The sequence below is a fragment of the Nilaparvata lugens genome, chromosome X (assembly GCF_014356525.2).
Source record: "Nilaparvata lugens isolate BPH chromosome X, ASM1435652v1, whole genome shotgun sequence".
In the NCBI taxonomy this organism is placed as follows: Eukaryota; Metazoa; Arthropoda; class Insecta; order Hemiptera; family Delphacidae; genus Nilaparvata; species Nilaparvata lugens.
The window spans coordinates 82,557,797-82,694,744 of NC_052518.1; the positions used below are offsets into that span (position 1 = coordinate 82,557,797).

Consider the following 136,948-nt stretch of genomic DNA (forward strand, 5'->3'; position numbering starts at 1 on the left):
GCCTCATACTCTCTCACTCTCTCTCCTACTATGTTCTTCTCTGCACTCTTTGACCAGCCAACTGGTCTCTTCTCTCATTAATAACTTTCGGGCCTGGACTTCACCTTAGCCGACAATTCAATTGTCCCAATTATTATTCATTCAGCAGGCACTTAGCGGGCCTTCTAGAACAGGGGGCTCCGATACAAATTAATATCAACTCTTTTATAGCGGCGCACAGCCGCTCTGCTCTCCACTTAATTCTCGCCTAAATTGAATTACTTCATTTTGCTCAACCCTGGCGTGTATCGGCTGATTAGCATACCATCAATGAACGGCTCCAATCAATCGGTTATTTATTTCCCTGTCGGCGATCGCAGATTAAATACTACGGCAGATAGAACAATAGCTATGATTGTTTCAAATTGAATTAATCGTACACAAAACTTTATATACCTATACATAAATAAGCGAAATAAATAGCACTGATTCATTTACTCACTCATCCACGATTAACAGAACTAGAAATCTACTGAAACAAATACGTTCAAATTCGGCATTTATGTTCAGTTGGCCTTCTGGAGGCGCACTAAGAACGGATTTGAAAAACTTCAGATATATGCCCAAAATCCCAGCAAACAAGTCTTTCCTTCGTTTTCGAGGCTTTTATAAGAACTAATTGACAGAAAATGTTCAAATTCTGTACACGGGTTCAGCTGGGGTATAGAAATTTTGTCTTGACAGGACTTCAAAATTGCACCGAAGAAACGCTCATTATAATCGATTTTCCCAACGTTATCCAAAGTTTTCTCAGATTTTTAATTACTGATTGAGAAAAAATGTTCAAATTGATACATAGGTTCAGATTGGGTGTACAATGTTGTATAAGGTGTTGTTGAAGGACTCAAACATTACGCCAACAATACGCCTGAAATCGGCATTTTTCCAGCTTTCAGAGCTTCATCAAGAGCAAATGAACAGAAAATGTTCAAATTTTCAGCTGTATTCAAAGGGCTTTCGTCGAATATACGCTCAAAATAGGCGTTTTCTGCTTTTTTTTCAGTTTCACGATAAGTGATAACAGAAATTTTGAAATCTAGTACAGTGGTTAAATCAAGTGCACAAATATTGTATTGAGAGTGCTTAGAAATGACGCCAGAGATACTTCCTAAATCGGTGTATTTGCGTTTCCCAGCTTTTTCGAGATCAGATAAATAGAAAATCATTAGATCTTTTGGAACAGATTCTACAGAGGTTCAGCTAGAGTATAGAGAAATTGTGTAGAGTGTAGAGCGAGAGCTTCAAGATTCTACATGCAAAAGGGTTTTCAGGGATGACTGAGCTTGAAAGTTTATACTCGATACACAAGTAAGTTCTGTTTGAGTAATGGCGGTGTTACTTTTCTAAAGTTTCTCAATGCATTATTCTAGATTTTTCAAGTAGAATGGAACCTGTGAGGGTGGAATGGATGCTTTGTAAGTTCTGCAAATTATTTGTTTTGAAATAGTGTACTGATATACAATATTTCTAATATCTTAATTGGTTCTAGGTACCGTACGTTGAATCATTCCTGCTTCATTCAGAAGAATAAAAATCATCATAATCTCATAAATCGTCAAATATCATTCAACTGTCAATCAAAAACGTAAGCTAGATATTTTACTGGTGAATATACAGTTATGAGAAAACCATATAAATATATCATCCTTGATTCAGATTTAATCATTTATGGCGAGAATTATATTCTAAGGAAAAGGAGTTTTAGATTTTTGAAACCTGGAAAAAGTTATTCATTTATCAACACAAAAACCTTTGATTTTATACCTAACTTCTACCGTCTTCCACAGTCACTCTAAAAGCTGAACTGTATTAATGATGATGATAATAATACAAATGTTTGTCTCACTATGCTCACATTATGGCACATAATCTATTTGGGAGTTTCAATTGGAAAAAGGAATATCGTTTGGTTTGAATGATTTGAGAAATAAAACCAGCCGGCTCGCTTTGCTCGCCTGGCATTTTTCATTTATTCCGTCAAAAAATCAATAGAGACTCTCATGCTCGATGGTTGATTTCAACTATGTAGCTTAGGGTTGAAAAAATCTTTGTCCATTTTAATGAAACAGATTAAATGATTATTTCGCAAGTAGAGACATATTAGATTAAGATACTATAAGAATTATCATATTTCAGTCTAGTACTGTATTTTGAAATTTGAGATAGAAATGATAAGTAGAGGAGTTTCTAAACATTTCTATCCAAATTTTTCAAATTCCAGTCTACTTGAAAAATCTAGAAAAATGCATTTAAAAACAATGGAAACGCAATGAAAAACTGCAAAAAAGAAAACCTGCAATTCAACAATTAAGTTCCTGAAACCCATGGAAAAGCTCATCCCAAATGCAAAACAAACATCACGCTGAAGCTAAGAAAAATAAAAAAAACTGTTGATATTGGGCGTATCTTTGATGACATTTCGAAGCCCTCCCAAGACAAAATTTCTAGGCCTAAGCTGTACTTCTGTATCAAATGTATTTTTTTTTTTTGTTATTTTGTATACTCGAAAAGGCAAAATGTACCCAAATTAAATTTTCCATAAGTTCAAAAGATTTTTTTTTGGAATTCAATGAAAAATAAATTTCATTCCAAACCCCTAGACCCCCTCTTGGCTACGTCCTTTCTATAACCTTCCTATTCAGTTTTCTATTAGGTCAATACTTCCATCAAACTCAAAATAGAAAATATTTTTGTAGAATTCGGTTACGGAACTCTATTACAGCGTATCTAATGTGGAGATCGTAGTAAGATAATTTCATTGGGAAATTATTGTAGTCGCTCAATAACAAAAGGCGCATTATTAGGCTGGTTATTGAAAGCCCAAAACCACCAGGGTGGTCACGGTATACATATTATAAAGTATGAAATTCGTGTTGTTTTTACACTAGTATGTAGCGGAAGTAGATAAAGAACAATGGTGGGCTGAATTCAGGGGGCTGAAGAAATGAATAAAACAAAAATAAATAAAAGTAACAATGCCAGGCAGCGGTTTAGACCTCATCAAATACTCTCGCTATTCAATGAGCACTGAGCTGGCCACATTTTGTGAAATTTCTTTCAAACTGGTTTTTTTCACTCAAGGCCCTTTGAGCAACCTACTTTCTTCCTCCATCTCTAACCACCATCACACCATCTCTTTCCATCCCATCCCATTTCTTGAACTCTTCTACACTTGAATAACTTTCGACAATGGATAAGGTTTAAGTTAAACGGTGAATGAATTCACAACGATCTTCGATAGTTGAGCTTTTTCCTCGATTATTTTATGGACCGACCTCATAACGTGAGATTTAAAACATGATACAGAGTATCGTGAAATGAAATTCTATTCACTATGCATTACATCATTTTCAAAGTATATTCGAGCATCGTGCTGCTCCAGGAAAAGAGCAATCTCTCAGAGCAAATGATGAACCCTGTCATATTCACAATACAATACTGTGTGATATAGTTATAATCATAAATTCATTCTATTATTATGAATTTCGTTATAGATTAACTAAGTTTGAAATTTAAAGAGCCTGGAGCATTGGGGAGTACCTAGTATATTTAATGAACCTGATTCATTATCCTGGTACACTCATGAACTATTTCAACTTTCACTGTTTTGATGTAGTTTACACATTGAAAGCTGGTCAGATATAACGTAAAATTTGAAGTCAAGCTCAGAGAGTACAATTTCTTGTGGATAACAGTAGAGCCCATCAGACTAATGTTTTATTCTATCACTGCAACTGTTTATAAATAACATGTGTTGAAGATTACTTGTAAACGAAACATTGAACATTCTCTATTTTGGGTGAATTGAATATTGATTACGAAAATAATCGTTCAGAGACCTAAAAGCTTTGAGTTTCAATCTCAATGTTTCTTCAAATGGCGTGAAATTATTTTAAAGGAAGACTATCAAAAGCCTGTTGCATCTTCATCCTTCACCAGTGAAGGGTTTGTCTACCATCTACTCAAGAAATATTATTAGTTTTTTTTTTCAGTAATGGTTATGTAGTTTATACTACCGTTCAAAATCCATCCATTTTTGGATGAATTTGATTATTATTTAGTTTTTAGTGTTTATTAGTAGAGATTATGTGAATCATATAACACATAGGAAGAAGCAAAAACGTAACATTTATTGCTTCAGAAAACAACAACTGCGTTTATACAGCTTGCATTAGTGTTTGAAACTTTGCCCAGTGTAGAACTCTGAGAAGGCAGGTGTAGAACTGCCCGTTTTGATGAGATAATCAGTACATATGAAAATCTTTATACTGGCAGTTTGGATTGTTGCATAATGAAAGCCTAGTGAAGTTGGCTACAAGAGTGAATTATTTTGCAGTGTGGGAGGGAATTTGTTTGGATGTGAAACAGCAGACTGCACACATGTGCGTAGGATGCAATTATGCAACTCGATCAACTCCAATGCAAGATTGTTGCATAGGCATACACTGCTGGCGCCGTTTCACACTGAAGCTCCAAAAAAAACTGAATCTATTCAATTGTGAAATAAACAACATATGTTAATGTGAACAATAAACATGTTCTGGTACCAGCAATATGTTTATATGTTGCATGATTGTTGTGAACTTTTTGGTCCAATCAAATTGCTATGTTGATCAAACTAATTATATTATTAAAAATAAGCTACTGTATTTACTGAAAATAATTACTCCAATACTGAAATATAGATATTTAGATAGCCAATCACAATGCCTTGCATTCTTGCAATTAAATTTTGGTGGCTAGTGCGCACCTGACATTAAATAATTATTGATCTATTGTATAAGCTGAGCTTTTATATTATAAAAGCTGTAAAGATATTTTTTGAATCAAAATTTTCATAAGGTATACTAAAAATGAATTATTAAATATATCAGAATATGATCATATGGATCTTGATTGGTAACACTCAATCACTATTACAAAAACGGTTGATAATGTGATGAAGAAAGAAGCCTAAATTATTCTCACAATTGAATTAACAAATTCATTCATTGTAAAGAGGATTTTTAATTTTGAAATACTAGTAAATTTTCCAGCAATCAGTTTCATTGTATACTTTAAGTAGAAAACAGGTTCAAAAATGTATGAACTATAGTCTGTAGATGTGAATTCTCCTTCATTCTCACCACTAGCATCGAAACAAAATGGTGCTTGTGAAATCATACTTCGGTTTTCTGTCTACCTTTTCACACTTAAAATTTGACGTGTAGAAATTATTGATTTCAAATTCATACCTTTAAATGTTTAAAATTGTCATTGACGATTTTTATTGCGGATGATAAGCTAAATAAGCTGAATTTATTTAATCCTATAGTACCTATATTATTATTATAATTAATGGGGGAATTCGATTCAGCTTCAATAACAGTACCGTAATACAGCAATCAGCTGCTATTAGGTTATCAAGTAATGTTTGATATTTCTCATCATGAGTGAAATAATATGTAGATCAATAATTCACCGAGTATGATGAGTTTTATTTAGAAAAATTGAGGACTTTGAAAGATCAAAGGGAATTCTAGGCCCAAATAAAATTTCTTGTTTCAACTTTAAGAATAAGGAAATAAAGCTCTGGGTTGATATTAAAGGGTAAATTGATACTTCCTTTTTACTTTCCTTGCCCTATTACCATAGGTAAGGAAAGTATTGCTTTCCAAAAAAATTTAAGGTACCCTAATTTCATGTTTTCTATTAGTTTCATTACTTTCCTTGCCCTATTACCATAGGTAAGGAAAGTATTGATTTCCAAAAAAATTTAAGGTACCCCAATTTCATGTTTTCTATACGTTTCAAGGTCCCTTGAGTCCAAAAACATGATTTTTGGGTGTTGGTATGTGTGTGTGTGTGTGTGTGTGTGTGTGTGTGTGTGTGTGTGTGTGTGTGTGTGTGTGTGTGTGTGTGTGTGTGTGTGTGTGTGTGTGTGTGTGTGTGTGTGTGTGTGATCACCATAACTCCATTCCTAAATAACCGATTGACTTGAAATTTTAAACTTAAGGTCCTTATACCATGAGGATCCGAAATAAGAAATTCAATAAAATTAAATTCAAAATGGCGGATAATGGCTAAAAAACCATGTTTTTCACGGTTTTCTCGAAAACGGCTCCAACGATTTTCTTCAAATTTATACCCTAGATAGCTTTTTTTAAGCCCTATCAACTGACATGAGTCTCATTTCTGGGAAAATTGCAGGAGCTCCGTAATATTCCTGAGAAGAATGAATTTTGTTAAATTTCTATCACGATTTTCTCAAAAATGACTTGACCGATTTTTTTCAAATTCATACCCTGTATAGTTATATATCAAGTCTATTAACTGGCATGAGTCTCCTCCCTGAGAAATTAACAGGGGGTCCACCCCATCCTTGAGAAATTTACTTTGTAACCTCCTTCTCGTGCGTGAGGTAGGTAGGTAGAGCAGTTTATTCAAAATAACACATGTCGATATTTTATTTGTAGAGCAGCTGTTTTGACAACTTTTAAAAAATCCTCAAATTTCATAATTCAAACAAAGGAAAATGTACTCTGAACACAATCACAATAGTATAATCGTAGTTTTAATTATTTAGCCGCCAATCGGCATAATGTTATTCCCTAAATTATCCTCGTTAATGAGGCTTATAGATCAATGAGCAAGGAAAGTTGTGTAAGTGTACCAAACCAGATTTTTTAGAATGGGAATTGATATTTCCTTTTTTCCTAGGTCACTGGAAAAATTAATTGAAAGCTTTTTTTTGAACAACTTTTTTAATCTGTACAAAATTTTAATCGAGTCTACAATTATTTTTTGATACTATTATAGTAACAGCTCTTATATTTATAATATTTACATCTATAACATGTATACAATATTCGTTTTGCATTATAGAGTTCTAAAACTACTCAATTTCTATACTAGAGTGAATTCTACAATTTCAACAAGTTCTTTACATGTTAGTATTAAGATTCCTTTTCAAAAAAACAATATGCTACGCAACAAAGATCACAGTATATTTTCAAATAATTTAACAAACTTATCAACTTTGCTCATAAAACTTGGGAAACTTCATCATGCATTTGCAATAACATCATCAATCATGGATATCCCTATAAAACTATGGAATGAGATTTGATCAGAAGTTCAGTATTGAAATTAACAATCAGAGCTATAGTGAGGTCCACGTTATAATGGCAGTGAAGAAAGATAGAAAAACAGCGTTGCCGATTCTCGGCCTTGCCACTGCCTTCTATAGAGGATAGCTGATACCGGTATATTTGATGTAATATAAACTACTCATTCTGGTTTGAAATAATCTATTTTATTTGTCGAGAAAAAATATTATTTAATGATCTAATGATAAATTTTAATGATTGAGATTTAATATTTTGTTAATTAATTATATTAATACATTGTTAAAAAACGATCTGGAAACGTTTCGGAGCTTGAAAAGGATAGCGCTATCTGCTTTGTCAAATGATAGGCAAGGATAGCAGCACTAATGTAATCAAATGCTGCCGTTATAATATGGTACTCACTATGGATGTTTTAAAAGACAGGTAAAACTATCTTCCAATGTTGGTATTTTTCATCTCACTGTTGATGATTACAGTATTGCAATATTCAAATTTGGTCGATCTAAAAACTATTCCGACATTTTTTTCATATTACTAAAAAAGATGAAATTGACAAAAAATCACAAAAAATCACAAATATAGAAGAAGAAATCATTCATAATCGACAGTAGCTATTGACAATTCTATCTATAATAGGAGAACATCAGTCAAATATTTCGTGAACATTTATTGTATATACATATGAATTCTACTCCATCTTTCCCAGTAAACATATATTTGAAATTTGAATAAATGTACACTGTACAATAATTTCAAAATAGAACTAACGAGTCCCTTCTCTCTAATCGTCTGTCTTGTGCCGAAGTAGATATTGAATGCCTAGCTATTCTTAATTATGATTGTAATAACCATTTAACATTGAATAAGGTTCGCAGTTGGATTAACATTAATTCCGGTAACGTATAATGAAAAAATCGTATATTACAGAAGAAACTAAATTATTCAAAATTTTAAACACACGTCAAAATCACCAAGATCTCAATTGAATGATTAGCCGACATTTTTGTGGCGGTTTTTGGTATTTTTACAATGGTATCGGTACGAATTAAAACCATAGATTATTTCAATACATCACTTTCGGATAAATACCTGGAAGATTTTCGAATCAGAAATAACAATTGGACTTCGTGAATCATTTCACCATTAATCTTAAAATCCACCATTATCATGAACTCTAGTTAATGAGTGATACTGATAGTTATCGTTCCTATCAAAATCATTCATTTCTTTTGAAACACTGAATAAACCTCATTGTTTCCCTATCATAACTCGATTCTTCTCAATCATGGTCATCAATGTCTTATTCCCGATATCATCGAAGAGACGAAATTCTACCAACAACTATTTAAAGTGTATTCACTACAAATGTATATAAAAGTGTAGTGTATTCACACTATATAACAAACACTACAGAAAAGATGTAGCAGGATCGAATTAAATTTCCTTAATAAGTCACTAGCACATGTTGGCGGTTTATTTTGATATCGTATCAGGAAAATGAACAAAAAGGCAATCACACACTGAACTATAGATTTATGGGAAGTCTTTCATGAAACAATAGATAGAGAAGTTAGAATGCAGCCACAGCCAATTGTCTCTATTCACTTCTCGTAAGATAATGTGAGGTGTGAGTAGATCACTCACTACCTGACACTATTGCTCTCCTCTGAGTACTGTTTTTCACACCAAGAAACCTGATCTAACACTTTTCCTATTCTTTCGTTGAGAATTTTGACACTCTTCTCAGGCAGCACAGGCAGGGCCTCATGATCGTTCAAGTTAAAAAGATTCTCGTTCAACAAGCTTCCGATGTTCTTTTTCTCCCTCAAACTCTCCAACATCTTTACAGTTGATCTTCGGAAGACACAGAGTGCTTCAAGGAGAACACTGTGATATGCTTCGTACTTTTCTAACAGTCTGTAACCGTGTAATAGTCCACTCTCGTTATCGAGAAACAATAGTAGACCATCGTTGTTTTTGGCGAGATTGTGGGCAGGAGCCTCCATCATGCCTGGGTTCCATTGGAGATTGTAGAGGTTGTTGACTATCCGGTCCAGATTTGCCGTCAGATAGTCGAACACGATGAGATCGGACCATTGCACGAGTTCTAGTACGTCTTCATCCTCACGAATATCCGTCGGATGCAGTCGTCTGTTTTCTGACTGAAGATGTTTGGGAATGTTAGCTGGTCTAAGATCTTCCATGTACTTTGTCATGATGATTGGCCGCTCTTCCATCCACTGTGACGTCAGCACTTGCGACTTGACGTTTCTCCACAGAGGATTGGTCGTTTTGACGACAGCTAACGACGATGGCACCAGGTTGTTGATGTTCAGTATTCGCCCCAAATAGAAGCTGAACAGCTCACCCTGGATTTGATCAGTGTTCTGACGATACCTGCAGCATGCTCGTGTACCTGCAACAATACAACCAGTTCCTATCACAAAATAGACAATAGATTATTGCATGTGAAATTGTTATCCATCAGTTTTTTGTAGTGAATTTTCAATAATCAAGCTAAAATAATATTGTATTGTAGAGTAAAGATAGCATAGAAAATGAAGGTATCTTTTCTCTACGGTTATATAAAGTGAGATACACTTCAAACTGCAAGCATTTCTTGAAAATAACATCAAGATTTTCACTAAAACAATGCTGACATTTTAAAGTGAATCACACTATAGCAGAAAATGTATTGGTTATTTTAAAATGAATAGTACTAAATGCATAATAGAGTATAGCAAAATATAACAAATAAGTAAATAGAAAACTGGCCGAGTTAAATCAAGACTGGAAATCATTGGGATAGAAGCATTGAACTAAATACGGTATCTAGGGTTTTTTTTATTACCAAGCAAAGCAAGTTGAATTGTCAAAGTTATAAGTTGAAGTTTGGATCAAATATGAATAACATGATAACCTCTTTCATGGATGTGATGATGACTGATGATGGATGAATATCATGGGAGAGGCATGAAGGAAATGAAGTGAGATAAAATGACATGCTCATAGAGTAGAAAAGAATCATCGCAGTATAATGACCTCTCCATCAACGTTCTGATTATAAATATACGAGTTATTGTCAATGTTTCCATACATTTATTTTAATTCATGAAAGCTCATTGAGAGTTTTCTGCTGATACAAGTCGACAAGTCGTTTGGTAAAAATAGTTAGTGATATTGCATTTTTGAGTGGATTGTATCTATATATTCGTGTCAATTTTTTGAATCTATGTTATATTCACCTGACCCAAAGTACATAACACAGTATTATGAAAGAATATAAATATTCTCAAGCATGGAAACGCTTGACTCGCTTTTCCACTGATTGCACGAGATTGCGAAATTATGAGTTGGTTGAGAGTTTCAGTTTCCACTTTCCATTTCTATCATACTAACGCTCATTATCTTCATTATTATTTTTATTATTGTTATCCGTGGCGCTTAGTTGTGTATAGGTGAGCTTCATTCTATATCATCAATACCCTTTCTTATTCCGTCCTCTTTTGTCATGTTTTTATCCTCCTCCATTGCCATACTTATCGTTTCTCTTCGTCAATAATCGTCTACCATTTGTGTACACACAATGAGAAAAAAAATGAATGTGTTTTGTTTTGCGTTGCGATGCTTTGGTGCTTTTTGGAGCATCAAAACGCAGCACTCTTAATCTCAGCGCACTGTGCTGTTTCCTAATGCAAATGACTATGTTAGGACGCAACTTGTTCAGAACACCTCAAGTTATGTGCCCTCAAGATATGCCCTAAGGTGCTATTCCTTAGCGACGACTATACGATTCTAGCCGCACGGCTGCTGTCAGTTGCTCTGGCTGGATTCTATATCGATATAATCGACTAATACAGTAATAGACTACTAGCCGTCGAATGGCTAGAATCGTAGAGTCGCACTAAGGAATTGCACTTGAGTCTATTTAATTCAACCAGTATTATGTGATGTAATTTAACCAAACCAATGCCACGAGACTCAATGTATGGATCACACGGAAATGCGATGACGACATTAATCCGCGGTTAATCACGGTTAAACTTAACAGCAAGTGCAACCGGGCCTAAATATTGAGTGGGAAATGTTCCAGCGTTGCAAATAGAGTGTGTTTCTCAAGAAAGACTTTTAATGAGAGTTTTCAGTGTTGATGCCAAATTCCTGCTTATGATTAGATTAGCCAGCTACGCGACTGAGGGGGCCAACTATCTTTGTTTAGTGCATAAGAGCACCAACGAAAAAAGAAGAAGTTGAGCAAGAAAGTAAAAACAACCGTTATGATGGTTGATATACATCGGCGTCAATTATGCAAATGGAGGGCGTCCTTCGATAGTTTTACATGCCGTCATGCATCCTACCTTGGACTTGGAATCCAGCTCGCAACGGAGACGAATCGAGCCAACAGAACAAGCCTACAGGCACAACTACAAACTCTGTCTCTCTCATTCATCTTGCCTTCTTTTTATACGAGTATGTACATTTATATATACATACATGTACCTATATACATACATTTAATTTGACAGACGATATTCTAAGGATGAACAGGAAGGAAGGTGGGGAGGTTGTCGAGCAAAGATGGAAGAACACTGGGAGGAGCTAGTGCCAATAGTAGGGAGTCGGTCCCCTTCCCTTCGCTAATTGCTCTAATACTCACCGGGACCAACTGCCTCATCACAAAGTCACTCGTTTATTGCAGTATCAAATGAGACCGGCTGGCAATTCTTTTATCGCAGACCGGAACTCGCCAAGTTTGGCAGGACGCTCATAACCACCTCCTGTCTAGTGCAACGCCAGTGCACTGCTCCTCGCTCCCCTTCCCATTCCCCCACCTAGACAGCTGAATGCTGCTCGTGAGAGATGGTTACAGAAGCTCACTTGTCGATCGCATTCATTTCCACCCTCCAAATCGAAATAAATGCAACTTCACATAGCTTGCAATCAAAAATAAATGAAATTCCAATAACTATCGAGTTTTGAACGGTACCTGGTCCAGACTGTAAAGAGCTAGCCTACAGTCAAAAGTGAATCAAATAAGCTAATTATCTAGTTTTGTACTTGATGTTTGTCTGAGCCCCAATGCAATCACACAGATGAAATGTCCATTGACCAGTCTGCGTTGTCCCTTAGAACACTGAGTTTATCTTCACGACCGGTGTGTCATACTAATAATCAAGTGTATGCCATATGAAACATTGAAACATAGCATACATTTCAAATGTTCGTTCAAGTACGAAATGTATGAGCAAAGAGAAAATATAGCATACGATCTTCCCTCTATGGTATAAGTAACAGATTTTTGGACAGAAATTTGCACTTTTCTGCAAGTATAGCTCCACATTATTGAGGAAACGAATCAAAGACGTAGATGGAACAACACACTTCAAATTTGTTTATAAATAATAATTTTTTACCAATTCTCTCCAACAGCTGATTCTCAATCGGAGAACACTGAGTACCGATAAATCGGTAAGTGTGAAAACGACTATTCTTGAAAGCTTCTCAATAATACCATAGATAAAGAATAAGCATAAGCATAACTATTTTTCTTGTCTCTGATAATACTACTGATCAAGTTCCTGTATACAGTATTATTTGTTGTCTCTCAGTCACAGTATTATTTCAACTTTACTTCGATATTTGTTGCAACTTGGACAATATATTATTTATTACCAGATGGTTGAAAAATGAATGATTGATATTTGAAATAGCTAAAAATAAGGTTCTCTTCGTAACTTTCAGGAGTATTTATTAGTATATTAAGGAGAGTGTATAGTTGTGAAAGATATTTTTTTTGTAGGATAAGTTGAAAATTTGAATGTTGTAAATGTCATCACTCACGCGAACTACTCTAGTTGTTGATTGGACAGTGATTACCGGAGTGGAGTTCTTCCTATCTTCATAAATATTTATTTAATCTTTATCTTTTTTGATCTTACTCTTGTATTGTGATAGGATAGTTGTGTTGTGAATCTCGAATGAGTCCTCCGGGGGTTGGTGATCAGGAGATCAGATGAGGGATAGGAATCTGACTTATGATATGTTAGCTCTTCAAAGGTCAATTTATCACTGTGATGCCCTCTGGTTATTTGATAAAGGGGTCGGAATAGAAGGCCCACTCCAGAAACATGGAAATTCAAATTGCAATCAGCTAGTAAATAAAACCGATGGGCTTGAATGATCTATAACTTCCCTCCCTTCATCATAATCAATCAAAAATGTTTTTCCGTGATATCAACAATGTATTCAACGCGGAATTTATTCCAACTGGAAACAAGGATTCGGAGAAGAAAGTCGTATCAAAATCAACATGGACAGAGCAAGAGCTTCAAATTGCAAAACAAGAAATGAAAAAGAACAAAAGAAAACTGTTTGAACTTTAATGATGATGAGGTATAAATCATCTGCATTATGCCTCAGTGTCAGGTAGTTGGTATCTTACGACTGGGGCTCATCAACGTTTATTACAAAAGAGCATGCACTAGCTACATAATTGCTATAACCCTACGCGGCCGGTGAGATTCCAACAATGCTTCCAGCCGACACAGTAAGTTAGAGCTCATGCCTGACCGACCAAATACGATGCACTGCCACCGATTAAAGAATTCTCCAACGACAGCCGCCATCTGATTCAAGTAATCCTTGAAGGCAGACTTCAAGTCCACAGCGACTCTCGTACTCCTGTCGGTCTACATAGATTATAACTGTTGATTCTCTCACTTCAAACCTAATTCCATCATTATTTAATCAAATATAGCGGATCCGCTACGAAAGAGATCGTGAAAATTGTTAACTGAATACGGCCAATTGATTTTTCCACTCAACATTTCAGGATAGTCAGTAATGTTAGCATCTCAAAAGACTGACATGATAACGTCCTATCTGCTATGTTATCGGATTTTAAACTTAGGTCGGCAACCCATTTTTTGTTACCGATACACAGTCACTTGTATCAAGTTGGTTTCAATCTTGCAAGTATAGTTTGAGTATCATTGTTTTCAGTTTGTAAAAATATGAATATATTAGAGTGGTATATTATACAATAATAAAGAAATGACGTAGTTTATTTAACTTATCATAACGTGAAGGACTGAATTAAATACAAGCTGTAATCTATATCAAGTAAATGACTAGTAGTTGTATCAAGTAAATAACTGGCATCATGACAAACGATCAGTTTATTAATATTATATAAAATATTTTGATTGTCAACAATTGATCATTGTGTTCAAAAGAATCAACATATAATGAATCAACGGGTATTGTCTCAGGCCCGGTTTCTAGGACACTTGTTAAATCCAACGGACCATTAAACCTATAGATTTAAGATACATTTAATGGTCAATTAGATTTAATAAGTTTTCAATAAACCGGAACACAGACTTTTACAATCTTTATTCAAAAATAAACAGTCCATAGGTTTACGAAAGTAAACTTTGAATTCAGCGTTTAGAGTTGGATTTGGCAGGGGTTTTGAAGCCGGAAGATGAGAGCCGCTGCGGCCTGCAACCAGCGACCAGAGGCGGCGGCGCAGCTGCATTTAGATAAAGAAACGCGTCGATATTTTCAGACTTTTTTGTATGAGCGTCCTCCCGGCTCTGGCTGCCTGCTCGAGCACAGCTCGAATTCCGAGCAGGACTTGTCCTGGAATGCTGTTAGAGAAGAATGTCAAGCGTCGCCGCAGAAAAGCTTTAAATGTTCCATTACAATTTTCAAAGTCATATCTCAGAGGGTTCGAGCCGTCAAACGCGACTTGGACGGGACGGGCGACTTGAACCAGGGTGGGGCTGCAAAACAGCCAAAGCCAACGCCACTGCTGCTTCTGCAGTCTGTAACCTGCAATCCATGTTTCAAAGCCATGCTCACACATTCTCATCCATCAACTATCATTCAATTCAAACAAAAGTTTGACAATCGAACTAGCATTATTAATAACTCGATCACCCTCATAATATTTTACAATACTTTTGTAAAACTACAGACAGTTAATGGACAATTTTTGAGCACTTTTCACTTTTTAATTTTATTCACATAAAGCATAGTCAAAGTTTAGATGAAGCTCAATTTCTCATGAATATGAAGCACATTGTGCTCAGAGCACCTTCTCTCAGAGCACGTTGAGACGTTTGTTTCATCATTGGATTAATCTCAACATTTTGAGATCCTTCTATTTTCAAGTTGTATTATTTCGTTCTAAATAAAACAGAGCCATCCCTAACAGCCGTTCAAATCAGAGCAGTTGAGCAGGTTTCAATTGTTTGTTTTTTATTGTTATTATTTTGATTGAGTCAAAAATGAGAAATAACGCGAAAATACAGTTAATGCGGTATAATGTTCTTTTTGAGCATTTAGTTTAAAAAAGTAAATCAACACTGGTTTCCAAACAAGATAGTTAGACAATTAAATCTACCTAATTTAATTCTGTTCTCAAAATTCAAATGTACGAGATGATATGAAGTTTAGTGAATAGTTGCGTTCGTTTACGGGCGATAAAATAAGTCATGATCCACGAGCCTTCTACTCCCGTTGCGAATTGTAGGGTGACCACTTGGAGAGCCGATTCCTCTAAACATAATATTTATTATTGATATTAGATTGCTTCCCGGTGGTTCAGAGTCCATCTATAGATGTAGGTCCACTCATCTCCCTTCATCATCCGTCTCTTTATTACCCTTGCACAATTCTGGAGCTAATGTGGGCATCACCCTCAACAAAAAAAAGGAATTGAATATTTTCACTTCCAAATTAACTGTTGTTGAAACCCTCTGAGAACTGCGAGAAACATGCAAACACTAATTTGAATCCTCCATCCATTGATTACCTTACTCCTCAATCATCACCTCAACACTAATTTGAATCCTCCATCCATTGATTACCTTACTCCTCAATCATCACCTCAACACTAATTTGAATCCTCCATCCATTGATTACCTTACTCCTCAATCATCACCTCAACACTAATTTGAATCCTCCATCCATTGATTACCTTACTCCTCAATCATCACCTCAACACTAATTTGAATCCTCCATCCATTGATTACCTTACTCCTCAATCATCACCTCATACAAGTTATTGGTTATGTGCAAACAAAACAATCTGTCGCCAACAAACGTGATCGGTCTTTCCCACTATATCCAATCCAATTATGCATATCAAATGGTTAAAATATTTCGTTCAGAAAGACCAAACTTTTCAGTGTAGCTTCACACTTTGTAATTGGAAATCCCCTCTTTAATTCTTGTTCCGGTTTTATTGGTCTTATCTTTAATATCCATGCTAAAGCCCCCGGGCATGTTAACTTCAATAAATTCATTATCCATTTAAAACACTGACAAGCACTAAGAGGATGTTAGCTTCTAGTCCCCTATTAAATCGAAATCCCACCAGTGACAAGTTACCATTTAATTGGAATTATTGATCTGACTATATTTTGTTAATTATAGCCTCGACTTAGTTCTCGGTTGATCCTTGAATACGGATGATATTTGAATGATATTAACATCATAGAACAAAAAATAATTTTCCAATTGTATCAATTGTTTACGTTGTGATAGGATTGACTATAGATTAAATGACTACTTACTAGATTGCGAATAAAACTATTATTCAAATGGTTATTTATTCATTCAGAGTCATTGGTATACTCATGATATTCTGCTACATTGCCTTTCTCGCCCACATTTAAATCATAGTTGACAAATAAAGAACTGGAACTATAAACAATTAAAAGCGTTCCAGTTTCAAATTTCCGAAAAAATCTATTCATTCATTCTATAATACAAATTTATTGATTCATTCTATATAATGTTATAATACAAGTACAAATCAATACTGAGAGAGAACAATACTTACTGGGAAAGAACAACAGGCTAAGCTTAGAACTGTCGTCCTCTCGAATTCTTATTAAATAAAATTCTTATGGTGTTGATAGGTATTCATAAAATTCATAGGTATTATTAGTATTCAGATCTTATGGTAATGTATAGTATATTGTATACTTCGTATACTATAGTCATTATAGTATTGTGAAGGAGAAAAGATTGAAATTAATGAAAAGATTTTTACAGAAAAGGATACGCGGATAGTAGTAAGTCATACAACAGGATTAAAGGAAGGAGAACATTAATGAGTACTCCTGGTACATCAATTGATACAGATATTAAAAATTATAAAAAATATTCAGGACAAAAAATAAGGAATGAACATACTATTATTTATCATCTTTCAAGGCTGGTAATTTTCCAAGCATGGTAGGAACTTATTATAAGTTCTTTTGAAAATGAAAGTTATATTATCAAAATATTTCTCAAAATATCACTATTGACAAGTTATTGGTTATGTGCAAACAAAACAATCTGTCGCCAACAAACGTGATCGGTCTTTCCCACTATATCCAATCCAATTATGCATATCAAATGGTTAAAATATTTCGTTCAGAAAGACCAAACTTTTCAGTGTAGCTTCACACTTTGTAATTGGAAATCCCCTCTTTAATTCTTGTTCCGGTTTTATTGGTCTTATCTTTAATATCCATGCTAAAGCCCCCGGGCATGTTAACTTCAATAAATTCATTATCCATTTAAAACACTGACAAGCACTAAGAGGATGTTAGCTTCTAGTCCCCTATTAAATCGAAATCCCACCAGTGACAAGTTACCATTTAATTGGAATTATTGATCTGACTATATTTTTGTTAATTATAGCCTCGACTTAGTTCTCGGTTGATCCTTGAATACGGATGATATTTGAATGATATTTAACATCATAGAACAAAAAATAATTTTCCAATTGTATCAATTGTTTACGTTGTGATAGGATTGACTATAGATTAAATGACTACTTACTAGATTGCGAATAAAACTATTATTCAAATGGTTATTTATTCATTCAGAGTCATTGGTATACTCATGATATTCTGCTACATTGCCTTTCTCGCCCACATTTAAATCATAGTTGACAAATAAAGAACTGGAACTATAAACAATTAAAAGCGTTCCAGTTTCAAATTTCCGAAAAAATCTATTCATTCATTCTATAATACAAATTTATTGATTCATTCTATATAATGTTATAATACAAGTACAAATCAATACTGAGAGAGAACAATACTTACTGGGAAAGAACAACAGGCTAAGCTTAGAACTGTCGTCCTCTCGAATTCTTATTAAATAAAATTCTTATGGTGTTGATAGGTATTCATAAAATTCATAGGTATTATTAGTATTCAGATCTTATGGTAATGTATAGTATATTGTATACTTCGTATACTATAGTCATTATAGTATTGTGAAGGAGAAAAGATTGAAATTAATGAAAAGATTTTTACAGAAAAAGGATACGCGGATAGTAGTAAGTCATACAACAGGATTAAAGGAAGGAGAACATTAATGAGTACTCCTGGTACATCAATTGATACAGATATTAAAAATTATAAAAAATATTCAGGACAAAAAATAAGGAATGAACATACTATTATTTATCATCTTTCAAGGCTGGTAATTTTCCAAGCATGGTAGGAACTTATTATAAGTTCTTTTGAAAATGAAAGTTATATTATCAAAATATTTCTCAAAATATCACTATTGATAAGTTATTTTACATTCCACATATTGTTCGTCTCCATCAATAACAGCGTACGGATTACAAGATTACGTACAAGATCACAATTACATACAATTGACTTGATAATGTCCTGATGGCATAACTAATAGAAAAGTGTTGTTGCTATTTTGTGAGAACAGAGATGTGAGTCATATGAGTAATATAATTGAAGGTTAAACACAACTTTTCACTTTTCCCATGAAGTTTTAAATGGTGAAAACATTTATCAAGCCTATTACATAACAAAAGAATGGACTGGCTTCATTTTCACCATAAAGTATGAGATCAGTAAGCTGCAGGTTTAAAAAAAATATGTTTGTGTTGGTAAAGGGCACTCATGTGGGCTGCAGTCATGAACCTACATGTGAATACTCACATATTTTTGAAAAAAGTGTATTTATTGCACGTTACTCTTCTAGCTTGACTGCACAGTGGTAGAAACGAGCTCTTATTTCTGCAGTAATAAAACAGCAGCTAGATTTTTACTTGAAGTCAGAAAAAGGTGCAGGCTTCCATATGACTGGAAAGTATGTGGTAACAGCTGCTGGTTTATAGTTCAGTTCCGTTCCTGACAAAGAATAATACTTAGCTCTGAACCTTCGATGGTCATACTTCAGTTTCAATGAATGGGGGTTTCAATTCTGGTGCTCATGCATGCAATACATTATTGTTTAATGAAGTTATTGCCAACAGCTTTTGTTATGCTTGAAAGGTACGTGCTGTCAAAGACCAGCCTAATGGTCATAATCACAACCTTCATAACTGACATGGAACTGTTTATAATATAGTAGAAAAGTTCGTGACATTATGCAGAGCAGCAATTTTTGTATGAACAATGAACAGTCATGATTCCCATGTTTTTACGGTGAACTGAGCGCCTTATATTCGAGTAATATCATAATTACGCATTATACTATTCGATAACATCAAAATTCTGACCAAGTATTACCTGTGTAATGGAATATTACTGTGAGATGGAATTTTTTAAAATTCAGAAGTGAAAACTATAAACTATCTCTGAGAGTCAATCACACTCTATAATGCAATTTACACCTCTAATCAAATCAATTGGACCCTATTTTAGAAGATTGAAGTATCATTTCCAAGGTGCTGACGCTATCAGTAAATCAATTGTTATTCTATTATAAAAATATTTGTATGGTAAAATCAACCACAAAAAAGACAAAAATTGTATGATAGCTGAATCCTAGCTATAACAAAATCCTAGAATAGAGTCAGTTTGAACCACGTAGTTGAATGAGAAGCATTGAATACTTCATTGTTTTGTACTGTACTGTATTGCATTGTATGCATTGGATGCACAAGATCCCCGATATAAGTATCAAACACACATTTTGTGTGGAACTTCCACCCAAATGTCTGCTAAGTGGAGTGATATATATGGGGCTAGTTCTTTCGTCAGGCAGAATATCATACCGGAAACCAATATGGGGAAAAATAAACACAAATTGACATGTGAAATTAGGGATGATGGAGTCCACAAAATGGTGGTTAAAAAACTAAACAAATGCCATAGAACCATAGATACCTGGTTGGCATTTCAAGAGCTTAGTGTTATTTGTCAAACAGATGACAGACAAGATTTCATTGGGGTGGAAGAAAAAATCTCTAAAATAACGTCTTGCCAGGATGAAGGTTACACATGAAGTGGAGTAGAGAAGAGAGACACAGGAAGAGACTACGGTTAATAGCCACAAGGAAGAATAAGAAAAATGTCGGTAATTAATTACAACCACTTTGGGATGTCAGAAGGGATACCAGACGAGTGTTCAGAATGTAGACGAACAACTATTTCGTGAAGAAAGACAAATGGCTGTCAATTGTTCTCCAAACGTTTGTTGAAACGTCAACAGAAAATGAAATTAGGAGAATGGGCTCTCAACACAGGTCGCTCAGTGTAGCTGTGGCTTTAAGCACGGAATAAAGAGTTATTTACTCCGTGCTAAAAGTCACCACTCTAGTTAGAATAACCATACAAACTATCTACAAATTGATTATAAGAATTATTTTTGAATTTCAGTAGAAAAATGAAGTGTATTTAAGCTCAATCTAAACAAGCGCTGCACTTGCTCTGTATTTTTTTAATTGATATTGATTATAGATTTTCAAAAATAAGATATTACTATTAATGTTATATGCGATAAATTTTCAATTCATGTTTTGAATTCAGGATTTATTAGTATGGTAATCATCATTTCTAACTGAATAAAGTGAGATTCATGTGTATTAAGGGATACAATGGAGCCAGTTTGAGTTTATAGAGCGACATGGAGACAAAATATTTTTATTTATTCAGCTCTTCCAGCATTCACAGTCTTGTCTCTCATAATTACATGTTATGGATTGCTCTTTTATGGTATTTTATACTTCTAATAAAACTTTTATACTTTTACGTATAACCATAGTCGAATAATGGAAGACTCTAATCTTTTCTTTATGGTTTAACCCACTCAAGTCATTCACGGGTTATGCATGGTGTTTCTAATCATGGCTTGCCAAAACGGAAATTTCATTCGAGTCCCGTAACAGACATTTGCATTTTTCAATGATGAACTCATAATTCAATTCTTCAATAATTTTCAATTAATTAACTTATTATTCGATTCGGAAATATTTGTTTATTGATGAGCATTCGTAGTGAACTCACAAAACTGACTTTAATGCACTTCTACTGGATCACACCACGCGAACTAATTTTTATGCTTTTCAGTGTTGTATCCTTTACGAGATGCATGTAGAAGTGCATTCAAGTCAGTATTGAGTTTACTACGAATGATGAATGATAACAAAATACTTGAAAATCGGCTAATAAGTTTGTAACCGGTGGAAGTATTTTTAACCCTACACCACACCTGTCATCATTTCTGTAACCGGAGATATCTTTGTCTCTATTTATTAATCTTCCAAAATATGAAATATATAAGAATACATGTGGTTAGATAGTCATTCTTGCAGACTATACCACCGCTGCGCACCAATGTAAACGGAGGAGGGTTTGTTTCTTCTCTTCTTGAATATTTGCTAAAGTTTACTGCTATCAAATCATCTACCGGTATTTGAACCCTTAATTGGTTGGGAGCTTTTAGTGGATTCGTTCATTCAAATGCACAGATTATCATCATTGTAACCTATTCTAGCAACTATAGTAACTACGAGCCAGGAACTTCAATGAAAAATACTTTTAAAATTTAACCTCAGGTTTATTGAACTCATTAACGAATCAATAGAAATCATGTCAAATTTTCCAACAGAGTTACTCAGTAACTGATTCAGAAAAAAAAGAAGGTATATTCAATTAATTCAATCTATACACTTTGGGAACCTGCTAACTTGCTGCATTTGAATTTGGGCCTCGGTCATTCTATGAAACTGAACTTTGAGCTTAATAAGAAAAACCACAAAAGTTCGGCACTCACCATTTTAACAATATTCAAACTTGGACTCTTCAGAAACACTCACATACGCTTTAATAAAACTCACTATACTTGAATTCACACGCACAAATAATTTTCTGATTCTACTCTTACTAACTATATAAAATTTGGTTTCCTATTCATCTAGATAAAAATTACTGATAACTGAAAACTTAACAATTTGTCCCTCTGAATGGGAAACGGGCCCAATCAGAGGACAGAGGCTCGCAACCATTACATGTTTTCCCAGTTATGTCTCAATTCCAACTGTGGCCTTTTCACTGAAAATTATTCCCCCTCCACGAGCGTTGAGCATAACTTCCAGTGGAAAAGCCAAAGCTGCAAAAAGGTCAATGCTTGTACAATTCTCAAATACAGTGGCTTTTTCGACATGAAAATGAAACTGCATTTGAAAAATGCACAAAAATTGCTTTAATTTTGACAACTAAGCAACAAGTTAGCAAATTCAACAAGACAGAGACAATTCTCACACTAAAAACGCAGGGTTCAACAAACAGTAAAATCAAAGTTCATTTCAGTTCAAAAACCTGAAAAATAATATAATATACACACAAACAACTACAATAATACCCACTCAATATCACACTATTACATTACCCCCTCCCCTAAAAAAGACGATTTCACCAAAATTTCATTCACTCTTAATTTGCTTTCACACTAACACTTGACACTATTATCTGGTCGACATCAAGCCTGGAGCTGGGACCTGGAACAGCCCTTCGATATGGATGGGGGTGGTCGAAGAAATGCACCCATGCACCCGACGGTAGAACCCAGACATCTCAGCCCGTGGTAGGTGGTTGACATCAGCGCAAACTGCAATACAGCTGTAGGTCAGTTCTGGCAGTCGGAAGCCAGTCAGCTGTTCGCTGGCCTCAGCGACATCAGGAAGTCAGCATCCTCCCGGAACAGTGGACATCACATCAGCAGTATCAATGATGTCATCGGGAGTGGGGCATAGATGGAATGGCCCCATCACTCTTGCACACAGTAGCCTCTTGTAGACAGGCCGTGATATCCCAGGAGACAAATCACGGTTTCTTCCAACAGGAACTAACCTTTTCTTTTCAACTGTTATCACTCAACATTATCACTCATCAAAACTCACAACTTACATGAGAGTTGGGTGTGCCAGACCCAGAAAAATTTACTAACACTGTAGCTCAAAAAAAGAAATGACCGGGCCCTTTAAAATTAATTCAACTCAAAATATTCACTTTTCACATAAGACAACAATAAATTTGAACGCATAATATATTTCCTAAAACTTCAAATAATTTCCCAAGTCATTATCAACTGTCATTTCATTATCTTGTATCAATTAATTTCGAAATAAATTACAATTATTCTATCTCTCTAATTACGCTTTCAGAACAATAGCCTGCCAGCTTGCATTTTCAAAGTAGTGTTCAATTTTCATAGTCATTTAATTGTCTACTACGCTTTCAACTCATTTTCCGTTTGTCTCTACATCTGTTTATTCCATATTCTATTTTCTTCTTATTCTTCTTTTGTTTTGTATCTACTTTCGTTTCTCTCGAGTCTTGACTAAAAATGTAATAATCACGATTTACTGTTTTACTCTTATTTCCATTGTTCTCATCGCACAGTCCAAGGAGTATTTTCTTCTCTTTCTAACCGTTACTTCCTCTCTCATTCTTACTCACACTTGTTGATCTCTACACCATCTACACTTTTTCTCTCTTTTTCCAACATACACTTTCAAGTCAGCTATCTCTCTTTCAATTATTCAGGTCAGATCCACTCGCAGCCTTAGCTTAGTCGAATAATAGAACTAAACCATGAAATAAAATACTTCCACTACTTCTTATTGATTGGCCAATTTCCCTATCGCCCTCTTAAGAGCCAGCATAGTCGAAAATGCCTACAATCAAGAACTTCTAAACAGCTAACCTATGGATGCCCGATCCATGTTCATAACACCAGTTCACCTAACTGTGTTATCTCTTTCATTGAATTTCCCGAATTCAATCGCACCTTGGAATTCCGAAATTCCAAAACCTCTCAGTCCCGCTGAATCGTCGTCATCACTCAATAACACCACCTGTATTATCCTCAGTACCTCAGGCCCGCTGAGTACAAAAAAATCACATCTTAATCCATTTCACCTTATTTACCAATAATTTCTGCCCAGAATAAACCGAAATCTCAAATTACCACCAACTCGATCCATCCGTAAAGTGAGTATTCAGTTCAAACGGGCGGAAATAATACTATTCATTCATCATTCTTCCATAATATGAAATCCAATCATCTCAATCTCTCACACATGACTTTTTTTTTCTCGAAATACAACTAGATATAAAATCAACTTCATACCTCCTTGGACTATCTCTTACAAAACATAATTTTAAAACAATTTCACACAAAATTTTCCTTGACGAACTACGCAATAATCATATTTGAACAATAAATTACATTATAACGTTTTTTTTTTAATTCAACAAAAATCAATTTCTCTCTATTGAGCAATGCGTTCTACATTGTCTTCAGTCTGGTGCAATGTTGCCAGCTTTCGCAGTCACCGGAAAACTCATATTACAAATTTCCATTCCATTGTTCTTGGTCTTTGATCAAATTTCACTCAGAAATATTCCCAAGCTCAACAACGAATAACTGATTTTCATCTTCATAATATGTTCAACTACAAAATAATTTTTAATTCAAATTTCCAGATTTCAAAACTCCTTCATAACAGAAACTAACACTTTTCATCTCAAAATATTTCATGTATCACACTTACATAGTTATTTTATCACAATAAAATGTTATGTTCCTGCTCGTGTTACTAAGAAATTATTAATTTTGAAATAGGCTGTTTTCTCAATACTTCTTATCAATCCACAAAACTATTGATAAATCTGGCATTTGAATGTTTGTCGTTTTTGCAGACAAACCCCACACACATGACACCATTATGTAACCGGTGGAAGTATTTTTAACCCTACACCACACCTGTCATCATTTCTGTAACCGGAGATATCTTTGTCTCTATTTATTAATCTTCCAAAATATGAAATATATAAGAATACATGTGGTTAGATAGTCATTCTTGCAGACTATACCACCGCTGCGCACCGATGTAAACGGAGGAGGGTTTGTTTCTTCTCTTCTTGAATATTTGCTAAAGTCTACTGCTATCAAATCATTCACCGGTATTTGAATCCTTAATTGGTTGGAAGCTTTTAGTGGATTCGTTCATTCAAATGCACAGATTATCATCATTGTAACCTATTCTAGCAACTATAGTAACTACGAGCCAGGAACTTCAATGAAAAATACTTTTAAAATTTAACCTCAGGTTTATTGAACTCATTAACGAATCAATAGAAATCATGTCAAATTTTCCAACAGAGTTACTCAGTAACTGATTCAGAAAAAAAAGAAGGTATATTCAATTAATTCAATCTATACACTTTGGGAACCTGCTAACTTGCTGAATTTGAATTTGGGCCTCGGTCATTCTATGAAACTGAATTTTGAGCTTAATAAGAAAAACCACAAAAGTTCGGCACTCACCATTTTAACAATATTCAAACTTGGACTCTTCAGAAACACTCACATACGCTTTAATAAAACTCACTATACTTGAACTCACATGCACAAATAATTTTCTGATTCTACTCTAACTAACTATATAAAATTTGGTTTCCTATTCATCTAAATAAAAATTACTGATAACTGAAAACTTAACAATTTGTCCCTCTGAATGGGAAACGGGCCCAATCAGAGGACAGAGGCTCGCAACCATTACATGTTTTCCCAGTTACGTCTCAATTCCAACTGTGGCCTTTTCACTGAAAATTATTCCCCCTCCACGAGCGTTGAGCATAACTTCCAGTGGAAAAGCCAAAGCTGCAAAAAGGTCAATGCTCATACAATTCTCAAATACAGTGGCTTTTTCGACATGAAAATGAAACTGCATTTGAAAAATGCACGAAAATTGCTTTAATTTTGACAACTAAGCAACAAGTTAGCAAATTCAACAAGACAGAGACAATTCTCACACTAAAAACGCAGGGTTCAACAAACAGTAAAATCAAAGTTCATTTCAGTTCAAAAACCTGAAAAATAATATAAGATACACACAAACAACTACAATAATACCCACTCCATATCACACTATTACAAGTTAATTAATTATTGAAAATTCTTGATGAATTAATTTATGAGTTCATCATTGGAAAATGATTGAAGAATTCTTTAATGAGTCCACTGATAGAAAACTATTGAGGACTTCAATAACGTTATTATATTATATAAAGAAAGTATTGAAGTATTTTGTATATTATATTGAAGTATAAATAATAAAGTATATTAAAAGTATTTAAATTATTTTATTCTCAACCAACATAAACAGAATGGAATGTTTTCCAGCACGAAATGAAACATAAAATGTACAACCTCGCTGATTTGAGAGTCTACCATGAATGTTACACGTCTTTGGCGGAACTAGCACATGATTTGCCTATTGAACGTGAAGAAACGCATGTGCAATAACGGGGTTTGTGTCAGATGGGTTTTGATTTGCGATGTGGTCGGTATTATGAGGTGTGCTGTTGGACCTTAGCCGCTGTCTATCAGTCAGTACAGCGTCTGTGCGAGTGGACCGGTTCGATGTACTCTGCTTTCTGCTCTCTGCTCTACAGCAAACGACTAGATCTGAACCGTTGAAAGAATTCCATCGAACGGATTTCAGATCCGTTCAAATGTCGCACGCAACTCACTCGTTTTGCTTCCATTTGTTATCAAAGTCAGTAAGCTGCGCACTGCGCGTAATCTACGCGACTCTCACATTCTCGATGCACTTTCTCTCTCTCCCTTACTCTTCATCCATTTAACGTGCTCTCTCCTTTACTCATTCATTTCATCTATCTATCTATCTCTTTCACAGATCAAACAGCTCTTTCCATCTTTCTCCATTTCCCCACTCACTCATCTTCCTCTTCCAGATTCTCTCTCATCATCTTTTACTCGATTTCTCTACGTACTGTATATGTAACAACAACTCAGTATCTATAAAATATATATACTATATCTATCTTATCACCATTTCTCATACTCAATATGGTGACTTCAGGACGATCAGTCTCACTCCAAATTATTACTTGGAAAAAGCTATTATCAAATGAAATAAAATGAATGAATGTTCAAAATTCACCGTTTCATGTAGATAATTTACAGTCATACCATCTTTAACAAATTGAATTAAATTTTATTTTTATATGATTAAAATCCGCTCTAATGTTTTATGTTTGATAGGCGAATTACTTCTATTTCCAACTATAATTCTCAAGACACCAGAAATATTCTGTGATGTATAACAATAAGAGTGTGATTGATCAAAATTTAACAAAATGTGTGATTGATCTGAACCAATCTTATCATATTTTCAATCAACCCAATTTTCTGAAAGTCAATCACACACTCACTCTATCTTTGCTCATCATTTTCTCTCTCAATCTCATACCTTTTATCATCCTATCTCGCTCTCTCGTTATTCCTTTTCTGGTTTTGTACAGTGAAACGCAACAACAATATTCTCTTTGTTCCCGCATCTGTATCTGTAGCATGGACCAATAACATTATTATCGTCCAGCACTTCAGACCAATTCAGCTAACAGGTAGATGAAACAGAAAGATACTAACTATATGCATATATAAATAACTACATGATGCTTGAATTTGAGTGAGAGAGAGTGAGATGTAAAAGTAGAATGAAACATCGAACGCGATTAGTCGATCTCCGAGTTGCGGGGACTACTGGGTTATTTTTATCACCAGCCCGCTCTTTGCATGTAGGGAAGTGTATGAATGATAATCAGGTATCCATCGGTCGGGAGTCGACATTGTAAGTCGACCAGCGAACGACATGCGATCAAACACGCCGTGTGTAGAACGGAATGTGAATTCCATCGATACCACCACTACTATACAACATTGCTCCGATTTGTAAGGGTTAGGCTTTGCAAACGGTTGTAACTATACCGGTTTCCATGATAGACAGAATCTAATAAGTCTATTCGATTATTAACGCATGGTTGTCAATTGAATATCACAACTAGTTTCCTACACACAACCACACAAGTGTAGCTCTTGGTGGGTGTATTCAATCAAGTTATCCCAGCCTAATCTGATATATGGACTCCCATGTAGTATAATAATCGATGTTTAAATAGCAGGAATTCCATTTTTAGAGTACTATTTTCCCGTTGTTTAATATGCTCTGAGTTTAGAGGCATACTGATTTTTCATTTATTTGATACACGGCTTGCTCCTTAGTAGGAAATAAATCTAAATTGTATATATTAATATGTAAAGTTCATTGTTTTGTAGTGCACATTTTTATTGGGTAATAGAATAGGTGAAGCCAATTTGGCAATTCATGTGCCATTGTTAATCAGAAGAGAATAGAATGCATCACTTCGCCTAACAATCTTCTTTTTCTTCTTCTTCTTCTTCTTCTTCTTCTTCTTCTTCTTCTTCTTCTTCTTCTTCTCTTTCTTTTTCTTTTCTTATTTTTCTTCTCTCCTTGATTAATTCAAGATCACAATGCGATGTTCTATTTCTTATTCTATAGTTCAGTTTCATAAGTTCTTCGCAATTTGTGCACATTCCTTCTTTCTCTTCTTTTCTTCCCTATTATTATCATTATTTTCCCTGTGATTTTTCCACTTGCTATCCAGCATGATCAAATGTTTATTTCTCTTTCTATATCTATTTATCTTTCTACCTTTTCTCTTTCTATCTGATTACCTTCTACTAATATCCTTATATTATATTATAATATCCATATATTATATTATAATATCCATATAATATTCGATTCTTTCCCACATTAAATCATACTATTCCTCTTCAATTTTATGCGAATATTATTCATTATCAGTTGTATTATGTATCTTTCCTCTATTGATAACTTTCTTCAAAGATTTTTCGTTTTTCTGCTGGCTTCTTCTTCTCTTTTTCAGTTGTTACTGGATCCCATTTCGCTCTATCTCCACCATGAACACGATCTTCCACTACTGGATTTCATCTCTCTCTATCTCCACTTGGACTCGATTTTCCACCACTGGATTCCATCTCTCTCTGTCTCCACTTGGACTCGATCTTCCACTACTGGATTCCTTCTCGCTCTACCTCCACTTGGACCCGATTCTTCCACTACTGGATACCTATTCGCTCTATCTCCACTTGGACCAGATCTCCCACTACCAGTTCTTCCTCAATCTTCATCTTATTCACCATTAGGATTATTCATCACCGAAACTCCACACATCTACATCTTATTGTGTTTAGTGAATTTCTGAACTAGTGCTTTAAATAGTGAAGTGAGCCGAACTGTCAAGGCATACTGAATGCACTCGAATCAAGAGACTTTTTCATTTAGGTTAAGTTTTATCAGTTTCATCCCCATTTCCCCCGTCATGTGTCGTTCTGAGGTCGGTTCACGATTGGTCTGCTGCTTCCATGATGCCTCTTACTGACACGTCAGCTCGCTCGCCCTCAAGTAGGTATGATTATTTCAATAATAGTAATAATGACGCAGGTATGTTTCTAGCAAATAAGCTCCACTCTTTCAAAAAACTTTTCAAGGCTGCTCACCTTAAAGTACAATCCCTCAGTTGCCACATTGATGAACTCAGAGCAATCTTCCGTTTTCAGGACTTCAATATAATCGGAATTTCCGAATCATTTTTGAAGCCTAGTATTTCATCAAATTTTGTTGCATTGCCTGGATATAATCTTTTCCGGAATGATAGATTAAATAAAGCTTGTGGGGGTGTAGCAATTTATGTGAAAGATGGTATCAAAACAAAAGTTTTAATCACATCTAAACATAACATCATATCATAACATCTAAACAAGAGTATTGTTCCAGACCAGAGTTTATGCTACTTGAATTATCCTTATCTAGTAATGATAAATTACTCGTTGGTATCTGTTATCGCCCACCAAAAATAGGTCATTTCACAGATTTCGAAGGTGCCTTGCTTTCTCTTATGCCTTGTTATAACCGTATACTAGTTATGGGGGATATGAACACCGACTTGAACATGACGAATCGTAACTTTGACTACTTTCAACTGACTACTATTTTCCAATGCCTAAACATGACTATTTTACCCCTCGATCCAACTCATCATACTGATGAATCAGACACACTCATTGACCTTCTCATTGTTAGTGATCCCAATGAGGTTGTTCAAGTAGGTCAAATCTCAGTCCCAGCTATTTCTAGACATGATTTGATCTACTGTGTACTTTCCCATAAGATACCCAAGCCAGAACAGAGAATTATCACTTATAGAGACTTCAAAAACTTTGATGAAGCCGCCTTCCTGACTGATGTGGCCCAGACTCCATGGCATCAAATTGAAGCATTACCCTCAGTTGATGACATGGTCAAGACTTTCGAGAATTGGACTTTGACTTTGTATGACAAACATGCACCTTATGTGACAAGGAGGATTAATAGAAAACGACGAGTACCGTGGATGACTGAAGACATACTTAAGATGATGGGACGTAGAGACAAAGCACATAGAAAATTTAAAAAGACATTTGACTTGGACAGTTTGATAGAGTATAGGAGCCTTAGAAATAGGGTGAAACAGGAATTACGGAACTCAAAGATTAGGTACTTGAATTCGTTTATGACAAACAATAGACAAGACTCTAAATCACTTTGGCAGGGAATAAAAGAATTCGGGCTTGGCAAACAGAAATCGAATCCACAAATTGACTTACCATTGAATAATATAAATGACCATTTCGTTTCACACTCTAACCAACGCGACGAAGTTGTCATTGCTAATCATATAGATGATCTTGAAGAGCAGGTTACAAACTTAGATTTACCAATCACTGATCAATTTCATTTCCATCCAATCTCAGAAGAAGACACTTTCAGAGCAATTCAACGTATTCATAGTAATGCTATGGGTGTAGACAAAATTCCTATTAAATTTATCAAGAAGATGTTATTTGCTGTTTTACCAACCATTACATACATTTTCAACAAGTCACTTGAAGAAGGCATTTTCCCTGAAAACTGGAAGTTTGCTCTGGTTCGCCCTCTAAATAAAGTTCCATCACCCAATAAAGTTGAGGATTTTAGACCAATCAGTATTTTACCTGCATTGTCCAAAGTGCAGGAAGGACTCATTCATGCTCAAGTTGTAAAATTTCTAGACAACAATAGTAAGCTTCATAACTTTCAATCAGGTTTTAGAAAATTCCATTCAATTGAGACAGCTCTGCTTCGTGTCACTGATGATATAAAGTTAGCAATGGACCAAAGAAAATGCACCATCCTCACCCTATTTGATTTTTCTAAAGCATTCGATACTGTTGATCATACAGTCCTTCTGAATAAGTTGGCTATTCTTGGTTTTAGTCACAACTCGTTAGTTTGGTTTAAATCCTATCTATTAGGTAGGAAACAATGTGTATCTGTCGGTGACAAAGAGTCAACTTGGAAAAACGTTATGCATGGAGTACCACAAGGTTCAATTTTAGGCCCTCTCCTCTTCACTTTGTATGCTAATGACCTTTCTTCCATTATCAAATTCTCCAGTTTCCATACTTATGCAGACGACCTTCAAATCTATTTAAACTGTCCCATAACAAAAATTAATGAAACAGTTGGAATAATGAATCAGGATATCAATTCGATAGTGGAATGGACAAAGAAAAATGGCCTTAAGCTTAATCCCATCAAAACACAACCCATTATAATTGGATATTCTCGTCTTATAAACACTATTGACCTTGAATCGATTCACAAAATTAGTGTGGACGGTAATGACATTCCTTACTGTAGCTCAGTTAAAAATTTAGGCATTATTATGAATAATACTCTTGACTGGTCAGAACAAGTGAACAAAACTTGTAAAAAGGTATTCTCAGCCATGCATGCATTGAAGAAAATGCACGATATCCTCCCTAGAAACATTAAATTATTATTGGTTCAATCACTCATCTTCCCACATTTAATGTATTGTAATTCTGTTCTTAACGATATGCAAGTCACTCTGAATGATAAACTACAGCGTTGCCAAAATTATTGTCTACGTTTCGTCTACTCTCTCCAACGCCATGATCATATCACCCCAGCCCACATTGCTAGTTCAACATTGAAGCTTCCCGATCAGAGGCTTTTTCGAATAGTCAAGCTTGTTAGAGATATCTTGAAATACGGTAATCCGAACTATTTTAAAGATGATTTCAAATTTGTCTCTGAAGGTAGGAGGATAGATGCTTCACATACTAGAACCGGAGAAAGTACTTTAAGGATACCCAATCATCGAACTACTATTTTCACAAAATCCTTCTTAGTCAGTGCCTGTCGTGCATGGAATACACTTCCTGTTTCTATCAGGTCTATCGAGAGCCGAGCGAGCTTCAACCTGACTTTAAAAAAACATATTTTGGAGCAAATGACTGAAACTGTCCGGCCCTAGAACGATCGATCACATGACAACCATCCCTCACCCATTCCACCAATATAAACCTTTAAACCATGTTATAGAACGAATTGTATATATATATATATATATATATATTATATAAACTCATTTTATTTCAATTATCCACTGCATAATGCTGTATATTACTGAAATTTGATAACCCTGATCTACTTTCAGCCTACTTCATTTTATTAATCAATTATTTGATCTTATCTACCTATATAATTATTTTACTCTATCAATTTTCTGTTTTTTTTCTCTTCAATATTCATATTGATTAAAACTTTTACAATATTTCCATTAATAAATAAATCCTTAGTTTAAATAACGAAATTAACGTTTTGGTAGAGAGTTAGTGGGGAGGATATTTTTAATATTCTTCCCAAAGAATGGACATTGATATGTCCAAAGCTCCGCCAATTTATGTAGATGCATAACAATATGATTATTATCTATAGTTATTATATTACAAATTGCTTTTTCGTATCATATACAGTTCAATAGTTATTTTCCTAGTCTATATTATGTAAATTCATCTATAATTTTGCTGTATTGTAAGCTATTGTATATAAGTGTATAAGCCAGTATATATTGTAATCTACATAAATAAAGTACTCAATCAATCAATCAATCAATCAATCAATCTAAAGTCGTATTATTTTTGCTCTCTGGGAAAATACTAAATTATTAATTTTTGCACAGAACTAACAGTAGTTAGTTCTATATAGTACGTGCATGGGAAATGCTGACGTTAGTTTTAGACCCAGGAGTCTAAGCGTTTCATTATCTAATAGTCTAAATAGTCTAATATTCTATTGTCAAATAGTCTCAAGTATCTCTTATAGGGTATGTCATTATAGCATCAAGATAGGTACCGGTATCATGGTTGTAGATTATGTTGCATCAAATATATTTAAAATTCGTAGTGTTAGCCTATTTAAAAACTCTCTTGAAGAAGTTCTATCATCCTTAACAGTTTTCTACCTAGACACAAATTAGCACTTAATCTTAACAAGAAATAATGTGGTGAGTTATTAATTAGTTCTCAGTTGCATAATAATGCTTGATGATTTACAAGAATTCATTTTTGAAAAATCACCAATAAAATTTGATAACTTGTATGGCTTATGGTGTGGAAAAGCACTGTATTCTCTTTATGAGTAAGCTATAATATTTTTTGTGGGCGTTTCAAGTGGGTCCGTCAGAATTCATAAAATCTTCAATACTTTATCTTTCCATATAATGATCTCACTAACGTTATGAGAGTAAGCAAGAAAATCAAAGTCATTCTTTAATCTTTGAGCATTAGAACGTTCACATTATTGAACAAAGGAATAGTAACTAAAATACAACTTTATCAGATGGCGAAGATTATAGGCTACACCAACATTAATTTCTTTGAACTCCAAGATTAGAGAACGCTGCATGATGGCAAGTAAGCCCACGTTGTTCGAGTATGATCGAACCAACAGGAATTTCTTAAGTATGTAAGCTGACAGGTTTCAAAAACTTTAACAAGGTCTTTCTCCATCATCTGCTTATTCGTTTCTCATGAATATCTGTTCGCTGTGAAGACAGTGCAAGATTTTATTGCTCAACTTTTCCCTCAAATTCATATTCGCCATAACTACAAATATGTCATACGCTTCCATATGATAATATTACACGGTTCCACAATAATAGCATCTGTTCAGCGTTATTCGGTTTCCCAGATTTCGATTTTATTACATCCAGGGTACTAAAACTCGTCAACCGAAGATAAAGACAATTTTGGGCCCCAAACATGTAAAGATGTGTGCATATTTATTGAACATAACCCGAATGACACTTCTAAGTGGCTGATTTTTCAGAAAGCGATCAGTGGAGGCGGTAGACCTAACGTTCAAGTGGGTATGCCAAGAGCCCAACAGATTCAGGTCTAGAAAACGACTCTCGAGAGCTGCTCCGCAAGTTTCCAACTCAAAAACACTGACGTTGCTAGGTTAATCTGACCTGACCATAAAAATGTATGAAATTTTCAGTGTCTTTTTTATTTTACTTTGGTGTTTTTTTTCATACGGAGGTTGCTGGTATTGTTCATAGTGAATGGGAAATGGTGAGTCAGCTAATACATGAGATTAACACATAAGAACGCTTGTATGCAATTATTTTTACTGACTTTTGACGTAGATTAGTATCGATTCAAGGATAAAACATGTGACATACCGTGAGATTCACGCATCCCGGGGTGTTTACATGGATTGCATACAATCTTTATTGCATTAAGCTCAAGCTGATATTTGGCCGTGGAATAATGTTCACTTTGACAATTGCTCAAAAAATTATAGTTTGAATTGGTTCAAAGAAATTCTGGGAAAATTTGATCAAGGTGCGTTAAATTTTCTAAATAGCCTCAATACACGTGTATACAATTCATGTATTTACATAAAATATTAGCTTGATATAATAAAGCCAGTTACAATAGTTGTGAACATCACAAGAAACTGTTGATGCGTTCAAAACTCATCGTTTTGAGGTACCACTTTCAGATTGGCATGGATAATTTTATAAATGTATATATATATATATATATATATATATATATATTATATATATATATATTTATAAGATATTTATTTTGTGCATGGATATGGAAAAACATAATGTTTCCTTCCATATTTTATATGAGCTTCCAATTGTTCATAAAAACATGACATCAGTTATCAGTACTATATTAATTAACACAGACATAAAGTTCAAGTTAACAATGCTATCAAACTTCATTCATAACAAAAAATGTAGCTCAGCCTTACCCAACTAATATACTTAGTTTGTTTTGTTGTATTATACTACATTGTACTTGTATTTAGAGAGTGCCCAACCAATAGGTATAGAATGTTATGGTATCCTTCAAATATATAACTTGATAACTTGATAACTTAATAACGGCAAATATCTAGTTTTATTGTACAATACACTCCTTCCTAAGTGAACCTCCATATGGATTAGAGGTTTCAATTGAAATAATTTTGACAAATTAGAATCATTGGAAGAATTTGAAAGGACTCTTCTCGGACCAGGTTTGACTAAGAAAAGATCTGCGATTTTCTGGTAATTTAATGTATGGAATAATCACTGATAGATGATTCAATATTAGCCTTGTATTGTTGGGTGTTGAACCTTAACGTGAGCATCCTCTACGCACTATCTCAAAGAGCACTAAGTACAGTAAACAAACCGTGAAGAAGATAAGAGGTGATTATGATATTAAATTAGGATCTTGGGAACGTTTAAAGCAGCAACTGAATAATTCTTCCACTTTTAATTATAGCAGAAGCCTTTTCCTACTCTATTAGACCGGAAGTTGAGGAGGATAGCTTGGTAAGATACACCCCCTAGCTCGCTGATTGTGTTTTAAAAAAGCATTATAAATCAAGAAAAATTCTGAGTTATGATACGTTTTTGTCATTTTATGATATGATTCTATGGAGGCGGTTCGTTTCATTTGGAACAATCTCGTTTAGCGGGAAAGGAATGCTGAGTAACAATGGAATAACAAAGAAAGAACGGACAATTTCAATTGAAAATCATAAAATTTTGCAGTAAATTGATGGCATTACGTGACGCTTCGCATGATAGTGAGGAAATTTCTGCTAAAAATGCTTATAATTAGCCAAACTGCTGTAGTCAAATGTAATCGGACTGGAACTGATCATTTGTTTGGCAGTTTCACATTTAGGCCTTCTCCTCTCTCTTTTGTTTCACTCTCATGTTCAACAATAAGAAACTTTCCTACAAATTTTTTCCCTACAAAATTCCCTGAAAGTCTTCAATTGAATGCTTTATCGGATGACAAAAAAATTGGTGAGAATATGATATAACCATATAAGTAAGTCTCCAATTGACTTGCCCTTCTCGACTTGAATCTTCATATTTTTATTAAAAACTGGTGTTTCACAAAGGACGCGACCCGAAGCTGAATTACAAAATGAATTGCACTACTTATGGGTTTACATTGAATTCTTATGTCAGTGGTAGTTAAAGGCACCCCAGCTTGTGATGACAACCTTTTCAGCGATTCTTTTTCGGAGACTGCAATAAACGATTGTTTCATAACTTACGCGGTTAACTTTGTTGGGAGGTGAGTTAGCTTCTCATCATCTGGTGGTGTTTTTTGTTTCATCCATTCAAATAAAAGAGCCTTATCATTATGCTAAATAATTATATTACTGTAAAAATGTCTATGTTTCAATGATAAGATTTCTCTATTATTCTACTATTCTTAGGATGAATAAAAAAAATTTATTGTTGCATACTACCAGCTGTATTGATCAACCGCATCATTGTCGACTTAACTAGGAATTACTTACTGCAGTATGAGGAAACTCTATTCATAATTTATCTTGCCCAGATTTGTAAAATTCACGAACAATATTATTAATCTCTAAAATGAACAGGTGTTCACTCTTGACAAAACAACTTTTGACACATCGTAACAGAACTGAAGAAAGACTAGCTTTAGCTTTTTTCAACTATCACTTGCATTGTTCAAGTTGACATTGGCATTGGCATTGGCCTATAAATTGATCAAGTTTGCCAACATAGAAGGTTGAGAGCTTAGAATTTACTCATATATTTCTAATATGTTTTTAAACTTTGGTTTACGTCCGTCGTGAAAACAACCTTTATGATAATAATATCATGATCTGATAGATTTCCACTTAAAATTCTACATTACCAGCCAGTAGGGAAACGATAGGTCGAGCATGCAATCAATATACATCCATATTATTTTTCATCCTGGATAAATATAATTATATTCAGAGGTGATTGTAGGTCTGTGCAGGACACAGAAGACTAATACTTGCTCAGTAGTAGAAGAAAAAGTGTTAATTGTTGATAAAGGATTTAATACTTCATCAGAGTGATTGAACAGTATAATTACATTATGAATAAATTCAGTCAAATTCAAATTCTATTCCCTCCTAAATTCAACAGGTGAAAATTTTTTTACAATATGTCCTCAACCTAGTGTAAATAACTTCTATTAACACTAACAAAAACAACTAAGTCACAACTACTTAAGGGCTTAAGGCACAAGTAGTGAAAATGAAACAACTGGCGTAAGTGAAAATCACTTGTTCACCAGTAGGAGTAGCATCTTGCTATCAAAACTAAAATGATATGCATCACAGATCATTAGTTATGAATTGTATTTAGAGAAATAATATATCAGCTTATGAGAAGAGGAAAAAATAAAAAATAGTTGATCATAATGACAACAAATGGAATTTTCATTGACTATACAAAACACAAATCAAAGGTTCAATTTAGTAGTTCAAATTATTTAAACAGCCATTAACGGATTACGGATGCTGAGGACCTATATCATTTCATAGTTTTCAGTAACGATTTACAACAGTTGTACTACATTCAAAATTACTTATAGTAAATCTGAAGTTCTTTAAATTGATTGTGAGCGGTTCCAGTTCGATCTGAAATCCTACTAGCATAGAATTATAGTCTACATCACTAGCTGCTTTTATAATTGGTTTTCTTCTTCATGCTTTACTCAATTTTAAAGATTATAGGTGGTTAATGGGATGAAAATATAATTGAAATTATGTAGACATGTCAGACAATATGGGGAACAGGGAATCAGTGAACAGAGAACATCCTCAGCAATATGAATATTTTGAGTAACCACTAATGAGAAGTAATAACTTGCCTGTTTTGAGAAGTAAATTTAATGCGGATGGATGAACTATGTTTCAGATAATTATTGTCCAAGGATCTGAGAAAATATGTTCAACTGTCACCGTGAACAGATGAACGCTGGTACGAGCACCCCACCGGTTTTTTATATATCACGTGATTTATAAATGTAAGAACGGGTGCGGGTGAAAATAGAAAACAAATAGACGAACATAGTTTTTATCCGTTAGAAAATTAAGAGCGTGATCGTTGTAAGTAAACGGGCCCTAGAATGAACTTGTACAGTAAAGGACTAACATCTTGCTAGATAAGCAGGCCTATTGCCGTGGTATTCACAGCTGGATGCTTCCTCCAACCAACCAAAATAGGCCTACTCTTTGAGATAGCATCGCTAGTGAATAGTGAATAACACATGCCTAGGCCAGCCTTCGAAAAGACAACGATTAGAATCAACGAGTCTAGGAATTCGACTGTCCCGTGTCCTCTCATCAACCCCCCCCCCCACCTGCGCATCAGGGGAAAAGCGGCGATTCCAAAGTGTCCCAAGGGTCTCGTCTGACCTGAACCACGTTAGAATTTTGGACACACAGCATAGAGCTCATTCTTCATTTATCTCCCGGCACCTGGATACTATAATCGAAAAGTTAAAACAAGCTATGAATGAGGTTTTTGTAATTTTGAAAGAGTTTTCACCAGTGAACTTGTCGATGATAATGGATTCAGCCTTGTGAACAAGGCTGCATACTCATGTATTCAACAAAAAGCTTACACAATGATGACACAACCATGAGCTATCCAAATAAACTGATAGGCCTACACAGATTAAGCCAATAGAGCATTATCATTGGAAGATTGTTATACAATAAAAAATAAGTGAAAAACTCACTGGTCCACAGCTTAATATTCTTCCCTTCAAACTTCTATGTGTTAGTATTATCACGTTGGCAATAATATTGGCAATGTATTCACTTTTTGTTTAAAATGTGAAATATTTGAAGAATATTAAGAAACTTTAAATTTTGAAACTCTGAATCCCTTATCTGGATTCGAATTTATTCAGCTTGTAGCCTGAATTATCAAGATTTAAAGACTGGTAAATATATTTAAATACTGAGGTGCAAAATCCTATTCAGATAGTTGCATAGCTATGTAATAGTTGTACGGCCTGAGTAAATTCCTTCTCAGAAGTTCCTACGAGAGTCTACTGAAAAAACTCCAAAATTTATTAAACTCAAAAATTATCCAAAATTAAGATAACTCAAAATCTCATCCATATTAAACACATCTTTATGATAATCCACCAATTGGTGATCTATCTACATTTCTCATCCTCTTCAATGATTCTATATCCCTTACTTGGATTCGAATTTATTCAGCTTGTAGCCTGTATTATCAAGATTTAAAGACTGGTAAATATATTCAAATACTGAGGTGCAAAATCCCATTCAGATAGTTGCATAGCTATGTAATAGTTGTACGGCCTGAGTAAGTTCCTTCTCAGAAGTTCCTACGGGAGTCTACTGAAAAAACTCCAAAATTTATTGAACTCAAAAATTATCCAAAATTAAGATAACTCAAAATCTCATCCATATTAAACACATCTCTATGATAATCCACCAATTGGTGATCTCCTATCTACATGTCTCATCCTCTTCAATGCATCGAAGGCCTCCAATTTTTTATCTTCGACACAAAAAAGAGGTTGTAAAGAATTATTGTTAATCACGAACTTATATTTTTTATTTTTCTTCATTTCGTTTGCTCCCTCTTACCCTCTTTCATGTATCGAAGGCTAATACTGAACAACTCTTGATGCATAAAAGAGGCTTATTAGTAAGATCCTGGCAATAAATTGATACTCCTGTAAAATTATTAGACTTATCAAGCTAAAAATAATTGAATAAAAATCACATGCAATAATTCTCGTCATTATTTTGTTTCAAATCTATTATATTCTATCTCTTCTCAATCTCTATTCTCAGGAAATTTAATTTCCATAATTATAACGCCTAATAATAGTCTAAATAGATATTATCTCATTAGTAGCTGATATGCGAAAACATTGGTATTATATATTCATTTAAATTATGTGATTCGACAGAACAGGAGAATTGGACTTGATCAAACCTGTAAAACATACAGTAAAATTTTCACATACTTTGAAATAGTGATAGATTTTCCCAATTTAGCTTGTTGTATTCTGCCGTCACCTTATCTATTTTGGCTAACGATTAGACTTCTATAACTTAAATTGATTTTTTTACTCGAGTAAAACATTTTAGTCTTGAGTAAAAAGAATCTTTTTACTTGAGTAGCCTGAATAATTTGTTCATGTTGAATGATTTGAACGATAAAAATGATGGTTTTCAAATTTTATCAATTTCATTGCGTTGAAAATAGTTTTAATCATCATCATCATCATCATCATCACTTAAAAGTGAGTACCTATTTCCAGGAGTATAATTACTTCAACGAATTTTCAAATATTTTTCAAACTTTTCTCTTCGAAAATATGCATCGATATTCCAGTTGCAACCCGCAAACTAACTGACCACCACACTATATATGCATTTTACAGGTATACGTTACTGCAGCCTACATGTTATTCCTTGTTGTGCAGGATTCAGTATGCAGTCTGAAGTCCGTAAAGCGGTTGATCGCCGCGGGCCTATAAGGTACATTAGATAGCTAAGTCCACTCCAACCGGTTGTTTATAGGCTAGCCCTCCGACTATTGTGACGTAGAGTATTATTTTACTCCAAAACCAAAAGCTTTTAGGTTTTTGTTGAAAAACTCCAAGCAGAATATTGATGATTATGATCAATTCAACAAGGTTATTAGCTCTTTTCGACCGTACTTTGATGTTATTAGTTAACATCAATTACATATAGTTTAGATAGATCTTAAGATGCAATAATTTTTTCTAATTTCTCAATTTAGACTATTTATTGAAGTCAGGAAGAAGTCTTGGACCTTGTTTCCTGTCGAGATGATTTCAAGAGTTAATCAAATTAAAGTGGGATAAATTGAAATAATTCACTGAGATACTTTTAGGATGTGTGCAATCAGCAGCATGTGTGGTCGGAGCAGTTTAGCAGTCAACGATTCGGATATCCATGAATATCTATAGTGAGATTCACGTTATAAAGTTGGTGTAAATGATAGGAAAGCATTGTTACCACCTCTCCCTTTCTACCGCCTTCTATAGGACTTAGCTTTGATCCAAATTATCCCCGCAAATCTGATCTGATATTAATTATTATTGATTCTTGTTAATAAAGATCAATTCTACCTCGAATATATTACATTCGTCAAGAATATATATTTTGAATATTATTCAACAATAAATTTTCATAATTAAGATGGAACATTTCTGTAGTTCATAGTATTTCTACATAGTCTAAAAACAATTTGACAACGCTGTGGATTAAGACAAGGATAGAGCTATCTGTTTTGCCTAATGACAGATAAGGATACCACTCAATTGATGGTGACTTTATAACCTGAATCGCACTGCAGTATTATATATATAATAATATGATATTTATTATATATAGGATAATCTGTATCTATAAAAGGCTAAGTCCCGACAGACTGAAATCACACCACAGCCCAAACTACTGAGCCTAAAAACTTGAAATTTTGTACAATTGTTCATGGTAGCCTGAAGACATCCACTAAGAAAGGATTTTTAGAAATATGCCCCCCAAAAGTTTTGCACTTTTTAACCGCTCATAGCACAGCAAAGTCATGAGGAACTTTTTTGTTCAGGTACGAAAAAAAAATTAGATCTATGCAGAAAAATTACGATCAGGAGCACAGGGGGGTTCAGGAGAGGGCATTTTTCGAAAATTTTGATGTAAAATCACACTACAGCTCAAACTAATTGGCCTACAGACTTAAAACTGCACAAATATTCTTCGAACATGCTAGACGCGCACTAAGAACGGATTTTGAGATATTTTGCCTCTAAGGGTTTCAAAGAATGAAAAAGGATCCTATTAAGTAAGGTTATGAACATGGTAAGGTGAACGCCATATGGAACTGAGATAATTAACTGACACATAATATTCTAACATTTGTTGTTATCATTGGAAAGCTTAAAATAATCTTATCAATCAGCTGATCGAATTAATTTTGTGGCGATCAAGAGCGCGAGCTTGCCACGTGTGTGTTCCATTGTTTTATGCTTGGTCAGTTCGGTTTGCGCCTTCTATCAGCTGTATATGGAGTCTCATACATTCCGATTAGAAAAGAGCACAGAGATTTCCTTTGATTAGGAGTTTCTTGATAATTCTTTTTTGAAATTCAAATTTTATTGCCATCAAAAATCACATTGAAAACTTTCTTAATAGACAACAAGATTACGAAAACAAAATGTCAAACATATACCTACATTTATTTGTAGCACGGCCAGAAAAAGACAAACTTGAGTACTAGCCGTGAGTTCATTCGATATAACTTATATTATAATTATGTTTTTGTTAATATTTTGTGAATAAAAAGTACGAGTTTATGAGAGATGTGAGTAATTCCTTATATTTGGTCCAAATGGTTATTCATATTGTAGTAGTCAGGGTCACTGCAATCAAAAGTTTTTTATTCTGTAGCTAATAAATACATATCTATTGATTGCCCATAATGAAGTAGACTATCCAGTGTCCATAATGGAAGTGATTGAACTACTCAAAATTAATCGCTTACTGGTCCCTCATAGAATTTATAGTATTCCTGGTGATTGAGCTTGTATTTTTTCAGCGTTGATTTTTAATAATAAAGCTTTATTGACAACTAGCTAACCCGGCGAATTTTGTACCGCCAAAAAGCCAATGTATCTCATGTCACACATGACCGCCAAAAAGTCACACTCAGAATGACAAATGACAAAAGACACAAAAAGTCAAATGTCTCTCATGTCACACTTGACTTTATTTGGTGAATCATGAAATTTATCTGACAATCAATATTTCTATTTACATCTCAACATGGACTTCCTATGTGCTTAGTCAGGCAACATTCATTATTCCGAAAACATATTCTTCTCAATCAATTGGTAGTGATATCTATCAGTAAAGAGTTGAATTTAAAAAAATAGATAGGTTAAATCAGTGTTTCAAAGATGAATTCAAGGTTTCATAGTTGTTGATTGTCAATAGATGGTCCAGGAAACATGCGATTTACGATGAATCACACAGAATACCATATTCTTTCTATCTCCCATTTTAGGATGAATATAGGCTAAGCTCAATCGAAAAAAGTGAATTATTCTGTCATTCTTCAGTAATTAATGTATGAAATATGAACGAACAACTCTCTTTCATGAGGTGAATAATTTTTTTCTAATATTTTCCAGTTTCTCAATGATAGGGGAGTGATAATTATTTGTATAGGTCTTCTAAGGAACCATTATCTACAGCTGGTACCAATCAACTACACTTCAACTCCAAACTACAGTTTTAATACCAGTACACAATTTATCACAGGGTGACGTGTTTATTAGAGCTGGTAACTTTAGATGCTAAATCATATTATCACAATATGATCTTGAATCATGATCATCTTTCCGTTTTTCGGTAGCCGCTTGGCCGACAATTTCAAAATATAGGTATGTAAAATGGAATTATAAATAATTATTATTAACCCCCCTATTGAAATTTCAGGTCAGAAAACATCCCCAATATTCACAAAACATATTCCCAAAGTTTCATGCCGTTATGTCGAGTAGTTTTCAAGTCTGGGGAACAAACAAACAAACAGATATTCATTTTTATATGTATAGATTTACATTCGGCTCAAACAGAAGCCTCTCTAAATGGAGGTAGAATGATAAGGTTGACAACTTTCAGTTCTGTTGTTTTAACATTTTTTTTCAAATCATTTTCAAAAAGTTCATGTAGTACCCACTATTGTGTTTGAGACATTTCTGGCGCTATCATAGTTTCACCACTATTCTGTTCCACAGTCCTATCTCTTGCAGTCGTTAACTATATCTATAATAACGTGAAGATCTGGCTTATATACGTACGGGATAGGAAAAATATGTTCGACGCATCATTACATCTGAACTCAAATTTCAAATTCAAAATTCAAAAAATAATTTATTCCGCACAACATAATATTATTACAAAACATTGTACCATCTAACAATACAAAAAATACTAATGTAAAATTATATGTTTTGCTTCAGATGACAAAAACATAAAGCGAAATAAATATGAGCACACCTAGGCATAAGCCCTATTGAAGTGCACTTCTCTTAAAATAAAATAAATTTAAAGACTAGAGTAGTAGGACCGCTACGCTCTACACATGAAATAAACTTTATTTATGTGAAAATAATTAATTATAAATTTACCAGTGTTACGGTCTTCATAATACGTATTATACAGGTAATCTATTATAACAATTGTAATGTTATTGAATGAATTTCCATTGATTTTCATGGAAAAAATTGAATTAAATGAAAAAATAATATAGTAAAATAAATAAAATGATTCAAAAATGTTCTCAGTGGACAGCGAATCAAATTATGAAAACAGAAAGACAGGGAAAAAACCACTGACTTAAGAATAAGATTATACTGCCTAATATTTATACTAATGTACAATCCTCAAAAAAGATTCACAGTCATTCAATGTGAACAGATAGAACTTCAAACTTTTAAGAAATATATTGAACGGGACTGAGGTATTAAATTTTCTTGAAATTAAATTAAACATTCTAGGTGCATTGAAAGAAAATGAATGTTGAAAAATTGTTAAATTAGATTGGGGAACTTGAACTAAAACCCGTCTGAAGTCATATCTGATATCCCGAGTAAGATTTGCATTGAGGCTTCTTAGAAAGAATAGCTTTAGTACTTTGAAAACATAGAGATTTCTGATTGGAAGTATCTTAAGCTGAAAAAACAGTGGCCAAGAATGATCAGTTCTGAGTGATCTGGTAATTATACGTATAAATGATTTTTGAAAAACAATTATGGGATTCAGTGTTGTGACATAGGTTCCACCCCACAAAACAATACCATAGCTCATACGAGAGTTAATAAGTGCATGGTAAGCATTCAATAATACACGTGTAGGACACAAATCACGTAGCATGTAAAAGCTCCTTATTCCTCTACAAAACTCCTTTTTCAATTTCGCCACATGATTTTTCCAAGACAATAAAGAGTCGATAACTAAACCTAAGTATTTAAAAGTATTCACAATGTTAATTGTTAGACAGTTACAGTTATTAACAACAGAGCAGGAATAGCTATGATAACACAGATCTGTATCAAAAAATAAATTTCCCCTCAAGTTAAAGATCATGTACTTAGTTTTTTCACTTAAAACCATGAAATTTTTGCTGAACCAATAATTCAAGACTCTTAAATCAGCGCTCATTCTTGTGTATATTGTATTGCATGCTACATCTGAATATGTGAGTGCAGTATCATCTGCAAAAGCAGTCAACCTTCCATTCAATTTTGCATCACATAAATCATTTATATAAACAAGAAATAGAATAGGTCCCAAGACTGAACCTTGGGGCACACCATAATCTATATTCTTGAAACTACTGTAGCATCCCCCTACCCTCACACACTGCTTTCTGTTTCGAAGATAGCTATGAAACCACTTGTATAGTAAGCCTCGTACCCCAGCTGCATATAACTTATTTAATAAAATTGAATGATCCACTGTATCAAAGGCTTCAGTGATATCTAGATATAATGCTGAACATTTTTTACCCTCATTTATACTCTCATAGATATCCTCAAAAAATGAAACTAAAGCATCTTCGGTACTCAGGCCCTCTCTGAAACCAAATTGATTTTTACTAAAATAATCTATTTTTTTGAAAAAACCTATCAATCTCTTTATAATCTTTTCAAAAATCTTGGTGAAAACTGACAATAGAGATATTGGACGGTAACAATTTGGTTTCTCTCTGCTGCCCTGTTTGAAAAGTGGGATCACAATAGCAACCTTCAAGCAGTCAGGGAATTCACCACTCATCATGCTCCAATTAAAAAGCCTACTCAAAACACCAGCAATCTGAATGGAAATTCTCTTAACAATGTAACTGCTTATATTGTCAAACCCGGGAGCTTTATTGTTTTTCAAACCGGCTATTATCTTGAGAATTTCAGTTTCATTAGTGGGAATGAAAAACAAGGAATGCAAAATATTTTTATACTTGAAATGGGAATTAAATACTGCATTATTCTCTACATTAATAATTGAATGTCTTAACTGTTGCGGTATTTTAATGAAAAATGAATTAAACTCTGTAGCAATACGTTTTTTATCAGTGATTGTCTCTGAATTGATTTCTAAACTTATAACATCATGCTTTGATTCCCGATCTCCTATCAAGCTGTTTACTATTCTCCATTGAGTTTTTAAATTACCTGAGCAATTATCAAATTTTTTCAAGTAGTACTGCTCTTTTGCTTTTCTCAGATCGGATTTTAATTTATTTCTGAATGTTCTGTAATATTCTTTCAAATTTAAATCATGTGGTCTTGAAATCGTAAGTTTGTACAGTTTTTTCCTTCTATTGATTCCTTTAAATAAATAGTCAGAAATCCATGGAGTTAATTTATTATTGATAAAAACACTTTTTCGGGGTCTACTGCATTTACACTTATCTATTGAGTCTGATAATAGCTTGGTGAACGAATCGAAAGCAGCTGAGACGGAGTTCTTATCTAAGACGCTCTCCCATTGCAAACTTTGTAACTCTACTTTCAGTTGATCGAAATCAATCACAAGGCTGCTTCTTTCCGTGGCATCTTTAACGTGATAACGTTTTCTTATATCTAGCTCTAGACGTACCATTGAGTGGTCAGTAATTCCAAGGTGCAGTACTATAGCATTGTAATCAACTAATTGTTTTATTTGGTTGAATCGGATGAAACAATGATCTAAACAACTCTGACTATCACCAACTATTCTTGTAGGCTCATTTATAAGGCAGTCTAATCCGTGGCTAGCCATCTGGCTAAGATAAGAATCAGCTACTCTATCATCAAGCAGTAAATTGCAATTTATATCTCCGGTGAAAATAATATTCTTTCCTTTTAGAGAAGCTATCATGCAATTGATATCATCGAGAAATTCCTGTATCGGAATACTATGTAAACGGTAAACTGCCAAAACAATGAATTCAATGTTATCATCACAACAATTAAGCTGCAAACAGTCGGCTGACCGCTTATCTGAGCTACCTAAAATGCTACATCTGTATTGTGATTTGGCGTAAATTATTACCCCTCCGGCTCGATAGTTATAATTACAACAACCATAAGCATTGTAACCATCAATTCGAAACAAGTTTATCTCATCGGTAGATATCCATACTTCAGTTAGTATTATAAAGTCCGGAGACATTTCAAAGTTATTTAATTCAACTAAAAACAAATCAAAATTCTGCCTTAGGCTACGGATATTCTGATTTATAAAAACTAGAACATGATTAGAATCAGACATTGAAAGAATGTGACAAATTTATTATCATGAACTGATACTGTAGAATGAACTGATACTAAGAACTTTGTTTTTATACTCATTCTGTGAGCTTGCCTTCTAGCAATAAAGACAGAGATTGATATTATTTCCAATTTAGTAATAGAGAGATTAAAAGAAACGTAAAACAATAAAGAGATTGAATAATGTGAAAGAAATAAGCTTTTCTCATAATATCTATATATGTCTTTGAATAAAGAAACTAATAAAAAATACCTACAAGTAATGGGTACTTCGGTCTCACCGTGACAACAAAAGTAAGAGTAACGAAAACAAGAGTATAAAAAATAAAAATAAAAATATAGCTTATCAATTTAAAACAATGCAAAAAATAATAGAATAACATAAAAGTAACAAAAGGACTTACAAATCTTTCAGGTCTTCAATTTTCCTAACAGTTATCACATTTGATCCCTGTTTCTTTCTTAGAAAAATTTTACCACTTCTGACCCATAGATACTCAAAGTTCTTATCTTTTTTCACTTGTCGGGCCGCATTGTAGAGGCTACGCCGAGCAGGTGACAGGCTCTCATTAATGTAGATCGGCACCGCGGGTCCTGAGGTCAGACCACCCATGTCATGCGTGTTGAAGTTGCGCTTCACGCGGCGTCTCTGGAGTAGCTCTTCTGAATCCAGCCTCCGTACCATTTTTACAATGATACCAGGATGCTTGTCAGACCCCACCCTGGAACGCAGGCGATGGCATGCATCTATCATCGTGTCCTCTATTGAATACCCTAGCGAACGACCCACATCTTTGACGATTGCAACAACATTTTCTCCTTTCTGCATCGGTACTCCATGTATTTCTACTGTGTTACGACGCGAGTACTGCTCACAATCCTCAACCCTCAGCTCAAGATCAGCTATCTTCCTTTGAAGCCCATTATTTTCACTTCTCAGTTCATCCACCGTTTTCACCAACTTGGGAATTTCACCTTTCTGCTCCTCGACCGTCTTCCTAGCTTCTGCAACTTCATTGTGACAGAATTCTATTGAAGCGCCGAGACTAGTTTCCACACGCTTAAAGTCCTCCCTAAGCTCTTCAATAAGTTTGATAACGTCATCAAATGTTACAGTTCCCTTGGATTCTAGCGCCATACTCTTTCGACGTTGCTGGGAACACGGCTTGCATCGCCACAAGTCGCCCTGCTCCATTAAATAATTTACATCCTCAGCGGATAGGCTAACGCACTTTCCATGGAAGTTTTTATTGCAGTCGCAACATGACACTTTCACTTTGATGGCCTTAAGCGATTTCAGACAGGTGTTACAGCTATCAGACATGATATTATGAAAAATATTTAACGTTGAATAAAACAGATTTTTAGAACTAACTTTGATGCACACCGTAACAAGAACACTTTTATCGAAAACAGCACTACAAAAGATAACGAGAGCGGCAGCAGTAAGCGTCCGTCCTGCTCAAAGTCTCAATCATAACTGATAAATCATATCTCAATCATAACTACTGGACTAATAAACTTGAAATTTTGCATATAGATTCCAAGGATGGTTATAGGCCTATTTTCAATTCTTCAAAATTTCATTACGTTAAGTTTTCAGTTTGTCAAGTTTTAAAATAGATCTTTGCGGAGCACGGGTCCCTGCTAGTATATTCATAAAATATAATTATAGTACCCTTTGAAATTAATAAAATAATAAATAAGAATACAAATTATAACCATAGTAAGGTCCACGTTATAATGGCAGTGTTGATAGATAGGAAAACAACGTTGCCGATCCCCCGTCTTGTCAATGCCTTCTATAGACGGTAGCTGATACAGGTTTATTGATGTAATTAATATTAACTGTTCATTCTCGTTTAAAATAATCAATTATTATATTTTATTAAGTGAAAAATTATATTTTTCAATAATTTACATAATTGAGATGAGATATTTTGTCTATTAATTCTACATTGTTTGAAGACGATCTGGCAACAGAGCAAAGCGAGTAACAGATAGCGCTATCCGCTTTGTTGAATGATAGACAATGATAGCAATACCATGGCCAATCAAACACTGCCATTATAACGTGGACCTCACTATAGTTTCAGTGTTTAAACAATCGTCAGGTTATAAAAATAAATTCAAATAAATTTTTACTAATAGTTTTGTTATTTCAAATATATCTGTGCAAATAATATCTCTGAGTAAATTATTTAGGCAGCTGTCCCTACCCATCATCTGATTTATTTGAGATTTTTTAGTTTCAATTTTTTTTTCGAAACTAAATGAGTTATGATTCTCCATATGGGTGATGTTTAGTTATAATTTGTATTCCTTAACTATTATTCTATTAATTTAAAAGTGCCGGTTGCAGAAAAGCCGGCTAAATGTCAACCGTGATTAATTTCACGAGAACCAATCAGTGAAAACTCTGATTGGTTCTCGTGAAATTAATCACGGTTAAAATTTAACCGACTCCTGTGCAACCGGGCCAAAGAGTAATATAATTCTATTTTATGAATAAAAGAAAGTAGCCCTGAATTCATACATTTCAAGAGGATAATATAAATACTGCATATAGGAAAATATTATAGGATATATTATTTCCTCTCAAGAACGCTGTCTGTAACTCGGAATGACAGAGCGCTCTCTGTCTGTACAATCCCTTATTGAATGATTAACACCATTCATATTATTATAAGAATCATACAATGGTAACCTATTTATTAAAATTGAAAAATCCCGTCCTTCTTTAATGACTTCCAAAGTAATCTTAAATCTACGTATGGTTCTCCTGTTAGTGGATCAAAGTTGATCTGAACGAATGCAATAATTCTGAAAAGTAACAATTATTATTGAGGAAAAGGAATGTTGTAAGGTTCGCTCAGAAACATCTTAATAATTCACAAGCATTCTCCCCTAAACGATCTATCAAACGTGTGTGTGTGATGGTAGTTCTATGTGTAAAGTACACGATAAGTTACATCTGGAAATTACATAACAGTTTTTAAGCGGTCGAATGCAATAAATTAAGGACATAGTCATAAACATTACTGAGTACATTATGAATTCAAATGTTATTTTTCGAGATACCTCCCATTCTGGACATCCCTCCCGAACAATATTGTTTAACAGGAGATGTTTTTTTCTGTTGGCTCGATAATAAATCACGTTTTAATGGTGTTTGTCCTCTGTCGGTTAGCATTTATATTTGTGAAAAATGTAGCCAGCGCCTATTTGAAGCGACCAGTGTCTTATATGCAAATACTACAGCCTTCTTCTTTTTCTTCTTTCTAGCTGTTCAATTCTTTTCACAGAATGAATGAATGCGCCTATGAATAAATACGGGACGTTGTTACACGATCGGCACCAGGCCATGCCATAAATCCATAGCCAGCGCCAGAACCCAGTGGAAGCAACCACAAAACATGCGCTTTGATATCTCGCGTAGGACCTACGAATAATTCCAGTAAATATATGGGAAATACTATTGTCGATTCAGCTCAGATTTCAGATTTACTCACACGATGCCTGGACAGTGACCGATGGAAGGATCTCCGGTTTCATAAGGAGAGAAATCGCCCATAACATTTCTTCTACCGCGACCAGCATCTATGAAAAATCGCCATAAAGACCTGAACCTGTCATACTGAAAGTGGGCTCCACGGCTCCCCCGAGATCCGTGACTCACTTCTTCACCCGATAGCAATGACTGTCATCATTTCAAGTACACTCACTGCTTTGCAAATTCACGTCTTATTAGAATGAGTTTAATGCTTCGCTCTATCTCTTTTTCAAACCTCTATAGTATTCAGTATTTTTGATCAGTAGATAGATAAATGAAAATAGCTTCTATTTATTACACTTTTAAAAATATTTCAAGTGTTTTGGGCAAAGTTGATGCAATATGAGCCCTCTCTCTCTCACACTTAACCCAGTAAGAAGATTACTGGAGAATAATTTACTTGCAACGCAGTTGGAAACTAACAGTCAATTCATCGAAGAGACTAAAAGAGCGATGGGAGAAATTCCTGCTTGTTGATTCAATCAATATAAAAATACAATCTATATAAATTGTAAAGGAGAAGAAAAGTGCTATAAAAAGAGTTATTCTAGTATATTTGACAAATTTACATTCTTCTTATTCACAACCAATTGATCAGTTAGCGGTGAACAGAAATTGGGTGAATAAATCAATGACAAGATTTTGAAGTATAAATTATTGTGATTTTTCAACAGTAACCTATCGATCAATTTGAATAAACTAGGATTCATAGCTCTAGGATTTGAAGACCTTAATACGCTGACAGCTTTCCAGCTAGAACGTCAAGTTTCTTAGGAAAATATTCTACTCCATTTTAAAAGCTGTGAGAAGGTTTTCCACAACAATCAGAGAAGTACACAAACGAAGTACATGCAGCTACTTTGTGTCATTCAATGGCTATAGAAAGATATTTTGTAGGGATCTAGGTGTGATATAAGAAGAGTTTGAAAAGTTTGTAGATAACAGAAGGATTTAATACCACCATAAACTAAAACTTAAAGCTTTCACGTTGAAGCATTTCTTTCAGTGCAACCAATTTTTTCTGCTTCCTTCAATCGAATTCCAGGATATTGGCCTACTCATGGCGATCAAAAGGATGACTGGACCTTCAGAAATGTGGACTAATACGACACATAATTTACTGTCCCTGAATATATCTTCCAAAAAGGCTCCTTCAGAGCATGCATAACATGTTTGACTGAATGACTCAACGATCCTTCTAATCACATCACCTCTTGCTACAGAACCGGATGTGAATTTTAATGTGGTAGAATTCAAATTATTAAACAATTCCTCTCCACGAGAGAAATGTTTTGTGATCGCGGTGCACAACATTTATTTGATTAGTCTTCAATTGTAAAGCCACAGCCAGTGGAATAAAGTTCGAAAGTTTAGTAAATGTGAATTCTAATCATTTGAAATTAGATTTGATCGAAAAAATGCTGAATATGATGTCACTCGTGACTAATACTTTCTAATGAATTTGTATTAGGGTCTATAAAGCAGCACCTGAGTAAGGTGACTTGCGACACCCTTCAGGAGGAATTAAAAATTCAACTGGTCATGTAATACAGGACACTGGCGAATCTACACTACTACTCTAGACGTGAATATTAAAGTAACCTATATGACAATTTATTCTTCCTACGAAATTGATGCCTACGTAACTCAGGACTTGTGAATGGAGGATTGATGATGATGAGAATTACTAGACCTACATTTTTAGGTGGGTTCCGAACCACCGGGAAATGTTTTTTTTAGCTCATAACTGTCTGTTAGGAGAATTGGCCTAAAGCATAGATCCACTAACGGGAGAACAGATAGCACGGCGCTTACCTCAATCACTGTGATTAGCAGAGAACACTATACATATATTTTATTCCATATGATATAAATAATATTCTATATTTCTACGTTGTCATATTCCAAAATCACAATTATTTGAGTTTTCTGGAACATTACTCATACGTTCGAATAATTATACTTTAATTTATTTCATGGTAACATAAATAAGCTGTATGTAAATAAATTAAATCCAGTTAAAAGAGCTTGAAACTAGACTTACAATACAGCACATGTCTTTCAAACAGGGAAATAATCATGTGAGAATTTTAGTGGCTTTCCCACCAATCATTATTATGCTTTTCAATATTTCAAATACGATATTCATATAATATCCCTCCTATTAACAATAAATAAGTAAGTTCGAAGGCAATGGAAAATTTCACAAAAAGTAAGTGAGATTTATGTCATGAAGCAACAACTGAGGTCATGATTTACCATTCCTGAAGATTGTGAGATGATAGAGAATAATTATGATAAAGAATATTGAACAATGATGGATGCGAATTTATGAGTTTTATGTAATGAAAAAAATCAATTTCTTATTCTGATTTAAACATTGTTTCACAACTTCGGGTAATTCTCAGGACGTAATTTGTGATTATTCCAAGAAAGAGCTACATGATTTCAATGTTCAGGTGTTCTTAGGAAATGCGATTACAATGTTTATAGATATGTTCTTCTTTGAAGGTTAAAGTTTACGAGTAGCTTACCCCAACTTACAATCAGCTATCCAAACTGTAGGATGAGTTAATAATGGCTGTAGATAAATACACAATCATGATTGCCATGATTGTATTTATTGATTTATTTGATTTGGTGTAATGGAAATCTAACCGTCATTGGGAGTGATGAATAAACAATCATAATTGCCATATTTTTATTTATTGATTCATTCAACAACTCACCGTCATGAAAAGTGATGAGACGATTCTGCATGCGGCCGCACCCTTCCTCCAGTTTGGCCACCTCAGCTGTCTGCAGGAACCTCCTCCACACGTCAGCATCAGCCTCATCGAAGCCTCTGGGCAGCATCTGCTCAGCTTCGTGCGTCCAGAACACACCGTCCACAACCCGGCTGCGGGCCGTCGACGGTGCCGCATGCGGTTGCGATCTGAGTGATTGTCGCACAAACGAAACGCTTGCGAAGATGGTCGAGTCGTCGCTGCTCGACCTGTGTGTGCGGTTTTGGGGAAGGCTTATGTTTTTGGTGATAGCTGCTGATATGTTCGCCGACTGACGGCTTTGAAGCATCGGCATGGGCAATAGAACACCGATTAGGAAGCCCGAGGTAAAAGCGACACACGCTGTCACCAGGAAAATAGGCCTTTTCAAACTGCTCGTCTTCACTGTCGGCTCATACACTAATGTCTGTCTATCTGAAGCACCACCACTGAACAGCATCCTGCTCAGAATCGCGTACAGCCGACTTGGAGTTGACTTGATTCTCGGCTTCCTACCAGGAGGTTCGAGATGCATGGTCTGCACTCCTTTGAACATGTCTCTCGCTTACATGAGTGTAGCATCCATCACCTCAACTGCACAGGGAGCGTGTAGTCCTACTTGTTACAGTAGTCTCCACCTTCGACTGCCTCTACAGCCTCTTATTGTAACAACGAATTCCACAGGCTCTCAACACTTGTTGTTGACACAGGAACCGCCTTCACCCCATTCCTTTTGTCCGGCCGTATTCGGGAGCTACGCTCTATGCTTCAATTTACATAAGTTTATTTTAACATTCAGCTTTCTCCTTGAGAGAATATTTACCCTCTGATTTCCACCACTTCAATCCAAACGTGCTTATAGAGCTGTGAGTTTGAGTGAAGATTGAGCGAATTTTGTCAGTTCTTTGTGCTAGCTTCTCCTCTCACCTCTGCTAGTCTCATTATCATAATATTATTCTAGACTGACTACTTGTTCGAAGTCCCAAAGCATTCAAAAAGCTGCTCCCAACCTGAAAAAAGAAATGGGTTGTATTATCATTTCAAATCGATACCTCGATATTTTCTAGCTAATTCTAATATTTAAATTCATACCAAGATGCTTACAAAAAACCTAAAAACAAGTACAATAACAGACTTGTTAATAGACTAGAGAAATTATCAATCAATGCTTATCACACTAACTGGCTTACATCTTTCATGACAATGCGATAACGTCATTAATCATTGGCTAATCTCGGTTGAATTGAAGAAACGTACGTACAAATGGAAACCTAGTAACATAATATGTTCCTATATTAATACTTTCTAGTATTAACCTTGCACCATCATAATATTATGATTAGGGGGGGGGGCTCCTGTAATCACAGTATATTCAATTCATGAACATATATTTAAGAGATAAGATTCTTCCATTCTTCATGATAGAGCTCAAAATCAGAGCAGGGGATTGTAATAATACATCTAATAGATTCATTCCTCATAACATCTAATTATTCAATTATCAATATTTAACATTAATTGGCGGTTGGTGAAATTTTTTTTATTGATCACTATCATTTTGATAGATTTAAACATCAATTAATATTTTTTAATGATGCGAATTACCAATATTAGAATGCCCAATTTTCAGGGACTTTTTGGATTCATCCTTCAGATTCGGTTTTCTATGAGTCACATTTGCACGTTTACAGAATTATGAAAGACCGTTCGATATCATGGTTGGCATATCTCCAGAATAATTCACACCTATCACAATCACTTTACTTCTCCAGAATCGCAAAAAAAGTTCGGTACCTAGACATTTATCAAATTCAAACATTGCCATAATTTCACAGATTCATAGATTATCTTCAGAATAATTATTGCGGCAGGATATCTACAGATTCATCACTACTTCAGAATCGCGACAAACCGTTCGGTATCCATGGATAATTGAATTTTCATCAGCAAGTTACGGAGCTAACTAGGATGTGTGTCGTCGCCGGGTCCCGGGTTGGGAGGAGGGTTCAGATGGTGGCAGATGGCCGAAGGTGATCGATCGATCAGTCGCGGTGCCAGTAGATCACTGTGGAGGTATGCCATGCCATGGCAAGCCGCACCAGCGGTCAGTCATCCATTTGCATGCCGGCGTTCGAGGCTGGGTCGTTATAAAATTTTGAAATAATAGTTTCGTGACCACCGTGTCGTGGGCGAGCTAGCCGTTCAAAGTGTGTGGGGAGGGGGGTGATGTGCGTGTGAAAGAGAGAAAGAATCCTTCATTCTCGGTGAGAGAGAGAGAGAGAGAGAGAGAGAGAGAGTAAACGAGTGAGAATGCACTGCACCTCACTCAACGATCGCATAGCATCGACCCAAATTCGCCTCACATAGTACAAGTCTCAGCTGTTAGGTGGTTGCAGCATGCAGCTGATCTCCAATTCGTCGTCTTTTCAGCTCTACGCTATCTTTATAGCGCGTAACTGACAGTGCGTAGCGCAAGAGTAGACTACGTTAAGCGAAATAGTCGTCTCTGCGTGGCAGGTTCAATTTTTCATGCACGATCGGATACAATAGGTTTTTGCAATATTATGACACTCCGTTTATGTTGGCAGAATCGCTAGTAGATAAAGAGGAAGTAGTGTACAGTCATGCTGGAGTAAATGTGATGGAAATTTAAAATGCATTGATATAATTTTGCTATATTCGGCCGCCAGTTATCAAGGATGGTATATAGTATCTATACACTATTCTTGGCCATCTATGACAGATTGAATCGATTTGTGCAACTGTTCATAGGAAGATTAAATAATGTACTTGTTTCGGAGTGATTTTGGATTCCATAGATATAGTTTGGCAATGATTTCCCAACTGTGTACGCGGAATAGACCATTGATTTCAATACAGATTAGAAATAGAATACTGATAAACCCAATCTCAATGGGGATATGAAAAGAAAAACCACATTGCGGAGTAATTATATTGAAGTGTGATTATATAATAATACTCTTCAATGTTTGATTCCATTACGAACTGCTTGTTAAATAATCACTTTTGAACAATTAATTACGACATAGCAATCAGGTATTTAAATAAATAAAAGCTATTAGCTTAGGGCCTAGTGTCCGAAAGCGCTACACTATGTAAGTAGAAGCTAATAGCTTTTATTTATATAAATACCTGATTGCTATGTCGTAATTAATTGTTCAAAAGTGATTATATAATAATAATTGATTATAATAATCGAACTGTGCAATTATTATTTTGTTCTAAGCAATCTGCTTGGATTAAATATTTGAACTGAATATTTCAAGATTAAATATTTCAGGGGCATGTAATGGTCAACAATACTACTGCGAGACCTGGCAGGTAGATTTAGCCCTATCCTGATCCTTGTGCAATGAAGCGTTTGCCCTATTCGTTTATATTAGTGACTGTTTTCCACATTTCGAATTTCAATTAGAGATTTCATTCTCGTGGTCTGTAAATGCTCATCGACCTAATAATTCACAACTTTTGAACAGCTTAAAATCTGTTCTCTGTAGCTTTTGATGAAACATGGAGTACCTGCAAAGTTTATGAAGATTCGACAGATATCTTTAGTTCCTTCAAACATTAATGAATTGAGGCAAAATTACAGGAGAATTAAAATTTCAAAATGTTCAAATATGAGCGCACAAGTAAACTTGTGTGGTAGCTGTAAATTCATTACTTTTTATTTAGAATAGAATAGAAATGAACTTTATTCAACAAAACAATTCAAACAGTTATACAATAATATATAAATAAAAGTTCTTTAGGCTTAGCCGAGGCCGTCAGCCGAGTAGATAGATTTCTTTATTATACATTATACTAATATTGAATAATTATTATTGTTTTTGTGATTACATAATTCACTCAATAATTATTTCTCCTTATCATTCCTCTTCAATTCCTCCTTCTCCTCATACCTAACTAATTTCTCGTAATTATAACTAAACATTGTCACTCAACTTTTAAAAAGCAATTCACACTCTTAAATTCACCCTCTTTTAGGGACCTTGTATGAGTCAATGTGGCTGGACTTATAAAACATACAAACAACATAATAATTATTAACTTCACGAGAAAAAAAAACTTTGAAATTTAAATAGAGTCACCTCTTACTTTGTACTCTACAAAAATAAAATTGAATACAGTCAACTCTCAATTAATTCATCAGTAATCTAAATGAGAATACAGAAACAAAAGAGAGAAAGAATAAATAAACAAAAACAAAACCTCTTAAAAATCTTAGAATAATCAATCAATTGAGTCATCTGCATTGATCAAAGCACTACTTAATAATACACAAAGTCTTGCGGCTTCTCATGTTTATGATAAAATACTACTTTTATAGCTAATAACTCCAATATTAATCCTAAAAAGACATTTCCACTTCAACATTAAAATGCACATTTCACAATTGCATAACAAGATATCAATAACAATAAAGAGGAAATGACTCTTATCGATTATAACCTCCTAAAAATTGAATTCTGTTATCAATTCTCGCCTGTATCTCACTGCCTCCCTCAAATATCCTACTAGACTCGTCCAACATTTTCCATTCAGATACTCAATTACTGTCTCTCTCTCTGTCTCTCTCCCTGTCAGATATTTCTTTCTTATTTCACCCAAAATTGAACATTTACCGATGAAATGATAAGCATCTTCCGTTTCTCGGCTATTGCACATAGAACATATACCTATCCCCTCCTCTCTTTGCGGTGCGTGATTGAGCGATAATAGCCCTCCTCTGGCCTTGAAAACCATTGAGATAACATTCCGTTTGGACTCATCATTCATGTAATTTCTCGTTCCATCGTCAATTTTTACATCTGCGTAGATTCTGTGAAACTGTGACCGCTCTCTTCTCTCTAACCACTTACTTTTAACTTTAGCTTTTATCTTCTCCATTGCCCTCTCCCACGTTGCTTCCCACCCCCTCCTGAAATTCGCTGCTTGCCAGTTGTCCGCTGTTATCGGCAATTCAATATCAAACTCACTTAATATCCGTCTCCATTCAGAATACCAACCACACTTTTCTCTTAAACAATGTCTTGCGATCAATGTTCGATATCGGTCGCCCGGTATCTCAAAAGAATTCAATACATATTTTATATGAACGCTCAAAGTATACAACCACAAAATTTCCTTTCCTGTCTCTAAGTATACTATATAATTTGGCGTATTACGCGGTACTCCAAATATTTTCTTGACAAACAACCTGAGAAATTTTTCTAGTTCTTCTCTCTCCGCATATCCCCATACCTGCGCCGCATATGTTACAACTGCTTTACTTATTGAATCAAAAATTCCCCATTTCATTGACAGAGGTGCTTCATCATTCAAAATGAGTCTTCGCCATACACTATTAATCCCAAATCTGGCAGCTGTTATCTTACATTTAAAATGTGCGTTTAGGGAAAGTCTTGATGAAAAAACAACTCCCAGGTATCTGTACTCATTCACTGTTTCAATAACTTCATTTCCATAGTACCACTTCTCTCTTTCTCCCAATCGTCCTCCTCTTCTGAAAACTACAATCTTGGATTTAGCCATGTTCACTGTGAGATTCTACCTTATGCAATATTCCTTCAACTTATTTATCATTGACTGCAGTTGTCGAGGATTCTCAGACATCAATACCACGTCATCAGCATATAACAGCGAATTTATCAGCCTCTGCCCAACATATCCCACCAATAACATCACTCAAATCATTCAAAAATAGTGTGAATAGCAACGGGGAGAGTACGCATCCCTGCTTTAATCCATTTCTGGTTTCAAAGTATTCTGTTAAGTTACCCTCCACGCCATGCCATACAGTAGACTTCGTATTTCTATATAGCCCAGTCAATGAAGGCAAAAAATAGGCATTTGTCGGAACTAATTAGTGAAAAGCTGAAACTTTGCCAAATGTTACATTAGTATAAGAGAAGTTCCCCTACAAAAGTCCCCGACCCTACCCCTCTTGCTTCCCCCCCCACCCCCTTTTTAAGTTAAAATGTCGATGTTTACTAGAAGCTCGATATCTCAGTAACCAATCATCGAATAGAGTTGAATTTTTTTTAGAAAGGTTGCTAATATAATGGTCTACAATAATGGGTCTATGCTTTTTCACGATAAAAATGATAGTTATCCTGATATAAACAAAAACATCTAAAAAAATGAACTTTTTTCAACTAGACTCATTTTTGTTTCCCAATTTACTTATTTGTAAGCAATTTTATCGAAAAAAACTTTAAATGAAAGTTTAAGATCTATTCTTTCTTAATCCAACGATATAAATCTTGCTTACAAAAAATCGGAAATGTCGCTCTGGGAGGGGAAATAGCAACGCGCTACACTTTCGCGCTACGAGCTACGCGGTCCCCTCACATCAAGCTCGCACAAGCCATGCGTCTATTTGAAAAACGAGAGATTCTCAGTTATATTTTATTCTTCAATACTCATAGTTCAGATTGATAGAATAGTTTTTATGTTCAATAGAAAAGTAGCTTTTTTTGTGGCAATTTTAAGTTCATAAAATTATATTGTTAGATTTTAAGAGAACCATTGTGACTAGATGTTGTATAAAATGCATAATATGGATATTTTTGAAGATACAAATGCAGAGTGAGGCTCATAGCATAACTATATAACATATAACTATATTATATACAAAAGACTAAGTATTTTGTATGCTACATTTTGACAATACAGTGGTGAGCTGGGCCCATAGAAATAGATGACATCTATTATTATGGCTGGGCCGGGCAGTAGGGGTGCGGCGCTAACGTTGCTCCTCTCAATATTGTTTTTGTTGCTAAATAAAGAAAAGAAACTCGTTCTTTGCATTCTCGTATGAGTGGCATTCTCATCCCTCATGTCAGTTTCAGAGGGAAGTTTACCAAGTTCGGACGTGCGTGGTAGACTTTTCGAAGTGAAGCACGTGGTAGATTTTTCGTAATTTTTCGTTGTGAAGCACGTGGTAGATTTTTCGTAATTTTTCGTAGTGAAGCACGTGGTAGATTTTTCGTAATTTTTCGTAGTGAAACACGTGGTAGATTTTCCGTAATTTTTCGTAGTGAAGCACATGGTAGATTTTTCGTAATTTTTCATAGTGAAACACGTGGTAGATTTTTCGTAATTTTTCATAGTGAAACACGTGGTAGATTTTTCGTAGTTAGTGCATTGATGGTGACAATTTTTTCACACAGTTCGATTATGAATTTATTTATTTGTGATCCCTTCTGAGTGATTACACACAAAAATATAGTTTTGTAGAAATATCAGTTCGGCGTGATGTGCTCCTGTTACTCCAAACAAGTTTGAAACAATTAGTGATGGATGAATCGGACTTAAATTGTTTAATTTGTAATAACAAACTAGATGACAATATTGTAGTTGTAAAGAGTGGAATCAATGCTATTTCTGAAGCCAGCAAAAAAAGAAGAGACAGTTTACATGAAAAACTACGAGGAAAGAGTACTATTAAATTACACAAGTTATGTAGGCAACAATACACAAGACCTTCGAGTACCTATTCAAGCAGCTATAAAGACACTAGATGAACAAAATGAACCCAGTACATCAACCACTGGAGTTACTCGTAGAACCCATCAGGACAATTTTGATTTTAAGTTGTGTTGTTTTATTTGTGGAAAATCAGCAAATTACAGCTCTAAAATTCCAACTCAATATAGAAAACCATTTCACGAAGTAACGACGATCGAGTTCAAAGAAAGTTTTTTACAAAAGTGCAACGTTAGGAGTGACATATGGGGTGAAAATGTAAAAGCCCGACTTCTAAGTGCAATAGACTTAGTAGCAGCAGAAGCGCGCTATCACAAACATTGCTACACAGAATTTACTAAATCTAAACCGATTGAAACACAAAAAGGTAGACCTCAAACCAAATTAGCTTCTACATTTACCAAAGTATGTAACTATATAGAAAACAGTGATGAGTGCCAATATACTATAAAAGAAGTTCAGGATATTTTTAAATCTTTAGCTGATGATAATGCTGCTTATTCTGACAAACACTTAGGAAAGCTTCTCCAAGAGCATTTCAAAGAGAGACTAACATTAACAAATGTTTCTGGTAAAAAGAATGTTTTCTGCCTTACTGACAATGTGCATAAAATTGTGGACAATTGGTATAGAAACAGGGTTCTTGATCTAGAAGAAGAGAAGAAGAGGATTGGAAATGGTGAAGATAAATGGTGATCACAAGAAAAGTTTAAAACCGGTACAAAGCACCAAACCCTTTGCACCTGATGACCTTCTGCACCTTGTGTCTTGTAGCTGTAAGACATCATGTCTCAAATATTGTGGGTGTCGGAAAGTGGGACTTGATTGCTCTGCCATGTGTGAGCACTGTGATGGTCTTTCTTGCGAAAATAGTCCTAATATTGATGAAATTATTGATCACGAGATTGAATTGGATTGTCAAGAACAGTAAAAGAAGGAAGAGAAGAAGAAGAAGAAGAAGAAGAAGAAGAAGAAGAAGAAGAAGAAGAAAAGGAAATGAGGAGGAGGAGGAAGAAGAGAAGAGGAAGAAGAGGAGGAGGGGAGGAGAAGAGAAAGAAGAGGAGGAGGGGAGGAGAAGGAAAAAGAGGGAGAGTGATTTTGAGAGAATGACTATTGTATATAGTGTTAATATTAATTTAAGTGGTGGGTGGGCGGGTCCGTGATGGTCTTTGACACCTGCCGGTTTGAGCCAGTCCGGGACCGGGACACGGCGGGTCCATAGGTGGTGGATGATGGAACAACCCTAAATGAGGGTTAGGAATAATCCCCCGAACCAAAACTGGCTCTCTTTATATGCTTTTGAAATGCTTCTACTGCCAAACACTGAGATCTAATTTTGGGGGTTGAGGGACCCCCTCTACCCCCCTTCTTCATGGTTTAAGGAGCTTGGTAGTATCAAATTTGAGCTAAGCGCCCAAAAATACATATAAAACAACTGAAGAAAGATTTTCCGTCCGAGTGAATGTGTTAATCATATAACATGCAATAATAATGATGATAATGAAGGGTCGCGTCAAAGCGTAGCGCGTTGCTATTCCCCCTCCTAACGCAATATTTCTTATCGTTGGTATGCTAAATTATACATCGTTGGATTGAGACAGAATAGATCTATAACCTTTGTTGGAGGCTTTTCTCGATAAAATGGCATACAAGAAAGTTAATTGAGAAATAATAAAAAAATTTAGTTGTAAAAATGCAATTTTTTTAGATATATTTATTTTTATCAGGATAACTGTTGGGTTTATCGTGAAAGTGAATAGGATCATTATTTTAGACTATTATATTACCAACCATTTGAAAAAAAAATCAACTCTATCCGATGATTGGTACCTGAGATATCGCGTTTGTAGTAACTACCTGTTTTTTCCAACTTCAAAGGGTGGTGGGGGGGGGAAGCAAGAGGGGGAACTTTGGGGACTTTTGTGTACAAACTTCTCTTATACCAATATAACATTGGGTAAAGTTTCAGCTTTTCACTAATTAGTTCCGACACAAAACCTTTATTGACTGGGCTAATATAGACTCCTCAACATCGCAATAAGCCTCTCTGTCCACACTATCGTACGCTCCCTTGAAGTCCACAAAGAAACAGTACAACTTCTTTCTAGGTCTATTCAACGTTTTCATTACTATATTGAATAGAACAAAAATATTATCAATAGCCGAATAACCTCTCCGAAAGCCACACTGACTCTCTTTAATAATCTTTTCTCTTTCCTCCCACAACTGCAACCTTCTCAGTAAAATGAATGAAAATACTTTAGCGACAGCGTTTATAAAAGATATGGCTCTATAATTATTCACATCATTAGTATCACCTTTTTTATGCAATGGAAAAATAATTGAACGTGAAAACCCTGTTGGTATCTGTCCACCTCTGACAATGGTATTGAAAAAAATCAAAATAATCTCTTTGTAATTTTTTGACGCATTCTTGTAAAACTCAGCAGGAATTCTGTTATCACCTGAAGCCTTATTGTTGCGCATTGTCTTGAGGGCACTTTCCAATTCATTCATATCTATGTCTTTGTCAAGAGTTTGATCTTCAACATTCCTCGCCGCATAATATGTGACTACCTCGCCAACTGATCCAAACACTCGTCTGAAGTGTTCAACCCAATCCTCAGCACTCAGAGTTCCCGAAATCTTGAACTCTCTACACTTAAATTTCTTTATCAGAGCCCACAAATCACTGGAATCCTTGACTCTTCTGAATTGTTCTTTTATATCGCTATAATACGCTTGCCTTTTACTCTTACATAGCAGTTTGTATTCCTTCACTACCTTCATATAATTTTCTCTCATCTGCTCCGAATTTGATTTTCTAAACACATTCAATAGGCTGAACACTCGCTTTCTCATAACCGCACACTCTTTGTCGAACCACTTTTCTTTCCATCCTTCTCTCTTTCTATAAGGTTGGGGCACATAATTTGCAGCTCTATATACAAGATTATTTAATACTTTATAAGTCTCCTCACTACTCTCGGGAAGACCATTTATTTCTCTACAAGCATTGGTGAGTTTAGATATATATTCATTCTTCCTCGCTTCCTTCCATTTCAACTTCGGTAAAAGTGGTAAAATTGTGCTCTCTCTTTCTAGAGTATCAACCGTGATTAGTGTAGCTTCAATTGGGAAATGATCAGATAAAAATTTTGGCACAATAGAAAATTTTCCAACTATTTGCGCTAATTCGACAGCCACGCAACATAGATCTATTACGGAAGCCCCCCTGCCTCCCATGAAAGTAAAGTCTCCCCACCTATCTCCACTTATCCTTCCATTCATAATGATCAAATTAAAAACCTCACAGAACTCCAATATTTTCTTACCTTTCATATTAATCACCTCATCCTTTGACTCTCGCTTATTACTCAGTGCATTTCCCAATTCTATTACATCTGTTAATTCCGACAAGTCCTGTCCATTTCCTATTCTACCGTTAAAATCTCCAATTAAAATCATATTTTTTCTATTATGCTCTTGCACTATCATAAACTCCCATAATGTATTGAATTCTCTCTCCCATTCCATGTCTCCTCCACCACTCAGGTAAATTGGAACTATATAATTTATTTGTGATTATGATGTTTTATACTTTTTATTTAATAATAACTTTTTATAGAAATCATAATAGGAATGTTTTGGATATTCTAGTAAATGTGAATCAACATGAATGGATGAATGAAAAAGGAAAATAAGAGAAAAAGGAAACATGTACAATTTACGAAAAGTGTCTTGAATGCAAGACTTTACAAAAAAAGTATTTTTGGAAGTTAGCCGATTTGAATAACAAAGTAATTGGTTGCCACTGACAGACATTATTCGTTGTTGTACCATAGTCAATCTCTGATAAACTAAAACTAAATACAAAATCAGCACAATTTATACTAGTAGGTGAGTACTGCTATTGGTCAAGGACATGAACGCCTGCCATTGGTTTAGACACTCTTCTCCCATTTAACAGTGCATGTAATAGAAACGTCACAAAATGGCGATTTAAGCAACAAACCAACCATTAAACATTATTGGAAAGCTTTTCTTTTTCTCAAAACTAACTGTACGATTATAATTAACTGTTAAGAATTACATATCCATTACAACGTATACCTGAATTATACTCTGTCCAAATTCGCATGAGCTCTGAAGGATTAGGCCGACCCTCCTACTACTCACACACACAAGCGCAGCCTCCTTTTGTGTGTGTGAGTAAAGGGACGGTCTGTGTACCTGTATACTACATAGTATACAGAGTATATCAATGGCGCAGATAGGCCGGGCGTGTGTGCCTGCGCATGGGGGAGTGAGGGTCGGTCTAATCCTTCAGAGCTCATGCGAATTTGGACAGAGTATAATACCGTAATTATGATTTGATTATGTATTGTAAACTTATAAAATACTTTGTGACGTAGCCTTATGTAGGATTGTATCTTCAGGCTAAATAAATTGATTGATTGAATATTTTCTTCATTGCGTTTGAAATTTCGTTACCTTCGTTTAGCACAAAAAGAATCCCGTATTCTATCTTGTATTATATTGGTCAATTGTATCAATAATAATAATAATAATAATAATAATAATAATAATAAAAATAATATGTTCAAAACTGTTCTGAAATTGAGTACGTTCTAGTATTCAATTAATTCACTCCTTTGTTTTAACTAATCATCATAAATATATTAATTCTGAATAATTATTGCTCATATAAAGGCCGATTGATTGATTGAGTGCTTTATTTATGTAGATTACAATATATACTGGCTTATACACTTATATACAACAGCTTACAATACAGCAAAATATAGATGAATTTATATAATATAGACTAAGAAAATAATTATTGAACTGTATATGATATGAAAAAGCAATTTGTAATATAATAACTATAGAATATAATAACTATAATATAATTATGCATCTACATAAATTGGCGGAGCTTTGGACATATCAATCTCCATTCTTCGGAAAGAATATTAAAAATATCCTCCCCACTAACTCTCTACCAAAACATGGAGAGAGTTAGCCGATCATGGAGAGGTGGCAATGATACATCCAATGTTGAAGATGAAGAAGAAGAAAATAGAATAAAAATAAGCAGAAGAAGAGGAAGTAGAAGTAGAAGAAGAAGTGGAAGAAGGAGAAGAAGGAGAAGAAGAAGAAGAAGAAGAAGAAGAAGAAGAAGAAGAAGAAAAATATTATCTGTTCAATGCCCTGTATGAAAACCATAATATCCTCTTCTTAATATTTCACAAATTCACTATTGTTGATATCAGTTAATTATATCAGTTGAATGTGAAATATAGCTCTATTACGAACCTTTATGATTTTGTTGAGGGTAGAATGGAATAATTGTGAGTTTTGAAAGAGGATAGTTCACTGAGCCTCCATCTTTTTCATGCTTTACCTGTCATAACTATGACCTTGATAAATGCCAGCTGCTCTAGGGAAGCCTTTTTCACAAATCACAATGGACAATTACACAGAGCTTATACACAAAACGAAATAGGCGATAAGATTTTCTAGATTTAGAAATGCGGTGGGTAAATACTTGAAAATATGGTGACTTTATTTATCTGTTTTTGTACACTGTATTCAATATACTAATAAAATAAACTGAGAATATGGAATATTCATTGTATGGAATATTCATTTGTATTACTAGAACTGTTTTAGTAGTTAATGATCCATTTTCAAATTATTTTTCTTACCTCCTTTCTATCTTGTTTTTCACTTTTTAGTTGTCATCAATTTACCTGTTCTGATGTCTTATTGTTTTCCTGCTCTTATAACCAGAGTCATAATTCAGAAATACATCATATATTCTTTGTAAAATTTTGTAATTAATCTCGATAACCTTGAATAGATGTCATGTATACAACTGAATGCTTCTTTACAGAAATATCTGGTACAATGTTTGAGAATCTGACTGATCGTCAAACAGAGAATGCCAGGATCGATTCTTGAATAAATTTTTTATTTTTGATAGTGGATCTGTAATGTTTTAAATATCGTGGTAGTATCAGTGTTGCAGTTTCTCAAGTTTCACACACTTTATTGTACTGTATGATGTTTCAAAGAATAAATAGTTTTCTTATTAATGAAGATTCATTAACTCTCTTACTAACCTTCTCATAAAACGTGGTTGCGTATTTTGATGAGCTTCGCTTTGTCTTTCTTAATTTACTTCTTATACTTTGAATGCTAAGTGGGACTTTCTGTAAAATTTAACTGTCTCAATTCTTGATTTGTTGATCAAATTATCCTTTTTCAAATCGTGATGAGAAGGTATTTTAATAGCAACTTTTAAAAAATGTATTGAGGCGTTGATGAAGTAAATTTTGCATTTTTATTTTAATATTCTAAACAAGAGAGCTTCAAGTTCTTCGATATTTCATGTTCACAATAATTTTCCGGTTAATTGGATTGCTCAAGAATTGATTTATTAAAAAATGTCGCTATAGCAAACAATATGGGGACAAATTTAATCACCTAATAGGGTTCCGCTACATATATTGTTGACTGACGTCAGCTAACCATAGCATCAGTTGAGCCTTTACGACCCCTAAACGTAAAAAAGAATTAGGTAGACCATTTTCCAACTCCTTAAGCTTAAGAGTCTTTCAACAGATTTATGACCGACTAGAGTCAACTGAACGTTATATAGCCTCCCTCAAAAGACTGGAATCTTTTGAGAAATATCACGTATTAATAAACGCGACTTATTAAAGGCCGTAGACAATGACAAACAATATAAAAATTCGAGTTAACAAATATGGCTTCCATGGGACACAGTCATAAATGTAAAGGGGGAAAGGGGGCAGCCCTTATCCCCCCATCCTTTACTCTCAACAAAATCGTTAAATTTTATAGAACATTTTAACGGGCATAAATTTTATCAAAAAACGAAACAAAAATCAATACAAACACCTTTTTCTAAGCCACCATTCGTGAGTTGGTATCCCTTCTACATCAAGACTTCAAAGAAATCGTACAAGCACTGATAGACATAAAAAATGTAATGTGAGTTGTCGGAAGGCTGCCAGGGCTGCCACAGCAATGTTTCCAACAAGATTCGTAAGATTAACTGGTTACAAAAAGAAGCAACTTACAATAGGAAAGTAGGTTACACGCAATAAACCTCATAATTTACGATTTGGGTTGCAGCAAAGTCCAAATTACATGCTTCTGCCGTCTCAAACCTATTCCAGTTCAGATGCCTGCGTTAGTAAAGTTCAATCATATGTTTCTTGAGTCCCTACATCACTTTGGCATGTATTTACAGTGGGCTGTCTGACTTTCCACCTCAGAGGTGTGCCTACACCATCAAGTACTAGATAAAGTATTTCAAAAGTTTTAAACAGTGCAACTTATTGCGAAAGTCTACATTGGCTCATGTAATACTCAAGGCTGAGTTACCACTCGTATTACATACAATAGATACTAGAATGTTGAATAAATATACAGTTTTCTCTTATAATTATTCACAAATGACACATCTGATTTCACTTGGTCTTTAGCAGAATTTATTTTTTCTTCAAGTGATGAAACGCATTAAAACCTCAATCTAATACACTCAAACATACAAAACATACAAATTATTCAACTGATTGTTTCCAGAATGTGATGCGATGAAACAAACCTTGTACTCTTAAAACAATGCAATGTTTATTTTTCATTTGGAAATTGACATAATGAAAATAATGGTTTGGTTAGTATATTGAAATCCCCAAAAATATTAAATTCCCCGATTTGAACAATTGTTTTTCATTGCTTTCTATTTTGCTAATTTAATAAAAAGGATAATCAGTAACAATAATTGAACAATAATAGATATATCTGAACTGGGTATAAACTATAGATGAATTGGAATTAGCATTTAAGTGTGAGTGAGAAATGTTATAGCATAAGTGACTCATTCTATGGTGGTTCTCTTGAAATTGCTCAGTTTTATCCACATAGAAGCATAGACGTTTCTACCACTCTTCAATCCATTGTATCATAGTCCAATTCTGTATTGCAAGAAGTTATTTATTATTTCTTGCTTATTCCTAACATAATGCTTGTCAATCAGCTAACAGTTAAAACTGTAACTTATGAAAAGGATTGGTTTTAATGACAATTTGAGATCATACATTTGAGTTGATAACATTGCTATTCAAATTGAGGACAATACATGTGATAATAGCAGGTGACGATGCCTGGGGAGAGAAATGTACGTAATTGAAACGACGATAGAATATTTTGATATCAGTTTATCAGATTGAACCGTGAATGTGAGTTGGAAAATATTAAAAAGTTACAATTATGCTTGTAAAATTTACTCAACTTATAGTAGTGCATAGTGATGTCAATGCAAAGGATATTGTAGGCAATTGAAAAAATCACTTATTTAAATTTATAGTTCATTACCAAAATTATAAATAGAATGGAATTATGAATTATTATGACAAGAATTATCATACGGTACCTAATACTTCTGAAGAGATAAAGTAGGTTTCACTTAAACTTTAAATAATAATGAGCTAGATATTCTTGCATACGATTTCATTACTTGCCAACCTACCCTTGTTAATGATGATGGATTTAACAATTTCAAAATAATAATTCAACATCATATATTCATTTATATGATGTGAGGGAACAATTTTTTGTTACACCTATTTAAATATTTCTTCTCAAACTTTTTGTACAAAACATGTGAGTGTTATGCATAATGGAAAATCTCTAGCAAGGAAGCGATCGTTTGCATACCTTTCCCTTGCTGAATTGGAATTAGGCATACAAAATGATTCAAAAGCTGAACTGAATTATTGCTGGATTTTCTTATCGATTAATGCATTTTCCAAGGGGATTATTGTAACTAAATGCATCAACATAAAGTATATTATTGAATGAGATAGATAATAGCACTCCTGATACAACTGAAGAAAAAAAGAAACATTTTGAATATTCCTTTGTACACGAGAAGAATGGTGACAATTCTCAGTAAACTATTTTATCGATGAGTATGATTGTGGGATAACATTTTGAGTAGTAGTGCACCAACATATGATTCCGTGAGAACACGAGTGATCATCTCACAAGAACACTAAAAAATAAGAGACTTGAAATTTTGCAGGGATATGTAGTATGTAGTATTATTTATGCTATGATTCCAGCCGTTATAAAGCTTTTACTCATCAGATAACAAATTCACTTGAGTCACCCGCTGACTTTTTTCTACAGTCGATTGCAAATTTGCCAACACTGAACAATGTTTCATCACAGACATTTACAGCTGTTTAATGCGACTTGGATTGAGTTGACCAATACCAAGTGCTCAGACTCAGTACTTGGCCGGCTTTGGTCTCTCCACCCTCCACTCCCGACCTATGCTATGTCCTTGCCACATCTTCCAAGCTGTGCGCTATAAACTTGTAACCTATAAAAATGATGGCATTCAAAGACTGCTGGATTAATAATTAGCTAGCAGCACGAAAGCTTTGCGTTAATAAAATGCAATCAATGCCATTTGGTTGTACTTTACTTGTATTCAACTAGCATCTTACAACGTTGACTTGGTTCACAAGTGAAAAACAGTAGAACGTTTTAAAACTTATTCAAGTTATTACGAAGTCAACTTAGTTCACCCATATATGGATGAAAATAGGTAGTTGCAAGTAATGGGTGATATTATCACACAAGCATTTTAAACTTTACGTACTTCTAAAACTCTTTAGAGTTTAAAAGTACGTAGACTGCTTCCTAGTTAGTTCCATAATTAAATAGTTTTAAACTTCTTAGTTGGTTTTATAATTATATTGTTTTTAAATTTCTTGAATAGCTCTATTCCTTGCAAGTAGACTATCAGTTTAATTTGAATATAAAATACAAGTTTATGGAGATCAAAAATAACCATACAATAGTTTGTTTCAATCTTGTCTCAGGCTGACTAAAACAATTCTATGTTATTAAATAAAATGAGTAAGAATGATTCGATAATAGACTAATATTCTGAGTTTTACGTATTTTTCTGTTTTGCCGGTTTTTCATCGGGTAGGTCGCGCTGGTGAATAGCGACGTGACTCTTCAACATCGAAAAAACTTACTGTTTTTCAAATTTCCTTTTGATTTCAACGTTATGGAATATTGTTATTATTGGATTAAGCCGTTTGGAAAAAGATGTATTGAGACGAGAGAAGTGGAACCATACGTGAACTTTTCTCTATTCACTACACTGTATTTCATAGAATTTATAATTCCATATTCAGAATATTAGATGAATGCGACAAATATAAACATATAATACGCTTTGAAGCGGCAGTAGCTCATTCATTCATTATCAGATCTAAAAATCTTTCGGACCAAAAACTTTGAAAAACATTCCAGATTGTAAGGACTGAAAAGAGTATAATTTCCTGGAGTTTTGTATGAATTTCTCATCTTTTGATCTTCTTTAATTTACTATATTCTATCAAATGTCCAAAATCTATAAATATCCGTTAAGTGGTGGGGAGGCTTAATGGGTCGCGAAAATGAAAATACATCCAAGATGGAGATGGGTTGCCAAGATTGAAGAGTTAAGAATCATTGAATCATATCAATGTTGATTCTCATTGGACTCAGCTTCTCAGCAACAATTTTCATAATGTCAACTGAGACAAGTACAGTTTTCAGTGGGAAAATTGACCATTTATTATTTTTTATTCAACATGAACTAATTTTTCGATTAATACAATTAAAGGCTTTTACGACTCGCAATACATGTAAGATCTTCAAAGAAATAGATTATTCTCACATATCGTCCAATTCAAATCTTAAATGAACCTTCTTGAAGTCTCAAGAAGAAGGAGGTGGAAACAAAGATATGGCTAAAATAATGATTACTGGGGGGTCTGGAAGTGTACTAAGAGAAAAGGATGAAGTATGAAATGGCGAGGGAGAGAAGGGACAGACGAAGTCACTGACCTAATGGAAAAATTTATTCCCTACTTCTTAACACGCAAGACAAAACTGTTTTTATTAGCCTATAGGTTCTTTAAACCCATCTATTTACACTTGCTGATAATAAATAATGTACATCTTTTCAAATTATCATAATGTTCAGAAGTGACTAGTTGTACTGGAATGTGTAAAGTAGCTCTGCTCACAACAACACTACCGCCAACAAATAAGTCATTTCCACTTTTAATAGAAAAACGTTTTCGCAACTGAATCAAGGGAACAAACTGTATGGGTGGAATAAGAGCGAAAAATCCAAGCCTGTTTGGACTGTATACGAGTATGGCAATCTTCACAAAACGGCAGTTCATTTTGAACTGCAAACTTGAATATCCAAACAAAGATTTAAGAAATTGAAAACATTGAAGATATCTTATAGGTTTTGCGTCATATTGAGGGCCGTATGCACCATTCCAATTTAAACGGAGAATGATCAGCTGTTCGTTTAAACCCGGAATTCTTTTTGATTTATTATGTGAACCATAGTAATAGATGCGATCAAATCTACATGTAAACCTAGATTGACATTGCACATAGATGGTGCAAAATTGACCTTATAGTCTTGACATGAGTCACTCAATTGGATGACTTTAGTCTGCAGATGAATAATTCGATTCAAATTATTTTTTTCATATTGAATCTGTATTTGATTAAGAATTTATTATTTGTTAAGATTTGGAACGTACTATGTTCTATTATGAAAATTTCCCGGGGACAATTGTTGAAAAAGCCCTCACACTAATTCCGAATCCCTCAACTCATTAAATTATCCTGATATGCCTTTCATGATATTATGTGCACCAAAGGAAATGCTATTTAAAACGTTTTTAGATTGAGAATTTGTCCACTCTAAATTTATGTTTGTTTATCTGTGGGGAGATTAGGATTTTCTATGTCGTAGCAAATCCATAAGACCACTGTTTAGAATAAAGTTATATCGATTGAAATAATAAGTAATGATATAAAAGAAGGGAGGGTGTTAAGCTTCGCCAAAGGATAAGACCTAGGAATTATAGATTCAAGTACCGTACACTACAATATATACTGCCAAAAATTCCAGTGTATAATAATTCTTGAAAAATATAGCTTACTTTTTAATGAGTTTTACAAGCATTAACTGAGGAATTATAATATTTTCTATACAGATAATAAAAAATTTGATTATGAAAATAATAATATTGTATTTTATGTGAATAAAATTTGTGAAGTTTAAACATTCAAACGTCTATACTTGGAAACTTATATCCTTCCCATAATCACTGAACACAGGAATGGGAACCCTGAGTCCTAATAAGTGCATTGTACAATGCTACAATGAGTACAATGTTCCTCGTGGGATGAAACAATGTGTGTATTAGTGAGCAGTAGTACAAGAGGTAGAAATGCGATCAATGTGCCAAAACGAACAAACCATTAGCCTTGAGGACCTGGCATACCAACAATTCGTAGAACTGCTCTATTTGCATTCACTTGAAGCAGAAACGATGTTATTCAAATTATGAAAAAAGTGGGGGAACATAAATAAATTAAGAGATGTGATGCTTTGGCCCGTCGCATTTATTTATGTTGATGCCTAACTCGTAAATTACGAAATGTTATGGCTGAGGATAAATTGTAGTTTAGTACAAAATGCATCGGCAAGCCTGATTAGTCCGAGGAGCAATTAAATATCAATGCAATAAGAAGACGGAATCTTGTTTACAGTATGCTATAAATAAGATGGAGCCGAGAGACTGCAACACTGCAACATCGTCAGCAGCGATGTCAGCAACACTCAACCATACCAAATAAGATCTTGTGAATTATCAATAATGCTGCTGAAGTCACCCGCCTCCACCTCCCATTCATCCCCCCCCCACCAAAATGCTTAATTTCATCTATATGTCTGTCCATGATCAGAAACTAATCGAATAGAATACATTATTGGACCTAATGTAATTGTAAATCAATACTAATTCGAAAATATTACAGCTTGTCAACTTCTAAATTCTCATTACAGATATTATCAGTATTAATAAAATTATCCGAAAGCTCTATTTCATGATCAAGTGATCGAAAATTGATATAATTTACAAAATAAAAATTGAGAGCTACTAATGGTAATGGATATGTCTAATGAAAGTAAAACATCAGTACTCGTATAACTCATTCTGATCCTGAAAATTTGAAATGTCATAAAATCCTGTGAAAATAAAGAATAGACGCAATTTTCGCTCCAAAGGACACTTTTTATGAGTGCATGACAAAGATCAAGATTCTTAATCTTTATTTAATTTACATTATAATGTTGATTTTAATGATACTTATTCTTTAATTATAGAGATGTGACTCGATCACAGAATGGAAATGGTTCAGAAAAATTTATCATCAATCAATAATATTAACCTAGCCCAGATCATATTGCTGATTCTATTATCAATAACGAGACATATTGTGTCATTTTTTTCTGAGAGTGGAGCTGAGTCTAATACATACGAGTATGAGTCTGAGACATGTGCGATAGAATGAATCAATTAGTGAGTGATGTACCTACAATTTCAATTTATGAAAACTATTGCATATAATATTGATGATTAATCGAGAGTAATTTGAATGGAAAACAATCGAAACTTGGGTAGCCAGAGCACCCCCAAGTGTAGAGCAACTTAATAAAAAAATCATAAAATACCGACACACTCTTGGATCCAATAACGCAGGTCATACGATCTTATTAGCCACTCACTGTATTGCCGTTCAATTCGTGTGTTCTCTCAAGAAATGAAAATGCTGTTACACGTTACAAGATGAATAGATGCAAAACATTCAGGTGGAAATGGAAAAGTACCGTTTCGACTGATAACTCTCAGGTTGCTCCCGTATTCCACTCACAGGTATCGTTCAAAGGATCCATTAATAAGACTTACGTCAATTATGCGACAGTTACTCATAGAAATACAGTGTAGCTAGGCCTTTGTCTGATAGTGAAGAGTCTAGCTCCAGTGCTGGGGCCTGGGTTCCAAACCGACAGCTGTCCAGTCATTGAGAGACCAGATCATTGCTGTCAACCCTTGTCAAACTTTTATCTGTGAAAGTCTTCATTGTGTGAGGAATTTCGCGGATTCACATAAAGGTCCATTCAACAAAAGCTATTCCCCATTTCGTCTCGCCTTACCATACTAAAAGATACCACTATTCTCCGAATTGAACAGTGACAAAAAAGGATTGGCAGTTGAATGTAGCGAAAGCCTTGTCTGGAATGATTCTATAAGAAGATTTCTGAAATTTTCTTCCAAACTCATTGTGATGGATCTATTTCTAAAAGCCCACCAATGGATTGTGCGCATTGTCAGTTGATAAATATGATAGTGTACCCAAAAAACAGTAGCTAACAATCATATTACAAATGCGCTGTAAAAAATACCTTAGAATCATCATCAAAGTACAGTACAGTTTAAAACAATTTAGATAAACAGTACAGTTCAATAGTCTATTACAATTTAAGTGAATGTGAAGGTATACAAAGTGTTTCCGAACTCCCAACTAATATTCTAGGGCATTGTTCCTGGGTGAGGAACATATCAGAAAATCATTTTCAAACTGCCCGAAAGTCCTTAATTACTCACTCAGCCGCCATTTTTCCCACCTAATATTTTTCCCTAAATAATTACTGACCATACGGAAGTGAAACTTTGCACAAACATTCATGACAACTAGACAGAACTACAAAAATACTATGACAGTTTTTCAAATTCATAAATCAAAATGGTGACCGTTTAAAATGTTATTTCTTGAATAAACAAAGAACCGTTTAGGAACAAGGGACAAAGCCAAAGCTCTCCTAGAATATTGGTTGCAAACACTCTGTATAATATTGTAACGATAAAACTTATTCGACGTTCTAAATAAAAACGACAATTAACACTATAACACTACATCAACAAACACATCTAACAAAGCTACAACTACGGAGCTGAACTTTTCAACATACAGAGATTGAACTATTGGACTTACAGTTTTAATAATAATTATTTCCTTTTCAGAAATTGAATTATTTGTATTACTGTGATTGTCTACCAAATCCAAGTTCTCAATAGTCATATTAAGAAGTGTCAACAAATCAAAATATTACGATAAATTTTCTACAGATCACATGAAATTCAAATGTCACATTTTACATGAAACAATTTCTAAAGATCAAAATTCGCAACCTCATGTCGACATTGCTCTTGTTGAGTATTTCTAGGGTTTCGGTTTGATTGATATATTTTGTAGAGCTAATGTAAATAAGCCTACAATTAGCCATCTTACTATTGGACTGGTTTTAGATCTTTTTACATAATATTCGATCTCAATATTTTTTGTAATTGTTCAAGCAATTTTACTTGAGCTTCAGTTGCGATTCGGACATTAAAATATTGATATATTTAATTGACAAATAGAAAAAATTGCAAATTTTTTAAAAAGAAGCAACTCACATTCAATAATCTAATATGAAAATAAAACCTATTGAAATTCTGGTATGATTTGTGGGGACATCTGGATAGTATTCAAACTTAACATCATTAGAATCATATAAATTAACGATAAGTTGTCACCCAAAAATGAATTGTACCAAATTGGAAATATATCAGGGTTTGTTCATTTCAAGAAGTCTCTCATAAGTGTCATGCAATGTAGAAGATCAATATTATTGACCTGAGGCTGAACTTTGCCATCTTTTCAAATTCATTCTACCCAGTGTGAAATACTTCCCAACAACCATTCAAATTTCCATTCTAGGGTTAAAAAAAAACACTTATTAATCAAATTCTGAAGTTTACTTCTCAAATAATTAATGATGTCCTCTGTTTGATCTACATCAAAAATTAGTAGTTCGCTTCCCATCTTAACACATTCACTTCCATGCAATTGTTTATATTTTACTCTCCAATTATAAAAATATTGCTGGATAGGCTACTTATTGTACAGGAGAAATTAGTAATATCACAGCAATTTTAAGTGATTGATCAATTGTTAAAGAAATGCAGTTAATTCATGGAATATTGAAAGCCACAAAACTTGAAATTATCATGAGTTTCGCTTGACATGCCAGTTCCAAAATAGTAAGGAATTACTTTTTACAGTTTTTTTAGGAGAAAGCATTAGTAGGGTTGAATGAGAAAATTAATAGTCATAACATTGCATCTCTAAGAAGTATATTATGGTCGATAAATAGAATAGTTGAGTATGAGAAGCTAAAATCTCTAACATTCATCACAAACAAGAAGTGACAAAGTATCATTTTTATAAATGTTAGCTACACTCTTCGTGTTCATAAGACTCTATTAGAACTCTTGCAACAACGGATAAATATGTTAAGTAAATGAATGACGCAGGATATATTGGAGGTTCATTGATTGTTCAGTCACTTGCTCTTCTCACTTCATATTCTATGTATCGTCTATACTGAATAGCCTACAATGAATTGAATTGATCTATTGATGTAGCAGGTTTGATAATGTATTGGCAAAACAGTTTCGTATAAAATTGTTTATCTATCATAGTTTTAATACCAGTTAATAGATACCCTTTACCGCTGATGGCGATTTATATGTTTATCGGTTTAAATGGATAAATCAGTTATACTATCACATTATCTGATTGCTCCATCTAGTTGATTATCACTTTATTTCACGCCTTGTTAAAATATTTCATAGAAAATCTTTGAATTATTACACTGTAGAACTTGGAGGAAATGTTTTGTTATCTTCATGAACCAAATTTAATCCAATAGAATCTTTTGTAAGTACTTTGACAAGTCTTACAGATGTAATCAGAGCCTCAGTTAGTAATTTTAGACTACTTATCGTTCGATTGCACTCTTGTTAACACTATATTATTGGAAGAGTTGAATTGGTTAGCTTAGGTTACTCACCAAGTTGATCAACCAAGCGCCGGTTTGGAAGCGAAATAGTTGATCGGTGTCAATCGTGATATAAAATTGTGCACAAAACTAGAAACGTTATCGCGGAGAATCAAAAAGTTAGTGGCCGAGTTGTTTTTTGAATGAAGGAGGGAGATGTGCGCACGACCTGAATGCCTGAATGCCTGACTTTAGCCGAAGGCCGAGAGACCGAGCGACCGACCGACCAACTTCTTGTACACTGTTGGAACGACTGACTGGAACTGGACTCAGTTTCCTGTCTTCCTGCCTCCTCAGGCTGCCACAAGACCGCGTTCCTGTCGACCTCCGACTTAGAGGGGTGAAGAGAAGGACTGTTTTTGGTATGTCGTTTTATATCTCGAGATCAAAAACTGATGGAAGAAGGAGAAGAAGATGGCTAAATAAAGAACAAGACCCGTCCTCCACTGCGATAGACTGGCCACAAGCATACTTCACTTTCTTGCTTGTTTTAGTGTTGCCCGCATCATTATCACTCATCCGTCTCCGCGGAGATGCTTGTGGCAATAGGGCTTTTCTAACTCTCCGTTCGCTCACAAACAGAAAATACTTTCTGTTGAGATCAATCAAGCTGCAAGCCGTCACTCACTAAAACAGTATAATATTGCTCAAGTCTGCAAATCTTCAGTAAGCATGTTTCTAGATGAGCTGGTATGAATCTTGAGAAATCTCAATATGATTGAAAATTAGTTATCCAATATGAAACGTATAAAATTAGTGCAGTTTGCGGAAATACTGAAAAACGTTTTTGAAACTAGTGGAGAGCTTGCGGAAATACTGATTTACAAGGATATTCCTGAAATACTGTATTAATATCAGTTAATATAATATAAAATATATAGGATTAATTGGAATATAATTTGGTTCATCAGAGATAGAATATGATAATCAAACGTAGAGTGATCACTATGGCTATTTTTTTGTCTAGTCCTCACTAAATTTTGGGGATGCAATGGGTACTGAAAGAATTTCACAAAAGTAACATGAGGAAGTTGATTGAATAGTTTCTTGTATGACCATATTTATGGTCATCTTGTCAGAAAAATTTACTTTTTTGTCTCATGTGATGAAATTATAGAAAATTTTCTTTACCTCAAAATTATGACGTATACCATTTATTTACGATGTGTACCAAATCAAAAACAGAAATAGAAACTTTTTTGTTCTTATTCTGGGGAGAAAACTGAGATTTTTCTTTCTTACTGAGGGAAAACTTTTGGAGACCGCGAGGAAGCGAAGGGTCACATGCTAACAATTTCCTTGATTGAGAAACACCAGTTTTGTTCCCGTGATGTACAGTACCCAACATTTTTACAGCCGATACACAATTGCTTTCAGTTCAAGAGAGATATTCTTTGTAAAAATGTTGTTTGTTATGTAAAAGGAGAATTAATTTCATTTTCATTTTTCCGCTACCTACATTCATAAGATATTTTTTCCAGTTCCCTTCATGGTACAATACTTGTTTAAACCACATGTCTCAAAACCACAGATGATAGTATGTTTTCATGACTCTAGATAGTATTTTATCTACTACCTTCCTACTTATCACCAACATAGGAACAGCTTAGGAAACACCAACATATCACCAGATTAGGAGCATAGACCAATAGTGTTGCATCCGATGCTATTTAAACTTTAGTGGCCACTTCACAGAAAAAATTGATGATTAAATATTATGTTCAAGAAAGTAAAGTAATACTTAGATAGTAAGTGAAAGAAAATTGATTAACAGGAGTGATGAATAATAGAAATCTCTTTTCGAACCTTACATAATTTTGATAGTCACATGAATTTTCATGGAAGGGCCAACTCATCACCATAGCTGAGGACAAAAACTAGATTACTTTCGTATTTCGGTAGAATAAAAACCATATCTAATCGGACAGGAAAACCCATGTCACATCTAATTAAACAGGATACATGCATGGTTGATTGAGGGGTTTACTGAACAGAAACTTATGTACAAGTCATTATTTCAATTTCTTAGCATATTTGAGAATTTTCTTAGCATGGAATTGTGTCTATGCTTAATTATTCGCATTGATTTTACATGCAGCCTACACGACCGTGTTAGAATAAATGAAATCAAATATTGGAAAATACATATATATATTCAAGTGTTTATTGATTCCCCATCTTAGATGAGATTGAACTTTATCCACATTTTTTCTATTAGAGGGTATTCAATAGAGAAATTTGTAGCGACAATTTTACTGTAATTGAAAAATTGAAATATCATTTCTAGTGGTACTACAAATAACTGTTCATCTCTAGGAAAGACAACAATGACATGATGTTTGCGATTGTGTGCTTATAAAAGAAATGACTCAAGTCAGCTTTTAATTACTGGATTTGTAAGTTGCTTTCATTCACTCTGAAATACGTCGTATGATCATTATTAGTCTGGTTCATTTCATTACTTTTTGGACATACTTCTATCAAAATTTGGAAAGGAAACAGTTTTGGGCTAAGGCTGTTGGTCCTTTTCTGATCATGTATATGATTTGTTTATTATGGAATGTAAAATAAATAAGTCATGACAAAGATTTTGGATGGGTACTGTGAATTGGTTTCAAGATCCACTCTGAAATGGTTATGTTTTTGTAAGTAGTATATCTGCTCCCAGATCATGCTACAGTAGAGCACCGATTATCCGAACATCGATAATCCGAACGTCCGCTGGGTGATATAAAAAAATTGAAATCCCCTAAAAAACCAATCTATTCTGTATTTCAAGCGGCTAATTGGTCCACCGCAATCAAGGTGCAGTACAATATTTTTAATAAAAGAGTTGTGTTACAGTACTCTATACTTATTGAATTACACAATTGTTTTTCCAAATTACGTCCCAAGGACTCCAGTTATGGAGTATAAGACAAGTCAGGTCAATAATTTTACATAATCAACATGAACACTAAGTTAACATAATCAAACACTGAGTAAATCGAGCCTAGCCTTGGTTTGAAAGGAACTCTGTTCAAATAATCTACTATTGTGAGTCATTATATGATAATGTACTCTGTTTCGTGTATTAAACACATGTATATTTTAATTTTGGTCCACACCACTCGTTCTCACACAGGAGCAACCTAGAGTAGCCTATTCAAAACTACTCTTTTAAAACGTTTACTTATTACATTTGAAATTTCAATGGGTCTATAATTTTATACTCTTTTAGAATCACCATTCTTGAAAATTGGTAAAATCTTCCCTTTTTCAGGTATGGAAAAATACCCTGTTCTAATGAATTATTTATTAATAAGTAGGATTATTGGCCCATTAATACATCTTCACATTCTTATAGAATTTTACTTAAGACCCTATCCAATCCTACTGTTTTTCTTTTAGTATTCAAATTGTTGATTATTTTTGATAACTCATTTTTTGATACTGGATGAAACTATTATATACTTTTTCAACTGGCTCAGCGGTTACTAAAGTTGAAATATTAGAATTTAGCGTCTTTTGGCGATTAGTTGCAACCTGTTGATAATATGCATTGGGAAAGTTACAAATACCTACACTATTATCCATATAATTCTCATGTTTATCAATTATTCTAGGGACACTAGTAAATGTATCTTTTTGAGCTACTTTCCTATTTTTATTGATTATCTCCCATACTGCAGAGTTGAGATTGGCACTTGTTCTTAATATTTCAGCTGTTTTCTTACATTTAGCTCTTTTGTGTAGATTTTCATTAGAAATTTGTAATTTTTTTGACTTGAAACATCCCTAACTAATTCCTCATAATTGGGCCTATTTCAACTAGAATGTGAATAAAAGATACGTGTATACAATTCATACTACATACAACACGCACGGTACCGGTACAACCAAGTAGGCCTACTGTAGCCAACAATGCAAAGTTTCAATCACATCTACGATAATTAAGAGCTAGGGTAAAATGGAGCTAAAATTAATTATCCGGATTATCAGTTATCCGGACACTGTCATGCTTCAATTAGTTCCGATAATTGATGCTCTACTGTACTATCGAATCCATTACATAGAGCTTAAGTAATTGTTTATATGAGCAATTGGTTTTGTCAAATGTATTATACCACAATAAAAATATGTATACAAATATTGTACAGCCGTTTATACACCTTCAGTGGTTTATCGCTGGGCCTGGTCTTGCCAACGGCATGGTAGTCTTATCTCACTATCAAAGCATGAGCTAAAACTTGGATTATCATCCAGTAAAATGGGAACAAATAACTGCAAGCATAACAACCTGAAATATCGGTAGGTATGTTTTCTCAGTCATAAGAAGTAACAAGCGCATAAGACTTTGATATCCGCGTTGACAGCTGGTCGTGGTTATCAACAGTTTTTGACAGTTCTTTACCAGTAACTTTTACTTGCAGTTTCTTTGATTCATCACCAGTTCCAGTTCCTAGAGGTTCGGAAACAACCCAAAACTGTAGTATATTCATCCTCATTTGAGTCATTCAAACTACAGTCCATTCATCCTCTTAGTCATTCCTCTAATAAACTAATGTTTTGACTTCTTCGGGCATCATCTTCCAAGGAATTAATTTAATCAATACAAGTTGAAAACTATGAACTTTTAACTGCTTTCATTCAACTGGGGTAATGTAATCCATTCTTCTTGTGTTCCTTAATTTCTTCCGAATCATGAATAGAAAATTTTCCATTCTAAAATGCACTGGTTCAGATGTGTCTTTATTTAAATTTGATTACAATAGCAAATACGATTATGATTATATTTGATTTTGATGCCAATAAATAAGATTTAAGAAAATCATTATCAAGAAGAAGACATTTCGGCTTCACTAGTTCAGATATTTGTGTGTGAGAAGCCAAGTTTTCTCTGTATAAGTGAATGATAACAATTTCCCTGCCACAATCTCAAGTTACAAACGTGGAGAGACATTGCGCGTGACGCGTGTCCCGTCTAACGAAGGTGACCTGGGTATATTTGGTTCTGAATTAAGCCTGAATAGCCTCCAAAGCATGTGAATAAACATCTGAGGAACGTTGTAATATAGGCTTTCTACTTTCCTAGAATGTATGTTAAAAAACAAATAAGTAGTCTTATCGATAGAATCAGTTCCTCTCTCCTTCGCTCAGGAATGTTAAGCTCAGAAATTCCAACAATAAATCCGTATATTAAAAAAATATACGCCTTCATAATAGAATGGCCTGTAAGCCTAGTCTTGTAATCTTGCTTTCGATTATCTGGAGAAGTGGTCACTCTGAAACTATTAGTCATGATTTTATTTCAGTCACGAGTGGTCATTCAAGTAAACTGCCAGCGTTCAATGACAATTTTCGATACCTGACACTCCCCTATCACTAGATTCCAGCACTTTAGCACTTGTGCTTTGAAATCTTTCATGAAGAGCCAATAAAGCCCTGGTATCATTGACAATTTTCTATCCAGAATATTCTTTTAGCAAACATTCTTTGAATAAACATTTTTTAATATCTCTAATATTGATTTTACTATTTGATTAAGATTGAAGTATACCATTGCTCATTGTACGGATCCAACAGAATAGAGCATTAGAGTTCGTAAGAATTAATTAAAAAGATTAGCGCTGGAGATTTTTGTGTTGTGTGAAGTGGTGTAGATGCTACACCAGAAGGCCTACATTGTGCTATTCAGTTATACAGAGTGATCGAATATTACTACACAATCCAATGACAATAATTCTCAAAAAATGAAATTAAATCTGTATGATATATCTTCAGAACATATATATTCACGTATAATGTACTTTTTCTCAATATATGCAGCAAATATCCTCCTTCTGCTGCAATAAAATTTTCAACACGTTTTTATTTCAGTTGCTACGTTCTTGGTGGCTATTATGTTGTGTTTATTATCTTCGATATTGTGCTTCAGTTAGTTAATAAGTGGGTTAGGGTTGTTTTCTAGATGTATTCCTAAATTTTCCCAGAGAAGAATTTCGAGGGTCAGAAAACTCTGAGGATCTAGGAGGTGTCACAGTACCCGTGAAATGATAATTGTTTTACTCAAAGATCTCCTGCAACATGATCATGATGCTATTATATTATAGTCGTGTGCGCAATCTTGATGCAGCTAGTTGAAGAGTGTCGTTAATCAACTTCTAATAAATATACAATGCTTTATCGTTCCTGTAAAAAAATCTACAATTCTTTTGCGCATAAATTGGACATAAATTTCCGATTTTTTACTCAGGTAATGAGAAAAATATGGTCACCTCCAGTGAACTTATTTTCCGGACGCGATATATTCTAGAAATTGCGTTATAAGCGTTGCGTAATAATTGGATTACTCGTTATAATGTTACAAATAACCATTCAAATGCTAGTTTTAGGGATTCTCATTCTTCTATCTTATGCTTATATATTTCTTTAATTCTCATCGTTCATATCTATAAACTGAGCCTGGTAAGTTAATAGCTGTAATAGTACTGGAATTCGAAAGAAATGAAGAATGTTGTGTCTTTCTCAGCTCAAAAACTGTTTTTCTGGCTGTACACGTATCCATTTAGATGGAACCATGTCTCAACCGAGTAGCAAACATAATTTTAATCATCAAAACACTATCAGGAATGAAACGTAAAAATCATTGAAGATAAGTGTTTTTGAGTTTATTGAAGCTCTAGAGAAAGAATTTCGTCCGCACCAGTGAAAGAAAAAGCTCTTTGCATCTCACAACAGGGATTCTCACTCCTCTATCTCATGCTTCTACATTTCTTTAATTCTCATCGTTCATATATATAAATTGAGCCTTGTAAGTTAGTAACTGTAAAAGTACTGGAATTCAAATTAAATGGGAAATGTTTTGTTGAAATAAGAAATGTTATTATTTGTTGACGAGACAAGTATGATCTCCTTCAGTAAACTAAATTTCTAGACGCAATACATTTTATAAATATAATTGATTATAGGGTTGCGTAATAATTGGATTACTGGGTATAATGTTAGAAATAACCATTCAAGTCCTAGTTTTAGGGATTCTCATTTTTCTAACTCGTGCTCCTTAATTTCTTCAGTTCTCATTGCCCATATCTAGAAACTAAGCTTGGTAAGTTATAATGGCTTATTGACTCAATATTTATCATCACAGTAGTAAAGTTTGAAATTTATGAATGATTGGGAATGAAATCGACCCTTGTAATGGTGTTAACAGGATTTGTTGTAGCCTACTCACTGGTGACTTCGTTATTGAGTTTGGGTGATTTTTTAGCACATTTAGGGTGCATTTTTTATGAAAGAGAGCATAAAAATTAGGCTAGAACAATAATAATTCTTATCCATATTGAGTAAATGATTCGTTATCCTGAATTCAATGTGACTATCAGATGAGTATCACTCAACAAACTTAATATATTTAATCATTCAACATGAAGCATCAATAGTTCAATCAAAGCAATAATGTTATTTGTAATAGCATTTTTATTGATTTCATTAGAATAAACTGGGAATATATTATTCAATTCACGAAACATTAGGAATGGTTTAATGGATTGCAAAAAATGCAGTTACAAAATAATTTTCGAAGTGCAGATGAATTGGGAACTTCAAAGCTTCAGAGATTAAAAGCTTCCGAAACTACTCTGTAACAGATGACAGGTCATCTACTAGATGACCCTGTTATTTAAATCAAACAATAATTAAAGGTGATGATTTCTTGATCCATACCGAGCTGCTTTGTATAAACACACTTTTTTCTATGTATTTTAACACGACATGCAGTCAATTATTGAGTAAATATTAAAAACTTTTACTTACTGACTGGAGTACTTTCAATTGCTTGGCAATCATTTTCAACAGTCAACAGTTGACTGTTGAAAATGATTGCCAAGCAATTGAAAGTACTCCAGTTAGTAAGTAAAAGTTTTTAATATTTACTCAATAATTGACTGCATGTCGTGTTAAAATACATAGAAAAAAGTGTGTTTAAACAATAATTGTTGTTAATAACTGTAGTAGTACTGGAATTCAATCAAAGATGTTGAGCAGTTCTTATTGAAATGGACCAATTCATTGCAGTACTGAATTTCAGTTCTGACAGAAGACAAATGTTGACCTCCGTGTGAGGCCAACCAAACTGGTTGATCATCCACGTATTCTATACATTCAGGGTAGTATAGTAAGCTCCAAGTATAATAGAAAGGTTGTGAGTCTTCTTTTTGAATGACTATTCCAATAGCAAATAGTTTAGGAACTTGAGAGTGGCTGATTTATGAGCGAGCAGCTGATTTACAACCGCTGATGAATGAAACGATCATTTGGATGTTGGAGGTACACAAATGCCGGAGTTCTTTGATGCCTGCTGACAATCCAGTCCTGAGATACTAATGTTAAAAGATCTGTGGGAGTTGTATTCGCGACCCATTCTTCGCTTTTGTATAGTAAATGAAAGGGTCCACTGTATTGTGTCTAGGTGTGCGAATACTGAAATAGTAGAATTTAGAGTCAGTACCCAAAGACAGTCAAGTCAAGTTTCAAATAATGATCCGGAATGTAACTGGCTGAGCACATATTCACCACATTCACGAATTTTCTTAATTCTCTGGTGATTTGAGCTACTTGTATGATAGCAGTTTGCCTATCAACCAATTTGTATATGTCGCCTGTTTCTGATTGCTGACTGATGCTTTATAAATGAGTAAGACGTATAATTCTCTTAACAGCACTCCTATCACTTATTCAGGCATTTGTAACAACTGGAATAACAGAAATAGAAACAAAATTGAGCTATAGAAAAAAATGAAATATATCATTGTGACTGCGATCTAACAAAATGTGATGTGATCTGACATATGTAGATTCCAGAGGTCCATAGCTGCATGTTGAGCTAGTGCAAAGTCTGAAGTTCACTTTAGCCCATTTGAACTGAAGAAAAATGGACTTTGGCTTGCTTATCGAGACTATTTTTACCCAATTTAATAAAATTTGGGATCATTATACAACTTTGACATTTTGATACTTCATCAATTAATCTATCCATTAATGATCTAAAATTCACAGCTGAAAATCTGTAGCTGGTTTGATGCTTAAATCTTAATAAAACTCCTTAGCAATGTGTGCGGCTCAATCATCTAGATAAGCCATACGGTATGTGTTACAGGATGTCTGCACACAGTAAGCGGTCAGACGTTCTGATTTGAAGAAAATGAATTGGAGAGCATAAGAAAAACAATACTATCAGACAGACAGCGTTGATCTGTAGCTTCAGTTTCGTTATGATACTATGATGAGATTCTCATACTCCCACTCTCTCTCTCTTCTCATTGTTAGTGATCCCAACGAGGTTGTTCAAACAGGTCAAATCCCAGTCCCAGATATTTCTGGACATGATTTGATCTACTGTGTACTTTCCCATAAGATACGTAAGCCAGAACAGAAAATTATCACTTATAGAGACTTCAAAAACTTTGATGGAGCCGCTTTCCTTACTGATGTGGCTCAGACTCCATGGCATCAAATTGAAGAATCACCTTCAGTTGATGACATGGTCAAGACTTTCAAGAATTGGACTTTGACTTTGTATGACAAACATGCACCTTATGTAACAAGGAGGATTAATAGAAAACGACAAGTACCGTGGATGACTGAAGACATACTTAAGATGATGGGACATAGAGACAAAGCACATAGAACATTTAAAAAGACATTTGACTTGGACAGTTTGATAGAGTATAGGAGCCTTAGAAATAGAGTTAAACAGGAATTACGGAACTCGAAGATTAGGTACTTGAATTCGTTCATGACAAACAATAGACAAGACTCTAAATCAAGGCAGGGTATAAAGGAATTCGGGCTAGGCGAACAGAAATTGAATCCCCAGATTGACTCACCATTGCACAATATAAATGACCATTCCGTTTCACACTCTAACCAACGTGACGAAGTTGTCATTGCTAATCATATCAATGATCTTGAAGAGCAGGTTACAAACTTAGATAATACCAATTACTGATCAATTCCATCTCCATCCAATCTCAGATGAAGACACTTTCAAAGCAATTCAATGTATTCACAGTAATGCTATGAGTGTAGACAAAATTCCTATTAAATTTATCAAGAAGATGTTATTTGCTGTTTTACCAATCATTACATACACTTTCAACAAGTCACTTGAAGAAGGCATTTTCCCTGAAAACTGGAAGTTTGCTCTGGTTCGCCCTCTAAATAAAGTTGAGGATTTCAGACCTATCAGTATTCTACCTGCATTGTCCAAAGTGTTAGAAAGACTTATTCATGCTCAAGTTGTACAATTTTTAGACAACAATAGAAAGCTTCATAACTTTCAATCAGGCTTCAGGAAATTCCATTCAACTGAGACAGCTCTGCTTCGTGACACTGATTATATAAGGTTAGCTATGGACCAAAGAAAATGCACCATCCTCACCCTATTTGATTTTTCTAAAGCATTCGATACTGTTGATCATACAGACTTTTGAATAAGTTAGCTATTCTTGGTTTCAGTCGCAACTCGTTAGTTTGGTTCAAATCCTATCTGTTAGGTAGAAAACAATGTGTATCTGTCGGTGACAAGTCAACTTGGAAAAACGTTATGCATGAAGCACCATAAGGTTCAATATTAGGCCCTCTCCTCTTCACTTTGTATGCTAATGACCTTCCTTCCATTATCAAATTCTCCAGTTTCTATACATATGCAGACGACCTTCAAATTTATTTAAGCTGTCTCATTACAAAACTTAATGAAACAGTTGGAATAATCAATCAGGATATCAATTCGATAGTTGAATGGACAAAGAAAAATGGCCTTAAGCTTAATCCCATCAAAACACAACCAATTATAATAGGATATTCTCGTCTTATAATAATAATATTGACCTTGAATCGATTCACAAAATTAGTGTAGATGGTAATGACATTCCTTACTGTAGCTCAGTTAAAAATGTAGGCATTATTATGAATAATACTCTTGACTGGTCAGAACAAGTGAACAAAACTTGTAAAAAGGTATTCTCAGCCATGCACGCATTGAAGAAAATGCACGATATCCTCCCTAGAAACATTAAATTATTATTGGTTCAATCTCTTATCTTCCCACATTTTATGTATTGTAATTCTGTTCTCAACAATATGCAAGTCACTCTGAATGATAAACTACAGCGTTGCCAAAATTATTGTCTTCGTTTGGTCTACTCTCTTCAACGTCATGATCATATCACCCCAGCCCACATTGCTAGTTCAAAATTAAAGCTTCCCGATCAAAGGCTTTTTCGAATAGTCAAGCTTGTTAGAGATATGAAGTACGGTAATCCGAACTATTTTAAAGATGATTTCAAATTTGTCTCTAAAGGTAGGAGGATAGATGCTTCTCATACTAGAACCGGAGATAGTACTTTAAGGATACCCAATCATCGAAGTACTATTTCACAAAATCCTTTCTTGTTAGTGCCTGTCGTGCATGTCTCTCTCTCTCTCTCTCGTACGAATTAAATTATTAACTTCAGTCTTTACGTATTCAGTTTCCAAGAAATCCTTACCGCTCTCTGTGTGCACACATCTATAGAGAAGGATATAGGGATGGATGGAAATAGCTCAGTCATCTGCATAAGAGTTCATCCCTTTGTTATCATAATATGCATGTTGGAGTATCAGTTATTGAGATGATAGTTTTGGTATGTTTATAGTTTCAGACGTATGATTCGCAAGCTCTCAAAGTGGTTGTGGACTGTCTCTGTGGTTGAATATCTTTCAAGCCATTAAGTACACGGTAGATTCATTAATAATGATCCAACCCCATTCTTCAACAAGGAGAAAATAATTCAATTTTCTACTGGGACTTTGGTGAATGGATAGGAGGTGGAGTCGCACAGTTGCATATCGATCGCAAGAGCGTGTTTTTGATTGTTGAAGGCTGAATGAAAATTGAATAATTAGGTACACAGAGGAGGAGTCTCACTACAAAATATTATTATGAGTTTCTCAAAGACTGGCGAGACGCAAAGCCTGATGTGGTCTAAAAAGCATAGTAGGTAGCGCTGTACCGGTCAAAGGGTGCTATTCCCATTACCTCTGGCATAAATATATAATGATTGTATAGGTATTCAGTACGAAACCTCCGGAAGGCTCACATTGAAGTTTTGCACCTTTGTGCAATGCGTTGAAAGTGGGCCTAGGTTTCTAGATAATTTTCGGTTGTAGCACACAGAGAAAAAATGTCAAGAACACAGGACTTAACCTTTACGAACCCTATTTGCAGTTTTGTAGGAAGGCATGGCGAAACGTGTTTTTCAACAAATTTATATTTCTCCATTGAAGCCGAGTTGAGCTCAGCAGGAAGCGCCTGGGCTTGCCTCTTGCTTTTGTACCCATCACGTGGGAGTACAGTGTACCACCAATGCTACTTGCTAAGTACCTTCTCTTTTCTCCGCTTCTTGTGACTTTTCTCTCGTCCTCATCGTTTTTCCGTCATCTCCTCTTCGTACCTTCTCTTTGGTCAACTTTTCTATTCTATTCTCTCTTCTTCATCACTTTTCCATCATCTCCTCTTCATTTATATCACATCATTGCACTCTTCGTTCTCTTCTTCCATTTCGTTTCCATCCACATTTTTATTCCTCTTCAATTTTGTTTTCATTCCCTTATTCTCTCTCATTATCTTGTAATTCCTCACATTCGCTACATCTCTTTCAATTTCCTTCTTTGTCCTCTTTGTTCGCCTGGTTTCTCTATCCTCATCTATTCACCCTCTTTTGCTCCATACATCCATCTTTGTCCTTCTCATCCTCTTTTGATTTCACCATCATTTTCTGCTCACTCTTGATCTGCACCTCCATTCCCTTCTATTCTTCTACTTTTTTGTTCATAAAAATCGGCGCATTGTTTTATTGCTGATGGAGTATCTTATAAAATATTTATTTTTTAAAAGATATTTTTTAATTATTTTCATAAGCTTACTAATCAGAAGCCATGTTTCGCTCGCTTGGGTGCTAATTTGAATTATTTAGCTATATCAATGCCGAATCTCAGTAGTATATGTGAATTGAATGAGAATTTTCTGAAAAAGTTGCTAGAAATGACCTAGTACCTCAAAATTGAGATGATTTGAAGATATTTCTTCATCTCCTCAGAGAAAAACATAGGAATGTGAGAAAACATTGGAAAAATTCTCAATTTAAAGTTCAACTATGAACAAATTTTTTTCAGGAGATAGGGTATTGAGAATATTAAATATTCTCAATACCCTTCCTCCTCTCAACTTTCAACAAGATTTTCATAGATCTTTTCTGAGCCTATTGAAAGCATGGAAGATAGTCAATTTCAGACAAAATTCTTGAATATTTTCATAATCATCTTAATATAGATTATTAATCATGATACACATAGAAAGCAATGCGAGAACGCATGAATTATGGAAACCGCTAAATTTTTTACTTTAGATTGTAGACGTTTTGTGAATCCCTTCCAAGCACTGGTACAAGTATCCAGCTGAAAGCTATAAATTGAATTTAGACATTTTTGGCCAAGTCTGTCCCAAAAAATCTGGAAAAAATCAATTCCAATCATGTCGCATGTGTTTAAGAGAATTTTAAAATCCATCCTTGGAGGTCGAACTTGGATGGCCGAGTCCATTCATCCCTAGAGTCTAGTGTCTACAGTACAGTTCAAATATTGTACGTAGGTCTACCTATCAAATTTCAATATTTTCAGTTTGGTAAATTTTCTAATTTGGTTGTCTTAATTTGGATCTAAATAAGATCATTTGATTTTGATTTTATAGACAGGGTCCGACAATGAATTCTCACTGATTTGGAAAGATAGTGTGATTAAGAGAAATACAGCGAACATCATTGATAAACACTCAAAACTATGCTATTTTGAATGATACAATTTTTATCTTAGAAGAAGTCCTTCTCTATATTTGACACATTGATGTAATCATTCCAGAATGTTTTTCATAATTTGTCAGTTGTCTTGGAATGGCAGTCACTTCCTGAGTAATGGACTCCTCAAGTTCCCTAATACAGCAGCTTATCTTTTTCTTCCCAAGTGATAAGATTCAATGAACATGAATAAAAGTTGAATTGTAAATTTTGGTTTTACAGTATTAAGCAATTTTATTAAGTATGGAGGATTTGGAACAAACGTTAAATACTCATTTTGGAACGGAATTCAATATTTTTTCTTCAGTACTCCTTGGATGTTGCAATTTTGATAATTGAGAGGAAAAATTAAAACATAAATCACGAACCAAAAACAAAATTTAAAAAAATGACGTCCGGTTTAGATCAAACACTCCTATAGACGTTGTAAGAAGTAGATGTGCAAAAGATAAACTTGACTTATCTGCCGTGGAGGATACATTGATGGATAAAGATTAAGGTTTCTTTCTGATTCAATGGCGAATAATTGACTATTTGTGGTGGCTTTAGTCCAAACTTCAATATTGGCCCTTACTTCTTTGAGAAGACATCACTGTCAATGAAAATCGTTATCTAACACTGCTGCGTGATTTTTTCACCAAAATTATGAGGATGACGAATTAACCTCAGTACTGCATGGCTCCACCATGCCATATATCGAGATAAACTATAAAATTTCTTAGCCAGAACTTTCCTGGACGCATTATTTCGTTGCGTGGAGATGTGATGTCACCTCCTCGTTCACCTGAACTGTCACCTTGTGACTATTTTTCATGGGGCTACCTCAAAGCTCTTGTATACATTAACGAACCACGTTGAGTTGAAGCCTCGAATAAGACATTAACACAAAAATTAGAAGATTAATACGTGCAACGCTTTAAAGTAGTATGGATAACTTCTTGCAACGCCTACATGAGTTTATGGTAAAAAACGGACGCAAACATTTCTCAAACGTTGTTTTCCGTAAGTAATTAATGTGTTTATTTTCTTCTCCTCTCCTATTATCAAAATGGAAACATCCAAGGTACATACTGAAGAGAAAAATATCAAGTTTCGTTGAAGAATGGGTGTGTAGTAACAGCTGTTCAAAATCCTCCATACTTCATTGCCCAACTCGACGGCTTCAAGAATTTCCCCTATCAGTTGAGGAAAATTATCTGTAATGTCTGCAGAGATCCTGGTTGAACAGTGTCTGATAAGATGAAGATCTAATCTCCAAAATTGAAAATTAGCAAGTGAGATTTCTTATTGTAACGTTTAGTCTAATACTTTGATAAGTGAAATCACGTAGTAAGAAGTTGTGGTAAAAATAGAAGGAGAGAAGCGGAAGAAAGGAATTGTTCAAAATAATTGATTTCTTTGGAATAACAGTGGTTAAACCAGTTGCTTGAGACACGTCAAATCGCTTGGATTAGCTAAGTGACGTACTCCTAGCAATCTAGCATCTAGCTGAAAGGGTGGAAGCTAGTTGTTCTACTAACTAGCAGTCATGTGCTTCAAATCCATTTTTTAGCAAACACCTACTGTACTCATCATTTTCGTGGACAGCAACAAAGAAAAGACTTCACCTATTGCTCCATGTGGGAAATTGTAAGTTCAAACTGAAAAATGAGCTCATTTCTGAAAAAGACACTCAGATGCCTTAGTGTTGTGGGTTGAGTGAAAGCTATCCTTATTGCGTCTACTTCGCTCACAATATTTAATTTCATGTGAACGCAAAAATAAAAGCATTTCATCTATACATTTATCTATCTACTGATATGATCAAGGAAATGATAAATCCAATTGATCAAACTGATTTTCAATTCAAGCAACAAAATAATATTGAATGAGGCCATGACAAAATACTAATCAAAAGGGATCCTTGAAAAAGGTGTACGAACCGTTTTTGTTGACACCATGTCATTTAGCACATTCTCTGTTTCCACTATGGCTATATTCCCTCATGACACTTGAGCGAAGATGTCCTTGAGAAGAAGCAACCAGTTATATGTAGATTCTCTGTCCATCCCACGTATTAAGATGAGTTGAATTCGAAACATCTGTAAATCAATGACAAAAATGTTGAGACACTGCATAATTTTGAATAATTATTATTTGCTGTCTATTAAAGAATATTTACAGCTTCTTAAGTTCGAGTCTCAACGATCCTCTGAACTACTCTCCATGTTGCTTTATGAGAGTTATTTGCTGGGAATTCGTGGATCAAATTATTCGGCCGAATGTAGCCCTCATATGAGATGAAAAATGTTCACCCGCCAAGCATCTCTTGTGAGCCAGTTTCAGGTAACAATAAATAATCGTTCTTTATTTTCAACTCAATGAATGGGTAACAGAACTCGAATACTGAATCGTAATCTTTCTGAAAATGATGTATTTCAGAGTTCTACACTGAAAAACCCGGAATATTTCCACATACATGATGTACAAGCTACTCAAGAATTTTTTTCCCTAAAGTGGACAGAATTAAGTAATCACAAATGTAGTGGATCGTACATTACTGACGAACTACCTGAAGCACATTTTTTATAATCATATTTTCAGTAGGCTTTATTTCTCATTATTATTCGATCAGTTTCTTGGGGACAATCTCATTCATCAGGTACAGTCAAATTCATATTCATGGACGGGAAAATTGCGCGTTAAGCAGTGACGATCATAAAAATGTTCAGCTTCTTGTTCGCTTCTTGCGATGAAATTTGGAAAGCTTTTCACATCAAAATCTTGGATGCTGATTCAATTTTCTTATACTAAGGTATACGATGATTAAAGCAGAGAACAGCCGGCATCTGATCGTCTCATGTCTATAGTCTACAGACGATCTATTTCAACGACTCTCATAAGACCTCACATCCGGCCATAAAATCTTTTAATACCGCCTACCCTTTAGAACCTAGCCTTCATGCAACTGGGCGGTATACTTCCGAAAAATTATTCTAATAAAGACTACGTTCGTTTAATCTGAATTGGTTTTACTTCTAGCGAAGCCACTTCCTTCGACTCATTATTTTCCAATTCCAATGAAGTTTCGCTTTTCGTCTAAATGTACTGGTTGTCCTTATTCATGAACAGCTTCTGTCAGTTTTCTTCGGATGAAAAATATTTCATTATTCGTAAATGATCTTGTTCTCATTAGTAGAAAATTGTTGCCTGCTTTGTAGCTCGGCGTGGAATGCTACCACGTTGCAATTTATAGTGTCATCTTTCTTCTTGTTCAAAAATATTTTTTTGAAACGCCTGATAAATCTTGTATAGATTCGTCGTAATCATTGGAGTTGAATCGACCATAGAACTCACACTGTCGAACGGAATAGAAACTAAACTGTTGGATATTGTAATCTATACTTTACAAGTAGATTTTATAGGTAGAGGTATATATCGTCATTTCTGGCATGTATATACAAATGAATGGATAAGTATAGTTTTTTAGGGAATTTCTTGTAATTTGTTCATCGAGTCTGCTTTTAATCATTAAGATAATTTATTTCCTTTTTCATCATAATATACCAATTGAAATTTATGATAAAACCCCACACTATCTTAACCCAGGTTTTGTACAACATGATATTTTTCTATGTTACTGAAATTCATGACAAATCAAATGTAGACTATATTTCATTGTACTGGAAGAATAAATTTCTTTTCCATGAAATCAACTAAGGCCATTCAGTACTGAGGTTCTTTTTTAAAACGAAAATTTCAGTGGAGAGTTGGGTCATGTGATGCGACTGCAAAAGAAGTTCTCAATGTTATGACAAGTATAATCAATATGAGAAACCTCATATTGTTTATCAAATCAATCAAATAGAATAATTTTCATATTACGACCAAACAAACAAAGCATTAAAACCAGCTTATAATATCCATCCAAAAATTCCAGATAACAATATTTACATGTTCAAAAAAATATCATTAAGCTTTAAAACTAATAGACATTAGGAGAAAAAAACAGTTTCTGGTACAATAAAAGTACTACTTGCTGAATTATATGATTCGCGTGCAAGTATGAGCACAGCTTAAATAGTTATTTGTATATCTAGAGTGAAAAGTACTGTTTTTTTCTCCCTGAGGGAAAAGTTTGAAGCCCGAGGCGAAGCCGAGTGCAACAATTTTCCTGAGGGAGAAAAAACATTTTTTCACTCGTGATATACACAACATTTTTCCTCCACCTACGTTTTTATAAAAACTGCAAATAAAATAATTTTTAAAAACGTACTTGACCAAACATTGTGTTACAACATGATATAAAAAGTAAACAGAAACAGCTGGCTTGTAATCAAAGTTCTCCGCCGACAGCGCTATCTGTCGGCCAAGCTTTTGACACTCATGTAAATAATTTATTCATCACCCAAAAATATATTATTAAAACAATATTAAATAAACATAGACTTTATTCAACTAATCTATTATTTCACGAATTTAACGTTTTGACTTTGAGACAACTCTACTTGAAAAATTTAACAAAATATATTATTAAGTATAAAGACAATTTTTTTATGATAAATGAATCTCATTACAATTTTAGGCCAAATACTATCAATAAATACGAAGTTTATTATGCAAAATTTACACTAGTTAAGAGACAGTTGATATATTTAAGCAGCAAGTTTATAAATATATTACCTTTTAATTTAACACATATAACTAGAGATACCAGTAATGATATAAAAAATTGGATAATTGCAAACTATTTCACTTCAATAGAAAACCTTATTTAAATTAAAATTTATTGTATCCCTTATAATTTATTTACTTTTATCTTTTTTTCATTCTCAGAAATGACTAAATGATGAGGATTTTTTTTTATTTTAAATATTATTATACTATTTTTCGATTTGCAACGGTCACCAGCGGGCAAAGTTTATTCTTTTGCTGGTGATGCCATATATAATAAGTAAATTATATTTACATATGTAAAGAGATATTTATGATTTTGTATTATTATTATTTTCTTATTTTTAAGTTAACACTTGTATTTTGTTTAAATTAATTATTCATAATTTTTTGAATTCGCTCTTTATTTGTGATTGTTTTTGTTTTTTTAAATGGCGAAATAAATGATTTGATTTGATTTGATTTGAAACTTGTAACAACAATGGCCGCCACAACTACAGCTATGATGAAGTTCCAATTTCAAATTTGATTAGTTAATGAGGAATATTCATTGTCTGGTATTTTGAATTATATGGAATAAAAAGAAGAATATCAGTCAGTTATCAGCCACGGCAGTGAACGGATGATTTTTGTTTTGAGCTCTGTTATCTGATTTTTCTACTGTGAATTGAGTTGAATCTTGAATCTAACCTTACTAATAATTCTATTCTTTCCTATGTCTTGCTGAATATTCTGTTCATCTATCCAGCCGCTATTACACTCGTGAGATTGTCTGTGATAAAGTCAAATTTTCCATTACTTTGTCGATCAGTTTGTTCTGGCACAAATAATGAGTAGCCTACGTGCAGTGTTTGTAATCTATCGGTGAATAGAAACGCGAAGGAGAAGATTGTCTGTGAACAGTGCAAGTGCTTATTCCATGGTAAATGTGTGGGATTGGGGGAAGCAGAAATTGAGGAACTCGCTAACCGTGCGTGGTATTGTACTAAATGTACAACTAAATTGCGTATACAACGAAGTAATTCGGACTCAACACCAGTGAGAGTGAATCCATCTTTAAGTGCAACAAAATCGTTCATTGATCTTGAAACTTTTAATAGATCGATGGAGGAGCTTAAGAAATTAATATCTGATAGTCAAACTAAGCTGAATGAGGACTTATCCAATGCTATACGCGTTTGTACAGAAAAAAATGACAGAACCTGTGAGACGCTGGCGAAGCAAGCCGATATGATTAGTGAACAACAGTCCACAATAAAAAAACTTTCTAATGAAAATAGGGAACTGCGTCAAAGGGTAGAGGACATTTCTTATCAGATGGATGATCTGGAGCAGTACTCTAGACGTAACACTGTTGAGATCTACGGAGTTCCATCGGTAGCTGATGAGGATGTCGCTGAAGTTGTTCTTCTGGTGTGTAAAACACTGAATATGGACGTCAACAAGGACTCTTTTGATGCGTGTCATCGTCTCCGAAAAAGAGAGAATCGACCAACTGCAGGAATCGCGGTCCGTTTTGTGCGCAGGAGTGATGTTGAAACCCTTCTTCAGAGAAGAAAAATGAAAGGTGATCTGAACACTCAACATATGGGCTTCAGCCGGTGTATATTAACAGGTCCTTCACAGCCAAAAGGAGGTTACTGTTTGCTAGGGCGAAAAAGGTACAGCGAGCAAAAGGGTTTAAATTCGTCTGGATCGATATGACAGGTAATGTGAAGATGAAGTTTAGTGAGGGTGATAAGGTGATTAGGATTTACTCTGAGAAAGACTTACAGGACATTATGGATGAATAATAGGTAATAAATGGAATACTGATGAATTAGTTTATGAATTATGAACTCACTTCAATATGAACTTCTTTTTTATCATATTTTAATTTTAACTTACCATTATCTATATCTGATCATACCATTATTTATACTTATTTTCTCTATATAGGCTACCCCAAATTACATTTCTTTCAAGTAGGCTTTTTAATTGAAGTCATATTTGTCTTTGCTGATTTGAATTGCAGGTTTTTTTTATTTATACTTCTTGTTTCAAATTCAGAATTGATTATTATATTTTTTATGGTTATAGATATATGTGTAATGAGTGATTCAGTATCTGATTCAGTTGATCTTCTGATAACATAATAGTCCAACGTCCTCCACTAATTTTCATGCGAATTAGTTTGTTGTGGTGCGTGTGGACTTGTGCGCCGCGGGCGCGCGCTTTCCGCCTTTCGTCGGCTGGTGCTGTGCTTATTGAGTCTGTATTTTGATAAGAAGCAGTGGGTTACGGATATGAAGGCCTGGTGTGGCTCGAGGTCGGTGAGCATTTTTTGGATTGATTCTTCTCCAAGAATTGATAGGATATTTACATTGTTTTTAACCGATTGGTATTAGATGATTGGGTTTTTGAATGATTATTGCTATGATTTGCATTCATTATTATTACTGACACTAGTAAGTTAGTTGTGGAAATGATCTATTCAACTATGACTAAATATCTTGTAGTCGAAACTATCTGGCAAGTTAATCTCTCTTATCAATGAAGGCAGTACAGTATTGAAATTATCTTGTTGATGTATATCTGTACAATTCCACGGTACAACTCATTCTACTGAATTGACTATATACACTGTTATTCTGTTTTAAAAGCAGTTTTATCTTTTCAACTGATAGTCCTATAGCTTTCTGAATTCCGCAACCGATCCATTTGTTTATTATGCTTTCTTCTTTCATTTCTGCCAAGCCCAATCAAGTAAGTGAAATAATCTCTCACTAAAATAATATCTCACTAAATAAATGATAATTTCAGGGCCTCTGATCAGTTGCGACCTGAAAACTCTGACACCAGACCTGAGCCAGCCAGGTCACTCGATATTATTATTATTTTTAATAATTATTTAAAGAAGTCTACATTGTTTTATGTGGAATCATAGAATTAGTTGTTATCACCCAATTACCATGCATGCTGATATGATAGTTGGCTGGTAATGTGTAAATTAAATACTGTCACGATTATTTTGCAAGCTTATCATGTCTAAGATTAGAGAAAACTGATATTATGTACTTATATTCCTGACTGTAACTGAATTATTCTATTTGATGAGCAGCTGGTAAGATGATCTTATTATTATCAATTTCTCAATGAACTATTGCATTAATTCCTTGAAAGTTTATTATCAAAATGTAAGGGGTCTCAGAACGAAGACTCATGCTTTCCTTCAATCGGTGCTTGCCTGTGATTATGATATGATTTTGATAACGGAGACTTGGCTTGATTCTAGTTTTGTTGATTCTGAACTTTTTGATGAGAGATACACTGTTTACCGTAGAGACAGACCTGGTAGCGACTCTTGTCGTGGTGGAGGTGTGCTGATTGCCGTTCGTAGGGACATACCCTCGGAGGAATGTTTTGATATTAATTCGTCATATAATCTCAGAAATTCAGAGAATCTGATGATACGTATTCTATTACTCACTTGTCCTATATATATTAACATTGTCTACTTTTGTAATATGCTCTCATTGGTGACTTTGAATCATATTTTGATCACATCGAATCATACTCTCATATAATTAAAGATAAATTGTTCATAGCTGGTGATTTCAACTTACCTGAAATAACCGACAATGATTTCGATTTAATGAATGGTACTATGTGTGCAAAAAAGTTAAACAATTTCTCAGGATTTTTTGATCTTCAATCTTATAATAATGTTAAAAATGCCAATGGCCGTACACTTGATTTGGTAATGTCTAGTATGCAGATTGAAGGGCTCAAACATGAGTCTTTGCCTTTGGTCCATGAAGATGTTGAACATCATCCAGCTCTGAGCATGGAATTGCTGACGGGTGTCCAGTTGAGTCGGGGGAGTCATCAGCATCAATCTGATGGGGAGTTGAAGTATGATTTCAGGAGAGCGGACTATCTTTCTCTTTACAATATCCTTAAAAAAGGACTCGCCACACCAAGCTCGCCAGTACCGCCGAGGTAGTACCGCTGGTGGTAGTTTTCTCGGTTGAGCACGCCACACCAAAAACGTCCGCTAGCGGTAGTCTCCGAGTAGTGAGTCTAGTAGTGGGGGGAGGGCGTGACTACAGCACTCAGCACTGCGCTACCTCTTCGAATCGCCTGCCATGTATTCAGGTTGAGCGCGCCACACTGAGCTAGCTTTGTCCGCCATACTACCTCTCAGCGAACTTTTGTTGAATCGCCTAGCAGGCGGTCGTAGGTGGTAGTGCACCGTACTACCGCCGCGGTAGCGAACCCGGTGTGGCGCGCTCAACCTGAATACATGGCTAGCGATTTTTAAAACTTCGCTACCGCCGCGGTAGCGAGCTTGGTGTGGCGTGCCCTTAGAGATTATAATTGGCAGGTTCTTTATAGTATTAAAGATGTTGATTCAGCGGTAGATCTTTTTTATTCAATCATATATTCATGTTTTGATCTCACCATCCCAAGAGAACGTGTCAATGCAATTAACACAAAGTATCATCCTTGGTTCAATCGGAATATCATACAGATGATTAAGAGGAAAAACAAACTCGCACGGAAGAAAAATTTTTCGGCCTATCATAGTAATCGGTTCAACGATATTAGAAGAGAGCTGAAGAATCTTATATCCCGTTCTCATGATGAGTACATGACTAGGGTACAGAGGAATATCAAGGGTGAGTCGAAGGAGTTCTGGAAGTTTGTGAATAGTAAGCGTGAGGCTATGGGGATCTGTCAGAGAATGGAGCTCGGTGATAGGGCCTTTGTGGGATCTGAATTGCCCGATGGTTTTGCTGAGTACTTCAAGTCGGTTTATACTCCAATTACTTGCACCCTTAGTGATAACGTGAATCAGATTAGTGAGGAAAATGGAATTAGAAGGGATTTGGCTTCCAGTTCATTAGCTATTTCATCAGTTTCTGTTGAGAGCATAAGGAGGGCAATTAATAGAATGAAGCCACTCACTGCTCCTGGTGAGGATTAGGTTCCTGCATTCATAGTGAAAGGTTGCAGAGATGTGTTGGTTGACCCATTGAAATATATATTCGATTTATCTTTGGCGAAAGGTTTATTTCCTACAAGGTGGAAGATTTCCAAGGTAATACCCATTTTCAAGTCTGGCAGAAGGGATCTGATTGATAACTATCGTCCGATCTCCCTGCTGTCAGTCTTCGCAAAGGTTTTTGAGCGTGTTTTGTATGGTGAGATTTTGTGTTACTCCCGTCCTCTGATATCGGACTGTCAACATGGGTTTCTCCCTGGAAGGTCAGTGGTCACCAATTTGATGGAGTTCACTATAGATGTTTCGAGGGTAATGGACTCTGGAGGTGAGGTTGATGTCATTTACACAGACTATGCAAAAGCATTTGATCGTGTTGATCAGGGAGCACTGTTGAGGAGACTTGATGATTTGGGTTTTTGTGTGCAACTTGTGAATCTTTTCAGAAGTTACTTATTCCATCGTACCAATTATGTTATGGTCAGGTGTTCTAGATCAACTCCCTTTTTCAGCACTTCAGGAGTTCCACAGGGGAGTGTACTCGGTCCTCTGTTATTCCTTCTATTGATCAATGAACTGCCTCTCCAGTTAAAGAAAGCAAAATGTTTGATCTTTGCTGATGATGTAAAGCTCCACATGGAGATTACTAACTCCAATGATTGTAATTTGTTGCAGCAAGATCTTGACAGATTGGCTAGATGGTCTTCTATCAATGGACTTGACTTGAATGTTAGGAAGTGTAAGTGTATCTCATTCTCTAGAAAAAATTTGAAGATGAACTTTTCTTATGAAGTACATGGTATGAATCTGGAAAGAGTCGATACATATAAGGATTTGGGTGTAATCTTTGATAGCTGTCTCAGGTTCTCAGTGCACATAGACTATAGCATAGCTAGAGCCAATAAAATGCTAGGTTTTGTTATGAGGAATACAGCCTTCAATATCCTTGATGCAATATGTACTGTTTATGTGTCATTGGTCCGGAGTGTGTTAGAATATTGCTCTGTGATTTGGAACCCTTATATTGATTTGTGTACTCATGGTCTTGAGGTGGTTCAGAATAAGTTTTTGAGGTTTCTCTATTACAAGCGCTTCGGCCAATCCTGTCCTTTGGGTTTTCCTACAGACCGTTTGAGAGGTACCTTTCACTTTGTATCATTGAGATTACGACGGGAGAGAGACTCATTGATTTTCGTACATGGTCTGTTAAGGGGTCGATTTTCTTCTCCTTCGCTGCTCTCATTGATCAGGTTCCATGTTCCTGCGTTCAATTCCAGAGATCATCCCACCTTTGATATTATCAGATGTAGAACGGTCAGTGGTTACAATGCTCCCCTGTTTAGGTCTCTTCGATTATACAATAGGCTTAATAATGCATTAGATTTTTTTGATTCAGACAATGTGTTCAGGCGGAACTTGAATAAGATTTGAGTTTTGTCTTTTTTTTCTTTCCTATGTATTACATAATATATTAGTGTTTTTATTTATAAGCTTCATATTTGCAAAGTTTCCATAATTCTCTTTTCTTTGTTCCTTTTTTCTTTTCTTCTTGAATTCTTCAGTATTAGTTACATACTTAGTTGTTCTTCTTCTTTTATCTGCTATACTATAAGTTTCATATTTGCAAGGTTTTCTATTTTTTTTTGTATTTTGTTTTTTCTAAAACTCAATAGTATATCAGTTAAGTTATTCTATTTTCATTTTAATTTATTGTATTTTCAAATTGTATGCTCAATGTGTGTTATGAGGGCAATAATGGGATCCAGTTCCTGGTGCCCTCAAATATGTAAATTTTCAAATAAATAAATAAATTATACATTTTATAAGTTTTTAATATATTTTTTTTGTATAGTTGAGAAGTTGATATTGTGGTAATTATTCATATTGAATGAAAAAGACTGAGAAATTGTCAAAAAACCACTGATTTATTGATAATTAGAAATACCAGTTTTGGTTATTACACCATTGTCAATCTCTGATAAACTTAGTTTATAATAACCAAAACTGGTCTTTCTAATTATCAATAAATCAGTGGTTTTTTGACAATTTCTCAGTCTTTTTCATTCAATTTTTAATAATTTTAGCATACAAACATAAATTACATACTTCTCTATATGCTTTCTCATCTGAGCTTAGACTTTCTAACCTATTTCAAATGTATGTTTTTAAAATAGAGATTCTTCCCATATAAGTATTCATAAATACTGAATATAAAACTGTGAGTACATGGTTATAACTCTGGCGATAATAAAGGATCACTGTACCTCAAATAATAGGTACGTTTGGCCCAATGAGAGCGGTGCCTTCCATACAACAGACTTCCTCCAGACCTCGTTCAAGATCGATAGCATCAAGTATAACCACCTCGCAAAGCTAGGCTTGAGAAAAGTCATTATTGAACATCTTTGCAGTTATCTTTCATCAGGAACTATTGTTTACATTCTTAACTGTCACGTGATGAACCGAAGCCTACTATACACCGGACCACATAGCAACTACCCTGGAATCCCCCCCATTAGTGATGATTAGTCAACTGATGGGAAGAGTTCAGGGTGAAGTTATGTGGACCGGAGTATAGAATTCTCTTCATTACTGTGTTCTTTCGAAAATATCATCATGATTTCATACAAGCTCCTCTGATAGCCCCTCCTCCAATCACAAAAATCCAGATCCTCTCCCAATTCATGTTGTAATTTGCACAATTCACTGTTTTCTTTGTTGAGACAAAGAGACGCGATTGCACAGCACTGCATTACACAGTTCTAGCAAGATCGCAGCTCATGAACCGATATTGCGAACAGAGCGGCCAGTCTTGAAAAAAAACACGTTCGATTGAAGTTTTATTTGCGATTGAGTAGGGTTAAATGATCATGTGATGGTGACGAGGAGAAGATGATGATCGCATCGGAAGCCGAGGAAGTAGAATAGAAAGAAGAAGTTGATGAGGAGGAGGAGGAGAAGGAGGAGGAGGAGGAGGAGGAGGAGGAGGAGATGGAGGAGTAGGAGGAGGTGGAGGAGAAGAAGAAGGTGGAGGATGAGGAGGAGGAGGAGGAAGAAGAAGAGGAAGAGGAGGAGGAAGAAGAAGAGGAGAATGTTGAGTATGAGGAAGGAGAAGGGGACAACGGTCGTGTTGAACCTGTTGGAGGAACGAAGCACATGAAAATTCCTCTCCGTTTAGAATGAAACAGAATTGAAGAGAGTATCACTGAAGAGGGAGAAATGTGCGTTTTTTCTCAGATCTCGTCAACCTTTGTTGCTGATTCCGCGAACCTATAATGCTGAGTAAAGAAGAGGGCCCACTTTTTGCCTGTTCAACTTCAGAAAAGCATCTTCCTCGCCAAACTATTTTGCTTTTAATCGCGCTCACAAACTAACCTCTAAGCTCGATCAAATGAGCAATGCAATAATTGCAATCTGCTGCTCCTTTATCGTCCATCAAAATAGGCAGACAAGAATAGAAGACGCCACAGTTTGCAACTTCTACAACTTGTTCGCTTGTCCACAGCTATTTTTAAAATCACTCCCTCATATCCACTACCCTCTCACTTTTGCTCTTTCTTATTAACTCTTCCACTCTATTCTCCATGACAAACCTTTTCTCTGTTTTCCTCTCCAACTTCTTTACCTTTACCGCTCCACATATTTCTCCATCACTGATTAGACTAGGTTCTTTCCCTTTATACACATTAATCCATGTCTGTTAGAAATGCATTTTGATTAACCTACTAGCTACTGACAACGAATGGATAAAAAAAAACTTTTTCATAATCACATCTAGTAGATTTACTTTACAAAAACGAGTAATAGACAGTAGAAGAAATTGAGGACTATCAACCTAGATACCCTGCCGTTTTTCAATCTTCAAGATGTATTACCAGTCATTTTATCTCAACAAAAGCTGATTTTATATGTATTAGTGATAGACCTACCTACTTCTCGAGTGGACTTATACAGTTCATCATCATTTTAAGGCATACAACTCATTTCAGTTATCAGTAGATTCAAATTGAAACCTATTGAAACAAATGGTACACTTGAACACTTTATACTAATAAAGATGCAGACCAACAAGTATTATCCTTCCACAATTGCAAAATCGTTCAACTTGGCTAAATAAGAATGTTGCGTCTTTTTATAATATTATTCTAAAAATGATAGCTTGGTGAAATGCTTAGCCCAAATGCTGATTAGTGTAGTTTACAACTACACAACACTGACATGTTTTTAACATATTTTTATAATGCAATTATTATAAAGAAGCAGTATCATGATGGAAAAAAGAAAATAACTTCAGTAGCTTAACAGCTGTGGTTGAAGTTATACACTATTACACTATTGTACATTATAATATGAACGAGACAGTCACTCAATTTTGATAACTAAGAAAAAAGAATAAGTATTTGTCAATTTCACACAAATAGAAATACAGCACTAGTGAAAAGAGTAAAACCTAAAAGAACAAAACAATATATATATATATATATCTGTCACCAGTAACATTTTTAACAATTGAGTCAAAAACAGTCTAATTGAGCATCAGTAAAGTGACAAATAAAGACAAAAGTTGAATTTTGTAATAAAATACTAAGTTTGGTGAAATTGAAGGAAAAATAATATCAATTCAATAAAACAGATTTATGCGGAAAAAAATGAAGAAAGTCTAAGTAAAATCAAAAACAGTGAAAAGTGTCTTGAAATGGTGGGAAAAAAGAGCAACAAGAAATGTATGATAGTCTAAAGCAGTGGTTCTCAAAGTGTGGGGCGCTACCCTAAAGGGGGCGCGAAGCTTGGTTGAAAAATTATATTAATTTACTTCTAAAATAATTATTACGATAAGCATCTTTCTTTTTTCATTCTTTTATTCTCTATTGATTGATACAATAAGTACATCATCAAAATTATAGGGAGAGAAAAAATAATGACTTTCCCGAAGCCCTTCACCACTCTCCCAAATACCGGTGAAAGCATTTTTCAAATGATTGATACATTTTTGAAGGACATTGACATGTATTGGAGCAAATGTGTAGGAATTTGTACAGATGGAGCTCGTGCTATGTCAGGAAAGTACACTGGACTTCGAGGATTGATCAAAAAGGTAGCACCAGAAGCTAGATGGACACACTGTATAATTCATCCCTATGAATTATGGCTTTAGCAGCAAAAGGTATGTATGGCTCTTGAACTTGATGGAGTTTTACATGTGGTCGTTAAAACAGTCAATCTCATTACGGCTATTCGGTACACTTTTTTATTATTTAGATTGGATAATCTTTTTAATATAATTGTTAAGATCATTTTAAGAGTGAGAAAAACTGAAATTTTTAAGTGGTCCAATAAGCGAGTTATGAGTTGTTAAGATTTTAATATAAGAATTGAAAAAGATTATCCAATTAAAATAAATGAAAAAAGGTGTGCCAAACAGCATTAAGCGGCATGAAGTCATGAGTTTTTAGGATTCTCTATGAAGACATGGGCTCAGAACACACAGCTCTACTGTTTCTTACTGAAGCTCGCTGGCTATCAAAAGGAAAGGCTATAACTAGAATATTTGAGCTCAGACATGAAGTCCTTACACTTTTGCTTGAGAAAAAACACCAAAACTCAAAGTTTTTCACCAAATCAGATTTTTTGCTGCAATTAGCATGCATGGCGGATATCTTTGAGAAAATATATATCCTAGCCAAGTCTTTGCAGAGAAAAGATGCAAACATTCTGCAATGGACTGAAATGATGGAAAGCTTTGTGAAGAAGCTAAGTTTGTACGAGTGCGGTTTCAAAAGTGACAACTTGGAGCTATTTCCCAATCTTAAGATTATTACTGAAGAAATGTATCTAACATTTCATACAAATGTATCTAACTCCATCCAATGAGAAGAAATACGTTTTTGAAAATTTAGAAATCCTCAAAAGTAGTTTCGGAAAATATTTTAATGAGAACTTGAATGTTTTGGCATGGATTCAAAATCCATTCAAATTCTCAATCAATGAGTAAAGAGAACCTCATTGATCTCCAAGGTGACTCTGCGCTTAAAATGAAGCTTATATTAAAGAATATTCTCTCACATCCTTCTGGATTGGTGTGCAAATGGAACACCCAATTTTGAGTGAAAATGTATTGAAGATATTGACTCCATTTGCGACAATTTATTCGTGTGAAACTGAGTTTACTGCTCTAACTGTCATGAAAAGTAAATATAGATCAAGACTGGTTGTGACCCAGGAACTTAGAGTAGCGTTATCAGAGCTGACACCTCGTTTCAATAAACTCTGTGCGAAAAAACGAGCTCATCATTCACACTTAAGCTCTTATTATTGTTAAATTGCAACAAAAATAACAACTATGTACGATAGTACCTGAATAAATTATAATTTTTTATAGAATTTGTTGTTTTATTATGATTGAGACTATCCCCCATTGGGTTATGTATAGAATGTACTAAACTCAACTAAATAAATATTGAGTGTAAAATATGTGGGTATATACGTACGTATACGTATATATGTACAACATGTACAGTAGTCTATGCTTATACATGTAGGGGGGCCCGGCTTACAGCTGAATTATGCAGGGGGGGGGGCTCGAAGTAAAAAGTTTGAGAACCACTGGTCTAAAGGATTAGTTGGCCTCTAGAATATTTCCTCCTCAATGTCAATCGTACATCCACACTATCCACTCCTATGTGAAACTGTTTCTTATCAACGAATTGTCAAACAGTAAATATTGCCGTTAACTCATTTATCATAAGACAAATAGATGAGATGGTAAATTGTGAGAAGAGAAGATGAAACGGGATCCGAAAAGAAGCAAAGAATCATAATGAATAGAGATCAATGAGTGAGTGGAATTGACTAGACTTAATCTGAGAATATTCTATACATTGGAAAGATGAATAGGGAGGAGAAGTAAGAGGGAATGAGTGAGAATGAACAAAGGAGAGAAGAATAAACGAAGTAGCCTAATGGATGAGGAGGAGAAGAATGGTAAATACAGGGAATGAAAGAAGTTGAAAAGAGAAGTAAAATAAGAAAGGAGAGTAAGGAAAAGATGAAGAGTTTTAGGAGGAAGGAGCTATTTTATTATTGATTTGGGTGGACCCAGCAACTAGAGGCATGTTTAATGGCGCAGATTAGATAGGTAAAGTACTCTTGTTACTCCCGCTTGAAGGGTGACAGCTTTAGGCCAGTTATATGTTTCAACAACACTTCCCGGTGGTCCGGAGTCTACCTGAAAAAGTAGGTTAATCCATCGTTTATCACCTTGATTCATGTCAACATCTCAAATACGCAGTATTCTATTGAAAATGCAATAAATTTACAATAATTAGTATTCATAGTGACGCCCTCATTCGTTTCATTTTTAATCCTGGAAGAAGCATTCAAATCAACATGCAATGCTTCCAAATTCTTTATCTAGTTTTCTTATGCAATCTGCTTGGTTGTTGGTTCAATTCAGTTTGTTTGAATAGTAAATACATATTTTTGTTTTTACCTGCCTTTTAAATTTGTCATTTTACGTACATTGTTTTAAGTGAGATATTGTTTACTTCTCACTGGTATAATTATTTATAGAGTTATAACAGACAGCAATACTGTTGATAAAGGCCGAGCTCATTCAAGATGTTATCTTCAGTTTACAACTATGCTTGATTCATTTAATAACTCTGTCTAAGATACGGATAGAGGCTAGAGGATTTGTATCATACGAATCGTCAGATCTTATTTTCCTTTCTGTTCCAGCTTCCTCATAAAATTAACCTCCAAAGAAAGGTCTTACTAGATTTATTTGAATGCACACTTTTCTCCCGTCAAACTTTTTCGGCATAGTACTGTACCTAATATTCCTGAGTCGATAAAAAAGCATCCTATTTATACAATATTGTCATTTATTTTGATAAGATCGATTTGAAAATAATCAATAAAAATCTGGAGTGGTACACTCACACAACTTTCCTTGCTCATTGAACTGTAAGCCTCTTTCTTAAACGAGAATAATTCAGGGGAATAACATAATGACGATTGGCGGCAACATATTTGAAACTACGATCATATGTGTACTACATGTTGTCACGTTACTTTTGGTGGAATAACGCTTAGCCTCTTGCTTGGCGTCAATCGGTAGAGCATGAGAGTAATTTTAATAATTATAAAATCTGGTCGTGGTTTTTCTAGGATATAATCTCATTAAAATCTTCATAGGCTCAGACATGAGCTCTCACAATAATATAATACTGATAATTTATAAAAATATATATATAAATATAACTTATATCCTGTAGTATTGAGGAATAAAATGAATAGTACACCATAAAAAATTTGATACATAATATATTAACAAATATCTCAAAAAATAAATCAAAACAAAAATATATAGAGCGACAGAAAATATATAATAAAACAAGAAACGAAATCAATAAAATATCACAGATTAATACTATTTTTTGAGTTCTATAGCACGAAACTCTACCGTGTGCTTTCACTTCATGATCATATGCATTTATCTGCATGTAGCTTTGACATCAACTTGCTGATGCTTGTCGATTTGGATAATTCTATTTCATAGATAAACTTCTCAAATCAGAGCATGATAAATTGACAAATCAATAATCAAAATATATATTAATTTCTATAGTTTCTAATAAATTTCTAATATATCTCAGGGTGCAAGATTCGGCACCTGACGGAAATAGATAGATCAATTTATCTAATGAATCAGAGCTACATTATATTATCGCAAGTTATATTATAAAAATTAATATGAACACTTGTATTATCAGCTTAGAACTTAGTATTCTTTTGATTGGTGTATCTTTTGATATATGTATTGACTCGTTACTATCCAATAAAATATCTCTTATACCATCTTTAAACTTGCGCAAGTATTTTTACCAATTTCTTAATTTTTAAAACCTTTTCGACGAGCTAGCTTTTATTTCTTATTTCATTTCGAAGCACTGAGGGCGCTCTATCACTATTTCAAATATTATTCACTCACGTGCTGGATTTTCTATGAGCTTCTGATGGCGATCCAAACTCCTGGTGGTCTCTTCCAAGCCTGGTGGCCGAAGTCGTCTCTTCCAAGGGATTAAAAATATTTAAATGACTTTTGCTTTACAATAGCATCACAAAGTCTTATGAAAAAATTAATAATTCGATTTAACTTTAAGTTATTAAAAGGTACAATAAGATATTGCGCTCTACAATTTCTGGTGACATCTCATGGTAGTGGTTGGCAGGCAAGTGGGGAAAGTTCTCCTTCTAATTCACAATTTTCACTTCCGATTTCCAAATTTACATAAAATTTAAATAATCTGTTCCTCCGCCATTCAAGGCTCAAATAGTTTGTGCCGATCTATTAAATTATTACTTATGATACATCTTTGATAATTTATCTGCCTTTGGGCCATATCCAAAACATAAACTGTACAACAATAATTCATAAATTCTTATCATTTATAGAAATATTTACAAATATATTTGAATTGGCTCACTATTACCGCCTATCAATTGCTACCATTTGATTGGTGCATGCAAATTATTATAGTATACATGCGCCTAGGAACCTCCTACTTCCTTAATACATTAAATTATTTTTGTCTGGGTTCTTTAATATGTTTTTACATGCCAAGTAATTTTCTAAAGATTATAGGTTGATTCTCATATTACAACAATTAGCCATGTGGATTTTTTGGTTCCTCAAGTTGCATACTATTTAGTTACAATAAACTTCTGCCAAGGTGTTTGACTAGATTCTACGTTATGCGACTCAGTCGATCATAAGGTTGCCGATCAATAGATATTTTACGCCTAACCTCAAATTTTCAATATTTTATATAATATTATATAGGTAGCAAAATTATTTTCATTTCTATTCGGCCATTATAAATTTAGCCATGATGCCTGATATTATCTAATTTTTAAACATTATCATCTTTGGCGATATTAGCCTATTATTCCACTTAGACCTATAAATTTCTTCAAGTAGGAAGTTTTATTTATCCATCCGAATTTCAAATCGTTACACACGCCCTGAATTTGAATTCAAAATATTTTGAGAATCAACAATGTTTTTAATACAAATTCATTCCTCAACACATCGACAAAATCCATTATTTATCCACCAAAAACACTCTCAAAAATTACAATAATTCGCAGACCTTATCTGCTTATGCCCCTCTTAGATCTCCATCAAATACAATAATAAATTCTCCTTATCAACACAAAAAATATCACAAATATAACATCTGACACATTTCCTCCTTTATAACCTAGTACAGTACTTTTCAAATTTGCCGCTTGCAAGGTCGCCAACCTATTTTCATATAATACACTTGATTCTCATATAATAAATTTCTTTCAAACAATGATTTCGATGTACAAATTTACTGGGGCTTATACTTCATTATAATTCCTAGGCCTTACTTCAATAATTTTCTATATATCAGGTAAAATTCTTCTCTTTTGCTACATTTGGTTTTGGCTTTGATGGTGACTAGTTTCAATTGAGGTTTTTACAGTAAAAACATGGCATAAAACAATGGTAATAAAATATAAAATATATAAATAAATATATTAACACTAATAAATACAATAAATAACAATATATAAATAACTTTTTGGGTACAAAACTTGTCTTCATGAACATATGTTTGAGCGCTACATACTTTCAATCTAGATGGCTTTGCCCAGCTGGCTACTGATCTACATTTCCGTCTCTGATGTCATATTTCTCTGGCTTTTCAGTTCTACAGTACAAACTAACCTATTCATCACATTTTCCACATTTAAGGTAATTTAATTAATTTATTTTTTACTATCCCCACTTGTGTCCTTTTTTATATGATATAGATTACTAAAATACATACTTAAAAAATTGTTCTTTGACTGTTTCAGGCTTCTAACGGCTGGGAGGGATAAAAACATTGGATTTGTTGCCATGCGGTCTATGCCAAGATTAAAATTTATTTAATTTATGCCAAGATTAATTTATTATGATAGGTCAGTAATTGGTTTGAGATAGTGATGTTTTCCTTTGACTTCTTATCGTATTTACTTCAAACTCTGTGATATTGCATGTAAAAATTTTGTGGCTTTCCCATATTTTCTTGTGTTTCTGCTGATAGCTATGTTGTAGGCCGGTTAGGTTATCTGCTATCCATTTGTTATTGATAGACAAGGCTGTCCTAATTGATAATTTATCCATCATAAATTTAAAGCCCTGGTATCTGGTATATTTTTTCAAATAACTTCTTGCTCCTTTTATGGTAGTTCCTTTTAATCCATTCTTTTTCCAATCATCCTGTAGTCTTAATGCATTTTCCCTCTTATTTTCATTTAATATTCTCGATTTTGGTTCATTATAAATCATTATGCTAACAACAACAAACATTTTTATAATATTAAATTTCCAATCATCAATAGTAGATTCATTTAATAATAACAATACAATATTTTTCATCATATCCACAACACAGTCTTTTATCCATATCACAGCTATAGCAAACATTACACACCATATCAACACATTTATCATCTCCTTAATAATATTGCCTCTCAACATATAGTAGCCAGGTACTTCCATTTTCTTAATATAATTCCTTATTTCTCTTGACCTTATTAGACACTTTCTATCCTTTATCAATCTCCATAAGTAGTCCACTTTATTATTATCCACGCATGAATCCATAGTAGTCCTTCTAGTAGCTCCGTTTTCATCACATTTCTTTGGCCCATTTTTCCGGTCACATAGCTGATTATCTTCCTTAAAGCATATGTGCTGCGGATGCATGACATCATTGGTCTTTTCTTGTCCTCCATCCTGGTATCAGTCTGGTGTCCTCCTCGGACGTTTAAAACGTGCATGCGGCCGGTATGCGCGCGCGCGGTTCCTCCTTCGTTTCTTCCACCTCCGGGCCTTGAGATGCATGCTCCTTTTCTCCAGTAATCCGTTCTCTCTGTCCTGATGTCGGTCGTCCGGTGTCTTCCTCGGGTGCTTCCATCTCCGGGCCTTGTGGTGGTCGCTCCTTTGGTTCTGGATGCCATCCTCTCGGTACTCCCTGGTGTCTGTCTTCCTTCCCGTCCTTGGTGTGCCTCGGTGGGGTCGATTGATGTGTGGGTGCAGGTCCTGTGCGCAGATGTATAGTGGCAGTCTCCTCCTGGTGGCCATTTGTGTTCTCATGGGTCTTTGGCGGGAAACAATATACTTAATAGAGTTTGATGCTTGCGAGGTGTTTCATGTGCATGGTGGGCGGCGGTTTTTTGTGGTAGGCTGTCTTGTATTGGCTTCTGTGTGTCTGGTGGTGGATTGTTGGGTGTTGGGTTCTGTGTCCTTTGTTGGTTTAATCCTGTTGCATGCGCTAATGTATAATTTGTACTTATTTGATGAGTGGCGGTTTGTATATTCTGAGTGTAACCATTATTTGTGTTTAATCGATCATGGCCATCATAATAATTCCTCCGATTATTTTGCTGTGAGTAATGATTTGTTGTGTGATTTTGAAAATTTCTACTATTCCAATTATTATTTTGTTTGTGCTCATAGCGGCATTCAAATTGAGGAGCAGATCGAGAGTGATCATATGATACCGGTTCATAGGTTTGGCTGGTGTACTGATTAATTTTTGAATTATGTTGATTCTGTGTGTATATTTGATCTGATCGGTGATTTGATATTGACATCACAGATTGTATGCCATATAGATGATTTATTAACTGTTTGCAATCAGTAATGGGTTGGGTGGCGAGCGCCATTCTAACATGATAAGGTAGCTCCTTTAAAATAATACTCGATAATGTGGATTCATTAATCGGCTCGTTCAGCTGAGAATTCTTGAACTGTAGGGCAGTGATGAAAGTGGTACATGCACCGTCTAAATTAGGATTGAAATCGCATGATATGATATCCGCTAGCACGTCCAACTGTTTACTTCTGCCCCAATACTGTTCCAGGAAGACAGCGATAAACTCATCCAATGATGTAAACTCATGGGCTCTACTCCGAAAAAACATCAGGGGTTCGCCACTTAATAAGGTGGTCAAACAGAGTCGCCACATACCCCAAGAGGTGGGTGCAAGAGTTTGTGCTAATTTTATTTGGTCAATGAATGGTTGAGGTTGCAAATGGCAACCCGTATTATCAAATTTACTCAGTCCTTGCAGTATACTATGTGGATTTATGCCGTCTGTTTGAATTCCATGAGGTTGTTGCTGGATATGATTTTCTAATGCTGTTATTTTCTCATGTGCCATCTGCCATTGATTATTATTTGCAATTCTATGAGCATTTACTTCTTGATTTAATTGAGTTAAAGTGGATTTGTGTATTTGCAGAGTTCCATTTAAAGCTTTACATGTTTCTGTGTTCTGATTAAGATTACCTTGTAATTGGTTAATTTGTGTGTATATACTGGTTTGTTTATTTTGAATAGCTGTGATACTATTGGTATTTTTATCCACTGTAGTAGAGATATTCGGGTTAGCGGCTGTAATCTGTTTTTTAATTTCCTGTTGCAATCAGCTTTAATGCTGGTTGTTATTTCTTGAATAGGTGCTGTGGATTGTATTACTAGACTATCTATCCTTTCATTTAGTTCACAAGTAGCCATATCTAACCTTTCTGACAATCCTGCCATAACTTTGTCCTGACTTTCTTTTTGCAAATTTAGCATTACCTTCAGTTCCTCTCTATGACTTTCTACCTTGCTATCGATAGTATCTAACCTCTGTCCTAATGATTGTATGGCGTCCATTGCCTCTTTCAAGCCCTGTTTATTTGTCTCTTTAATTGCGGTTGTTTCTTTTTTAATCTCTTGTATCATATTACTCATGGAGTTTTGCAACATGATAGTGAACATACTGGTAGTTTGTTCCATTATTACCTTGGTTGCTGGATCTAGATCCGTATCTGAAAACATGCTCTGTTTTGTCAGATGTGCCTCTGCCTCCGGGGATACTGGATCTGCGGGCTGCTCCTCGCCCCCCTCGAAGTTGATCTCTGCTATCCTCTGAATAGAATAGAATAGAATAGAATAGAATAGCTTTTATTGTATTGAGCAAATATTATACAAGTAAATAAATTTATAATAAACAAATGCAAGCTGATAACCCTTGGTACTTGACCGTCAGGGTGAGTTGAGATGTATACATGACTTTCAAAGAGTTTTTTGTAAATCTTCCTTTAATACAAGAAATAAATTTTTCAATGAATAAAGTCTCTCACAATTTCGAAATTAGGCACTAATAATTGAATTCAGTTGTCAGAAAATGTCTATATTTCCATGCATCCGCACAGTACCCACTCACTTTCAGCCAGTTCTCACCATTCAAAAGCGTTTTCATCTCTGTGCAGTGTCATTGAAAGTCTTGACGTCAGATTTATTCCTAGATACTTGTAAGAATTGACAACTTCGATTGGTTTTCCTTTGTACCACCATTTCTCATGCCTTCCTTGTTTTCCACCGTTTCTAAAAATCACTATCTTGGATTTATCAAGGTTGACAAGTAGGTTCCATCTTCTGCAATATTCCTCTAATGCTGTGATCATCTTTTTTAAATCTAATTTATTTGATGCCAGAAGTACAATGTCATCAGCATAGGCAAGTATTCTTATATTTGTGTCATTCAGCTTCACACCCCCCTCCATATTCTCCTCTAAATCGTTTAGGAACAATGCAAACAGTAGGGGGCTCAGCAGACAGCCTTGCTTCACGCCAGTATTAGTTTCAAATGCATCTGAAAGACCCTCTTGACTCCAGACTCTCGCTGTGGAGTTTGAATAAATAACTTGGAGGATTCTTAGCATTTTTGTGGAAATTCTCATTTCTGACAATTTGAGAAACAACGAATGTCTGTCAATTCGATCGAATGCAGCTGAATAATCGACAAAGAAAGCATAGACTTTCTGCCTCTTGACTGCAAGCCTCATTATGATAATTGCCATCAAATTGAAAATGTTATCTACTGTTGAATAACTCGCCCGAAAACCAGCCTGGAACTCTCTCAGTTTTCCATCACGATTGACCCATGCTTTCAGTCTATCAAGGAGAATTGCAGTGAACAGCTTTGCTCCAGCATTGCCAAATGAAATGCCTCTGTAGTTTGAAGCATCCCCAGGGTTGCCTTTCTTGAAGATAGGAAAAACTATTGATCTCTTGAAGCTGTCTGGGACACAGGAAGTGCTGTACATTCTATTGTAAAGATTCAACAGACTCTCCATGAAACAGGTGGGCACATTTTTGAAAAATTCATATGGTACTCCATCCTCTCCAGGTGCTTTACCATCTTTCACGCGGGCCATGATCTTCCTCAACTCCTGCATCTGGAATGAAGCATCCAACAATTCATCCTCAATGTAGGGCTCCACATACAACACTCTCTCAGCTGTCACTGCAGGGTTCAGCAGCTCTTGAAAGTGTTGAATCCAATCTCCCATTGATATTGTTGAACCAATAACAAATTGCCTCTTCTTAAGCTGTCTGACCAATGTCCAGAAGTCCCTTGAATCCTTCACAGTCTTGAATCCTTCAATGCAATTCCTCCAGTACGTTTTTTTCTTTTCCTTGCATAGTTTCCTGTAATTAGAGTTTGCCTCCAAGTAATGCATTTTCACCACCTCTGAGTTTGTTTTCCGATAGAGTTGCAAAAGGCTGAATGCTTCACTTCTTCTTCCCCAACACTCCCGATCAAACCATTCAGCTTGTTTCCTATCCTTACTCTTCAGAATTGCTGGTTGATGATTAGTCTGTTGGCTTGTCTGAATGGCCTCAATAAGGTAGCACCAGTCCGCCTCCAAGTCCATATCCCATTCACACCTGCTGGTAACAGCCTCCAGCAAAAGTCTCTGGTACTCATCCCTCTTAGCCGGCATCCACTTCATCTTTGGCTTTAAAGGCTGTATACCTACTGGATTCTCGCTTTCTCCTCCCACCAATGCAATGATTGTTTTTATTGGCAGATGATCAGATAGAACAGCTGGTACAACACAAAAGTCGGTTACACAGGAGAGCAGCTCTAATGAGACAGCACACACATCGATGACTGATCTGCGATTTCCCACAAATGTAAACTCACCATTCCTATCTCCTGCCATCCTTCCATTCAAGATCACCATTCCATATTCCTCAAACAATTCCAACAAAGATTTTCCGTTTTTATTTAATACTTCATCCTTCGAACGTCTATGTAGTGATTGTAAGTAGTGAATTCCAGTTATTAGTTCTTCTTCAATTATTTGTTCATCGCCAACTCTTCCATTCACATCTCCAATGAGCATGATATTCTGTCCCAGTTCCTGCATTACAACATTAATTTCCTCAAAATCATTACACCAATTATTACAATTAATATAAACCGGCAGAATATTCACTATCTGCGACTCCATCTTCAACTTAATAACAAAATGATTTGAAATTTTTAAAAAATTTATACATTTTTTATTTCTTTTACTTTTTTTTATTCCATATATTCTGCCACCACTCGCTCTTCCGTAATTAGCGATTCTAACTGCTGGCACCCAAACCAGCTCATACTTGGCAAACTTCAATTTGAACTGAGAGAAAAAATATTCATTATCGATAAAAGTTTCAAACAGACAAAATATTTCATAACTCTGAAGTAGATTAATAAAGTCAATACTATGCAATTTATTCATAATTCTTGGTGTGCCTCGGTGGGGTCGATTGATGCGTGGGTGCAGGTCCTGTGTGCAGATGTATAGTGGCAGTCTCCTCCTGGTGGCCATTTGTGTTCTCTGGCGGTGATGGGTCTTTGGTGGGAAACAATATACTTAATAGAGTTTGATGCTTGCTAGGTGTTTCATGTGCATGGTGGGCGGCGGTTTTTTGTGGTAGGCTGTCTTGTATTGGCTTCTGTGTGTCTGGTGGTGGATTGTTGGGTGTTGGGTTCTGTGTCCTTTGTTGGTTTAATCCTGTTGCATGCGCTAATGTATAATTTGTACTTATTTGATGAGTGGCGGTTTGTATATTCTAAGTGTAACCATTATTTGTGTTCAATCGATCATGGCCATCATAATAATTCCTGCGATTATTTTTCTGTGAGTAATGATTTGTTGTGTGATTTTGAAAATTTCTACTATTCCAATTATTATTTTGTTTGTGCTCATAGTGGCGTTCAAATTGAGGAGCAGATCGAGAGTGATCATATGATACCGGTTCATAGGTTTGGCTGGTGTACTGATTAATTTTTGAATTATGTTGATTCTGTGTGTACATTTGATCTGATCGGTGATTTGATATTGCCATCACAGATTGTATGCCATATAGATGATTTATTAACTGTTTGCAATCAGTAATGGGTTGGGTGGCGAGCGCCATTCTAACTTGATAAGGTAGCTCCTTTAAAATAATACATGCTAATGCGGATTCGTTAATCAGCTCGTTCAGCTGAGAATTCTTGAACTGTAGGGCAGTGATGAAAGTGGTACATGCACCGTCTAAATTAGGATTGAAATCGCATGATATGATATCCGCTAGCACGTCCAACTGTTTACTTCTGCCCCAATACTGTTCCAGGAAGACAGCGATAAACTCATCCTATGATGTAAACTCATGGGCTCTACTCCGAAAAAACATCAGGGGTTCGCCACTTAATAAGGTGGTCAAACAGAGTCGCCACATACCCCAAGAGGTGGGTGCAAGAGTTTGTGCTAATTTTATTTGGTCAATGAATGGTTGAGGTTGCAAATGGCAACCCGTATTATCAAATTTACTCAGTCCTTGCAGTATACTATGTGGATTTATGCCGTCTGTTTGAATTCCATGAGGTTGTTGCTGGATATGATTTTCTAATGCTGTTATTTTCTCATGTGCCATCTGCCATTGATTATTATTTGCAATTTTATTAGCATTTACTTCTTGATTTAATTGAGTTAAAGTGGATTTGTGTATTTGCAGAGTTCCATTTAAAGCTTTACATGTTTCTGTGTTCTGATTAAGATTACCTTGTAATTGGTTAATTTGTGTGTATATACTGGTTTGTTTATTTTGAATAGCTGTGATACTATTGGTATTTTTATCCACTGTAGTAGAGATATTCGGGTTAGCGGCTGTAATCTGTTTTTTAATTTCCTGTTGCAATCAGCTTTAATGCTGGTTGTTATTTCTTGAATAGGTGCTGTGGATTGTATTACTAGACTATCTATCCTTTCATTTAGTTCACAAGTAACCATATCTAACCTTTCTGACAATCCTGCCATAACTTTGTCCTGACTTTCTTTTTGCAAATTTAGCATTACCTTCAGTTCCTCTCTATGACTTTCTACCTTGCTATCGATAGTATCTAACCTCTGTCCTAATGATTGTATGGCGTCCGTTGCCTCTTTCAAGCCCTGTTTATTTGTCTCTTTAATTGCGGTTGTTTCTTTTTTAATCTCTTGTATCATATTACTCATGGAGTTTTGCAACATGATAGTGAACATACTGGTAGTTTGTTCCATTATTACCTTGGTTGCTGGATCTAGATCCGTATCTGAGAACATGCTCTGTTTTGTCAGATGTGCCTCTGCCTCCGGGGATACTGGATCTGCGGGCTGCTCCTCGCCCCCCTCGAAGTTGATCTCTGCTATCCTCTGTTTCAACGGTGCATCAGCGGCGTCGATTCAAGTGGATGATAGAGGTTGCAGACCTTGTGGATGCAACGAGTATCTAGAAAGGACACAAATGAGGATTCACAGTGAAACAGTTATGTGCAAAGTGTTTGGATAACCATGAACAAGGTATTTATACTTAAGTTTTTAATAATGCTCTAGCGCTCCAATATTGGAATGTCGATTCCTGATCGGCTTATAAACTGTGGCTTATAATATTCTCCAACCAGCTTATATATAAAATGATTTAGACTATGACTAGATAAATTTGAACAGTTTAGGCCCATAAAATATAATAGCTCTCTATAAAATATATTTTCCACAATAATAAATAAAAATTTCTTTATAAAATAATTTCTTCTTGTTTAAAGCTATTGATTCCCCAAAAAGTAATTATTTACTTGCCTACCTTCCTCAATACAATTATCATTCTATTATCTATCCACGACAAATTTCAATATGCCTAGACTTGTCTTCAGTTATTATCATCAATATAGGTCTTGACTTAATTTCAATAATTATTTAATGAGCTCTGTTCTCATCATCAGCCCCACGTTGGGCACCATGTTATGTCACGTTACTTTTGGTGGAATAACACTTAGCCTCTTGCTTGGCGTCAATCGGTAGAGCATGAGAGTAATTTCAATAATTATAAAATCTGGTCGTGGTTTTTCTAGGATATAATCTCATTAAAATCTTCATAGGCTCAGACATGAGCTCTCACAATAATATAATACTGATAATTTATAAATATATATATATATATAAATATAACTTATATCCTATAGTATTGAGGAATAAAATGAATAGTACACCATAAAAAATTTGATACATAATATATTAACAAATATCTCAAAAAATAAATCAAAACAAAAATATATAGAGCGACAGAAAATATATAATAAAACAAGAAACGAAATCAATAAAATATCACAGATTAATACTATTTTTTGAGTTCTATAGCACGAAACTCTACCGTGTGCTTTCACTTCATGATCATATGCATTTATCTGCATGTAGCTTTGACATCAACTTGCTGATGCTTGTCGATTTGGATAATTCTATTTCATAAATAAACTTCTCAAATCAGAGCATGATAAATTGACAAATCAATAATCAAAATATATATTAATTTCTATAGTTTCTAATAAATTTCTAATATATCTCAGGGTGCAAGATTCGGCACCTGACGGAAATAGATAGATCAATTTATCTAATGAATCAGAGCTACATTATATTATCGCAAGTTATATTATAAAAATTAATATGAACATTTGTATTATCAGCTTAGAACTTAGTATTCTTTTGATTGGTGTATCTTTTGATATATGTATTGACTCGTTACTATCCAATAAAATATCTCTTATACCATCTTTAAACTTGCGCAAGTATTTTTACCAATTTCTTAATTTTTGAAACCTTTTTGACGAGCTAGCTTTTATTTCTTATTCCATTTCGAAGCACTGAGGGCGCCCTATCACTATTTCAAATATTATTCACTCACATGCTGGATTTTCTATGAGCTGCTGATGGCGATCCAAACTCCTGGTGGTCCTGGATTATTGGTGGCCGAAGTCATCTCTTCCAAGGGATTGAAAATATTTAAATGACTTCTGCTTTTTCAATAGCATCACAAAGTCTTATGAGAAAATTAATAATTCAATTTAACTTTAAGTTATTAAAAGGTACAGTAAGATATTGCACTCTACAATTTCTGGTGACATCTCATGGTAGTGGTTGGCAGGCAAGTAGGGAAGTTCTCCTTTCTAATTCACAATTTTCACTTCCGATTTCCAAATTTACATAAAATTTAAATAATCTGTTCCTCCGCCATTCAAGGCTCAAATAGTTCATGCTGATCTATTAAATTATTACTTATGTTACATCTTTGATAATTTATCTGCCTTCGGGCCATATCCAAAACATAAACTGTACAACAATAATTCATAAATTCTTATCATTTATAGAAATATATACAAATATATTTGAATCGGCTCACTATTACCACCTATCAATTGCTACCATTTGATTGGTGCATGCAAATTATTATAGTATACATGCGCCTAGGAACCTCCCACTTCCTTAATACATTAAATTATTTTTGTCTGGGTTTTTAATACGTTTTTACATGCCAAGTAATTTTCTAAAGATTATAGGTTGATTCTCATATTACAACAATTAGCCATGTGGATTTTTTGGTTCCTCAAGTTGCATACTATTTAGTTATAATAAACTTCTGCCAAGGTGTTTGACTAGATTCTACGTTATGTGACTCAGTCAATCATTAGGTAGCCGATCAATAGATATTTTATGCCTAACCTCAAATTTTCAATATTTTATATAATATTATATAGGTAGCAAAATTATTTTCATTTCTATTCGGCCGTTATAAATTTAGCAATGATGCCTGATATTATCTAATCTTTAAACATTATCATCTTTGTCGATATTAGCCTATTATTCCACTTAGACCTATAAATTTCTTCAAGTAGGAAGTTTTATTTATCCATCCGAATTTCAAATCATTACAATGTGTACTATATGTGTACTATATGTGTATATATAATTGTTTTCAGATTACTTTTTCCTTTGTGTAAATTGTGAAATTCGATGATTTTTAAAAGTCGTCAAAACAGCTGTTCTACAGATGAAATATCTCGACTATGTGTTTTATAAACTTTTTATAAACTGCTCTACCTACCCACTTCATGCATGAGAAGGAGTTCACAAAGTCCATTTCTCAAGGATGGGGTGGACCCCATTAGTTTCCCAGGAAAAAGTCACATGCCAGTTGATGGAGCTGATAAATAACTATACAGGGTATGAATTTGAAATAAATCGGTCAAGTCATTTTCGAGAAAACCGTGAAAAACATGTTTTTTTTGACATTATCCGCCATTCTTCCCAAGAATATTAGGGAGCTCCTGAAATTTTCCCAGAAATGAGACTCATGTCAGTTGATAGGGCACATAAATTATATCCATCATATCCATGGTATAAATTTGAAGAAAAACGTTAGAGCCGTTTTTGAGAAAATAGTGAAAAACATGGCTTTTTTAGTCATTATCCGCCATATTGAATTGAATTTCATTGAATTTCTTATTGTCGGATCCTCATGGTATAAGGACCTTAAGTTTAAAATTTCAAGTCAATCGGTTAATTAGGAATGGAGTTATCGTGTTCACAGACATACACACATACACACATACACACACACAGACCAACACCCAAAAATCATGTTTTTGGACTCAGGGGACCTTAAAACGTATAGAAAACTTGAAATTGGGGTAACTTAATTTTTTTTGGAAAGCAACTTTCCTTGCCTATGGTAGAAGGGCAAGGAAAGTAAAAATAGAAAATGAGCTGCTCTATGAGCAATTGTAAGCTATTGATGAATTTTAATATTCATCGGTAACAGGGGTTTTCACGCAATATTTCCAAATCAAATTCAATTTTTGAATTTCATTCCATGAAGGCTTGTCTCAGATTGACAACAATTGATTGACGATTTAAAAATCAAACTTGACAACTCCAAGTAATGTGAAAGTCTAGCATGACTTTGATTTGGAATAAACTATTTATTTATTCATTTATCATTTGAAATCTACTTGAGGACATAGAAACAGACTACATTCTAAAACTTCTTTTCGTCCCAATTTCATAAAATAAATTAGTACTTAGTACCTAAAACTGTAAAATAAATATTAATTTGAAATTATATTATAAATTATATTTGTTATTAAAATAACAAAATAGGTTATCGTACGATTATACTGGAAAGAACTACAACGCTTTTGTTTTGTGAAAATTGAAATCACATAGATCCATTAGTTTTGCTAGAACATGGTCAATTTTATTTTCGTACGTATACAAATATGAGTCCTGTGCATAGTTTGTGCTCCAGTTTGGGTTTAATAGAGGATAGTAAATGGATGAAATTAAAAAAAATCATTATGGAATGTAAATAAGTGATAATTATACATATTATAAACTAATGACGTGTTGTGCCCAAGTTCAAGCACGATCGTATTGAGCACAATGAAAAATAATAATAAATAGTCTAATTAATTATCAAATAATGGTCAGTTTTTCAATTGTTATATCTTCTTATTTCACACTTTCTCGGTGCGGCCAGTGAGACAGAGTAGTTTAGTAGAGTCCCACTGCTTTCAAAAGGTTGCGCAGAGCAACGTATGAACAAAGACGGGGGAAAAATCCTTTAAGAGGTGTCCGAATGTTGCAATGCACACATATGTCAGTCTGTACATAGCTCTGCTCAAGTCTGCATTTTTGATTTTTTCTCCGTTTGTCTGTATCGTATGTTTGGTTGTTCATGTTCGGTTGCTGTGTGCATTCGCCTTTAGGTCAACATTTTTCTGTTTCATGAAATCATGCAGTTCTTCGTTTCTTTGCAAATGGAAAAGTGTTCTAATTGGATAATGTAAAGATTGAGCGATTACTCTCATGAATATCATCTGAGAATGATTTCACATAATAATTAATAATTTCCTAATGAATCCCCATATTCAATCATTGAAGTCATTCAATCATAGACTCAACATTGGAATCCATGCATGAATTGAGGAAATGAATTATTTGAGAAAGTGATTGAGGAAATGAGAAATGCGTTATTCACAATAATTAACTAAAGGCTGATCAATGACTAAATTTTTGCAAAAGTCTCAATTTAGACAAGCAATGTCTCTCTCCTCTCGTAAAGAGAAAGGAAGGGAAACTGAATATCATGATAGCTGACTATCAAGATAGCTGGATGAAAAACTAGTCCTCAAAACAATAGAATTGATGTTTGATACATTCTATTATTTTTATTTTAAAGATTTATACTGTATATGTCTATAATAATAGGTTTATCATATGATTTTGATTATTTTATGTATATGTTTTTATTCTAAGTTTATATATCTTTATAACATTTGTATTGTGTAACTTGTGTTAAGGAGGCAAGTTTTGGGTTTTTGCCTGTTTGCCTCCACATATTTTTTTTGTATGAAATAAATAAATTCAACAAAATGATTTAATATCAAGTATTTATTCATAATTGAATGACTTAGCTATGATCATGTGTAAGACATTGGTACATTGGTTAAAAAGCATTGACAAGAAAATTTAACATTAGGATGATAGAACTATGAAATCAGAGTTAGTAGAGTTATCTAGCTCACTGTGAGAAGATTAATCAAGCTGAAAGATAATAGAAACTGTCAGAAGAAGTGTTTGCTAGATAATATATATTTGTTTTTTCATTATTGATTTATTGTAATGACTTTCAGACATAGGTATGATATCCTAATTATAGAAGTTTTCTTGAATGACGTAACTTTGTAGACCAAGTTGTAGCTGTTTTTAGTTGAAGTGATAATAGTCATTATATATTATGTCAAAACTTAGTTAGCTTATGCCTAGTTCAAGTCAAAGCATAAAAACCACACAGAAATATTATTTTGCTGGAAATGATGAATAACTAAGATCTTTTCTTGATTTCCTCTTCGGTCGCTATAAACCTCTTCGGTCGCTTGAAACACATCAAGAAGAAACTCGATCAAAAATTGATGCCAAGATTTTGGCGGAATGTAAATGGTGGATTTTAAATACGAACCAGAAAAATCCCGAAAGTCATCACTTTTATAATTTACTGCTGCAATACTGTCAAGCTTAGATTTGACGTTCGATAATCAAGGAGGCTGTGCAGAGACTATTCCGAAATATTTATCGTGTAATAAACATAATATCGGCAATCTCCTGTCGGTATGGACGGACCCTCTGCGTCATCTATCACTATCTAATTCAAAATTCGGCTCAAACTTGTATCAACATCTTCCTCTCGTAAACGACCTGAAAACTCCACTCTACTACTATTCCTCAAACAAAATTTGCAAACACTGATCGTTCAACATTCTTTCTCATCATATAATATCAACAGACGGTCCGATCCCAGTAGGTAAAGCAAGCAACGGTTCAACTATGAGTATCTTATTTTTATAAGGTTGATATCAAATGAGATTAATCTAAACTTCAATTCAAGGTGAGACTGAAAGTATGGAGCTTTATTTGAATCCTATTCACGACGAGCTTCCGAATAAAACTCAAATGTTATGTAACTTATTCCTAGTTTTAGAAAACTGATGATATTTTTATTCTATTCCTGGCAGAATAAATGACCTCAAAAAATATATTCAAATCATGAGTTAATTTTAGCAGAATCCTGATTATTGAAGTTCCTTCGTATTTCCATATTGTGGCCATCAGTTCAAACACAGTATCATCATCGCTTCAATTTTTCTTTGCACAAGTGTTCAACAACAAATTTAATTATTTTTTCACAAACCAATAATAGAATCATATTACATACAATAAATCCAGAACAGAAAAAATAACAAAGCATACATTGTAGAAACACTTAGTATTCTGTTGTTTCTTATGAATTATTGTTTACTGCTCAAAAGTTAAGATTTTTCATGTTCCACTTTCATTTTCATTGTTATGCCCTTTTCCATTGTATATTTTCCATAGTCTTTTGAATTGAAAAAAATCCTTAATTTCTTATGATACTTTGTCTGTAAAAGTGAAGTTGACATTTATCATCGATTTACAACTATCCTATTCAGTTCAAATATTGTATAAGAATATTACTGTATTTGTAATGTGGAGGTCCCAGAAAAACCAAATTCTCTCTTGTCTGATCCATTTCTCTCTCTGAAATAGGTTTTGCACTATTTTAATCCAGAATATCTACTTCCATTTTAAAATAGATTCTCTATGGTTGTTAGCTGAGAGAAATAGGTATTCAATCAGAAAGCCCCAGACTCATTTCCTACACTTGAACATTAGCATCAGCTAAGCATAGATTCTCTGTTTTGATCCTAGCAATGCGTCTTGCATCAGAAAACCTCTGATATTTGTAGTTAGTTGTGCAAAGATGTTTATTTAAATTATCATTTTATAAATTATTTCTTACTTCCTATGAGTTTTATTAGGATCTCTAGACGAAAATGTGAAATGAACCTAGAATTTTCAAGGAGGCAGTCTTCCTCCCCCAATTCACGTTAAATTTAGAGCTAGCTTAAAATTGAGCTAATCTAAACATGGAAAATAAAATGGAGTAAGTCGACTGAACTACTGAATATTCTTAATCTACTACCGGATAGCATTACAACCTTATTAATTTCAGGTGATCCTGAAAGGATCCCAAGGACCCTTTTTCTACTCTTGTGTGCGTTTGTAAAGTAATTTTAGTTGGCAATATAATTCTTCTTATAATAATTGTATTATGACCGCTCACTTCCCTAATACGAAGCTCAATTTTTCCTCGGACAAGTTATGAGCTTGAGTTGGGGTCCAACTGAGCTATTTTCCTATAAGGGTTCCTCTACAAAAAATATTGAAACATAAGCCTAGAGAATATTAAGAAATATTATAAAATATAAAACCTTGAATCTATTGAATGAAAAAGACTAAGAAATTGTCAAAAAACCACTGATTTATTGATAATTAGAAAGACCGGTTTCGGTTATTACACCATTGTCAATCTCTGATAAACTATTGATATATCTGATATATTGATATATTGATATATCTGATATATTGATATATCTGATATATCTGATGAATCTATTGTCACGTTATCAAATGAATTGTGTAGTATCACTTCAATCATCAAATCTTAAGTGACTGCATATCTTACATTACTATCACAAATTTATCCAATTTGAATACTATTACAACAAGCTTGTCAGCATGAGTCCGTGTGATGCTTGATTCACCATAATATGATTTACATGTTTTGGTCGGGTACGTCTGTTTCAGTAATGTACTACCCTAGAATTCTCCTTATAACTATATAAATTATGGAGAAAGTCGCAAGGATTAAATAATTGTCAATTTCTCAGAAAAATGGTGTAACCTATGTGAAAAAGGATGACAGTGCTCCTTTCCGCTTCTCAATGACGAAACATTACTAACTTCATTACGAAGATCAGTCAACCTATCGGAAAACAGAATGATCGTGTTTGTGCTGTAAAATACAATGCTAGATGAACTGTCAGTTCTAAAGTAAAACCAGTTTCAAACTTTAAACCAAGTCGACGGCCTATAAAGCTAGGCGTGAACCTGGTTATAATATTTGTGAGACATACAATTACGATCAAAGAGCTTAGTCAGGTACAGCGTTTTAATTTACAGCCAAGAAAGTAAGTCCAGTACGTTATGTGAGAGTCTTCTGGCTGAGACTATCCATTCTGAAGTCGGATGATCTCCCTCAGACAGATCTGCAATCTTCACAAGGTAGAGAGAACTCAATTCAGTTTCAGACTAGGAAGGATCATTTCCGAGAGCTCTAGATCTAGAATATTATTGTAATTAATCTGTCCACGAGTTGAAATGAGAACCTATTACATTCATGGTTTGCATTTCAGATGACATGTTTGTGATCGCTTCCTCCTTCAAAAGTACTGGCAAGTCAATAAAATTCATTCTCTTCTTCTGTCATACTATGTTTTAAGAGTTATAAAAAGGTTGAGAATCACCTATGTATCATGTACATCTGATTTCTCAAAATATATTATCCAATTAGAGGAAAGTCGTCATCATATAAATTGCCAAAATACACATTCTCCACCGAAAAGTAAATGCATAATAGAAATTTATGAATGAATCCGGCTTGATATTTCAATGAACTGAAGTAAAAAGCATTCACAAGACCTCGATTTCTTAAAATCAAGCTGAAACTGCTACCATAGACTTCATAGCGTAGCACTTCGCATCATCGATGTTAATGTGGATTTCAACACCAATCAAATTTGTGAGGTGACGTTTATCTTCCTGTCTTCTAGTGCCAGAACAATATGCCGCGGAACAAGAGTGTTGTTGCGGTTCGTATTTTGCAATTTATTACTCATCTCTTCTTCACTCAAATTCGAACTCTCTTATAGATAAAAATAGAAAGATTTTGATTTCGGTTTTGGATCCAGCACCATCAAATACTTCCGATTTTCGAAAATACCAAAAATAAGAAAGTTTTGGTTACTTTTATAGTTAACAAGTAAGACCTCTATTGTAATTTGGTGACTTGGGGGGGGGGGGGGTTTGGTCACCCCTGGCTACGTAGACGCAAGCTCCAGTGACCTTGTGCACTATAGAAATGTATAAAAGTGACCAAAACTTCATCATTCAAGGGTAATTCCAGAAATATATGTCACCCATTTAGTTTCTGAGGGTGCTGGATCCAAATCTGAAATCAGAATCTTTCTAAATTCATCAATAAGGAAGTTAGAATTTGCAAGAAAAGGAGATGAGTGATCAATTGCGAAAACGGAGATCGCAACATCACTTGTTTTGCGGCACATTAGGCTGACGCAATTGTTGCAGAGAAACTGCCAAGTTGAATTAATGTTGGCGAGACCGTTTCCCCGTTTCCATATCTGCAAGTTCCTGTAGTGAATGCAGTTTGTGCCAAATTAGAAACAGTAGACGAAAAGTTGTAAAAGTTGTTGATGGCGCTCCACGAGCCAGCCGTTGGCGTCAAATAATAATCATTGCGTTTTATAATTTCTGCCAAATTAAAAATATCAACCTAATCCTGGCGCGGCATCGCCTGCTAGTGGCGCCAAATGAACGCTGTGCTTTTAGATTTTCGCGAAATTCAGAGTTTCATCCTCGATGGTGTCGCCACACGACCGTCGGCCGCACCATCCAAGTGTATCTTGTGCCACAAAATCTACCAAAAAAAACCTTTCATAGGAGTAGTTGCTGACGTGGGATATAGAAATTACTCTTTCCCACCGTTTAACCAATTTTCGGTTCTGCCACTGAGACACATGTATATTCACAAGATATTGCCCATTTTCTACCTTAAAAGTAGGAATGACAGTGTTAGAGTGGACTATTGTGATGTGGTTGAGGGTCCCGATTTACTTCTAATAAGATGAGTGTTCACAACCTCCAAAGAGTTGGGCAAAACTGCACTCTTTAGAAAGTCATATCATTTTCTTAGTCCAAAATGTTTCAATCTACTACCCAATGATATAAAAATAATTTCCAGGTCTCATGAAGGAAAACATTCACTAAAATCTATGATCAAGAAATGGCTACTGGGCCTTAGCAGAGAGGATCTTGAAACCATGTACAAACCTACAATTCAGAAATTATTATTAGTCTTGGGTGATGTAAAAGGCAATCACTTGCATGATTGATTATTTTCACATATTCATATTGATGACTCTACAGTGTAGGTAGAAAAAGAGCTTTATCAGTATTACTATTTATATTTTAATATTGAAGTGGGGAATTTTCTTTGATTGCATTATACTTAATCATGTAATGTATCATTGCTATCATTTTATAAGTTATTTATTTTCTTACAATAATTATTGCACAAGAGTTGTTCATTTTGTTTTTATGAAATGAATATAATAATAATAACCCCACTCAATCTCTCTGTACAGCTCAACGACGATCCAAAAACAGATGGGCAGTATGAGAATGAGATCCTTCAGCAATGGCGGGCAAAACAGCTGCATGGGAGGCATGCTTACATTTTGGGACAGCCTGGGATGGATGAAGATGCCTCAAATGCATGGCTCAGACACGGAGATCTGTTTATAGAGACAGAAGGCTTTATGATATCTATTCAAGACCAAATAATAGCTACTAAGAACTACAAGAAGCATATATTGAAGCTGCCTATGGGTGACTTGTGTAGAAGATGTGGTATGACTCCCGAAACATTGCAACACATCATGTCAGCTTCAGACTACTTAAGGCGCCACAACTCTGTTGCTGGGATCCTACACCAGGATCTTGCCCTGAAGTTTGGTCTAGTGGATCAAAAACTGCCATACTATCTATACAAGCCACTTTCTGTACTTGAGAATGATACACACAAGATGTATTGGGATCGCTCTGTGCTGACTGACAGGACAGTTGTGCACAACCGGCCAGACATTATCCTCATGGACAAGACAGCCAGGGAGACTATTTTGATTGATGTTGGCATCACATGTTACCACAACTTGGAACAATACTACAATGAGAAAATATCCAAGTATCTCCCCCTGGCTGCTGAAATCAGGGATGTCTGGAAGCAGGAAAAAGTTACAACTGTCCCTGTAATTATCTCTACTGTTGGAGTGATCAGGCAGAAGGTTTCAGCGAACCTCAGTCGCCTTGGTGTCTCAGGGAGTGCAAAACATGGAATTCAAAAGTACGGTATCAATGATTAGATCCTTTTTAAATTTGACAGAATAGAGATGTACCAAAGTCTTGCTAATGGCCGACTCAGGTTACAATAAAAAATGCTCACTTTGTAAGTGATGAAATAATTGAATAATAATAATTATTATTATTACGGTATTTTACCGTAATAATTACGGTAATAATAATAATAATAATTATTTTTTTTTATTTTAATTTTAATTCACATTAATGATTTGAACCATCTTTGATGAATGATTTGATGGCTCTTTGTAAACCATCGGATATTCCAATAACTGAGTAAATAAAATTCAAAGCCATATTGAATATCACGTCATCTTTAGAAGATACCGATCTTGGGTTAATGTCTTGACAAACCAGACCAGGTCCCTTGAGACATATTTTACCGACTACTTTTTGATCAGTTTATGGAAGTAATAAAAGATTAGCGCTAGTTATTTATACTCGGCAGGCCGCAGAACTATTTAATACAATAATGGCATGTCTATGTGTACCGGAGCTAAGTGAAGTACCTTGCAATAAATCGAATGGTCATAGCCTCGCGTGAGCCCTATTCCATGTCTTTGACGTCTTATTTAGTTGCGCCGTTCTCAGCAGGGCTTATTGCCACATCACGACAAACCCATCACCCCAATACCAAACGGCAACCGCTTTCAACTCACTACTTTAGTTCCATCAACTTATTCCCTACCTCATCCACACGTGCTCTATTATCAATTCAAGACTCGACAAGTATGTGTCAGCTCCTCTTATATTCTTTCACCATCTCAAATCTTACAATAATTTCATTGCTTAAGTCAAACTATTGGGGTTGTATCATCAAGCAGAAGCCTCCTCATTATCCAACAGACCAGCTCTACAATGAATTCGGTGGGATGAACGCGAGACAGCTCTACTCCCTAGAAAATGTTTGCAGACTACCCAAAAACCCAGAAAGCTTTCAACATAGGAACCACAGTCATAACACAAGAAATAACATCAACGACACTTCAACCACCTAAATAGCACCAAAACTACACTATTTTCTTCCTGCACACACCAAGATAATAGAAAACCCAAGAAAATTTAGGAGCGCCGTTAAAAACAATTGGATTGTAACAACTGGAAGACACTATAGAGAAAATATAATTTTGAACAATATGTGAGCTCACTTACCCAATGTGTTTGCAAACCACCACACAAAATTTACTCGTACTAACATTTGCTCTAGTAAATGGGTTTCCCATAGTTGAGTAGGTTATTTTCTGGAAAAGTAAAAATATCTTAAGCAAATTTTCTTTCTGTGAGCAAAAGATATAATATTTTAGGTGATTGGGTAAGCTAACAATAATAATTGAGGATAGTAGGCCTACGTTGAGATCCATAACACTCCCATTTATTAGGAGAGTATTACGTACGTTTATTGGTGTTTTATATTACTTAAAATTTCCAAGACCTAGGCCCGAATTTTATAATGTTTGGAATTTTTACAGCTTAAAGAGTTTCAGCTTATTCAAGAACAATCAGTACAGAAGTTCTCTAATTCAATTCATGGTTCAATCGAAGCTATTTAAGAGTTTGAAAATATCTCTAAATAATGTATAAAATTGACGATTTTTCTATAGATTTCCGAACTTTTTAGGTAAAAGTCTACAACAAAAGTGTTTTAATATGTATGAAAGAGATGAAGGAGTCACAACACATCATAATTTTTGAAACGACAAGATTACCTAAGGCTCATGAAAGGACTAGAAACATTTCTCTAAAACTCAAAAACTTTCTCATTTCATATGCAGTAAGAGATTGCACTTACAGTACGAAGAAAATTCATTTTTCAAACCTAAATATAGGTAACCATCACCACTTGGTCAGCAAGGAAGTCATAAAACTAATGAGAAATGCAATACCAATATTAGATGATATTAGATGATTTAAGACCAGCAAGTGTAAGTGCTTACAGTATAAATTTCACTGCATTGACAACCAGCAATCATCAGTTCAAGTTTCAGAGCGATAAGCTAATAAATAGGATACAAGACGATTTCATTAGGGATAAAATTACAAGTAATAAATTAAATAAAATAAGATCCTGGGTAAAAGAGAATTACTTTTTTAAAATCGAAAACCAAATTATTATAATTATGACTTTCTTTTAACACGCTCAGTTTAAACTTGGTTTTTTTGATTACCTAAAAGAAAAATTGTTTTTTTTTTATTATTGTTATTATAATTTCTATATTACCTATTTCTATTATTGGGCTTGTTGATTTTTGATTCAAGAATTGATTTTGTGTGTTTATTTATACATATTTTTGGTTTTTGGTTTACTATCTTTTAGTTTGTATTTTAGAATATTATCACGGCAAATGTACCAATAATTTAAAGAATATTTTCGAACTCGTGGCTGGAGCTCAAGGCTTCTTTTTCCAGCCACACCAATGTATATTAGTTGATAAGTGTTATTTTGTAAATTTCTAGTGAATTGGTAAAATAAATAAATAAATGAAAAAAAATATTAGCGTAGTATAAGAATAGCTGAGCTGAAACGGTGTTTTCAAAGTGTTTCTTCGAATAAGAACAACCAATTTACAAGTTTAATTGTTCCATTTCTGGTAAAACCTGATCAACAAAGGAAAAATTTAAACTCTCCCTCTTCAGAGTGCATTAGAATAAGCTCGTAGCTTAAGACAGTGTTGTAATAGACATATGTCCGTTTTCAACTGTAAAAAAGGAGTTACGATATTACTAGATCACTCCCAGATGCTATTAAAATGGATACTCCAGAAATAAATGTTCCCTGTAACTGATTTAGTTACAGAAACAAGCTAAATGTGGACTTAATTCTGTGTGGAGTAGTGTGATTACAAACAATATAATTCCAGTGAAGGCAAACTGGGAGGCTTTTGCCTTTTGCTTTTGCTCTGCGAACAGTTTTCAATTACAGCGCGCAAATCTGGGGTTTTGAAATATTTGAGGGGTTGGAGATTTTTCAGAGGTATTTCATGAAAAGATTATTCTCTCTGCCTCGCAGCACCCCCAATTACATTCTGTATTTGGAGGCAGGGGAGGATCTGCTATTCTTTTATACATTCAGGATGCACTATAAATATAATTATTATAAAAGTATTAGGGCTGCCAACATTACGACTGACACGTTTTCTGGCGGAAATAATGATTGAAAGAATCATGGGTTGGTTCAAGGAATGGAGGATTCTTAACAACAGATACCAATGTGAGGTGGGTGTATGTCCTATTGTTCTATGTGTAGTGTTCACGATCGTCAGCGGAATTGGAGAGGCTCCGGAAATGTATGATTCAAGAGTTTCGGCATAAGTGCTGGGAGAGAGCGGAAGGGCCACAATCCATGACATATACGTGAAATTAGAGCACGATTTAGGAGATAACGATTATATTTGAAAAATTGAAATTGAAAATTGAAAATTGAAATTTATGCCAACATAAATAGAACAGAGGTAGCCATGATATTCAAGTCAAGAGCATCACTATGGCCTCTAAATTATAGAATGGGAAGGGAGGGTCGTCAGTTGCTATGCTCGATGTGCAACAGCGGACAAAATGAAGATATCATCCATTTTCTTGGGAAAGTGTTTAATTTCATCGGAATTCAGATTTAGTATATGGGGAGTGCGACAGCTAAATGAGCGACAGGTTATTGATATATTGAACGGGGAGACCTGGGAGAAATTGATAAAATTCATTAGAATAGCCTGGAGGTACCGATCTCTGCTGATTGAGGAGTTCAAAACTGAAAGATGCAATCTTTCTCCTGACTTAATTACATTAATTAATTATTTGTAGAGTCTAAAGCTGCGCGTGCACTAGGTCGGTGGGGCGGCGCGACGCGACGCGGCGCGGCGCGGCGCTCAGGAGAGCGGAAAATGGAAGGTCCGTGAACTAGGTCGGTGGGGCGGCGCGACGCGGCGCGGCGCGGAGCCGTTTTGGCCTAGATAGTCTTGACGTAGACTTGTCAATTTCGATTTGAATTAAGACATAGTTGTTGAAGTTAGAGTTCTAATTTGAAATTAAAAATTACTCTTCGAATATTAACTTACTCTGTCGCTTCAACATCTTAAATATGCCTTTATGAATCCAAATTCATGATACATTATTTCAATACAGAGTTTCAAAAGAAAATAAATGGCAGAAACCGCACATTGATATATAAAGTAATATCATTTTGTAGATGTAAAAGTTGTGAATTATGCACTATAATGGATTAACTCGCTCAAGAACTGTTGTATTGTAATCTTTGAAACCCGCAACTTTCAATAATACAGAGTTGATGAAAATTCTGAAAACTTCTCTTACAAGATTAATATTCAACAGTAGGTTTTATTGGCGATCCTATTTGAAATGAAAAATTACTCTTCAAATATTAACTTACTCTGTCGCTTCAACATCTTAAATATGCTTATACGAATCCAAATTCATGATACATTATTTCGATAAAGTGTTTCAGAAGAAAATAAATGATAGAAACTGCACATTGATACATCAAGTCATATCATTTTGTAGATGTAAAAGTTTTGAATTATGTTGTATATTATCCAGCTGAAATCATGTATCAGAGCGTGTGATAGCTCTGAAATTGCCTCAGCTGATGTTATGAATGAATGAATGGAAAAACTGTAGCATAATATGCAATAAATTCTTTAGATTACTAAATGATAAATCATAACAATTCTTTCCTATGCACTTTCAATGTTATTTTTATATCCTGAAAAAGGATGAAGGAGTGTGTCAATTTTGTTGTCCAACGAATTTGTTCTGTTCGAAGAATTGTGTTCAAACTTTGAAGCTGATTGATCAATCCTTTCTGAAGGATTTGTAGAACATAAAACAGATGGGCGACTTTCGCCTTCAGTAAGTTAAAAGTGAGAACTCGATAACGCTCGTTCAATAACCAGTAACTTATTTATTTATTCAATTTATTCACAGCACACAGAAATACAATGAGAAAAAACAATATACAAAAAATAATTACAACTATGGTTACAACTATTATTATATAGTTACTGTAGCCTGACCATGTTCGAAAGAAGCAGAGCT

At 34.6% G+C, this 136,948-nt stretch overlaps 2 protein-coding genes across 2 annotated transcripts; both read right to left on the minus strand.

The window, feature by feature from the left end:
• Window positions 1-6,762: 6,762 nt before the first annotated feature.
• LOC111055506 (extracellular serine/threonine protein kinase four-jointed) lies at window positions 6,763-78,884 on the minus strand. Its single transcript, XM_022342724.2, has 3 exons — window positions 78,577-78,884; window positions 54,153-55,198; window positions 6,763-9,564 (listed from the first exon to the last, which is right to left on the minus strand). Exons 2-3 carry the CDS (start codon window positions 54,742-54,744, stop codon window positions 8,792-8,794), a joined length of 1,365 nt encoding a protein of 454 aa, XP_022198416.2. The 5' UTR covers window positions 54,745-55,198; window positions 78,577-78,884; the 3' UTR covers window positions 6,763-8,791.
• Window positions 78,885-116,383: 37,499 nt separating this feature from the next.
• LOC120354675 lies at window positions 116,384-118,363 on the minus strand. Its single transcript, XM_039442075.1, has one exon. It carries the CDS (start codon window positions 118,361-118,363, stop codon window positions 116,384-116,386), a length of 1,980 nt encoding a protein of 659 aa, XP_039298009.1.
• Between the last annotated feature and the right edge of the window lie 18,585 nt (window positions 118,364-136,948).

Excerpts from the sequence above, each read along its gene's own strand:
- LOC111055506 (XM_022342724.2), bottom strand. The coding sequence starts at position 54,744 with ATGTTCAAAGGAGTGCAGACCATGCATCTCGAACCTCCTGGTAGGAAG. Across the intron at positions 9,565-54,152 it reads TCTCATCACTTTTCATGACG|GTACACGAGCATGCTGCAGG; the intron begins GTGAGTTGTTGA and ends GTATTGTTGCAG.
- LOC120354675 (XM_039442075.1), bottom strand. The coding sequence starts at position 118,363 with ATGCAGGAACTGGGACAGAATATCATGCTCATTGGAGATGTGAATGGA.